Raw genomic sequence first — 127029 nt, 5'->3', positions numbered from 1 at the left:
TTTGTTTGTTTTTTCTTTTTTGGTCATTTCTCAAAAGTAAGAATGATGTTAGCTGTAGTTTTTTTGTAGATATTCTTTATCAAGTTGAGGAAGTTCCCAGTATTCCCAGTGTCTTTCAAGGAATTGTTCCATTTCATCTAGGTTACCAAACTTGTGGGCATAGCGTTGTTCATATTATCTCTTGATTATCTTTTTCATGTCCATGGTATCTGTACATTGTTCTTTCTTTAATTTCTGATATTTGTAATTTGCATCATCTCTTTTTTTTCTTGCTAGCCTGGCCAGAGGTTTACTGATTTTATCAATCTTTTCAAAGAACCAGCTTTTAGTTTTATTGATTTTTCTATCGATTTCTTGTTTGCCATTTTATGAATTTCTACTCTAATTTTAATTATTTCTTTTCTTCTGCTTACTTTGAATTTAATTTGCTCTTCTCTTTCTAGTTTCCTAATATAGAAGCTTAGATTATTGATTTTAGATCTTTCTTATTTTCTAATATATACATTCAATGCTATAAAGATCTCTTTAAGAGCTGCTTTAACTACATTCCACAAATTTTGGTAAGTGGGTTTTCATTTTCATTACTTCAAAATATTTTTTAATTTCTCTTGAGATTTCTTTAATCTGTTATTTAGAAGTGTGTTGTTTAATCTCCAAGTATTTGAGAGTTTTCCAGCTACATTTTTATTATAGATTTCTAGTTTATTCCATTGTGATCTGATAAGAGATATTGTACGATTTCTATTTTTAATTTGGTAAAGTATGGTTTGTGACCCAGAATGTGGTCTATCTTAGTGTGTGTTTCAGGTAAGCTTCAGAAGAATGTATATTCTGGTGATGCTGGATGGAGTAGTCCATAGATATCAATTACATACAGTTGGCTGATAATGTTCTTGATTTCTACTATGTCCTTACTGATTTTCTCCCTGCTGTATCTGTCCATTTCTGACAGGGAGGTTTTGAAATCTCCAACTATAATAGCAGATTCATCTACCTCTCTCTGCAGTTCTGTCAGCTTGTGACTCACATATTTTGACACTCTGTAGTTAGGCATATACATATGAAGGATTGTTATATTTTCTTGGAGAATTGACCCTTTTATCCCTATGTAATTTCCCTCTTTGTCCATGATCATTTTCCTTGTTCTGAAGTCTATTGTGTCTGAAATTAATAGAGCTTCTCCAGCTTTCTTTTGTTTAGTGTTGGTCTGGTATATCATTCTCCATACCTTTGCTTTTGATCTATATGTGTTTTTATATTCAAAATAGGTTTCTTGTACACAACATAGAATTGAATTTCATATTTTTAATCTGCTCTGACAATCTCTTCTAATTGGTGCATTTAGACCATTGACATGTCAAGTGATTACAGATATAATTGGATTCAGATTGACCATATTGGTTACTGTTCCTTAGGGCCTGTGTAGTTTGTTCCTATTTTGTTTTCCACTCTTCTCCTGCCATTTGTACCTTTAATTATGAATTTCCTATAATTCCATTTTCTCTCTTTTCTTAGTAAAGCAATTATACTTATTTTTTTTTTTACTTTTTTTAAGTGTTTGCTCTAGAGATTGCAATGTACATTTACAATCAATCCTTGTCTTCTGTCAAATAACACTATATTACTTCACAATTAGTGCAAGCACCTTATAATACCAAAATATTCCTATTTCTTCCCTCTGGTCTCCTATACCATTGCTGTAATTCATTTTACTTGTACATAAGCTATATTCTTCAAATACATCAATGCTATTTTTATTTTGAATAAACTGTTATATGTCAGATCAATGTAGAATAAAAAAATGGACATTTTTATTTTGTTTTCACTTATTCTTTCTCCAAAGCTCTTCCTTTCTTTATGTAGATCCAAATTTCTGATGTATCATTTTCCTTCTCTGAAGAACATCTTTTGGGGCCAGCCCCATGGCTGAGTGGTTAAGTTCGAATGCTCTCCTTTGGTGGCCCAGGGTTTCGCTGGTTCAGATCCTGGACGCAGACATGGCACTGCTTTTTAGGCCACATTGAGGTGGTGTCCCACATGCCACAACTAGAGGGACCCACAACTAAAATATACAAGTAGGTACTTGGGGGATTTGGGGAGGGAAAGCAGAAAAAATAAAATAAAATAAGAGCTTCTTTTAGCATTTCTTGCAAGGCAGGACTACTGGTAACAAATTCCCTCAATTTTTTCTTAGAAGTATTTGTTTCTCTTTTATTTTAAAAGATAATTTCACTGGGTACAGAATTCTAAGTTGACAAATTTTTCTTTCTTTCAACACTTTAAATATTTCACTCCATTCTCTTCTTGCTTGCATGCTTTTAAAAGAAAAATCTGATGTAATTCTTACTCCTGTGCTTCTATAGGTGAAGTATTTTCTCCCTCTGGCTTCTTTCAAGGTTTTCTCTTTGTCTTTGATTTTCTGCAATTTGAATATGACATGCTTGTCAATTTCAGAAGTTTCTGTTGACACTTCAAGCTCACTGAGTCCTTCCCAGCCGTGTTTGTCTGATTGATGAACCCATCAAAGGCATTTTTCATTCTGTTATGGCATTTTTTGTTTCTAGTATTCCCTTCTGATTCTTAGAGTTTCCATCTCCTTACATTACCCATTTATTCTTTCACGTTGTCCCTTTTTAACATTAGAGCTCTTAGCACATTAACCATAGTTGTTCTAAATTTCCCATCTGACTATTTCAAAATTTCTGCCATATCTGAGTCTGCTTCTAATGCTTGATTTGTCTCTTCAGACTATGGATTTGTCTTTTGATATGCCTTTTAATTTTTTGTTGAAAGCTGACATGACTTATTAGGTTAAAGGAACTGAGGTAAGTAGGCCTTTAGTGTGAGGTTTTATGTTTTCTGGCTAGGAGTCAGCCTGTGTTTACTGCATACTGTAGCTGTGGTGTCGGGGGCTAACATTACCTCTACTGGTCTTGTTTTTGTCTCCCTGTTGTCTTTTGGTTTCCCTATAGAACCTTTCTGCTATCATCTGAATGTTTGTGCCCCCACAATATTTATATATTGAAAATCTAATGTCCAATGTGATGGTATTTGGAGGTTAGGCATATAGGAAGTGGTTAGTCCATGAGTGTGGAACCCTCAAGAAGAGTTCAGTGTCCTCATAAATTAAGTCCAAGAGAGCTCCCTTGCACCTTCACCATGTGAGGAAGCAAGAAGTCAGTAGTCTGCAACCCAGAAGAGAATTTTCACCAGAACCCAAGCATGCTAACACCCTGACCTCAGGCTTCCAGCCTCCAGAACTGTGAGAAATAAATTTCTGTTGTTTATAGGCTACCTAATCTGTGATATTTTGTTATAGCAGCCTGAATGGACTAAGACACCTTAAACAGAGTCTGAGTCTTACAGTTATTTTAGCTGTAATCCCCCGTTAATATACAGGAGTCCTATTGATGTAGTGGTAAGGTGTGGGGAGGGGACATGTCCTATAGTCCTATGATTAAGTCTCAGTCTTTGAGTGAACCAGAGCTGAGCATTTCCTTTCCCCAACATTGAAGACTGGTGGGGAATGTGGGGAGACTGGAGCTGGATAACTCCCTTCCCCCAGGTTGGTTAGACTTTTGTAAAACCCAAGGCAGTTTGGGTCTGCTAAAATAGTTTCCCTTGAAGGTAGGCTTTGTTAAGGAGAACAGAGAGCATTGCACATATTTTTAAATGGTTACATTTTCCCTCCCCCTGCGAGAAGCATTAGGAAATTTTTCTCCAGTCTTTTCAGTGAGAACAGAGTGGTCTCCTAGAATTAAAAATCAAGAAAATATCGAGGTTCAGCTGGGACTGCCATTCCCCATGTTTTTAACTCTCAAGTTAGTCCACATTGAGCCTCCAGCAATTTATTGATTACAGTTAGAATGTTCCTACCACTACCAGCCCCAGGTGTGGATTCTACTCCTGGTAAACTGTGACTTTCTCTATCTATCTATCTAGTCTTTTAGATTGAGGGAGAGCAGTTTACCCTATGACCTCAGTTCTCTGATGTATCTGTGAAGAGTTGATTTCAGGCTGGTCAGCTGTTTTCTTGTTGTAAAGATGAGAATAATGCCTTCCAAACTCTTTAAATGTCAAAGCAAAAACTGCTTGCATCTAAATTCATAACTGATGTAAGCTTTTATTTGTTGTTTACTGTTTTAGTCATATTTTGGTATCAAATATTTCCAAGTCTCAGGTAATTAATTAGATAATCACCTTATTTTTTGCACTCTATAAAGAGTTTGGCTAACACTGAAATTATTGTTATTGAATGCTTGTAGAAATAACAGTTGAAACATCTAGGCTATGAGATTTCTTAAAACAAAAATCTCACTAATTAATTTTTTTATTGCAGTAACATTGGATTATAACATTATATAGCTTTCAGATGTACATTGTAATATATTTTGACTTCTGTGTAGATTACATCATGTTCACCACCCAAAAACTAATTATAGTCCATCACCTCACATGTGTGTCAGATCACCCCTTTTGCCCTCCCCCACTTTCCCTATGCTAACCACCAATCCAATCTCCATTGCTATGTGTTTGTTTGTCATTGTTTTTATCTTCTACTTATGAGTGAGATCATATGGTATTTGACTTTCTCCCTCTGACTAATTTCACTCAGCATAATACCCTCAAGGTCCATCCATGCTGTCACAAATGACTGGATTTTATCATTTCTTATGGCTGAGTAGTATTCCATTACATATATATACCACATCTTCTTTATCCATTCGTCTCTTAATGGGCACATAGGTTGCTTCCAAGTCTTGGCTATTGGGAATAATGCTGCGATGAACATAGGGGTGTATGTATCTTTATGCATTTGTGTTTTCAAGTTCTTTGGATAAATACCCAGCATTCGAGTGTCTGGATCATATGGTAGATCTATTCTTAATTTTCTGAGGAAACCCCATACTGCTTTCCATAGTGGCTGCACCCGTTTGCGCTCCCACCAGCAGTGTACGAGGGTTCCCTTCTCTCCACATCCTCTCCAACACTTGTTCCTTCCTGTCTTGTTAATTATAGCCATTCTGACCAGAGTGAGGTGATGCCTCATTGTAGTTTTGATTTGCATTTCCCTGATAGCTAATGATGTTGAGCTTCTTTTCATATGCCTGTTGGCCATCCATATATCTTCTTTGGAGAAATCTCTGTTCAGTTATTTTGCCCATTTTTTACTTGGGTTGTTGGTTTTTTTTGTTGTTGACATGTATGGGTTCTTTATATGATCAAAGTCAATTATCATGATAAATTACTAGTATGTTGAAAACTTCCTGTGCCTGATGCTCTATTAGCCCAAGATGCCCAGAGGGAACAGATGGCAGCTATAACTTTAGGTTTAGTGGCACACTGAGAATGCCCTCACGTGGAAACACTCCTCTCTGGGAACTAGGATCTCCAGAACCACAAGCCTAGATTCTCAAGTTCGGGGAGCATAAATTCCCCCAAAGAAGTTGCTTGAGTGAATATCGAGTGGGACCACCAGTCTTTCGGGCCTTGATCTCCAAACCCATGTATTATGCCTGTGGGTACACAGCACCCTATAATGCCTGTAGGTTTAAGCTATTTACTCCATCTTGAACAATGATGTTCCATCCTCTCAAAGGGTTATGGTTAAACTGGCTTCTCATTTGCATCTGTAAGAGTATGTCCCATTGTTCTATTGGGTAAGAATATTTTAAATTGTATGATATTGATACGGACCCTGATATCAGTTTCCCTACATTAAACCCAGCATATATGGGCTTAAAACCAAAACATTCTTTCCCTGCTTACTCCCTGGCTTCCTGGCTCCAGAATCCACTATCCTCCATGGAGACAGACACTACTAAGGACAAGCATCTAGCTTCATTATCTTCTCCCCACAAAGAGATACAGGCTGGTGGGAAAGCTGCTGACCAGCAAGGTCCCAGGTTCCCTCTTTTCTGCAAGTTGCCTCAAGGCCAAACACAGGCTGGTGGGAAAGCTCTGACTAGCAAGGCCATATGCTCCCCCTCCCCTACTAAAACCCCAAATAAAAACCCGTCCTTTTAGCTTTTCAGGGAGTTTGGGATTTCAGCATTAGCTGCCCTCTCTCCTTGCTCAGTGCTGTACAATAATAAAATTCCTACTTTCTTCCACTACACCTGGTGTCAGAGATTGGCTTGCTGCGCAACGGGCGAGTGAACTCACTTAAGTTTGATATCAATATGTCGAAACTGAAGAACTGAGAACCAATGGAAATCATGGTCACATGAGTTTTAAGTTCACTCTGTATTGTGTAAATGGCCAAACCCATCCCCAAGAATTGAGAAAACCTTCATCTTGGGAGGTATATGTTGATGTTGTGCTGTTGTCCTAGTAGACAGCACAAACAAGGAGATAACTGAAGAGCTATAGGTTTAAAAGGAGATTTATATGTTTGCTGCAAATTTAGCTGCACTAGCAAGGACTTCCCCTTGTTTTCTTATCGTTGTAAAATACTAGGCAAATGCAAAGGACACGAAATAGGAAATAGAAGTCAGCTGAGTGTATTGAAGAGTTGGGAGTACTTTGAAAAAGAGAAAGTTTGGACTAATCAGAGTGGGTCCCTGTCAGGTCATGGCTGCAATTTCCATTCCCCTTACATTCAAGTAAGAACCAAGACCAAGAGGTAGCAGCATAATTGATAGACGTCTAAATCACTTGTCATGCAGGAACTAGGCGGGCTAGTATTATGTAGTCTAAGATTTGTTCTATACTCATACAATTGTAACATGATTATTAGACTCCAATATTCTTAAAGGTTAGTGGAGGCGAGTGAGAAGGTACATACTCCTGGTGAAGTATCTGTAGATCCAAGAAAATTAGAGGACCCACCAGCACTGAATGAGACCTCCATTACAGTGGATGAACACACACACTTAGATCTGCCGGTTTGTGTTAGATCCTGCTGTCTCCTTCAGTATAGCTCTAATGGACACCTCCTTCAACCCCAACAGTATTAAAGTCTGTGAACTTTGATTACACGAACTCTCTGATACTCCAAAAATGGTAGAAGGAAACATTAAACCAGGAATAACTTTTTCCGCTTTATAAGTGAGATCTGGAAAAGGTTTTACTTGAACACTATCGGTTCAACAGTGAGACCTGACATCAAAGTAACAAAGTAAACGTTCCTCAACTTAAAATGGACCTCCCCTGACAAGTGTTAGAAATGTGTAAATGAGATATATGTGTGTGTGTGTGTGTGTGTGTGTGTGTGTGTTCACCACACCGAATCAGATGCAGAAAACTGTGATTTCAGCTTTCCCTTTAAGCCTTATGTTCCAAGTTACACAGGACTAAATGAGAGTGTGCTTTTCTCAGGTGACACACCTCCACTCCAGCTTGTGAGCAAGATGACACATTTATTACAGCCAAATCAGCAAGCAAGGTAAGTTGTCTCAACATTTTCTGTAGTTCTGAATGCCTGTTCTTTTATCTTGTTTATTTCTATGCCCACCAATATCCAAGGTGCTCTTAGTTTTGCCCTGTTTTTCCCATTTTGTCACAGTGCCTACTCTCTCTGATCCTAGAATTCCCCAAGCCTGTGAATCTTATCCCCAGAGTGTCATTATTCCTTTGTACCCTCATTTTTCTCAGCTGAAGAATTGCACTCAACAGACTTCTGAACTGATCAAGTGCTTCAAGTTTGAGCTTCTTAGAGTACTGGTCCATCCACAGCTGTGGTCTTTCGCTAAACTCTGAGTAGCAGGATGTTAAAATGAGAGTCTTCCTCTCAGAATTTTCACCAGATACAAAGCTGAGCACGCTAGGTGACAAATAAGCACAACTTCTAAGACAAGATGCTAAAGCATTTTTTCTGGAGCTGAATTAATAGAAAAGGAGAAAACTTCATTTCAGTTAAATCAAGGCTCATTGGCTGCCATCACTTTAGGAACTCATTTTAATCTTTCTTCCTTTTCCAATATGATACTTTTGTGAATTAGACTTATAGAATATAATTTTAAAAAGTATTTTTCCTGAAGCAATTACAAACCACAGAAACTGGAAGTTAGACTCCAAATTACTTTCCCCCATTATAAATAATAATATATATCATGTTTCAGAGCCAAACATATCTAAGTAGCCTTACATTCTTCATCTGGAGACTCGCATCTTAATACTCTCATTGACAACAACAAAAAATTAATGAAAACGAAAGAGAGAAGAACACAAAAGCCAGACTGAGAGTGAGAGCAAGAGCAAGAGAAAGAAAAATTCCTGGATCCAGGTGATTTCCTGGATCCAGGTAACTGAGAAAGGACAACCTTTATTTCGTCTTAGGTTTTATGCCCACCCTTCCCTTAAATCAATCTCTTTGGCTCAGGAATTATGAGGCAATGATAATTTTCCAACATGGGTTCAAGTCTTCAATTTGCAAAATTTAATATCAGGATTTTACCAAACTCTGTTCCTGATATGGTTGCACGCACTTTTAAAATTATAATGTACCTTTCAGCTGTAAATATTGTATCATTCTATTTTACAAGATAAGTTAATAGCAATGTAGCTAAAGATTATATTTACCTAGCTGCTCTTGCTCTACATATGGCAATGTGATTACTTTTGCATGTGGAATATATGCCAAAGCACTTGCCATTTGTGACCCTTGGCCACGGAACTTTGAGATTATACTCCACCTCTCCTTCCTTTCCTTGACTACTCTCTGAATCATAGTTGTGGCAGCAGTCAAACTTTTACCTTGCAGGTAATCCTAATGCCTTAAAAGATACAGAACTGGGGTCCAGCCGGGTGACATCGTGGTTAAGTTTGGCACATTCTGCTTCAGCAGCCCAGGGTTCATTGGCTCAGATCCCCAGTGTGGACTTACACCACTCATCAAGCCATGCTGTGGCAGCAACCCACATACAAAAAAATAGAGGAAGATTGCCAGGGATGTTAGCTCAGGGCCAGTCTTCCTCAAGCAAAAAGAGGAGGATTGGCAACAGATGTTAGCTCAGGGCCAACCTTCCTCACACACATACACACACATACAAAGATACAGAACAATAGGATGGAAGGAATCTCAATCACTAAATGATTCTGAGAGCAATGCTTCCCTTCAGGCCTAGAGGGCTGGGACTGCAACATGCCTTCCAAGTTGAGCATATCTCCTAGAAGATCCCTGTCTCCAGATCTCTATCTGGGGATCTCCTGTCTTTCCCATTTTATCCTCTCTCCCCTCCTGCCATCAATGGAACTCAAGCACAGCTCTGTACACACCTCATCACCTTCAAGAATCTACTTGTACAAGAAGTCCAGGACCCAGGTCCCAACTGATCTTTCAAACTCATCCTCAATCAGCTTGTTATGCTGGCCACAGTGGACACTGGCTGATTCCTAGTAGTTACTTTCTATCATTGGGTATTTACTTATTCCCTTCCTTTGCTCTAAAATACATTTATTCCAATCTCTTCTTGCTAAAATATGAGTCATTCCAGCAGTAATGGCATGTCCTCTGTGAAGACATGTAGAAATATTCCAAATATAATTAGTTCCATTACTAGCTATATCAAGCACTTTGATGTTTAATAAGTACTTTCTTTGCGCCATTATTTGACAAGCATCACTTCTCTCTTTACGTTTTATTATTTTCTCCCTCTATGATACAGATTCACCAAGAGTGACAACTCAGATATCTTTAAATATCCAACAGTAATGATTCCCATATTTGCATTCCAATACCAGTAAAATACACTCCCAAGTATCACTGGAAAAAATTTTAAATACAAATAAAGACATTTTTTAAACTAATGAGCTCATTTCACAATAATTTCACGCAGAGTACATTTTAATACTTAAAATTGGGAAGGACGGGATATAAATTCACTGAAAGACAATTTTCTGATGAAAATATGATTGGTAGATTCACATCACATATCAAAGGAAAACAGAGGATTAAAATTTTTCGAAATGAAATTTTATTTTCTGATGTCTTATTTTAGGTAACAGCCTCCTTCTCCTCCCCCTTCTTCTTCTTTTGAGGAAGATTGGCCCTGAACTAACATCTGTGCCAGTCTTCCTCTGTTTTCTATGTAGGATGCTGGCACAGCACGGCTTGAAGAACAGTGCTAGATCTGCATCAGGGAACCAAACCCCTAAATCCCGGCCACCGAAGCGGAGCTCAGGAACCTAACCACCACACCACTGGCCCCAACAGTTTTCTTTTTTATAAGTTATATATTAGAAATTTGTCTTGATAGTGCTGTAAAAATTGAGTCTAACATCTGTTTTTTCTGTTTATCACTGCTGTTGTCAAAGAGCTCGTTTCACAGAAATGTATTGGCCAAAATGGAACTGACACTCTTAATTAATTGACTCAATTTTGTTCTCTTAGCTTAATATAATGGAATGCAATTTTTAAAAGTGAGTTAAAATTTCCCTGATATAGAATTCAAACATGTGACAGAATTTTTGCTCATACTGAAATTCAAATATGATAGAGGTATCTTAGAAGAAAAAAACTGATGAGAGAAAATGTTGGTAGCACTTGTCAGCTTTTAAAAGTTATTGGTTACGTTTTTGCTGATTCTGAATATTCACCTTTGAATTTGCATCTTTCTATTACTTTATTTGACGTGGACCCTCAGATTATATTCAGTAGCCACCACACCATCACCACCACCAAATCAGGATCCACCCTAGTACAAGCAAAGAAAAATTGTGGAAGCACATGCAACGAAATAACAGTGAATACATCTGGGCTATAAAATCAGGGATTCTATACACACACACTCGCACACACACACACACACACACAAGGGTAAGTTTATTGCTGATAAAAAAAATCACTGAGGTAAAAACAAAATGTCCTCTAAAAAGGGAAAGAGATAAAAAATGAAGTACAAAATTTTTCAAAAGAAAAAAATTAATATCAAACCCCTAGCCTCACAACAGTACCCCTGAGAGACAGGGCGCAGAACTCTCTCACACACGTTTCTTTGCCCACTTTCACTCCAGCTGCCCTGCATTTATTGTGGGGTCAGGAAACCTAAGCCAACTGCGAAGGACGGAGGCGCCCTCATTTCCAAAGCCAGGCGTGTAGGAAGCGCGAACTTTCCTCCCTCCTCATCAGGCGTCCTGCCTCGGGGGAAAAACAGTGAAAACCCAACGGTTAACTTCGCCCAAAAAGTACATATCCTTTCGATTTCGTTCTCCTCGACCCCACCCTATGACTGGTTCGGTGCAACATCCGGCTCGATTTTCAGCTTCTCAAGAGAAGAGTTGGTACCCACAGGAGCCAGACGCAGGAGGAGCGCGCGAGGGGCGAGCGAGGGCCCCTGAGGACTTGTTCCCGGACTGCAGCACCGCGCCAAGTAAGTTCGCTCCTAAACTTGGTCTTCCAGGCACATTTGCGTTAGCAGACCAACAACCGCAAATTCCCAAGCGCACACTCCACCCCGGCAGGGGGGAGGCCGCGGGAGGCCGGCGCGGTGCCGGATGCTGTGTGGCCTGGGGGGCGCTTTGCCTCAGCTACTCCCTTTGCACCAGAGGAGGCAGCGAGGCGAAGGTCTCTCCTCTAGAATTCACCCAGGCCTGCAGCAAAGAGCCCTGCGTGGGAGAAGGAGGCGTGCACCCTGCCTCATCTGCGGAAAGGGGGCTGAAGTCCTTCCTTGACTGATGGAACAGTCCTACCCTCTCGTAAAGGCGCTGGGTGGGGTCGCTTCCTCCACCTCCGTCACCCTTCCTCAGACATTTCCTGACAGCTCCCGGCCAGGCATTAGAGAAACCAAAAAAAAGGTGATTAACAGAAAATTTAAATCTTAAATGATTGACTCTTGATTATTTTTGTATTTACAACATTTAATATTCCAAATACAACACTGTATTATATTGACAAATAAAAATGGCAAGTAATAGGATATATTGGAATATATGAGGAAGCCATCTGGTATAAACCTAATTCGGCCTGACCTTGTCTTTCCAAAAGGGCCTGACGGAGGCCATTGAGCATGCATTGTATATCTGCTTTAGAGATTCCCTCTGGCAAGAGCAAAAGGCCCTTGAGATAAAGGGGCAACTTCTCTCCCCCTCCCAATGTTGGCATCTCCTTAAAGATGAAGCATCTTTCTTTAGGCTGGGAACCGATTGCAGCGCTCATCTGTGACCCCCCAGCCCGAGGCAACACACCTGCCACCCCGCGGCATTCACCTAGACAGCAGACCTATCTGCTGTTTCCATCAATCGCTGTGCTGATGAACAGCCTCGTGACTATTGTAAAAGGGACATTTCAATCATATGTGAAACATACTCTTTGAGGGTATATAACCACCCTTATACCCCCACTTCTTTGGAGTGTTCTGTTCCTTTGTGGAAAGACTCTCCCAGGTTATAATCCTAAAATTTAAGCTCAGAATAAACTCACCCAAATTTTCATTTATAGATTGGTTATGGATTATTTTCGTTGACAATATGGAATAATTCCATCTCTCACTAATCAACTATAAATAATAACTGTAAAGTCTAATCATGTTTCTTTATCATGCACCAGTTTTAATGTGTGGTCCATACAAGAACTGCATCAGAATAACTTCTGGTACTTGCTGAAAATACAGGGTTTGAGAAATTTTTAACCATCAGTCCAGGTGACTCTGGTGAACAGAAACCTTTGCAAACGGTTGATGGTTTTCTGCCATCCAGTACAGCTATTTCATTTACCTGTTTAATTTTGAAGTTAAAACCTTCTTGTTTAGGTACCTCAGTATGCTTTGGTTAACTTCTCCTACCCATAGCTTTTTAAATATTCAATCTAAGAAATAAACTCTACAATTCCTCCTGCTTATGATACGGCATAAAATGCTTATGTTTTCTTCCTGCAACTCTGCTCCCAATCAGCTATAGAAAAAGAAGAGAAATTATACAGCAGAAGTCTGTTAAACAAATTGATGTTATTTTCTGACAAAAAGATCTTAGATAACTTACTATTTCTTGGCAATTTACAGCTCACTGAACGCATTGACACATTTTAACACGTTGCCTAACTTGTTTATTGTTCAAAAAGTACATTAATCCTGGAATTTTTTTTTTTTAAATTATTGAGAGCCTGTTACCAGCCTGTACAGTCATGAATCAGGCAGGAATTATTGTCTTACCTATAACACTGATGAGACAATGGAAACTTACAGAAGTAGTTCCTTTTTCAAGATCTCACAGAAAATAAGTAACTTGACCTCTCAGGTTTGGACCCTGGCAGCATGAATCTAGAATGTGTGCTCTGACATCCCAGGGCAGCTGCAGGTTCCTCCGGCCCAACTCATCCTCCATCAGTGTCTTCCTGCTCAGCTGTGACTGCTGGTCCTCTCCCACCTGCTCATCCTCCTCCTGGGATGTGTGCCCCACTTGCTTGCAACCTGGGAGAGAACTGTTACTGTTTGTCCAACGCCAATCCTTCACCTTCATTCAGAAACTACCCTCCTTGTCTTCTTAGACACTCAGTTTTTATTTGGATTTACTATGTACCACCAGGATTAAAGAGCATTATAAATGTTATGAGATATTTAATCCTGTTAAACACCCTAATGACCAATAGATTGTGAGTTTTAGTGTTGCTATTTTACGGAAGAAGAAACTGAGGCACAGAGAAATTAATGATTTTTCCAGTGGTCACATAACTTGCAAAGTAGGGAAACATGTGACTGTTGCCTAGCGTTGGCTTTGAGAAAATAAAAGGACGAAGCTCTTTGACTGCTGTCCTGCTCTTGATTTCTTGAAACACCCAGCCCTTGTGACAAAAACATTGAAAGTAGAAGCTCACCCAGATGTGGGACTCTGGCCGATCCAGGCAGACCCTACAACACCCTGGCTACTGTTTCTCTTCCCTGGCAGCGTATAAACAAGAAATATCCTTTTATTCCAGGTAAATAAATTAATTCCCGCCCCCATAACTCTGTCTTGGTTCTGTAAGGATTGTCCTGTTGTGCTTTGACACAGCTACATCCCTTATCTCTTCTTCTCTCTCTCTCAGTCACTCCTCCCCCCGCCTGCTCCTGCGCCCACCATTCACTAAACCGGTCCTCAGCAAGGTCACTGATCACTTTCTTCTTCTCTTTCTAGGAGATGCCTTCCCCGACTAGCCTCTATACAAATTCATCCCCCAAGGCTCCCTATCCCTATTCCCTGCTTATTTTCTTCTGAGGGTTTACCATCGTCTAAGATACATACATGTATTTTGCTGCTTTGCTTTCTTTATTATCTGTCTCCTCCCACCAGGATGGAGCTCCAGGAGGCAGAAATTTGTATCCATCTTTTTCACTGCTTGATACTGAGCACCTCTGTGGGGAATCATAACAAAATGGAGTAACACATGTCCAGCTTCTAAAATGGAGCTGCGAGGCCATTAAGGAAGTGAGGCTTATGCAAGTACACCAGGAGTCTGCCCAGAAGGAGTGTCAGTTTTTGAACTGTGCCTCACTGTTGTTTCCTTGAACTTCCACTTAAAAAAAAAAAGCTTACTCTCAGAGATAAGAACTTTTTGCCTTGGAGATGGCCTTACACAACCAATCAAGGTAGCCAGGGAGTAACAGTTGTCACCAGCACCAATCACACGTCTTGCAGAACAACCTGTGTGATTTATCTCTTTCTGTCTTTATAAACCCTTGCCTTCTTTTGCTTCTCCAGGGCACATTTTGGGTTTCTGCCTAAATCTTTGTATCCTGAATTGCAAATCTAATTGCCCAACTCAATGTCTATCGCTTAAATTACAATGATTTTTCCTCAGTGACACCTGGAACGGAGCCCAGCACTTGGAAGGTATTCAATAAATGTTTGTGCAATTAATGAAATAGCAAATCCTTCTGGAACTCCTGAGATCTTCTCTGCACACTCATCTCCTTCATGTCCCATTCTGCCTCTGCTTACCCCCACAATGTTACTGCTCTCAAGGCTCCATCATCAGTGCTTTGTTTTTCTCATTCTGTTCTTTTCATGCATCACATGTAGGCAAGGTGATTTTAGGATTCATTTAAAAACCAATAAGATAATGTACACTAAGTATCTGTACCAGGCCTTGACAGACTAGGCTAAACACTTTTATTTTAGACACATGCAGAATGTAGAAAATTAACATATAAGTTCCCCACGCAGAAAGCTGATGAGCATGTGACTTGTGTAATCGTTAGAGATGACTTTGAGATCTTGCATTCTACTGAGTTGTTCCTCTGGGTTACAGCTTACCATGGCATCTGTATGCACCATGACGGCCCCCATTTGTCTTGTGGAAAACCAGAAAAATCTCCTGACAGTAAATCCAGAAGCACTGAAAATTCTTGGCAACATATCTCAGCCTGTGGTGGTGGTGGCCATTGCAGGGCCCTATCGGACAGGAAAATCCTACCTAATGAACCGCCTGGCAGGACAGAGCCGTGGTGAGTGTTGTCCTCGGGAAGGGGTGACGTGCTTGGGAGCAGTGATAACACGAGCTGATCACACCTCCTTTAGAGTCATCTTAAGGAAGAGCCTGACCCCTCCCACTGAGGAAAACTTCTAATTCTCCCCACCAAATTTATAACTTCAACCCCATCTGTCTGCAAAGTCTCACTCTTTAGTCCAGTAATAAAAAGTTCCCCAACCCTACCAAAAGATCCACTCCACTGGTATTGATCCCATCCACTCTCATCTGCTCAGGAGTTCAGCTCCAGCAATTATTCCCCTCCTTTCTCCTACATCACTTTTGCCCTAAACTACAGGGTCATTTCAAGTAGCACACAAATTGCTCAGTATGTCCCATTTTTAAAAAGGGATGGAAGGAAGAACAGACACCAGAACCCTGTATGGCCCCTATCTCAACGGGGCTACCATCCATTTTTTTGCTTCAATTCACAGCAAAACTTTGATAAATTATGCCCCCTTCACTTTCTCTATTTAGTCTTCTCTAATTTGTGACCTATGATACATACAGAGAAATGCATAAAACATACATATACAATAAAGTTAATAAATATAAAGTGATCATCTGTGTAATCACTGTGCAGAGCAAGAAACAAAACATCATCAACACCAAGAGACTCAACTCACACCCTCTCACCTTCACTAGAGCTCACCAATGTTTCGATTTTCATGGTGCATACTTTCACACTTCCTTTGTAAAGGGCTTTACAACCTGTGTATGCATTTCTAAAGAATAGATTAAACTTTATATAAAGGGAATGACAGTCTGTGGACTCTTTGGGATCTTGCTTCTTTTGTTCAACAAGAAATTTATGAGAATGATCTGGTTTGTGATATGCCTGTGTAGTTCATTTAACTATATTATAGTGTGCTATTGTCAGAGGACACCACAATCTAATTATCCATTTGTTTTGATGAGTTGGTATTTCTAGTTTTTATCCTTTATGAATGAGGCTGTCATGAATACTCTTGTGTTTATATTCTGGTGCACATGTATGCAAACTTCCCTTGTGTGATGTACCCAGAAGTGGAAATGCTCCGTCACAGAATATGCACATCTTCAGCCTTTCTAGATAATATCAAACAGCTTTTCAAACTCTTTGTGCAATTTATATGCTTATTAGCAGTAATTGAGAATTCTCCACTCCTCACAAAACTTTGGTAAAAGTCTTTTTAACTTTTTCTGATCTGGTGACTGTATAGTTGCATGTTATTTGGCTCATTCCAAATAGCTGGAGCACTTTTTCCCATGTTTATTTGCTATTTGCATTTCCTTTCTCATGACGTCTTGTTTTGTTTTGTTTTTGGTTTGGTTTTGGTTTGGTTTCTTTACCAGGTTGCCTTTCTTGGTTCTTATTGATTTTGAGGACAATCTGCCTACGTCCTGTTAAGCCATTCTGTCAATGAAGACCACACACCATTTATTCTCTAATGTTTTCCTCTGTGGCTCAGAGGCTCAGCACCATTAGGGGTTGACCTCAGTCCACTGAACTCTAAGGATCCCAGGAATATCTCATCGTCTCTGTCTCTTTCTTTCGATCTCTTTCCCCTCCTCCATTTCCTTCCTTTCTCTCTCTCTCCTTTTGCTTCCCAATCTCCCATTGGCTCCTAACAAAACATTTTCCCTGTGTCTTTCTCTTAGAGGAATTCTTGACCAACAGTGAGGGGAGGACACTTTTCCTTGCCTGACCTAAATTAATTAATAGATCTTTTTATCTAAGGATTAAAGATTTGGGAACACTAAGACAGAGATATCAGTCAAGGAGTTTCAAAAATGTCTTTTTTTATTCTACTGAAGATAACATCAGGTTAAATGAGGTGATTTCCCAATGCTGAGAAAGTTCCTAACCTCAAAATGTTTTAAAACACCTGAATTGTCACTTTACCACCCCACTCGTATCACAAGAAGAACGAAAAAAAGAGACTTGCACCTCGTCAAGGTCCACGAGCAGGGCCAGGTCACTACTCTCTCCCGGGGACGACTTGCTTTCCATGTTTTTTGCCTCTCGTGACTGAGAGTGATGACAGCCAATTACACTTTGTCTTTTCTCCTGGGGGGACTGGGAGTTCAGATTACTCTGTGTTAATCAGCAAGCACTCAAACACCATTACAACAGAGAAGAGTACAGACCATCTCAGGCTTTATACCCTCTCTGTGGAGAACTCACAGGGTGTGGGAATTGAATGGCCTCAAACATGATGAACCCTGCTCCCCATGGTAATTCATCAGCTACATTTCTATTCTCAGTTGAAAGAAGCATTGACAAATGGCACAAGGTCATAATCTTGGACTGATGGACAAGATATGTCACCCACAGGTTCCTGGGCATATACCTAACATCCTCTCCCTTGGGAAAGAGGAGCAGGCAAGTCTCACAGGTCTTCTCTGCTTTCCCTTCTGTTATATCCCCCTTCTGAGGAAACGAACAAAGAACTTATCTTTTGCTTGAAGAGGAGAAAACAATAGAGGAAAATACAGGGATGAAGGGAAGGAAAAAATCCAACAAAAGGTGATATATGAGGCCAGCTCCTGACAGGACACAGATGAGCCACTCAAGGGGTAATTGAGGAGTTTTAATGGTGGACTATTTACAAGGGCATAAGCAGGGGAAAGGGAACCTGAGGAATGAGGAAGCACCAGGTGGCTGTTATAAATCCTGCAGCCTGAAGAGGCAGTCAATGAGTGGACACCAGAGTTGGTGCCTCCCACTGTTTGAACTCCATCAGTTACTGGAGGACAAGGGAGCTCTTCACTGTCAGATAAAAATACAAAGGTTAACAGAGTTTACATTAATTCTGTAATATGCCATAGTTTGAGCTGTTGATGGTATGAGGTGAATAAGGGACACAAAGCATTTCTTGAGAAAGTTCTTACTGTGCATAAAGGTTGGGTCAGCTGTCCTTCCTGAAATGGAAGCCACACTCCTTCCAGACAGGCACTCACATTCCACAAGTTGAATCAGTGCAACCCATGAGTAGCCTGAACTGTCTGCTATGGCTGGATGTTGCTTTCTCCTCTTCTCTTGCAGGTTTCCCTCTGGGCTCTACAGTGAGGTCTGAAACCAAGGGTATCTGGATGTGGTGTATACCCCACCCTTCCAAGCCGAAACACACCCTGGTCCTACTAGACACTGAGGGCCTGGGCGACGTGGAAAAGGTAAGGCAGAGAGTCTTCTTTGCTCTTGATACTCCACTTACATTTTAATTTGCCACCTCAGTTCAACTTTTATGACACATGCCTACAAACTGCAAATCCATTTCTGAATAATGAGGCTAAATTCTGCTCCTTGAATTTACTTCCTTGGTAAGTTCAATACTTTGGTTATTAGTGATAGATATTCTTATTTTTTATTTTATTTTTTATTTATTTTAACACTGGGGTTAAAGATATTAGTTAACAAATACTTCTTGGGCAGCTGAATTTCAGGGCATTGTGTTAAGTGAATGAGGTAAAGACCCAGAGCCTAGTTGGGAAAATAGGAAATATGCACTGTTATCAGTACAGGGAACAGTGGATACAAAAAGTGAAAATCTAACCCAGTCTTTAAGGTTAGGGGAAAATCCTGGAGGATGCAATAACACATGCAGTCAATGATCTCTACAAGTTAAGATGTCTGAGGCTGATGGACTTGAAAGTAGAAACCATAAAAATAGAGTTTCAGGGAAACCATCTAATTACATAATCTCCAGGAAAACTTCAGCTACACCAAAAACATTCATTAAGGTTTTACTTCAACTCCCTGAGCTTCAAAGGTGAATTCTTTACTGACTTCTAGAAAAACTTGAGCTAGACCCACCAAAAGCATTGTAAATGGAATAATTTTAGGTATTTTGTCTTCATAGTGTTAGTTGCAGTCAATCTTGTCTCCTTATTTCTATTAGTCGGAGTCTAAATTGAAAGTAGTGGTGGTGGATATTTGACTTCCATTAGTGCAAAAAAGAATTGGGGCATGAATTCACAAATTCTGAATTTAAAAATTCAGGTTAAAGTACTCAATGATAACCTCAATGTAAACCCAAGATGGTCTGCTGCTGCCTAATAGATTGCAGTTTGCATAAACCTTCTTCTTTTTATCTAATTGCATTTGTCAAAGAACCAAAACACATCAAATTGTAAACTGATAGCAGAGGAAATACTTGCTGCCCTTAGAACTTGTAGTGTATCTAGGTCATTTCTAATTCTATTACCAAGGCACTCGTGAGTTGCCCTGACTCTCGTTTTCTGCCTCTTCTCCTACTCCCACACACATAACCACTATCCCTGTCAAATGAAATCACCCTGTAATACCTTTATATGACTACACTGTCTGACAATTCTGATTGGCTTCTGTTGTCCTTCCACTTGCATGGTCCCCTTATCTCCAGAATTCCATATTCTCTCAATTCTTAAAAGCCTACCTATTTTCAGCCTAATGCCATCGTATTGCTGTCAAACATAATCACTTCTTGCCCTTAATTCACAGAGTACTTTTTCTGGTTTATTGTCATTCTCCCTTTGTCTTTTACATTATAATACTTGGTTCCATTCCTGTCAAAGTTTATCATCTTGGAGGCATTTACATGTTGCCGACTGCATCTGCCCCTCCAGAAGTCATGTCTCGAGGGTGGGGACCATCGTATGCAACTTTATATCCACCAAACGCAGGTCTGGCATTTTGTAGATGCACCATGACGAGTTAAATGAATAGTGTGTATGTCCCTAATGTAGCCCATGATGGAGAAAAATTTGCAAAGGAATCATTGCACACTTATCATTGTACAACACCATATTCTAGACACTATATTAAACATTTGGCATACATTTACAGTACTGTTCACTTCTCTTAGTAGCTAAAGAAACTAAGGCCCTGAGAGAGGTCAATGTCAATACCAAAAATGAGGTTAGAATTTAGCAGTGGCTTCGAAATTTATGCTATTTGTCCTACTGTTCAATTATAGTACAGCTGGCATAGTGAAGGAACAACTGAAAGAGTGAATGAAGAGTAGACTCCTAACTCCCTTGCTGTAATGTACTTTCTAGGGTGACTCTAAAAATGACTTGTGGATCTTCACACTGGCCATACTTCTGAGCAGTGTATTTGTCTACAACAGCATGGGCACCATCAACTGCCAGGCCCTCGAGCAGCTGCAGTATCCTTCCAGGAACCAAACCACCATGTTGTGTTGAATTTATGAGAATGACAACTGAGACAGTTTCTTCTTTCCTGTGACTCAGTTCTCATGGTGGAGGAGAAGGGGACACAGGGCAAAGAGGAATGTTTATCAAACTTGTCTCTGGGTGAGATCTGGAAACTGTGGTGTAGAGCACTTCGCATTCCTTAGCTAAGATCCCAGCTATGTGACTGAACTAACAAAGCTAATCAGGACCAGATCCTCTCCCAGCTTTGGTGAAGTGGATGACTCAGCTGAGTTTGTGAGTTTCTTTCCAGACTTTGTTTGGACTGTACGGGATTTCACATTGGAGCTGCAGTTAGATGGATGCCCCATCACTTCTGATCAGTACCTGGAGAATGCCTTGAAGTTGATTCCAGGTATCAGCACATAGCTTGAGCGGTAGAAGTTTCAGTAGGGGATGGGATCAACTTACCCCTGTCATTCAGCACTTGATGTCAATCTTCATTTGGGATTGGACTGAGGCCCGTGCTAAGAGTGATTGACAGGAGGGTATGGTTTCAGTCATCATTATTACTTGAAAGTCTCCTGCAAACTGAGTTTAAGATCATGGAGAAAATTTAGGATATAATACTGAACGAAATGATTTTAGAAAAATGGATACCATAAAAAAATGGGCACATACTTGCATTATTTATTAAGTTTAAGTGCTCCTCCTCTTCTCCTGTTTCAAGAAAACTAGCATCAAACTGGCGATTGGTAGGCACTGAATCACAGGGAATCAAATGAACTAATTTTTGAAATATACTTCACACGCTATATTTTCTAGCCTATATAATTATACCCTTCATACACAGGATATTTACATACCAAATACTTCAGATAAAAAACAGTGACATGTCCTTCCAGTAAGATTGTCAAAGCATTCATGCGTTCTTTCTCACAACATCACCCTCTTCATTCTACAGCCTTACACAGTATGTCATCACATCATATAATAAATTCATTACAAAGATTACATTTAGTGGAGAGGATAATGAGTGGTGAGCTAGGAGCAACATCCATTTTTGTTTATTTACTCACTGCTTCATTTTTTCAACAAATATTTGTTGAACAGCGGATATGTGCCCAGAATCACTCTATATGATGTTGTGAAGTCTAATATAATATATTGGACTCTCTGATATGGAGAACTGGTGAGGTCTCCAAGTTATATTTAGGTGAACCTTACTATTTAGTCGTGTCTGCTAAAGGAATCACGAATGTGTTTATAGTGTGTGTATTTTTTTAATCTGATTTTATAAAGCTTTTCTTTCCTTCCTGAGTATCATTTGTCATACCCTTATTTCTACCATTACTTTACTTTAGAGGCCACATTTCATTTCTGAGATGAGGACCATAATATCAAAAAAGTATTTCTGACAATTTGTTGGATTAATCTACTATTCAACAAACATCTAATATGTAGTTGATCCACTGCACACCAAGCAAGGGCAAAGAAAAACAGTCATAAGTTTCCTCACGTGGGATGGATCCCTCCCCTTGCCCCCAGAAGTACTTCCTTCACTCTTGACCCTGTACAATAAAAGGATTTTCCATGCCTGGAGTAGATGAGCATAAGGTTGATTTGCATGATTAAAAAAAGGAGCTTTACAGGCACAGGAGTTCCAGTGATGCAAAGATCACTGGAAACGAAAGGCCCCAGTCTCCTTGCCTGAAGGCTGTCCCTTCAATGATCTTTTTCCACTTCTGCAGGTGAGGATCCCCAAATCCAAAATTCCAACGTGCCTAGAGAGTATATCAGGAAGTTCTTTCCAGAACGAAAGTGCTTTGTCTTTGACCGGCCTATAAATGACAAAAAATTATTGCAACATATTGAGGAAGCATCAGAAGACCAACTAGAATTGGATTTCCGGGAGCAATCCAAAAATTTCTGTTCATACATCTTTGCCAAGGCAAAAACCAAGACCCTAAGAGAGGGAATCACTGTCACTGGGAATCGTGAGTCTCTTTTGTTACAGGTGCCTCTCTGGGGTTTACTGTGTGATGAAGCTGTGATTGCTCTCTGGGTGTGTCAGTAATTTTGTTTCCTTCTGTATGTGTTGTGGAAAAGCAGACATTCACACCATATGTAGAAATGCATGTTTCTTCGTTTGTCTCCCTGTGTGGAGGTTTATTGAGATCCAATATATCCCATGAAATGAATGCACTAATGTTACAAGCACAAGCTGCTGTTAAGGATAGAAATCTGCATGGTGATTAGAAGTAATTAGATGGGATAAGTGTTTCTCAATGAGAAAATACAAAATATTTTGTGCATTTACACCAGTTAGAAAATTAATAGTAGGGCATGAATCCCAGCAAGCTCATTCAGAGTTTGAGAAACAAATTTAAGTTTAATCTTATGTACAGGGCTGGCTTCATGGTCCTCTGACCTCGACAGTCACCCAGTGCCTGGTACTGAGAGGGGCCCACACTTGGTTTAATGTTTATGTCACTGTCTTGAATCTTTGGTGAATTTTTTATACGGGCCCCCACATTTTCATTGGAAATATTGCCCACAAATTATGTAATTTACTTCCGTGTATAATAAGATCTTTTTAATTTTATTATAATGGAAAAATGTTCTAAGAAACCTTTGACCAAGTTAGTTGAGATCATTAACTAAATATTGTGTTGTGACAAATTTGAGAACCATAAAAGATAGAGTAAATAGGATATACAGTGATTTTATTACAAGGAAGTGGATTGATAAAAGAGGAAGCAGGAAGAGATCAGGACGAGGACAAGGATGAAGATGAGGAGGAGGAGAAGACAGAGTAGAAAAGAAAGTTCACATTCAAAAAAAATTTTGTTGTTTTAAGAATGCTGATCTCTAAGTCTTGTAACACAATGGTGAGAACTTTCTCTCTATTCCCTAATATCATGTGTCATTCAGGACTAGAGAATCTGGTGGTGACCTATGTAGATATCATCAACAGTGGAGGTGTTCCTTGTTTGGAAAATTCAGTGACAACTCTGGCTGAGCGTGAGAACGCAGCAGCCGTGCAGAAGGCAGATGACCACTACAGGGAGCAGATGGCCCAGCAAGTGAGCTTCCCCACAGACACACTCCAGGAGCTGCTGCATGTGCATGAGGCCTGTGAGAGGGAAGCCATTGCAATCTTCATGGAGCACTCCTTCAAGGATGACAAGTGGGAGTTCCAGGCCAAGCTCCTGGTAACATGCCTTAGTCTATATCCTTCCTGTTTCCTGTCATTCTAGAATGATCCCAGACTCCCCCTTTTTGACTCTATGGCTTATATGCTCACCAAAAAAGGAGCTTCAATTCTTGTGAGTGACAAGGCTCTACAGGCTACAGTCCATCCTTTTCTAAAGATTGGCTTCTTACTTTCTAAGATGGCGAAACACAGCACCGTGTGATTTTTGTTTGTTTGTTAGTTCCATCCAGTCTATTCCAACTCTTAGCGATCCTGTGCACAACAGAGCTGAACACTGCTCGGTCTTCTTGTGCCATCTTCTCATCTCCCAGCACTGTCATCAGGCAATGCTCCACTGCTATTCCTAGGGTTTTCATGGCCAATTTTCTTTGTTTTGAAAGTGAGTGGCCAGGTCCTTCTTCCTAGTCTGTCTTAGTGCAAGCAGCTTAAAACAACACACACGTTAGAACACAGTTCTTCAGGTCAGATCCCAGCACAACGTATGTGGGTGCTCTGCTCAGTGTACCACAAGCTGAAAACAAGGTTCATATGGGCTTATATTATCATATGGAGACTCTGGGGAACTTGTACTACATCTTCAAGCCAGCAATGCTGTATTGTATCCTTCTCTTGTTTCTAATCTCTCTGACTACCTTTGTTACCGAATCTGAAGTGAGTTTGCTCACCTGTTGCGCAGCAAGCTAATCTCTGAAACTGGGTGTGGTGGAAGAAAGTAGGAATTTTATTTTCGCACAGCGCTGAGCAAGGAGAGAGGGCAGCTAATGCTGAAATCCCAAACTCCCCGAAAAGCTAAAAGGAAGAATTTTTATTTGGAGTTTTAGGTAGGGGAGGGGGAGCATATGGCCTTGCTGGTCAGTAGCTTTCCCACCAGCCCGTATCTCTTTGCAGGAGGAGATAGTCCAGGTGCTTGTCCTTCACAGTGTCTGTCTCCATGGAAGATAGTGGATTCTGGAGCCAGGAAGCCGGGAGTAGCAGGGAATGAGTGTTTTGGTTTTAACTCCATATATGCTGGGTTTAACGTGGGGAAACTTATATCAGGGTCGATATCACCTTCTCTGCCACCAGTTGGAGAAAATTGCTTTTAAAGGCCTCACGAGATTAGGTAATGTTTACCTGGGTAATCTCCATTTCTTAAAGTCAACCTGTGCCCTATAACATAATCTAATCACAGGATTAATATTCCTCATATTCACAAACCCAGGGACTATGCAGAGTGTAGACACCAGTGCAGAGAATTCTTTGAGGACATCGCAATTCTGCTTAGTGTAGGCACTTTCGCCAAAAGTTAGTCTTTGAGTCCGTCTTTGCCCATCCCGCAAGTTTCGAAAATCTCTCAGTTCATATAGAAGAGAGCCAACTGGATTGTAATTTACAAGTGCAGCAGAAAAAATTCTGGTTTTGTATTTTGGCACACTCAAATCCTCATTGAAACAATTCATGAAGGATTTAAAACTCTGTTCAGAGACCACTTAACTCATCACAGGGCAGGTGATTCGCTTTGTTGTTAGTGTTGTCCACTGGATTCCAACTCCTAGCAACCCTGTGTACAGCAGAACAGAACTCTGCCCACTTTTTGGTGCCGTCCTCTCACGTTCCAGCACTGTATCACCCAATACTCCACTGCTATTCGTAGGGCTGTCATGGCCCATTTCTTTGAAAGTGTTGGCTAAGTGCTTCTTTCTAGTCTGTCTAGTCTGGAAGCTCCACTGAATCCTGTCCACCATGGCTGACTCTGCTCTATTTGAAATACTGGAGGAATGACTTTCAGCATCACCGCAACATACAGCCACCACAGTATTATAACCCACAAATGCATGGTGTGTTTTCCTGACTGGGAAGTGAAGCTAGGCCACAGCAGTGAGAACACTGAATCTTAACCCCAGAAAACCCAGGGCTGGGTTGGTGATTTGTATTTATACATTTTTATCCATAGCAACCCAAGTTTGCAGAGCCAAGTCAACTTCTACTCATCTTGAACTTTGCATTGCTTATTGTCCATAGAGGGATCCCTGTTAATCCAACTACTGTTAAAGGAACCATACTATGTTTCATATTGAAAGATGTTAGAGAGTAGTTCTTGAAAGTTCTGATCAAAAGAAAAAATTTTCTAACTATGTAAGGTGATGGATGTTAATTACACTTATTGTGGTGACCTTTTGCATTGTATACAAATATCAAATCATTACATTATACACCTGAAACTAATATAAAGTTATAAGTCAATTATACCTCAATTAAAACAATGAAAAGGAACCATGAATATCATGTCTACAAACCCCAACATTTCACAGACATTGAGCCTGAGCCCAAGGGAATTAAGCGACTTTCCACAGGTCACACAGAGAATGGATCTGAACTGAGAATAAAACAAGTCTCCTGACTCCTGGTCTGTTACTGCAGGTCCCAGGCCTCCCTGACGCTGTCAGACTAATTTTACCAAAAGGATCACAGTTGGACCTTCCCTTCTAACAGCTTCTTTCTATTGGATTTCTCCACATTTCCCTGGCAGGGCATCATAGAGAAAAATAAGGAGGATTTCTTACTGCAGAATGAAGAGGCATCTGTCAAATATTGCCAGGATGAGCTTCAGCGGCTTTCAGAGCCCCTGATGGAAAGTATTTCAGGAGGAACTTTCTCTGTACCTGGAGGACACAAGCTCTACTTAGAAGCATTGAACAAGGTCAAACAGGACTATGAGCTGGTGCCCAGGAAAGGAGTTAAGGTGAGAAATAAGGGAAGAGGGGAGAACAGCAGAGTGGAGTCAGAAGTTCTTTGGTGGTTGTTTTGAAAACCTCAGACCACAGCACCATTTGTGGAGAGAAAGCAGAGCATGGTGATATCTCTACATTTTTATCTTTTTTATCCACAATTAGTTAGATACTCTTAAATAAAGCAGAAATACCTTTTCCCAAATATAAGATTTATTATCAGGAATCTAGAAGAGAACATTCCTTTCATTTAGCCAACAATGTAATTGTTTTTGTACAAAATATAGGGGATACATAATTAAAGAAACAGTGTTGTTCTCAAGAAGCGTATGATCGTACCTGAGAAGGAGATATAAATAGTCAATTGGATATGGTGGGATGATGGTTGTCATACAGGTATACACGGACAGTGATGCTGATGCTGGTGATGGTGATGGCAAGGCTGGTGATGGTAATGGTGATGTGTGACGTATATTGAACACACTTCCTAAATAAGTGTATTCTTAGCTGCTGTGTTTAGGTTATCAACATAATCCTCAGAGTAATATGAATTAGGTACTACTGTCATCGCCATTATAACTGAGAAATGTGATGTACCGAGAAGTTAATAAGTTGCCTACAAACACACAGCGAGTGGTAGAGCTGGTGGGCAGCTCTGTGTACTTGGCAGCCATTCAAAACTCAGAAGGAAGTTTAGGAAAGCTCCCTTGAAGAGGAGGTAGGAGTTACAAGTAGAATTATTAATAAATGATATTCTAGTACAGAAAGGAAGACAAGCATCCAGTCAGAAGAAAAGAATGTCCTGATATTGCAAACAATACAGGATATGTGTTTGTAGAACTGCACATAAGTGTGGTTGTCTATAATCCGTGGTGCGGGGTAAGTGGCCTCATTAGGACAGGAAGCTGGAGAGCTGGGAAAGGCTGCTATAGAGGGTTCTCATAACTTACTAGAAATCTTGGACTTAGTTTAGGCCACTGATGGAAAGAAGCCACTGTGGGATCCTAAGAAAGATGCAGAATTCATAGGGTCTGATTTGGGGTTTCATTGAACAATAATTTCCCCAGCAAGACGCTAGATCTTTGTTACCTGATTAGTCCTTCCTCCTTGTTTTGTCCTCAGGCAAACGAGGTCCTCCAGATCTTCCTGCGGTCACAGGCAGCAGTAGATGCATCCATCCTTCAGGCCGACAAAACCCTCACCAATAGGGAGAAGGCCTTAGCAGGTACCGGAGAGGGCGTGACTCACAGCGGGGTGGGTAGGTTCCTGCTGTGCCCTCTGACAGGTGTGGGAGCAAACCTTCCTGAAACAAGGAGCTTCCTCTCCTCTGGAATGCACAGTCTGCTATATCTGAAAATAACCGGGGGTGTTTGGGCTGCTCATCCAGCCAATCAGTGCCTTTCCATCACATTCTGAAATTTGCTTTTCCTGGTGTGGCTCATGGGAGAATTCAGAGATTGCTGCCTGCCATTTTAAAGTCGTTCTAGTCTCTGAGCTCAAAAGGGTACAGCTCGGCATAACTGTTATTTGCTTCCCTCTGTAAAACTGTTGTGCAACAGCTGAGCGTGCCAGGAATGAGGCAGCTGAGAAGGAAAAGGAGCTGCTAAGACAGAAACAGAAGGAACAGCAGGAAATAATGCAGGCTCTAGAGAGAAGCTTCCAGGAAAACATGGCCCAACTGAAAAATAAGTTGGAGAGGGAAAGAGAAATCCTTCTGAGAGAGCAGGAAATTATGCTGGAGCACAAGCTGAAGGTAAGTCTGGATGGGCCGTGGGCAGTGCCTGATGGACAAACCCTAGTACTCAGGAAGGGAAGAACAAAAGTTTTAACCAAATCCTGATACTGGAGGGAAATCCAAAAGGCATATGAATCACTGAAACATCAATAAACCTAGATCATGCTAAAGCCCTAAATCTATAAGACCCCAACACCTTCTCTAGCGTTAAGAGTTTGGAGGGTACAAATAACATGCCACAGGCTCCTTGACTGCTGTTTGTGGTGATATAGGGTCTCATTGTGCCCCTAGGTGAATAGGACCTTAGTCCTATAGTCCTTAGCACACTTGGTACCATCATCAAAGAGACCTGAATTAGATCCATCTGGGCTTGAGAGTGTCAGATTGAGCCTGATATGAAATATGGGATGCTGAATGTTCCAAGACTTGCTGCAGTTGCTTCTAGATCTGCCTGATTCATTCTAGACGCCTAGTGTAAAATGCATTCTTTGTCCCAACCTGGAGTTTGATAGCCAGTGCTCTATAGAGTCAGCAGTTTTCATTATTTGTTACATGCATTCCTACTTCAGTGGAACTAGAAATAAGTAGGCTTAAATCCACATTCCCTCCCAAAGTGCATTCTTAGAACTGGAACGCATTACTGGGCAGTTGTCAGGCCTGACGTACTGCCAAATCCTCCCCATCCCAGTGAGATCGTGCTGAGGGATCATAGGAAGGTGTAAACCATGGAGACTCCCACTATTTAGGTCCAATCATTTGGAAATATTGGACAGACTCATCAAAGAGCATCGAAGGCAGTAAAGAAATAGACACGTGCTTAGCCGCGGCAGTTGTTAAAAATAAAGTGCTGATAAATGGGGATTTCCAAAAGTACACTCTCTTCTTTTCACAGATCCAAGAAGAATTACTTACTGAAGGATTTAAAAAGAAATCTGAGAAGATGAATGAAGAGATAAATAAACTAAAAAAAGAGACTGAAAGATCTAAAAACATTGACCTTTCAAATATCCTTGATGTGGCTACCATGGGGCTTATAATGGCACTACCCCCACACATGCGGCTAATTGCTTTTGGGATGAAATGTCTCAGTATGCTTATCAAAAGTGTGAAGAACTCCTAGGTATATTATAAAAGGCTTCTTATGTTTTAATAGCATAATGATGTGGCCCATTTTTGAAATATATGTGTCACGGTAGTTTCATCCAAGAAAATTTTTAAAATAAAAACTGACAACCAAAGAATATCAAGGTCTGATATCCAAAAAAACAATTTTGATTGAACTGATTAATTTAGAGAAATGAAAAAGTTAGAAGATAATGATATATCCATAGAAAAGTTTTAAGCAAAACAAAAAGACAAATGGTAAGATGAATAAAACATTTGCAATGTCTATTACTGTCACGGAGATCATTTCCTTAAGCTATAATGAGCCCTTATTAATCAGCGAAGGAAGATCAAATACCACATTTTTTGAATGAGCAAAAATATCATAAGAGAATAAAAATATTTAACTTTACTGATTATAAAAGATATGCAAAGTAAAACTAGGAGGTACCTGTGTCACCTGTTAAGTGGGCCAGAAAGGACAGTTGTGATAGGACACCAGATTGGCAACAGTTTCAGGAAACTGGCAATCTCTCATATTTGCTAGTGAGAGTGCAAGTTGGTGCAAATATACATCAAAAGTTTAAACGCAAAAATGGTTGAGCCAGTAAGTCCACATTTAGGAATTTATCTTCTAGATTGATTTACCCAAGTTCAAAATGACATATATAGTAGTATATCTGTTGCTGGATTATTGTAATTCCTAAAGACTGGAAACAATTTTAAAGTCCCTCTGTCAGAGACTTGTGAGGTAAATCTGGAGACGTATTTACAATGGAACACTCTACAGTCACTAAATGAAAGGGGAAACTCTCTTTCTACTAACAGGAAGAAATCTCCAAAGTTGATCCTAAGTGAAAAAAAAAGATGCAGAAAGTGTGTATAGTTGCACCACTGAATTTAGAAAATAATGAAAATGTATTTGTATTGTCATCTTTCTCTGGAAAATACAAAATAAACTAGTATCCATGGACACAATAGGAATAGACCTAGACAGTTGAGGTAAGACACAAGCGGATGACTAACTTTACATAGTTTATTCTTCTGTGCCTTTCATATCTGGCATGAATTCTTACTTATTCAAACATAAATAAATACGATTATTAAAATTAAAACAATAATACAAAGAATGGGGAAGTTCTACGTAATACTGGTAGAAAATGCATAGGTCAGTTCAACAGGAATAGTCTACTTATTACATCAAGAAACAGACACTACAGGATGTGCATCTTCATTTTGTTATCATTTGGGTCTCTGAAGAAGGTCTTGAAATCCTAGTCCCTAAATTATTTTCAGATATAAAATCTACAGGGATGTCAGGTGGAATGGTCTCCAAATTCCCACCCAACATTTATAAAGATGGTGAATTAGAAGCAAAGTGTTTTCAGGATCAGCTCAACATTTGGGGAATTCTTTTCAGTTGTCTAGAGTTTAAGATTCTTGTGTTTAGAATGAACGGCTTGTAGTTCCACAGGCTATACATATTCTCTTTCTCTTGGCTCAGCCTGTGCACACAGGACACAGACTTGCTTAAGTACTCTGGCTTCTTCACCCTGTACCCTTTATGTGTTAACCTCACAGACTCCTGTTTCCTGACTTCCAGAGACTGGTTGGGTGTCTTCTTTGTGCTACCATTGTGCTATGTTTTCCCTCCTACCATAGCACGTTTCATATAAATGGAAATTCAAATGACATATGTACAGCTGTCTCCCCTACCACCTCATGATCTCATCTACTTGATGATCTCCATCATCACATATTTAGCTCCTAACACAAAGTCCACCACATAAACACCAGGTGTTCAAAAAATATGACTGAATAAATTATATGAACTGCCATCCAACAGGGGTCAAGTTACCATTTCCTTACTATATTGACTGCTCTGTAGGTCTCTCAAAATAAAGGACACAGTTTTAGGAACCAGGGCAGAAGGGACTCAGAGGCAAAAAGGACATGCACACTTGACTAAACCTGCTGCTCTGTCCTCTCTGAGGGACTGGACACTCCACATGCTCTGGTTCCTCAAGCTTCTCTCCCATGACAATTATCCAGCCACCTCTTTTGCCTCACAGCAAAATTATAATTGCTAAAATAGTAAAGAAAGAACCATTGTCTTGCAAACCTCTCATTTTCACCATAATTCTTGTATTCATTCAAGGAGCTTCTGTCAAAATAAGACTACGCTTTTGATTTGAGCCTCAATTTCTCATTGAACATGATACCCACAGGCTGACAGACTGTTCAATCTACAGGCACAGCTGTACTTTCTTGAGGGTAGTGAGCTAATGGTCAGTTGCTTACATTTTCCCCAACCTAAGTCACTGGAATGAGGATTGCTGCAACTGAGCCAGTCCCCACAGACCCTTTGGTATCATCAGAGAAGTGTGCTGAATCCTGCGTGTCTGGTCGATCTGGTAAAGGGGATGAGGGAGCAGTGATGAGTTCTGCTGCTTGTTCAATTCTCCCCAACACACATGACCAGCAAGACAAATCAGAAACAGTCAACAGGTGAATGTTGACACGAAATGATCATGGTTTAGATGAAAGAAGGGATCAAGAGTGAGGTAGAAGATAAAAGCAGAGTAAGAGGAATCCTCATTCACTTTTAAGTTCAGTCATAAAGTGTCATCCATTGGAATAACATTTATATACATCTCCACATAAGGCTCCAGTCAAAAGGCCTCTCCCATACGTGAATATTAATAAATAATTGTTAAATAATTGAAAGAATCAAAGATCCATACAAGCACTTTTTCAACATTTCTGTGGGAAGGCAGTTTCACAGCCATTCTTCCATGTGGTGTCGGTCCAGTAAGAAGTGAGCTGCTGTGGACACATCTACATACCTTTCTCCATTCCCTCGGATTTGGCCGTAGCCTGCCTCAGGAGTGCTACTCTCACCTGTTAGCTTGTTACTGTATAGTCCTCACAGAATGTATTTATAAAGGAAACTCTTCAGCATCATAGAGAGGATGGGATGCAGGAACTCAGTAGAAATGCAAGGAAAAATAAGGAAGACTTCGCTTCAAGAATACAGGAAATAAGGGAGCAGATGATCTGACAAGACAGTGTCTTGTCAGATCCTCTGGCCTCTTCGGACTCAGGTTAAATTTTGCCGATATGTGTACTTTGAATATAACAAAGAGTAAGAACATTTAAACAACCGGTCTGCAGCCTGCGGATGTCCTTCTCTCTGAAGCAAAGGCTCACTCCATGGGGGGGTGCAGGAGCATCTGTGACAGGTTCTCTGGCCCTGAAGTTATATCAGGGTCAGGGTCCTCTCTGGAGTGGGGAGAAGCAGGGCAAGAGGTGCAAGCCCTGGAACATACACAGCTGGCAGGAGCAGGTGGGCCTGCCGTACAGTGTGTCTTGTTCAAACTAGCTACTGGGACCTGTTCAATTCTCCTAACCCATCACATATTTTAAATCCCACTCACTTTATTATTCCTATGACTCTTATGCCAATGAACACATTCATTATTGTAAATTCAGAAAAGAATGCTTCCTGTACTAAATCACCAATTCTTAAGGTAGTTATCCCAGGCTTGGTCAACTCACATGCTTGTTAACCACCCTATGATTGTAAATTGGAGTCAGCATCTAAACACACACAGTATATTGTTTATTCTGAAACATTTTAAACTTAATTACAACATGCATAAATTAATTCTCATTTCCAAACTGCTATTGTTTGAATCTTTGTGTCCTACTTGCTCGCCAGAATAAAATATCTTTATTGCACCCTGAAACTTTATCAGTTGCCTGTGCTTTCTGTCCAAACCAAGAGGATTGATAAAATCTCTCTTTGGAGCCACATTTCCTAACTGACCTACCTTAATATAGTAATTCATCTATGCAGAGTTAAACAGTAATCTTTTACAGGGTTTATATATCGTCAAGGATTACTAAATACTTGTCTAACAAATGAATGACAAATGAATTTCAATATCCAACACCTAACACAAAATGTTTCTTGAAATAAATGATTTTTGTTTTCCAAATAGAAAATGCTTTACTTTTGTGTGTTTTTTTTCTGTGATGATAAAGTAATTCACATTCTTAAAAAAACACTATTGATAGAAAAGTATAAAAAATAAATTACAATCGGGGCTGCCCCCATGGCGGAGTGGTTAAGTTCACGCGCTCCACTGCAGGTGGCCCAGTGTTTCGTTGGTTCGAATGCTGGGTGCGGACATGGCACTGCTCATCAAACCACGCTGAGGCAGCGTCCCACATGCCACAACTAGAAGGACCCAGAATGAAGAATGTACAACTATGTACCGGGGGGCTTTGGGGAGAAAAGGGAAAAAAGTAAAATCTTAAATAAATAAATAAATAAATTACAATCCTATTGATGAGCTAGAAATGCTGTTAATATTAGAGTATATAATATTCAAGGCACCTCCCTATTTATTTTGGATTTATAAATGTTTTCATAGATAGAATAATTTTGTACCTATCATGAATTGAATTATTCACAACCAAAATGCCCAAATTTATCAACAGACAGTAACATTCATCATCTTCAAAGAGGTTTGGAGCATAGACAAGAAATTCACTCTTTCATATTATAAAGTGAATTGAAAGTCTTATCAGCAAAGTCCTTTCCTTAAACATGTAAAAAGAAAACTGTTATAGTATTGAATAAGAAATTTGTACATGCATATAGGTAGACCGTAAGTGACCAGAAGAGATGAACTTTCACAGTGTTTACAAGCAAATGAGATTCTTTCACATGGCACAACTAAAATTTGAGTATATAACACAATATATAACATTTTTCCTGAGGATCAATGGTATCCTGTTTTCCCATAAGACGACTGGACAGTACAGTTTGCTGTTAGATCCTGAACTTCCTTTACCTTCTTTCATATAGTTCACCCCATGCTCACTCGGGAACTGAAGTAGCCATTGTTTGGTTAATTGCCCTCATCTGAAAGACTAATCAAACATCTCCCATCAGCGTGAGTAGAAATAAACTATGGCACATCCACACAATTGTGTAAATAGCTGTAAGAAAACAGTGCAAAAGCTTTATGTGAATGAATATGCAGTGATTTCCATATATCTATACTATGCGACATTTTATGTTAGGCTACGTGTATAAGAAAACGTACATGGATCTGTTTATTTGTGAAAAGGAAATACAAGAGAGAGAAACTAGAAACTCTGAAGATTGTGTATCTACAGAGCATGAATGGGAGTGGTATGGAAAGAAAAGAATGAAAGATGGAATGAGAATGGAGAAGCAAGATGAAGGAGAAGTGCTGTTTCTCTGAGTACACCTTTTTGGAAAACTCTGAATCTTAGAACCACATAATGTTTCACATACTCAAAATCTGAATACCTACTTAAAATCAATCAAGATGAGATGGCGGACAAAATGGAAGATACGCAGGAACAAATGAACCTAAGTACATTATAAATGAATAATTTAACCATACTGAAGAAGATGGAGAAGGAAAGAACTAATAAGCATCTTTGAAATACGGGGTTCTGACTGTATACATAAGGCTAAAGATAAAAAGAATTGCACACTATTATTGTACTCTAGTTCATCAATTTATTTATCACACAGTATGGATTAGCAATGTTGAAACTTGATGTGTATACTGGGATTGAGCAGGTAGGTAAATTTATTATGGATAATGAAACCATAGTCAGGAAAAGTAGTTTTAATAAAGGGAGAAGGAAGTTTGAAAAAATCCTGTTGTAGTGGACTGGAATTGAAAATATCAGCAGGAACTCCTGGTAATATATAGAAATGGATACATAAGAAATAAATACAGGGTCAGCCTTAATGGTCTAGTGGTTAAAGTTTGGCACGTTCCACTTCAGTGGCCCAGGTTTGGTTCCCGGGCATGGAACTACACCACTCATCTGTCAGCAGCCAAGCTGTGGCTGTAGCTCACATAAAAAGAGGAAGACTGGCAACGGATGTTAGCTCAGGGCAAATCTTTCCCAGCAAAAAAATTAATTAAAAAAAGTTAAAATAAAGAGAAAGAAATACAGATGTGTATATGCATGTACTACTATGCATACATATATTTATCAGCTGTGCCACCTGAGAGATCTAGAAGTAATGCACACACCTAGTGTGACATCTTGGTTTCTAAGTACCATTATCCAATGAAAGGAATGAAGGCTTATTGGAGGAATGATTGATATTAGGGTTTAAGCAGAGAAAATGCAAGATGAACTAGGAATATTTGATTGTGCTGGAAAGTAAGCAAGTGCTCAAAATATGATGGGAGCATGCCAAAAAGACCCAGAGCCAGCTTGAAAAGCACTAAATGAACAAATATAGGGTAAATGGAGCAAAAAAATAAATAATGATAGTAAAGTATTAAAGCCCACAGAATAAAACAAATACCTATGAGTCCATACAGATAATTAAAAGATTGAATACGTACATCAATAAATAGAGGAGAAGGGACAGCTCTTGCTTACAGGAGAACTCAAGTAAATGTTTAAGGAATGGTGAAAATACAAAATCACCTTTAGACAAAGTTCACAGTAATACTTATTACTAACACAATCATCAATGGATGCTAAAAGAAGCAGCTGAATAAAATCACATGTAAGTACAATGAGAATCTATTTCCACAGTTTAGTTTGCAGTTCTGCCTGATTTGGGTCCCCAACCACTGGGTCGTAGTACCCACTGAACCCATTCTATGGCCTCACCTGGGAAAGGAATCAAATTCACAGCCCTGCCCAACTAATGATCATAATATCCCATCCTGTCCCACTGGGAAGTGTAGCTACAGACGCCCAGCAGCATGAAACACAACTCAAGGGCCGTCCAGGCAGGGAAGCAAATTTGCAGCCCTGAAAAGCTGGTGAGTAGAGTCTCAATCACCGCCTGAAGAGGAAGTCTGCCCTGAGATGCCAGGCAGCCCAAGAGCATATCCTGTGGTATAGCAGGGCAGGAAAACAAAGCAGCAACCCACCCCACTGCTGAGCACAGCCTTCAGTCCTGCCCAACCAGGACACTTGGCCAGAGAACTTGAGCAGCCATGGAGCCAATCCTACAGTCCCACTAAGGCAGGGAGCCTAGCCAGCAAACCTGCCCCATGAAGAAAATAGCCTCCAGTCCCACATGACCAGGAAGCCTGATTAGGAAATAGGGGAAACTTGGAGCCCAGCCTACAATACCACCCAAACATGGAGCCTAGCCTATAGCCCTGCACACCAACATAGCCCAATATACATCCCTTCCTGATTGCTTAAAACACTCTGCAGCCTTGCCCAGGCAGCGAGCTAAATCACTGACCCCACCAACCACAAAGAGAAGTCTTCAGCACCACCTGACCTGTAAGCCCAGATATCAACCCTGCCCCACCACAGATCATATTCTTCATCCAAATCCAACTGCAGGATAGAGCTGGGGGCCACAACCAACCAGACTATGGCCAGTGACCTCGCTCAATAGTTGGCTATAGCCAGCAGTGTACTCAAATGTAAGGCCCAGCTTGTGGCCCCGCCCAACTTTGGTACTCAGCCTGTAGCCTCTCCTGATCATAGAGCTCAGCCTGAAGCCATGTCTAACCAGAAAGCCCAGCTTACAGCCCCACCTGAACATGAAGTCCAACAAGTAGCACCATCTCATCAGGGAAAACAGCCTGAGGCCCCACCCAACCAGGAAAAATTGTGGACCCCAGCCCACACCTCTGCCGAATCAGGTGGTCCAACCAGTGTCACCACCCTGCCAGGGAACATGACCTGCAACTTCACCCAACCAGAGGTTATTGCAGAGCCCAGCTAGTGGCCACACTTGACTGTAGAACACAGTCAGCAGCTCTGCTGGACCAGGGAGCCTACCTAGCCGTCCCAGTTGAAGCCAGAGGCCAGCCAGCACAGTGAAAGGATCATATACATGATCAAGTGGGAGTCATCCCTGGGATGCAATGATGGTTTAACTCTTCAAATCTACAAATGTGATACATCACATTAATAGAATGAAGGATAAAACCGTATGACCATCTCAATAGATGCAGAAGAATCATTTGACAAAATTAAATATCCTTTCGTGATACAAGCTCTCACTAAATTGAATATGAAAGGACCAGGCCTCAGCACAATAAAGGTCATATATGACAAGCCCACAGCTAATATCATACTTAATGGTCAAAGTTAGAAAGCTTTCCCTCTAAGATCAGGAATAAGACAAGTGTGCCCACTCTCGCCCCTCCTATTCAGCACAGTACGGAAGTCTAGCCAGAGCAGTCAAGCAAGAAAAAGAATGAAAAGATATCCCAAATGAGAGGCAAGAAGTAAAATCATTTCTGATTTCAAACTATATTACAATGATAATGCAATCAAAACAGTATGGTACTGACACAGAAATAGACACATAAAGCAATTGAAAGGAATCAAGAGCCCGGAAATAAACCCACAAGTATGGTCAATGAATCTTTGACAAGGGAGCCAAGAACAATCAACAGGGAAAAGATAGTCTCTTCAATGAACGGTGTTCGGAAAACTGGGTAATCACATTCAAATGATTGAAATTGAACCCCTATCTTAGACCACTCACAAAAATTAATATCAAATGAGTTAAAAACATCAACGTAACACCTGAAACCATAAAACTGCTGGAAGAAAACATAGGCAGTAAGCACCTTAACATTAACATTGGCAACAATTTTTTGGATATACCACCAAAATCACAGGCAACAAAAGCAAAAATAAAGTGAGACTACTTAAAACTAAACAGTGGCTGCATGGCAAAAAAAAGTGATCAACAAAATGAAAGGCAACCTACAGAATGGGAGAAAATATTTACAAAGCATATACCTGTACTTGATCTTAACCAAAAGGCCAAGAAGTGATGCAAATCGTGTATCTGGTAAGCAGTAATATCCAAATATATGAGAGGCCCCTACAGCTCAACGCCAAAAAAATCATCATCCTCTGATTAAAATATGGGCAAAGGACTTGGATAGATATTTTCCAAAGAAGATATATAAATGGCCAATGGGTACATGAAAAGGTGTTCCACATCAATAATTATCAGAGAAATGCAAATCAAAACCACAATGAGATATCACCTCATACATGTTGGAATGACTATCATCAAAAAAATAACAGAAAATAAAGGCTATAAAAAGCCCTATTTAAAATTCACTACACCATGAATTGAATGTTTCTAAATTTTTGTACAGATGGGAAAAAATTGCATAGAGAAATGGCTTACCAAAGTGTCCACAGCTAAACAGAGACAGAGCTGCGATTCAGACTTTGTCTATCTGAATTGTAAGCACGTGCTCTTCCTCTCTATGTGGCTTCTACAATGACTTCTAGGGAGACAACTAGAATGACTCCTGGATCGGTGTCCTGGCAAGTCTCCTTTGCTGTACCTTTATGTACAACAATATGGGAACCATCAACCAGCAGGTCATGGACCAAATGTACTATCTTGTTTGTGATCCAGAACAACTCTTAATATCGAAAAAATAGCTTTATTTTTTCACCAGGTACAGAGGTGTGCAACTTCAGATGAATTCATAAGTTGCCTCCTTAACAGGTCCCATTTTACTCAACATCCCAGTTTACCTGAGTCACCCCTGGAAGTCCAAGCCTTTCTGGTCACACAGCATCCTCAGACATTTAGCTGCACAAGGCTCCGTACATCCACTTTTTGGCTTAATCTCCCCTCCATCTCCAAACTCACACTATTCTCTAGAATTCTTTTCAGCAAATCCCTATATCCTTATCATCTTCACTAAATGTTTCCTTCTAACTGAGTTCTGTCTATACCCTGTGGACATTGTTTCCTCTACAGACCTGTCAAGTGGTGTTAAGTGATTACTATTTTTTCTCCCATATCAGGGGCCCCAGAGAAGAGTTGGATAACCTCCTTCCTCCTTATTACAGTTTCCAGACACTTCTCATTCTTCCCCTGTGGAGAAGGAAGCTCCTTTGAAGGACATGCTTTCAGACTATACCACTCTTCTTGTTGCAGTCATTACTAACTTCCCAAAAAACATACCCTTCATTTCTTAAAGACTTTAGTTCCTTCCTAGTTCACTGTCTTTTTAGAGACTTCAGCAACCAATAGACACTCACTCAAAACTCTAAGTTCCATCATTTTCTCATATCTTTATCCTCCCCCTTCTGCATTACCTAGATTTGGTCATTGTCAACTACTCCAAAATTTCCAGACATATTTCAAACACAGCACTGAATTAGCTTTCCTTAAAATCACCTTAAAATGAGTAAATGATTTGGCCAGTGAAAAGGAAAATTGTTTTGTATAAGCATTACCCAGAATTAGATAAGTATTATTTATGCATTGAAAGGAGATATAGCACAAAAAGTGTTCCTATTTGCTGCAGTTTTCCTGTAGTATCATCTCACTACAGGACCGAGTTGACACATGGAATCTGGGTAAAAGCCTCACCTGGTAACTGTGAGACTGAAGACGCAGCTGACTTTGTGAGCTTCCTCCCAGCTTTTGTGTGGACTCTGAGAAATTTCTTCCTAGAGCTGGAAGCTAATGAACAGCCCATCGCTGCTGATTGGTATCTGGAACTTTAGGTGAACTTAAATCAAGGTTACTGGGACCTATGGTTAGGTAACAAATAAAGTGAAAATAATATCACACTGGCCATTTCTGTGTAGGTGCTGAAAAATATAATGTCGCAACTGTGCTATCCTGGCTGTTCTGTTACAGGAAATGAAAACATTCCTCGGCAGAATCAAATGGATCTAATTTTAAATTGCACTACCTATCTGTTGTTGGAGAAATCTTCTTTTTTCTCTACTCCTTTAAATTTTTTATTTATGACCCATTACTAATTAACTTTTATCTCCTTAGATAGCTTCTGTGAAAATTACGAAGTTGAGGGAGTCTTATATTTGAGGTACTATTTTGAAGTTGTACTATCTCTAATTTTTATTCTTCCAGGTATGACCAAAAACGTAAAAACTTTAATGACCCTCAGTTGAGTATCTGAACATTCTTCCCAAAGAAAACATGCTTAATCTTTGACCACCCCAACAGAAGAAGTACTATGCCTACCTTGGGCAGCTATAGGAAGAGGAACTTCACTGTGAATTCATAGATCAAACTGCAGACTTCTGCTCCTATATCCTCAGTCATTCCAAGGCCCAGACTGAGGCAGAATCATAGTCAATGGGCCTCATGAACCTTTCTCACTCTCACTTCTTACCTGGCCGTTGTTAAGATTAAAAGAGGAAGGCATAAGGATTGCTCCTGAAAAATGCACAGTCCAATCTTACCAAGGAAAACACACACCTGGGAACTAAAATGATTTCAAATGACATCTAATATTCATAACAGCAAGGCAAAGAAAAAGAAAAGAACCAAAATCCTGTTATCCTACAGTAATCTTCTATGCCAATTTCTCAATTCCTGACTCATGAAATATCCTTCCTGGAGATCTATACCGAGCAACAAAGATAGGCAAATGTTGTACATGTGTAAGGCTCTGCCAGTAACCATGGGACAATTCTCTTGTTCTTCAATTCAAAAATATTAAGGGAATACCTGCAATGTACCAACCACTAGTTAAATGGTAGATTTTAAAAATGTGATTTCTATCCTCATTCCAGCCTTTGAAAATTCTTCCCAAAGTGTTCCCCGTTGGAGAAAGAGAAAATTTAAAAACTCCATAATGATAAACAGCTATATGAACAATAAATCAAAATAAAAGGCTGCTATGTATAAGTAAGGGGCCTACATAGATAAGATATAATTTAGACTTCATGATACACAATATCTGCCTGTGAAAGTTTTTGAAAGATGAGGATTTAAAAATGGATTGGAGTTAAATAGAATAGGGAGAAATACTGTATTCAGACAGAGTGAATATTTTGTGAGAAGGTCTGAGGCATAAACAAACTCTACAACTTCAGGAAAATAATGGAAACACAGTGGGATTTGGACAAAAGTAGAGTGAATAAGAATGGCACCATGACTTGCAAAGGAGGCAGTGGGGCAGGCTTTGAAAGACCTGGTAGATGACTTCAAGGTGTTTAGAGTTTAATCTAACTAAATGGGGAACTATTGATGGATTTTGGACAGAGAGATAAAGTTATCAATTTATACTTGAAATCTTTCAACCTTTGATGGTGAAAGTGTTCCCCTGGGCTACAGTCCTCAAAACTGGCTCATATAATAAACTCTCCCCAATTTTGACTTATAGATTGATCATGGGTTGTTTGCATTAACACACCATAAAGGACATTCTATATTACCAGGTTCAATATAGGAAGAAGGCATAATGATTATAAACATTTATGCACTTAAGAGTCCATCAAAATATAGGAATTGGGGCCCATGCATGACACAGCAGTTAAGTTCACACATTTCACTTCAGCGGCCTGGGGTTCACTGGTTCGGATCCCAGGTGCAGACCTATGCACCACTTATCAAGCCATGATGTGACAGGCATCCCATATATAAAGTAGAGGAAGATGGTCTCGGATGCTAGCTCAGGGCCAGTCTTCCTCAGCAAAAATAGAGGAGGATTGGTGGCAGATGTTAGTCAGGGCTAATCTTCCTCAAAAAAAAAAAAAAATATATATATATATATAGGAAGCAAAACCTGACAGAAGTGAAGGGAGAAACATACAATTCTACAAGAATATTTGCAGACTTCAATGACCCACTCACAATAATAGACCAGCCAGACAGAAGATAAGAAAGGCAATAGAGGACATAAAAAACACAATAAACCAACTAGATCTAAAAGATATATACAGAACATTCTACTCAACAACAAGAGAATACATATTCTTCTCAAGTTCATTTTCTAAGGGGGACATCTTCCAAGATAGATCATATTTTAGGCCACAAATTCAGTCAGTAGATTTAAAAAGATACATATCATACAAGTATCTCCTCTGACCAAAATGAGATTAAGTTACAAATCAATTTAAAAAAGGTAACTGGAAAATTCACAATATCTAGAAATTAAACAACATGCTTTTAAACAATGAATGGATGAAAAATGAAATTACAAGAGAAGTTAGAAAATATTTAGAGACAAATGAAAAGAAAAACACAACATATCAAAACTTATTAAACTCAGCAAAAGCAATTTAACAGGAAAATTTATAGTTATGAGCACTTATATTAAAAAAAAACAAGAAAGATCTCAAATCAACAATCTAATTTTACCACTTAAGGAATTAGAAAGAAGAATAAACTAAATCCAAATCTAGCAGAAGGAAGAAAATAATATTAGAGCAGAGATCAAAGAAACACAGAGTAGAAAAACTATAGGAAAAAATTGATGAAACCAAAAGTTGATTCTTAGAAAAAGATCAACAAAAATCAACAAACTTTTAGCTACATGAACTAAGAATAAAAGGGAGAAGATTCCAAGTACTAAAATCAGGCATCAAAGTGAGGACATTGTTGCTGATTTTACAGAAATAAAAAGGATTATAAAAGTACTATGAACAATTATATGGCAATAAATTGGATAATCAAGATGAAACGGACAAATTCCTAGAAATGTCAAACCTACCAAGACTAAATTGCAAAGAAATAAAAAGCCTGAATAGACCTAAAACTAGTAAGGATATGGAATTGGTAATTAAAAGGTCCTCAACAGAGAAAAGCCCTGGGCCTGATGACTTCACCAGTGAATTCTACCAAATATTTAAAAAAAGAACTATCACCAATTCTAATCAAACTTATACAGAAAATGGAAGAGGAAGAAATACTTCCTAACTCATAGAACAAGGATATGTATTACCCTTAAACCAAAAAGAGACACTACAAGAAAATCAAACTATAGAACAATACCAAAAATTAAAGTTAATCCTTATGAACATGATGCCAAAATCCTCAACAAAATCCTAGCAAACTGAATTCAGCAGCATAGTAAAAGGATTATACACCATGACCAACAGGGATTTATTTCCGGAAAGCAAGGATGGTTAACATAGGTAAAATGATGGATGTAATGCGTGATATCAACAGAACGAAAGGAAAAAACCCAAACGATCATCTAAATTGACATAGAAAAAATATTTGACAAAATTCAACACCTTTCATGATAAAATAACCAAATAAACTTGAATAGAGAAAACTACTTTAACAAAATAAAACGCATATGTAAAATCACATTGCAAACATCATACTCAATGATGAAAGGCTGGAAGCTTCTCCTCTAAGATCAGGAACAAGGCAAATGTGCCCACAGCCACCACTTCTATTCAACATAGTAGTGGAAATTCTGGCCAGAGCAATAAGGCAAGAAAATGAAACAAAAGCTTTCCAAATTGGTAAGAAAGAAGTAAAATTATCCCATTTTGTGGATGCTATAATTTTATACTTAGAGACACTAAACTCTCCACCAAAAAAACTGTTGGAACTAATAAATGAATTCAGCAAAGTATCAGGATACACCCAACACACAAAAATTAGTTGTGTTTCTATACACAAACAATGAACAATCTGAAAAGGAAATTACAAAAACAATTCCATTTATAATAGCATCAAATAAAATAAAAACAGAAATTGACTTAATCAAGGAGGTGAAAGTCTTATATAAGGAAAACTACAAAAATTACTGAAAGAAATTAATGACGGCATAAGTAAATGGAAACACATGTCCTGTTCGTGAATTGGACGATTTGATATTGTTAAAATGTCAATATTATGAAAAGTGATCTGCAGGTTGAATGCAATCAAAATCCCAGACATTTTTTGCATAAATAAAAAAAATTCTAAAATTCATACAGAGTCTTAAGGGACCCCAAATTGTTAAAACAATCCTAAAAAGGAAGAAAAGGTTTGGGAAGTGGTGTCTCCCAGATGATGGCATAGGACATTTCCAACTTTTCTCACCCTCACAAGAAGAAGAACTAACAATTCTTCATGGACAAGATGCCACTGAGAAAGAATATGGAGGAGAGGCTGTAGCAACCCTCTGAACCACCAAGACCAAGACAGACTGCATTAGAAGGGTGAAAGAAGCAGCTACACACTGACCACATTGCTCCTCCCCCAGGCCAGCACAACACCGTACTAAGAGGTCTTCCTTGAGCCTACGTTTCCTCCAGTGGGAAATGAGAACCAAGGGTGATCATCCAACTCCCCTAGCATTGTGGTCTATTCTTGGATTTCCCACTGTAGTCTTGCCTCACAGAGATGGTAAGGAAATATGCATCGACCACTGGAAATCTGATTATGAAGGAATGGAGAGGGGCTTGCAACAACCAGTGCTTGGATCTTGCCAGACAAATTTTCTACCTGCAGCATCCAACTAGTAGTCCCAACCACTGGCTTTGATCATTTGCAGAGCCAAGGCAGTGATGCAGTCTGATGAGAGAACTTGCCAAGGCACAGGTATGCCTGATCTGGGTCCTCAAAGAGCCTTGTGGGTCCTGGAGCCTGGTCTTCCCACCTCTGCCCAGGCAGGAGAGCTGAGTCATAGCCTGGACCACTTATGATTAGAGTTCCCAGCTCCACGCAACTAGAAAGCCTGGGCAGAAGATCTGGAAGCTGTGTAGCCCAGAAAATCCCAAGCAGAGAGTCCAGCAGGCAGAACTAATGGTCAGCAGAGCAAATCCAGTGGCACAATTCAGCCAGGAAACTTGGGATGCAGGTCAGCTTGAGTTAAAATCACAAATAAAGAGCACTGCCAGGCTTAGAGCTGTTTTTCCTCCTCTGCCCAAATGGAACCAAGTCATAGCCCCACCCACTGCTGAGCATAGCTCCCAGCCCATCCTGACCAGAAAGCCTGACCAGGACACGTGAGCAGCTGATTGGAGATGGCCCTCCCACTCAGCCTGGGCAAGAGAGCTAATTCATAACCCAACCCCCTGCTGAGTGTACCTCATGCTCCACCCAACCAGAAAGCCTGGCCAGAACACCTGGAAAGCTGTGTAACCAATTTACACTCGGGCAGAAAGTACAGCATGCAGAGTCGATTGCCCACACAGCAGTGGCAGTGATTATTCAACCAGGGAACTTGGAGAACAGGTTAAGAGTCAAGACCTCAAACAATGAGGCTTGCTTGCATTGACACCAATTTTCCTGCTCTGTCTTGGAAAGAAAAGTAATCCATAGCCCTGCCCATTGTTGAATACAGCCTTAGCCCAGGTGACCAGGGAACCTAACTGCAACACATGGGAAGCAGCAGAGCCCATTCAACACACCTGCTTTCATTGCCACTTGAATAGAGAGCACAAGCCAGGACTTTCACCATCTATAGAGCAAAATCAGTGGCCTGGTCTGGCCAGGAAATTAAGTGCATAGTCTTGTCTGACTCAGTTCCCTAAAAAATGGGCCATTCAGGCCTTGGGGCCTGTTCTGTTGACCCGCTAGGGCAGGAAAGCTAATTCACTACTGACTATACTGCCTACTACTGACTATGTTACCCAATCTTGACCATATAGGAAGCCTGACCAGAGAACCCAGTAATCCACGGAGCCTATTCTATGCATAGTTTGGACAGGGAACCAAGCCAGCAGTCCTATCCAACTCTTCTGAGCCAGCAGCACCCCCCTCAACCTCAGAGCCTGGGCAGTGACCTCAAACAATAGACCCTCATAGCAAGCCATATTTACCCAAGGTTGTTACTGGTAGACACATCCAGAAACCCAGACTGAGATGACTAGTGAAGAAGTTTCTCTGCCAAAGTGAACCTGGTAGTGTCTGGAAAAGAAGACTGCTTACTCAAATGTGCAAATACCAATGTAAGGAATCCAGGATCAAGAAAAATAGGTAAATATGACACCATCAAAGGAAACTAATAAAGTTTCAATAACTGATGCTAAAAAAATGTTGATCCATGAACTGTCGTACAAAGAATAAGGAAAATTTTTCCTAAAAATGTTTAGTAAACTACAAGAACACAGAGAGAACTAAACAAATTCTTTTAAAAATTCTTGAATAAAATGAGAAGTTCAACAAAGAAATAGAAACTATCAAAAAAGAAACAGAAATCCTAGGGCTGAAAAATACAAAATCTGAACTAAAGATTTCAATAGAGCACCAAAAGCAGAATCAACCATGCAGAAGAATCAGTGACCAAGAAGACAGGATATTTGAAATTATCCAAAAGACTTTAAAAAAAGGAATGAAAAAGGGTGAAGACAGACTAAGGGATTTATGGGACACAATCAAAAGAAAAATATACACATTATGGGACTTCAAGAAGTAAAAGAGAAATAGAAAGTATATTTAAATCAATAATGGCTGAAAAGTCAAAGACAAGATAGAATTTTGAATGCAGCAAGAGAAAAGAGAGAAGTTACATACAAGGAAAGCCCCATAAGACTGTCAATTAGCTTCTCACAAGAAACTTTTCAGGCCAGGAGAGAGTGGGATAATATATTCAAAATATTGAAAACGTAAAATTGTCAACCAAGAGTTCCATATCTGGCACGTTTTCCTTCACAAATGAAGGAGAGATAAAAGACTTTCCCAAGCAAACAAAACCTGAGGGAACCGATCACCACAAGATCTGCCTTACAAGAAATGCTAAAGGGAGTTTTGAGTTGAAGTAAAAGGATGTTAATTGACACCATAAAGACATCAAAAGCTGGTATAAAACTCATTGACAATGGTAAATATATAGTCAAAATTAGACTCTGTAATACAATAGTGGTGCATAGTTCACTTCCAACTTTAGTTTAAAAGTTAAAATATCAAACATTAAAAATAACCATGACTACAATCATCTGTCATTGGACACACAATATTAAAAATATGTAAACTGAAAACATCAATAACCTAAAATATGAGATAGAGGGGAAGTAAAAGTGTAAAGTTTAGGAATGCTATCTAAGTTGTTATTATCAGTTTAAAATAGAGTGTTTTAATTTTAATGTATTTTATGTAAGCCTCATAATAAACAGGGGAAAACACAAATGCAAAAAAAATAAAGAAGGCAAAGCATACTGATATGAAAAGATATAAAAACTAAAAAAAAAGACAGCAGGATAAGAAGCAAGGAACAATGGATATATGAATTAGCCAAAAAAGAGGAGTATCTATACTTATCTCAGACAAAATAGACTTTCACATAAAAATAGAAAAAAGAGACAAAGAAGGTAATTATATAATGATAAAGGAGTCGATCCATCAAGAGGATATAACAATTATAAATACTTATGCACTGAACATTGGAGCACCTAAATATATATAGCAATAACTAACAGAACTAAAAGGAGTAATAAAAAACAATACAATAATAGTTGGGGACCTTAATACCCCACTTTCAGTACTGGATAAAGATAGATACAGACAGAGAACCAATAAGGAAAAAGCAGATTTGAATGCTATCAACCAAATGGTGTGCTATAGCAAGCCCTAGTGATCTAACAGATAGGATTCAATGCTCTCACTGTCAAAGCCCAGGTTTGTTTCTCTAGCAGGGAACCCCACCATGCATCTGTTTGTTATCATAGTGCCGTGGTTGTGTGTTGTTCTGATGTTGATTTTAAATACCAGCAGAGTCACCCATGGTGTACAAGTTTCAGTGGAGCTTCCAGACTAAGACAGACTAGGAAGAAGGACCTGGCCACCCATACTAAAAAAAACTGGCCATGCAAACACTATGAATAGCAGCAGAGTATTGTCTTATACAGCCCCAGAAGATGAGAAAAGGCACAAAAAGAGTGAGAAGGGCTCTGCTATGCTGTACGCTGCATTACTAGGAGTCAGAATTGACTCAAAGGCACTAACAAAAAATAGACCAAATGGACATAAAAGACATATACACAGCATTCTATATGACAATGGAAGAACACACATTTTTCTCCAGCATACAGGGAACATTTTGTAGAACAGACATTATTTTGGCCACCAAACAAGTCTTACTAAACTCAAGAAGACAGGAATCATACCATTATCTTCTTTTACCACAATGGTATGAAACTAGAAAGAAATAACAGGAGGAAAACTGGAAAACTCATGAGTAAATGGAAGTTAAATACCACTGTCCTGAACAACCAATGGATCAAAGGGGAAATTCAAAGGGAAATAAAAAGTATACTGAGACAAATGAATTGGAAACAGAACATACCAAAATATATGGGATGCTGCAAAACCAGATCTAAGAGGGACGTTTATAGCAATTAATACCCACATTAAGTAACAAGAAAGATCTCAAACAAAAACAACCTAACTCAATGCCTCATAGAACTAGAAAAAGAAGAAACTGAGCCCAAAGATAGCAGAAAGAAAGAAATTAATAATGATTAACATAGAAATAAATGAAATAGAGAATAGGAAAACAACAGAGAAGATTAACAAAACTAAGATTTATTTCTTTTAAAAGATTAACAAAATAGACAACCATTACTAGATTAACCAAGGAAAAAAGGCAGAGGCCCCAAGTCAATAAATGTATAAATTAAAGAGGATACATTACAACTGATACCACAGAAATGCTAAGGATCACAAAACCTACTAAGAACAACTCCACACCAACACACTGAACAGCATGGAAGAAATGGAAAAGTTCTGAAAAACACACAACCTACTAATAATGAATCAGGAAGAAATAGAAAATCTGAACAACTAATTACCAGTAAGGAGATTGAATCAGTACTCAGACATCTCCAAAGGAAGAAAAGCCCAGGACCAGATGGCTTCACTGGTGAATTTTACCAAACATTTAAAAAAAGAATCAATGCCAATCCTTCTCAAGTTCTTCAAAATATCAAAGAGAAGAGAACACTCTCAAAATCATTTTACAAAGCCAGCATTACACTGATACCAAAGCCAGGAAAAGGCACTACAAGGAACAAAAAGTACAGGCCAATATTCCTGATGAATATAGATGAACAATTCTTTAAAAAAAAAAAAAATACTGGTGGGAATGACGTCAGTATCATGGTGGACTGAGCTTGCTCGGGACTCTCTCCCCTCCAACATACAACAAAAAGGAGCAACTATATTCCAACACAAAATATCCTAATAGTGCAGGAATACTCAGAGACCCACAGTAGCCAAATGATGGAGGGAAGAGAGGCTGGAGTCCCCGTCGGAGGAGCTGGAACAGGGTAAGAGAGAACTTTGCTCCCTCCCCTAAAGACTGTGGTCGCTAGCACAGGAGGCTCCATGAGGGAAGGAGTGGGGGAGGCGTCACCCATCCACAGGATCACCTAGGACTCCCTAGAACCCTTGCAGCCTAGAGGGAAGCCCTCTAACGGGGGTGAAAGCTTTCATGCAGGGTGATCTCATCAAACCAAGACCCCAGGAGACCAGACAGAGACAGAGCTGATCGGGAAACCTGGGTCTGCACACAAGAGAAAGTGCCCTCCCCAACCCACGCTGCTGTGCTGCAGCATCACGGCTGAAGACAGAGGGCTCAGAATACGTGACTCTCTACCCCCTCTAGTGGCAATAGACTGTAACTGCAACCGAATAATATCACTATGCAGAAAAATCGTTCTTCCAGCATCAAACAGTTCAAAAAAGCTCCAGACCAGAAGGAAAACAATAAATACACAGAATTATGTCCTGAGAACTCAGAAATAAGTAAACTAAATGACAATGAATTCAGAATAGCTATGGTCAAAAAACTCAATGAGGTAAAAGAAAATATAGAGAAACAATTCAACAAGTTCTGGAGTTACTTCACAAAAGAGATTGAAACTTTAAAGAAGAATCAATCAGAAATACTAGAGATGAAAAATACAATGGAACAGATAAAACAAAATACTGATTCCCTGAATGCTCATGTGGACACCATAGAGGAGCAAATCAGCATAATCGAAGATAGACATGTTGAATGGTTCCAGAAAGAGGAAGAGAGAGAATTAAGACTAAAAATAAATGAAGAAAATCTCCAAGAAATAGCTGACTCAATGAGGAAATGCAGCATAAGAATTATAGGCATCCAAGAAGGTTAAGAGAAAGAGAATGGAGAAGAAAGCGTGCTCAAAGAAATAATAGCAGAGAACTTCCCAAATCTAGGGAATGAGAGAGAAATGTGTGTGGAGGGAACTTTCAGATCTCCTAGATATGTCAATGTAAAAAGACCTACTGCAAGGCATATAGTGGTAAAACTGGCAAAAATGAATGACAAAGAAAGAATACTCAGGGAATCAGGGAAGCAAGGCAGAAGAAAATAACCTACAAAGGAACCCCTATCAGACTTTCAGTGGATTTCTCTGTGGAAACCTTACAAGCAAGGAGAGATTGGAATGACCTATACAAAACTTTAAAAGATAAAATTCTTCAGCCAAGAACACTCTATCCAGCAAAAACATCCTTCAGATATGAGGGAGAAATTAAATCTTTCCCAGACAAACAAAAGCTAACAGACTTCATAGCCATGAGAAACCCCCTACAAGAAATCCTCAAGAAGGCCCTCATACCTGAAGAAAGCAAAAAGAAGGGAGAAAGGGGTCACAAAACACAGAGCAAGGAGACAAATAGAATCAGAATAGGATAGCAAATATTCAACTATAGCATTAATATAAAGGGAAGGAAAACACCAAAAACAAAAACAATCCTGTCACTTTAACCACAAACTCACAACACAAGTTGGAATAAGAGATGAAAATAACTTAAGAGGGGAGGAGGAAAGGGACTGAATCATTTTAGACTAAGGAAATAAGAGGCCATCAGAAAATGGAGTATGTTATGCATGAGATTCTGAATACAAACTTCAGGGTAGCCACTAAACTAAAAAAGAGAACAGAGACACAAAAAATAAGTAAGGAAAAAACTAAGAAACATAGCATAAGAAATTGCAGAAGTCAACGGCTAGACCAAAACACACAGGATGAGAAACAAAGGAAATGCAGGAAAACCAGAAAACAAATGACAGAATGACAGCATTAAGCCCTCATACATCAATAATCACCCTCAATGTAAACGGATTGAACTCTCCAATAAAAAGACATAGAGTGGCAAGATGGATTAAAGAACAAGATCCAACAATTTGTTGCCTCCAGGAAACACACCTCAGCTCCAATGATAAATACAGGTTCAGAGTGAAGGGGTGGAAGATGATACTCCAAGCTAATAGCAAACAAAAGAAAGCAGGTGTCACAATACTTATATCAGACAAAGTAGATTTCAAGATAAGGCAGGTAAAGAGAGACATAGGGGGCAGTATATAATGATCAAAGGGACACTACATCAAGAAGAAATAATGCTTATAAATATCTATGCACCCCACACAGGAGCACCAAAGTTCATAAAGCAACTATTAACAAACCTAAAAGAAGACATCAAAAATAACACAATAATAGTAGGGGGCCTCAACACCCCACTCACATCATTGGACAGATCATCCAGACAGAAAATCAACCAGGAAACAGTGGAATTAAACAAAAAGCTAAAACAGTTGGACTTAATAGACATATATAGAACACTCCATCCAAAAACAGCAGAATATGCATTCTTCTCAAGTGCGCACAGAACATTCTCAAAGATAAACCATATGTTGGGAAAGAAGGCAAGCCTCTATAAATTTAAAAAATTTGAAATAATAACAAGCCTCTTCTCCGATCATAATGCTATAAATCTAGAAATTAATTACAAGAAAAAAGCCGAGAAAGGGACAAAGATGTGGAGACTAAACAATAACAAGCAATGGATCATTGAAGTAATTAAAGAAGAAATCAAGAAATATCTGGAGAAAAATGAAAACGATAATATGCCATACCACCTCATGTGGGATACAGCAAAAGCTGTATTAAGAGGGAAATTCATTGCAATACAGGCACACCTTAACAAACAAGAACAATCCCACATACGCAATCTTAAATTACACCTAGCTGAATTAGAGGAAGAAGAACAAACAAAGCCCAAAGTCAGCAGGAGAGAAATAATAAAAATCAGAGCAGAAATAAATGCTATTGAAACAAAAAAGGCAGTAGAAAGGATGAATGAAACAAAGAGCTGGTTATTTGAGAAGATAAATAAAATTGACAAACCCCTAGTCACACTTAGAAAAAGTGTGAAAAAAAAAAAAAGAGAGAAAGCTCAAATAAACAAAAGCAGAAATGGAAGAGGAGAAATAACAACAGACTTCACAGAAATACAACAGACTATAAGAGAATACTACAAAAAACTATATGCCAGCAAAATGGTTAACCTAGAGGAAATGGATACATTCTTAGACTTTTACAATCTCCCAAAGCTAAGTCAAGAAGATGCAGACAAGCTGAACAGACCAATCACAAGGAAAGAGATTGAAACAGCAATCAAAATCATCCCAAACAATAAAACTCCAGGACAAGACGGCTTTCCTGGGGAATTCTATCAAAATTTCAGAGATTTAATACTTATACTTTTCAAGTACTATTCCAAAAAATTAGGGAGGATGGAACACATCCTAATACATTCTACGAGGCCAACATCACTGTGATACCAAAGCGTGACAAGGACATCACAAAAAATGAGAACTACAGGCGAATATCGCTGATGAACAGAGATGCAAAAATTCTCAACGAAATTTTGGCAACTCAAATACAGCAATACATCAAAAGGATCATACATCATGATCAAGTGGGATACATACCAGGGACACAGGGATGGTTCAACATCCACAAATCAATCAACATGATACCCACATCAACAAATTGAGGAATAAAAAACACATGATCATTTCAATAGATGCAGAGAAAGCATTTGACAAGATCCAACAGCCATTCATGATAAAAACTCTGGGGGCTGGCCCCATGGCCGAGTGGTTAAGTTCGCACATTCCGCTGCAGGCAGCCCAGTGTTTCATTGGTTCGAAACCTGGGCGCGGACATGGCACTGCTCATCAAACCACACTGAGGCAGCGTCCCACATGCCACAACTAGAAGGACCCACAACGAAGAATATACAACTATGTACCGGGGGGATTTGGGGAGAAAAAGGAAAAAATAAAATCTTTTAAAAAACTCTGAACAAAATGGGGATAGAAGGAAATTACCTCAACATAATAAAAGGCATATATGACAAACCCACAGCCAACATCATATTCAATGGGCAAAAAATGAACGCCATCCCCCTGAGAACAGGAACGAGACAAGGATGCCCTCTATCACCACTCTTATTCAACATAGTACTGGAGGTTTTGGCCAGACCAATTAGGCAAGAGAAAGGAATAAAAGGAATCCAAATAGGGAGTGAAGAAGTGAGATTCTCGCTGTTTGCAGATAACAAGATCTTATAGATAGAAACCCCCAAAGAATCCATTGGAAAACTTTTAGAAATAATCAACAAGTACAGCAAAGTTTCAGGGTATAAAATCAACTTACATAAATTAGTAGCACTTCTATACTCTGATAATGAACTAACAGAAAAAGAACACATTACCATTCACAATCACAACAAAAAGAATAAAATACCTTGGGGTGAATTTAAGGAAGTGAAAGACCTATACAAGAAAACTACAAAACTTTCCTGAAAGAAATTTATGATAACATAAAGAGATGTAAAGACATTCCATGCACATGGATTGGAAGAATAAACATAGTTAAAATGTCCATACTACCTAAAGCAATCTACAGATTCAATGCAATCCCAATCAGAATCCCAATGACATTCTTCACAGAATTAGAACAAAGAATCCTAAAATTCATGTGGGGCAATAAAAGATCCTGAATTGCTAAAGCAATTCTGAGAAAAAAGAACAAAGCTGGAGGCATCACAATCCCTGACTTCAAAACACGCTACAAAGCTACAGCATGGTACTGGTACAAAAACAGGTGCACAGATCAATGGAACAGAATTGAAAGCCCAGAAATAAAACCACACATCTATGGACAGCTGATCTTCAACAAAGGAGCTGAGGGCACACAATGGAGAAAAGAAAGTCTTTTCAACAAATGGTGCTGGGAAAACTAGAAAGCCATATATAAAAGAATGAAAATTGACCATTCTTTTTCATCATTCACAAAAATAAACTCAAAATGGATCAAAGACCTAAAGGTAAGACCTGAAACTACAGAAAACTATTAGAAATATTCAACAACTACAGCAAAGTTGCAAGTACAAAATCAACTTACAAAAATCAGTTGAGGGGGGCCAGCCCCATGGCCGAGTGGTTAAGTTCATGCGCTCTGCTGCGGCGGCCCAGGGTTTTGCTGGTTCGAATCCTGGGCACGGACATGGCACCACTCATCAGGTCATGTTGAGGTGGCGTCCCACGTGCCACAACTGGAAGGATCCACAACTAAAATATACAACTATGTACTGGGGGGGTTTGGGGAGAAAAAACAGAAAGGAAAAAAAATAGATTGGCAACAGTTGTTAGCTCAGGTGCCAATCTTTAAAAAAAAAATCAGTTGCATTTTTATACTCTAATAAAGAACTTACAGAAAGAGAACTCAAGAACACAATTCCAATTATAATCACAACAAAAAGAATAAAATATCTAGGAATAAATTTAACCAAGGAGGTGAAAGACCTATATACCAAAAACTATATGACATTACTGAAAGAAATCGAAGATGACATAAAGAAATAAATGATATTCCGTGCACATGGATTGGAAGAACAAACATAGCTAAAATGTCCATATTACCAAAAGCAATCTACAGATTCAGTGCAATCTCAGTCAGAATCCCAATGACATTCTTCACGGAAACAGAACAAAGAATCCTAAAATTTATATGGAACAACAAAAGACCCTGAGTAGCTAAAGCAATCCTGAGAAAAAAGAACAAAGCTGGAGGTATCACAACGCCTGACTTCAAAATTTAACTACAAAGCCATAGTGATCAAAACAGAGTGGTACTAGCACAAAAACAGACACACAGATCAATGGAAAATAATTGAAAGACCAGAAATTAAACCACACATCTATGGACAGCTAATCTTTGACAAAGGAGCCAAGAACATACAATGGAGAAAGGAATGTCTCTTCAATTATTGGTGTTGAGAAAACTGGACAGTCATATAGAAAAAAAAAGAAATTAGACCATCATCTTATACCATACACAAAAATTAACTCAAAGTGGATTAAAGACTTGAATGTAAGACCTGAAACCATAAAACTCCTAGAATGAAATATAGGCAGTACACTCTTTGACATTAGTCTTAGCACATTTTTTCGAATACCATGTCTCCTCAGGCAAAGGAAACAAACAAACAAAATAAACAAATGTTACTTCATCAGCCTAAAAATCTTCTGCAAGGCAAAGGAAACGATCAACAAAATGAAAAGACAACCCACCAACTGGGAGAAAATATTTGCAAATCATATATCCGACAAGGGATTAATTTCCAAAACATATAAAGATCTAATACAACTCAACAACAACAACAAAAAAAATCCAAAAGTGGGCAGAAGATATGGAGAGACATTTTTCCAAAGAAGATATACAGATGGCCAATAGGCACATGAAAAGATGTTCAACATCACTAATCATTAGGGAAATGTAAATCAAAACTGCAATGAGCTATCACTTTACATCTGTTAGATGGCTATAATAACCAAGACAAAAAATAACAAATGTTGGAGAGGATGTGGAGAAAAGGGAACTCTCATACACTACTAATGGGAATGCAAATTGGTACAGCCACTATGGAAAACATTATGGAGATTTCTCAAAAAATTAAAAATAGAAATACTATAGCATCCAGCAATCTCACTACTGGGTATTTATCCAAAGCACGTGAAAGCAACAATTCAAAGACTTACGCGCCCCTATGTTCACTGTAGCATTATTCACAATAGCTAAGACGTGGAAGCAACCCCAGTACCCATCAATGGATGAATGGATAAAGAATATGTGGTATAAATATACGCAATGGAATACTACTCAGCCATAAGAAGAGACAAAATCATCCCGTTTGCAATAATATGGATGGGCCTTGAGGGTATTATGTTAAGCAAAATAGGCCAGACAGAGAAAGAGAAACACCACATGATTTCACTCATATGTGGAAGATAAACACATGGATAAAGGGAACAGCTTAGTGGCTACCAGAGTGGAAGGAGGTTGGAGAGTGGGCAAAAGGGGTAAAGGGACATATATATAGGGTGATGGATAAAAATTACAATATTGGTGGTGATCACGATGCAGTCTATACAGAAACTGATAAATAATAATGCACACCTGAAATTACACAATGTTATACACCATTATTACCTCAGTAAAATAATTGGAAAAAAAACAGCATTGGCCAATTTTGTATACAAAAAGAAGACAATTTAAAAGACTCATCATCTAATTTCATGCAGAGTACATTTTAACATTTAAAATATAAACTCATATAAAAATAAAGCTTTCTGATGAAAATGTGATGGGAAATACATCATATCAAAGAAAAAAGGGTTAAAATTTTTCAAAAAGAAATATTTTCCAACACTTTATTCTATGTCTTCTGTTTTATGTTATATATTAGAAATCTATTTTTGATAGTGCTATAAAAGTTGTCTCTAACATCTGTTTTCTGTTTTTCTCACTGTTATTATCAGAGCTCATTTCACAGAAACATATTATGCAAAATAGAATTGACACTCAGTTAATTAATTGACACAATTCTTGTTCTGTAGTTCACTATAGTGGAATGCAATGTTTTAAAGTGAATTAAAATTTCCCTGGCATATAACTCAAATATATGTGCCAGAATTCTTGCTTATACTGAAATTCGAATATCATAGAAGTATCTTAACAGAAAGAAAAGAAATTGATGGGAAAAAACGCTGGTAGCATTTGTTGGCTTTTGAAAAGTAATGGTTATATGTTTTTGCTCATTTTCAATATTCATTTTCACATTTTTTTTTATTATTTTATTTGAAGTGGATCCTCAAATTATTTTCAGTCCTCCCTCTCCCCCACCAACTCTTGATCCACCCTGGTACAAGCAAAGAAAAATCTGGAAGCACATGCAACAAAATAATACTGAATATGTCTAGGCTACAAAATCAGGGATTCTATACACACACACACACGCACGCACACACACACACACTCTGGGATTTTTATTGCTAATGAAAAAATCACTGTTGAACTAGAGAAGAGAAATTAAGTACAAAATTTGTCAAAAGAAAATAAAAACTAATAATCAAATCCCTAGCTTCACAACAGTACCCCTGAGAGACAGGGCGCAGAACTCTCTCACAGCCGTTGCTTCGCCCACATTCACTCCCGCTGCCCTGCATTTATTGTGGGGTCAGGAAACCTAAGCCAGCTGCGAAGGAGGGAGGCGCCCGCGTTTCCAAAGCCAGGCGTGGAGGAAGCGCAAACTTTCCTCCCGCCTCATCAGGTGTCCTGCCTCGGGGGAGAACAGTGAAAACCCAGAGGTTAACCTGCCAAAAAAAGCGCATGTCCTTTCGATTTCGGTTCTCCTCGACCCCACCCCATATCTGGTTGGCTGTAATATCCGGCTCGATTTTCAGCTTCTCAAGAGAAGAGTTGGTACCCACAGGAGCCAGACGCAGGAGGAGCGCGCGAGGGGCGAGCGAGGGCTCCTGAGGACTTGTTCCCGGACTGCAGGACCGCGCCAAGTAAGTTCGCTCCTAAACTTGGTCTTCCAGGCACATTTGCGTTAACAAACTACCAACCACAAATTCCCAAGCGCACACTCCACCCCGGCAGGGGGGAGGCCGCGGGAGGCCGGCGCGGTGCCAGAGGGTGTGTGATCTGTGGGGCGCTTTGCCTCATCTTCTCCTTTTGGACCAGAGGAGGCAGCGAGACGACAGCCTCTCCTCCCTTCAGCATCCACCCAGGCCTGCAGCAAAGGGCCCTGCGTGGGAAAAGGAGGAGTGCACCCTGCCTCATCTGCGGAGAAGGGGCTGAGATCCCTTCTTGGTCTGGTGGAACAGTTAGGACCGCAGAGGCGCTGAGTGGGGTCGCTTCCTCCACCTCCCTCACTCACCATTACTCAGACATTTCCAGACTGCTCTCTGCCAGGCATTAGAGAAACAGAAAAAAAGACGGTCACTAACATACAGAAAATTTAAATTCTAAAGGGTCGACTCTAGATTACTTTTTTACTAACAACGTTTAATATTCCAAATACTACAACGCTGTATTATATGGAATAATTCCATCTCACTCTCGCTAATCAGCTATAAATAATAACCATAAGGTCTAATCCTGTTTCTTTATCATGTACTGTTTTTAATGTGTGGTCCATACAAGAACTGATCAGCATAACTTCTGGTACTTGCAGAAAATACAGGCGTCAGTTTATTTTTAATCATCACTCCAGGTGACTCTGGTGAACAGTAACCCTTACAAACTGTTGATGGTCTTCCGCCTATTACTAGTCTGTATGGTAATGAACCGGGCAGGAATTATTGTTTTATCTATAACACTGATAAGAAAATGGAGGCTTACAGAGATAGCTCCTTTCTCAAGGTCTCACAGAAAATAATTGACTTAAACCCTCTGGTTTGGACCCTGGCAGCCTGAGTCCAGAATCTGTGCTCTGACATCCCAGGGCAGCTCTGGGTTCCTCCAGCCTGACTCATCCTCCATCAGTGTCCTCCTGCTCAGCTGTGACTGCTGGTCCTCTCCCACCTGCTCATCCTCCTCCTGGGATGTGTGCCCCACTTGCTTGCAACCTGGGAGAGAACTGTTACTGTTTCAGTCCAACGCCAATCCTTCACCTTCATTCAGAAACTACCCTCCCTGCCTTCTTAGACGCTCAACTTTTAAGCAATACTTATATAGGATTTACTATGTACCACTGTGATTTTAAGAACGTTATAAATGTCATGAGATATTTAATCCTCCTAAAGACCCTAATGACCAATAGATTATTTTTAGTGTTGCCATTTTACCGAAGAAAAAACTGAGGCACAGAAAAATTAACAATCTTTCCAGTGGTCACACAGCTTGTAAATATGGGAAGATGTGACTGTTGCTTAGCACTGGCTTTGAGAAAATAAAGGGACAAAGCTCTTTGACTGCTGTCCTGCTCTTGATTTCATGAAACACCCAGTCATTGTGATGAAAACATTGAAAATACAGCCTCACCCAGGTGAGACTCTGGCTAAAACACCCTGACTACTGTTTCTCTTCCCTGACAGCCTATAAATAAGAAACATCCTTTTCCAGTTAAACAAATTAGTTCCTGCCCCCATAACACTGTCTCGGTTCTGTAAGGATTGGCCCGTTGTGCTTTGACACAGCTACATCCGTTCTCTCTTCTTCTCTCTCTCACAGTCACTTCTCCCCCAGCCTGCTCCTGCGCCCACCGTTCACTAAACCCGTCCTCAGCAAGGTCACTGATCACACTCATCTTCTCTTTCTCAGAGAGACCTGCCCTGATTGTCCTCTATATAAATTCAGCCCTCACACTCCCTATCCCAATTCCCTGCTTATTTTCTACCCAGTATTTACCATCATCTAATAGACATATATGTGTTTGCTTCTTTGCTTTCTTTATTACCTGTCTCCTTCCACTAGTATAGAGCTCCCAGGAGGCAGGAATTGGTAGCCATTTTGTTCATTGCTTGACATCGAGCACCTCTGTGGGCAGGGACAAGAAAATTGAGTAACATGTGTCCGGCTTCTAAAATGGAGCTGGCAGGCCATTAAGGAAGTGAGGCTTATGCAAGTACACCAGGTCTCTGCCCAGATGCAGTATAATTTTTTGAACCTTGCCTCACTATTGTTTTCTTGAACTTTCCTAAAAAAAAAAAAAAAACAATGCTTTCTCATAGCTGAGAACTTTTTGCCTTAGAGATGCCCTTAGCAACCAATAATGGATAGCCAGGGAATAACAGTTATTGCCAGCACCAGTAACACATGTTGCAAAACAACCCATATGAGTTATCTCTTTCTGTCTTCATAAACCCTTGCCTTCTTAGTCTTCTCCAGAGCACATTTTGGGTTTCTGCCTAAATCTTTGTCTCCCGAATTGCAAATCTAATTGCTCAAATAAATTGTGTATATTGCAGTGGTTTTTCCTTGGTGAACACCTAGGACGGTGCCCAGCACGTGGTACATATTCAACAAATGTTTGTGCAATTAATGAGACACCAAATCATTTTGGACCTCTTGAAATCTCTGCACACTCATCTCTTTCATGTCCCATTCTGCCTTTACTTACCCCCATAATGTTACTGTTCTCAAGGCTCCATCATCAGTGCTTTGTTTTTCTCATTCTATCCATTTCATGAATCACATGTAGGCAATGTTCAATGTTGTTTTAGAGTTCACTTAAAGATCAATAAGGTAATATACATTAGGTATCTGCACTGGTCTTGACACACCAGACTAAATGCTTATCTTTTAGACACACAAAACATGGAAAATTGATAGATAAGTTCCACAAGCAGAAAGCTGATAAGCATGTGACTTTTGTAACCATTAGAGATGACTTTGAGATCTTATATTCTACTGAGTTGTTTCTCTCGGTTATAGCTTACCATGACATCTGGATCCATCATGAAGGGCCCTATTTGTCTTGTGGAAAACCAGAAAAATCAACTGACAATAAATTCAGTAGCACTGAAGATTCTTGACAACATATCTTAGCCTGTGGTGGTGGTGGCCATTGAGGGCCCTGCAGTTGGACAGGAAAATCCTACCTAATGAACCACCTGGCAAGACAGAGCCATGGCGAGTGTTGTCCTGGGGCAGGGGCCATATGCTTGGGAGCAGTGATAACACAAGCTGATCACACCTCCTTTAGGGTTGTCTTAAGGAAGAACCTAACCCTCCCACTGAAAAAAACTTCTGATTCTCACCACTAAATTTATAACTTCAACCCTATCTGTCTACAAAATATCACAGTTTAGTCCCATAATAAAGAGTTCCCCAATGCTATCAAAAGATCCATCCTATTAGTCTTGCCCCCATCCACTCTCATCTGCTCAGGAGCTCAGCTCCAACTATTACTCCTTTCCTTTCTCCTATACCACTTTTGCCCTAAACTACGGGGTTATTTCAAGTAGCACACAAATATTGCTCAATATGTGCCATTTTTAAAAAGGGATAGAAGGAATAACAGACAGCAGAATCTCTGTATGTCACATATCTCAGTGGGGCTACCCTCCATTTTTTTGCTTCAATTCATAGCAAAACTTTGATAAATTATATCCCCCTTCTCTTTCTCTAATTAGTCTTTTCTAATATGTGAACTATAATACACACAGAAGAGTGCATAAAACATATATATACAATAAAGTTAATAAATATAAAGTGATCATCTGTGTAATTACCTCCCAGGTCAAGAAAAAAAAAATCACCTGTACCCAAAAGCCAAAATCACACTCTCTCACCTTCACTAGAGCTCAGTGATGTTTTGGGTTTCGGTGCATTCTTTATTTGTAAACGGTTTTGCAACCTGTGTATGCACTTCTGAAAAATGGATTAAACTTTATATAAAGGGAATGATATTCGATGTACTCTTTGGCATCTTGCTTCTTTTGCTCAATGAGAAGTTTATAAGATTCATCTGGTTTGTCATATGCATCTGTAATTTATTTATTTTCACAACTTTATAGTGTGTTATTGTCAGGGGAAACCACAATTATTTTATCCATTCATTCTTGATGAACATTGGTATTATTTCTAGTTTTTATCCTTTATGAATGAGGCTGTCATGAATATTCTTGTGTTTATATTCTGGTGCACATGTACACAAACTTCCCTTGTGTCATGTACCCAGAAGTGGAAATGCTCGGTCACAGAGTATATACATCTTCAGCCTTTCTAGATAATATCGAACAGCTTTTCAAACTTCATGTAAAGTTTATATTCTTATTAGCAATAACTGAGATTCTCCACATCCTCACAAAATTTCAGTGAAAGACTTTTTAGCTTTTTCTGATCTAATGACTGTATAGTTGCATATTATTTGACTCATTCCAATTAGCTGGAGCTTTTCACGTGTTTATTTGCTATTTGTATTTCCTTTTTCATGAAGTCTTTTTTCCTACCAGGTTGCCTCTCTTGCTTCTTATTGATTTTTAGGACAATCCATCTATGTCCTGATAGGCCTTTCTGTCTATGAAGACCATACATCGTTTATTCTCTAATGTCTTCCTCTGTGGCTCAGCGGTTCAATACCATTAGAGATTGAACCTCAGTCCACTAAACTCTAAGGATCCCAGGAGTACTTCCCACTCCCTCAGTCTCTCTCTGTCTCTCTCTCTCTTTCCCTTTCCTTTCTTTTTCTCTCTCTCCTTTTGGTTCCCAATCTCACATTGGCTTTCAACAAAACTTTTTGTCTTTGTCTTTCTTTTAGAGGAATTCTTGGCCAACAATTAGGAGAGGACACTTTTCCTTACCTGGCCTAAATTAATTAGTAGAACTTTTTTTTAAGGATTAAGGATTTGAGAACCATGAGAGAGAGATAGCAGTAAAGGAGTTTTGACAATGTCCTTTTTTATTCTACGCTAGATAACATCAGATAATAATGAGGTGCTTTCCCATTGCTGAGAAAGTGCCTACCCTCAAAATTCTTTAAAACACCTGAATTGTGACTCTGCTGCCTCACTCATATCACAGGAAGAACAAAAAGAAAGAGACTCGCACGTAGTTAAGGTCCATGAGCAGGGCCGAGTCACTACTCCTCTCCTGGGTGATGACTTACTTTTCATGTTTCTACCTCTCATGGCTAAGAGTGATGACATCCAATTACACTTTGTCTTTTCTCCATAGGAACTGGGAGCTCAGATCACTCTATGTTAATGAGCAAGCAATTGCATACCACCAAGATGTAGAAGAGTGCAGACTATTTCAGGCTTTATACCCTCTCTGGGAAGAACACACAGGATGTGAAAATTGAATGGCCTGAGTCATGCTGAACCATGCTACCCTTGGTAATTCATCCTTTCCATTTCTATTCCCAGTTGAAGGAAGCGTTGGGATATGGCAGTTAGTCAAAATCTTGGACTCTTGACAAGATATATCACCCACAGGTTCCCAGGCATATACCTCACATCTTCTCCCGCTGTGTGTTTAAGCCTTTGGAAAGAGGGGCAAGCAAGTTTCACAGGTTTTCTCTGCTCTCCCTTCTTTTGTATCCCCCTCCAGAGGCAATGAACAAAGAACTCATCATTTGCTTAAAGAGGTGAAAACAAATGAGGAAAATACAGGGATGAAGGGAAGAAAAAATTTCAACAAAATCTGATGTATCAGGCCAACTTCTGGAAGGACACAAATGACCTAGTCAAGGGGTAATTGAAGAGAGTTTAATAGAGGGACTGTTTCTAAGAGCATAAGCAGAGCAAAGGGAACCAATGAGAAAGGAGGAAGTACCCAGAGAGTGCCAACAGCAATGGCCCGGTAGTTTTTATAACTCCCAATAGCCTGAGGAGACAAGCAATGAGTGGACACCAGAATGTGGCAAAGACCAGAGCCATTGGGTGGAGACAATGAAAGGAGCTGTGACTCAAGATAGAGGAACAGAGGCACTGGGATACTGTGGCTCACCAGGGTGGAAACTAGGAGAACACATGCCTGACTTCCGGTCTCCTGCTGGTGCCTCCCACTGGTTGAATTCCATCAGAAACTGGAGGACAACGGAGCTTGTCAGTGTCAGATAAAAATAGAAGGTTAATAGAGTTTATGTTAATTCTATAATGTGACATAATTTCAGACCTTGATAGTATGAGGTGAATAGAGGACACAAAGAACTTTTTGAGAAAGTCCTTAATACGTGTAAACGTTGGATCCTCTGTCCTTGCTGAAATGGAAGCCACACTCCTCCCAGCCTTGCACTCACATTGGGACAAGTTGAAACAATGTAACCCATGGGCAGCCCAGACTATCTGCTGTGACCATATGTTGCTTTCTCCTCTTCCTTTGCAAGTTTCCATCTGGGATCCACATGAGATCTGAAACCAAGGGCATTTGGATGTGATGTGTACCCCACCCTTCCATGCCCAACCACACTCTGGTCCTTCTGGACACTGAAGGCCTGGATGATGTGGAAAAGGTAAGGCTGAGAGTGATCTTTGCTCTTGATATTGCCCTTACATTTTAATTTGCCACCTCAGTTCAACTTTTATGACACATTCCTGTAAACTGCAAATCCATTTCTGAATAATGAGGCTAAAGTGCGTTCTTTGAATTTACTTCTTTCATAAGCTCAATACTTTGGTCATTAGGGATAAATCTTTTTCACATTTTTAACACTGGAGTGAAAGATACAAATTAAATACTTATTGGAAAGCTGAATTGCGGGGCATTGTGGTAAGTCCTACAGATATCGTAGTGAATGAGCTAAAGGTCCATTTGGGGAGATAAGAAATATGGAGTGTTACCAGAACAGGGTACCATGCATATGAAAAGTGAAAACCTAAATTAGTCTTTCAGGTTAAGGAAAAGATTCTGGAGGAAGCTATAAGTCATGGGATCAGTGGGCTCTACTAGTGAGGATGTGTTGGATTGATGGAGTTGGAGGTACAGACAATTAATAGGGTTTCCATGAGATAATCTATTTAAGTAATCTCCAGAAAAATAATCTATTTAAATAATCTCCAGAAAAGCTCAGCTACACCAGGAACATTCATTAAGGTTTTGTTTCAAGTCTCTGAGCTTCAAAGATGAATTCCTCACTGACTTCTATAAAAACATGAGCTAGACCCACCAAAAGCATTGTAAATGAGATAATTTTAGGTATTTGTCTTCATAGTGTTAGTGGCAGTCAATCTTGTCTCCTTATATATATTAGTAGGAGTCTAAAGTGAAAGTAGAAGCAGTGGATATTTGACTTCCATTAGTGCAAAAAAGGCTTGGGTCATGAATTCACAAATTCTGAATTTAAAAATTCAGGTTAAAGTACTCAATGATAACCTCAGTGTAAACTCAAGATGGTCTACTGCTACCTAATAGATTACATGTTGCATAAACCTTCTTCATTTTATCTAATTGCATTTGTCAAAGAACCAAAACACACCAAATTGTAAACTAACAGCAGTAAAAATGCTTGTTGCTCTTACAACCTGTAGTATATTTGAGAGGTATCTAATTCTATTAACAATTTACTCATGAGTTACCCTGACTCTCATTTTCTGGCTCTTCTTCTATTCCCACACACATACCCACTACTTCAGTCAGATAAAATAACAATGTAATACCTTCATATGACTGCACTTTCTGACAATTCTGATTGGCTTCTATCTGTCCTTCCACCTGCATGGTCCCTTTATCTTCACAATTCCACATTCTCTCAAATCTTTAAAGCCCAGCTATTTTCCACACGATGCTACTGTTTTACTGTTAAATATAATCATACCTTGCTCTGAATTCACAGAGTACTTTTCTGGTTTATTATCATCCCCAACTTGTCTTTTACATTGTAACATTTGGTTCTACTCCTGGCAGCATTTATAATCTTGGATGCATTATGTTACCATGTATATCGGCCCCTCCGGAAAATGATCTCTTCAAGGGCAGGGAATGTCGTGTGGAACTCTTTATCCACACAACCAAATGCAATGTATGGCATTTGCACACGCACAGTGAATAGTTGGTGAATTTAAGTGAAGAGTATTTGTGTCCCTAATATAGCCCATGATCAAGAAAAATTTGCAAAGGAATCATTGCCCACTTATTATTGCAAAACTTCTATGTTCTAGGTGCTGTATTAAACATTGATAGACATTTGCAGTGATACTTACTTCTGCTAATAGCTAAAGAAACTGAGTCTCTGAGAAGGGTCACTGTCAATACCAAAAACAAGGTTTAAATTTAGCATTGTCTTCAAAATTTATGTTGTCAACCCTACTGTTCAGTTGTAGTACAGCTGACATAGTGAATGAACAACTGAATGAGTGAATGAAGAGCAGACTCGTAAGTCCCTGCTGTAATGTCCTTCCTAAGGTGACTGTAATAGTGACATGTGGACCTTTTCACTGGCCGTGCTTCTGAGCAGCATATTTGTCTACAACAGCACGGGCACCATCAACCACCAGGCCCTCGAGCAGCTCAGTATCCTTCCAGGAACCAAACCACCATGTTTCATTGAGTTTATGGGAATGACAACTGAGACAATCTCCTCTTTCCTGTGGTTCAGTTCTTATGGTGGTGGAGAAGGAGACACAGAAAAATGGGAATGTTTATGAAACTTGTTTCAGGTTGAGATCTGCAAACTGTGGTGTAGAGCACTTCTCATTCCTTAGCTAAGATCCCAGAGACGTGACTGAACTAACAAAACTAATCAGGACCAGATCCTCTCCCATCTCTGGTGAAGTGGATGACTCAGCTGAGTGTGCGAGTTTCTTTCCAGACTTTGTTTGGGATTTCACACTGGAACTGCATTTAGATGGACACCCCATCACTGATGATGAGTATCTGGAGAATGCCTTGAAGTTGATACCAGGTATCAGAGCATGGCCTGAGTGGTGGAAGGTTCAGGAGGGAGTAGGATCAACTAATCCATGTCACTCAGCACTTGATGTCAGTCCTTATTTGAGATTGGATTGAAGCCCATGCTAATACTGATTGGTGATTCACAGGTGGGTGTGGCTTCAGTCATTATTATTACTTGACAATCTCTAGCAAGATCTAGATCTAAATCTCTAGTTGAACATCACAGAGGGAATTTAGGATACAATATTGGACCAAATGACTTTAGAAAAATAGATGCTATTTTTTTAAAAAAGTCTCAATACTTGCATTATTTATTAAGTTTAAGCGCTCCTCCTCTTCTCCTATTTCGAGAAAAATAACCTATCAAATTGGAAGCTGCTAGACACAGAATCACAAAGTAATCAAATGACTAATATTTGAAATACATTTCGCACACTGTATTTTACTAGCCTGCATAGTTACATCCTTCATAGACAGGATATTTATATGCCATGTGGTTCAGAAAAAAGCGTTGACATGTCATTCCAGTAAGACTGTGAAATCATTCATTTGGTCTTTCTCATAACATCACTCTCTTCATTCTACAGCCTTACACAATATGTTGTAATGTTCATGTAATAAGTTCATTACACAGATCATATTTAGCAGAGAGGATAATGAGTGGTAACACAGAAGTGATATCCTTTTTTCTTTATTTAATCACTTCTTCATTCTTTCAACAAATATTTATTGAATAACTGATATATGCCCAGAATCGCTCTATATGACGTTGTCAAGTCCAAGATAATATATTGGACTCTCTGATATGGAGAACTGGTGAGGTCTCCAAGTTATATTTAGGTGAACCTTACTATTTAGTCGTATCTGCTAAAGGAATTACAAACATATTTATGGTGTGTGCTTCTTTTACTCTGATATTATAAAGCTTTCTTTACTTCCTGAGTGACATTTGTCAATGTCCATGTCATTGGGTACAAATGTAATTTGGTCATTTTCACTGCTGTAAGGCTTTCCTTTGTACAAATGCACCACAATCTGCTTATCCATTTACTGTTGATGGACATTTAGGTTATTTTCAGTGTTGACGTATTATAAATATTGCTGATGCGATCATCCTGTGTTCTCTTTGGTGTACTTGTGCATACATTTCTGATAGTAATATACTTAGGAGTGAAATGGTCAAGTCACGAAGTACTTATATTACACTCTAGTATATAAGGCCAAAGAGTCTTCCAAAGTGGTTGAATCCATTATCTATTGCTACATAATAAACACCAAAAATCCACGGGCTTAAAGAAACAATTATTTTATTTCTCACTCTCTGTTTTGTGAGTTAGGCGAGTGGGTTTTTTCCTGGACTTGCCTGGCTTGACTCATGTGTCTGTATGCTATTGGGGAAATCAGTAGGAAATGGAGGGTCTTGCACAGCCTCATCCACATGTTTGGGGCCTTAGTGGAATGTCTGGAAGACTGGGACCACTCTCTTTGCACAAAGCTTCATCATTCAGCAGTCTAGCCCATATTTTCTGAATCAATCATTGATGGATTTTCATTTTATCGTAGTATACTTCATGCTATAAAATTGAACAGATATAAAATTTCAGCTTGGCCAGCAGATTCTGTGGGACTGTTGTAAGAAGAAATGTATTGTGATCATAGAAAAAAACTAGCTTTTTTTGCCATCTTCCTTTGGCGAGTTGGGAAGCCCAATAGGGGGCAGGAGTGGCATTCTATTAGATGTCAGTCCTCAGTGACAGCAATCAGAAGTAATCATCTCTAAAGTGAGCAAATGATTCTTTATTATAGGATAAGATTGAAAACTGGGGTGTCTACAGTCTGTGTTTATTTGTATCTCAAAGAGCTAACAAATATTACATCACGATCACCTCAAGGTATAAGGATTAAGGCTGAAATTAAAAACAGAAAGTAAAGACATTATTAAAGGAAGTCTTCTCACTCCTTTTAACTCTACAAAATTATCAAGTCATCGAGCACTGGTTAAAGAAGTCGGGTCTATAATTGTGTAAATAAATATACCATATAGAGCAGAAGTCACAGAAAAAAACAAACCATGATTCATCAGAGTATGTTCATGATGGTAGATTTCATTATCCGAAAGATTTTAAAGCAATAGGCAAACTGACATAACGGAGATAAAGAATCAGTCTAAAAATACAGGAAGGTCAAAATATAATAACGTAAATGAGTTAAATCAATAAAGTCAGAGTCAGATTTGAGGTATCAGTCTTGAGTGAAAAAACTGTAAATGCAGATCTGAAGCGTAGATTTAAAACCAGTGAGAGGGCGACACCTCAGGGGCTTCCTGCACAGTCAGCTGAGGAAATCACTGGCCAATCTGAAGCCATCCATCTGACCCAGACCCTGCCCAGTGCCGGAGTCCAGCTCCAGCCGGTAGGGTTCCTGAGGGATGAACGGCGTCGGCAAAAAAAGAAGTTACAGTGAGACTGGAAGTGAGGTTTCCAAGCCTGATTTATTCAAAGCATTCAAGCACTTATATAGGGTCCAGGTCACATGCTTATGATTTCATGGAATTGTCTCAGTACATAATTTTGGCAAACAAAATGGGGACATAAGCATATCTTGTTACAATATTAGCACAGTATGTCTGTGAGAAGCAAGCAACCTTTGTTAATTATAAATATTGACTTTTTCTGTATGTCTACTAGGTGTCTAGATGTTTAAGACTGATTACAAAACGGGGTGTAACGTCTAGACTCAGTTCCCCATGAGTCGAATGGCCCTAAGCCTCTATCTTTATTCCTATAATAATGAAAGCAGAAGTATTGCAAAGTGTAAGGGGACCAAAATACACACAGGCCCCCAGCTCCATCTGATCGCAAGCCACACAGGCACAGTGCTTGGGGTTTCTCTTTTACCATTAACTATATTGTAGGGTTCCCAATCCTCATCATAATCCCAGTTCCCCTGTGTCAATATATTATGATATTTTTCTGCAACTTTATCAGGATCGTGAGTTGCCTTAGGAAGGGGTAGTTTTTGTATGCCTCTGTTCCTGGTTGGGTGCCATCATTTACCTCCTGTCCTAACAGGCCTAGGATAATATCTACCTCCTAGAAGGACCTGAGGAGCGAATGTTCTCCTTAGAGGCTGATTATTAGAAGGCTTCCTCCTTGAGGGCTGTCCAAGCTCCTTTACTGCCTTTCCAGGAGGGGGTCAGAACGTTTTTTCCCTTCAGGCTGTTTTTCCCCTGAACCCTCCCTAGAAGGCCAGGTTACATCAGCTTCCTTCCCCTGCTTGGAGAGATTTTCCCCAAGACATCCCCATGTACAGAAAAAGAACAGCAAGAGCAATACTGCTAAGATTAGTAGCATGAGTAGGATCAGGAGCGGCCGACCGCCATCTTCTGAGGGTCCGCCGTGCGTTCCCTCATCTCTTTCCCAGACCGTTGTCCTTGGGTAGAGGCTTAGCTGACTGGTGGGTGGCTCCCGGCAGCCCAGGAACAGACTTGGGAGAAACTAGGACCAAACCTGGGTTACGATGATATCTGTTCAGAGTTCATGGATGTGTTTGAGACACTTCTCCAGACAAAGGCTACCTACTACTGTATACCTGAGCTCAAAGAGCTCAGCTTTTTTATTCCAAAGATCTAAATGTGAAGGTAAAAAGCTTCCAAAGGAAATTTTGTAATGAAGTCAGAAGATGTAAGCACCTCGGAAAAATATACATTTTCTGGAAGACGAGGTGCAAGATGAGTTGGTGGGAATGCATTCTAGTACATCCTTCTGGAGAGGAATTTTGCAATATCTAGTAAATCTGTATGATCTTGTCTTTTGACCCAGCAATTGCATTTCCAGGCATCTATCCTGAAGAAACAGCCGCAACAATATAAAAATAAATATACACAAGGTTTGCAGGTTTACTCATGGCAGCATTGTTTACAATTACAAAATACTGGAAACAATCTAAATGTCTATACATAGGAAAGTGGTTGAATAAACTATGGCATATCCACACAATGATGTGAGCAGCTATAAAAAGGATACAAAAGCTTTTCATAAATTTATATGTATAGATTTCCATGTATCTGTACTATGTGAAATATCATATTAGGAAAAGTGTATAAGAAAATATACATGTATCTATTCATCTGTGGGAAGGAAATACAAGGAGGATAAACTAAAAGCTAGCAAGATTGGGTACTTACAGAGCATGAGTGGGAATGGAGTGAGTAGAATAAAAGGAAAGGTAGAATTGGAATAGGGCAGTAAGATGAAGAAGTGACATTTCTCTGAGTCCACCTTTTTGGAAAGCTGTGACTCTTAGAACCATGAGAAGTTTTGCATACAAAGTAAGTATACACTCAAAATCAATCAATGTAATGGAGGACAAAATGGAGCAGAAGCAGGAACAAATGAATCTAACTGTGCTATAAATGAATAATTTAACCACACTGAAGAAGGTGGAGAAGGAAAGAACTAATAAGCAACTTTGGAATACAGGGTTCTGACTGTATACATAGGGGAAAGACCAAAAGAACTGTATACTAATATAGTACTGTACTTAGTGAATTTATTTATGAACGATCATAGATTAGCAATTGTGAAACTGCTTTGTGTGTATCCTGGGTTTGAGTAAATAAATAAATTTATTATGGATAATGATAGGTCTCTCATAGACAGAAAAAGAAGTTAAAAATTAAAAAAAGGAGAAACCTTAGCTAAACCCTGTTGTGTTGGATTGAAATTGGAAATATTAGCAGGAACTCATGATTAGATATGGAAATGGATAGATAAAGAAATAACTATAGATGTGTGTATGCATGTGTTAGTATACATATGTGCATTTCTTCTTAACTCTGCCCCTGGGAGAATCTAGAAGTAACGCACACGCTTGGTATGATATCTTCATATTGAAATGTTGTCTTTCAATGAAAGGAATCAGGCCTTTTTGGAGAAATAGTCAAGTCTAGTATTGAAGAGTGGTAAATTCAAGATAGGCGTTGGATATCTTGTGGTACCAGACAGTAAGGAAGTGCTCAGAAAATGATGGAATCCAAAAAGATCCAGGAGTCAGTTTGAAGGAGCTCTAAATGAATAAATCCAGGACATGTTGAGCAAAAAAAATAATGGTAATAGCATATTAAACCCTATAGAATAAAACAAATATCTCTGAGTCCATACTGATATAACTAAATAAATGAGTGAATAAAAAGCATAAATGGCGGAGAAGGGACACCTCTTGCTTACAGTAGAACTCGAAATAATAAATGTAAAAGGAATGATGAAAATAGAAAATCACTTTTACACAAACACCATAGAAGTAATTTTTCAAGCAGGAATCATCAATGGATGCTAACATTAGCAACTTAAAAAAATGACATGAAAGTATGATAAGAATATATTTGCATAATCTCAAAAGTATCTCCCAAAATGGTACTTGTTAATTACAAAGAAGTAAATAGTAACTTTACAGTAGAGAAACCTGACAGACACCACCTTAATTTGGGATTAAAGTTAGAGTCATAACTTTAGAATAAGTCATATTAACATCACAAATTATTTGTATGATGCACTGAGAATGGCAGAACATCACTTCCATGTCATTTTTGACAAAAATGCACAACTTCAATCTAATCATGAGGAAAAATCAGAAAAGCCCAAATTAAGGGATACTCTGCAAAATGACCGTTACTCTTTTGAAATGTCAAGGTCATGGAAAACAAAGAAAAAGTGAGGAATGATCAAAGATGAGAGGGGACTAAGGAAACATAATGAGATGCAATGCGGGATCCTGGAGTGGATTGTGGAGTAGTGAAGTATATTACGGGGAAAAGTAGTGAAATGCGATTGGGTAGCATAGATTAGTTAATAGTATCATATCAATGTTAAAATCCTATTTCAATAATTATTCTATCACAGGCAACAAGAGCAAAAATAGACTAGTGGGACCAAATCAAACTAAAAAGCTTCTGCACAGCAAAGGAAATAGAGTGAAAAGGCATCCTAAAGAATGAGAGAAAATATTTGCATACCATATATCTGATAAGGAGTTAATTTAAAAAATATATAAAGAAGTCCTACAACTAAAGGCCAAAAAAACAAGTAACACCATTAAAACATGGGCAAAGGACTTCAATAGACATTTCTCCAAAGAAGACAGAAGTGACCAACAGGTAAATGAAAAGATGCTCAACATCACTAACCATCAAGGAAATGCAAATGAAACCTCAGTGAGATACAACATCATATCTGTTAGGATGGTCATTATTAAAAAACAAAAGATAAGTGTTGGCAAGGATATGAAGAAATTGGAACCTTTGTGCACTGTTGATGAAAATGTAAAATGGTGTAGCCACTATAGAAAACAGTACGTAGGCTCTTCAAAAAATTAAAAATAGAACTACCATGTTGTACAACCACCCCACTTCTAGGTATTTGGCCAAAATAATTGAAATCAAGATCTTTTTTTAAATTGAGCTATAATTAACATAGTTGCATACAACATAATGATTCGATATTTGTATATACTGTGAAACGATCACCACAATAAATCTAGTTAACATCGGTCGCCAACGTAGTTGCAATTTTTTTCTTGTGATGAAACTTTTAAGATCTACTCTCTCATGGCCTTCAAATATGCAGTACAGTATTAATAACATAGAGGCTATGCTATACATTACACACCCTGACTTCTTTATTTTATAACTGGAACTTTGTACCTTTTGACCTTCACCCATTTGACACACCCCTCACCCCTTGCCTCTGGCATCCACCAACCTGTTCTCTGTATCTCTGAATGCAGGTTGTTTGTTTGGTTTTGTTTTTAGATTCCATGCATAAGTGACATCACATGGTATTTGTCATTCTCTGTCTCACTTATTTCACTGAGCATAATGTCCCCAAGTTCCATCAATCTTGTAGCAAATGGCAAGATGTTCTTCTTTTTAGTGACTGAATAGTATTCTAAGGTATACATTAGAATATATCTACTATTAGAATATTAGTATATATATGTATACATATACATGTATATGTATACATATACATATCTATGTGTATATATTTCCTTTATCCATTCATCCATCAATGGGCACTTAGGTTACTTCCATGTCTTGAGTATTATAAATAATATTGCAGTGAACATAGGGGTGCATAAATCTTTTCAAGTTAGCATTGTGTTTTCTTCATATAAATACTCAGAAGTAGAATTGGTGGACCATACGGTAGCTCTACTTTTAATATTTTTAGTAACCTCCATGCTATTTTCCATAGTGGCTGCACCAATTTACATTCCCAACAACAGTGCACAGGAGTTCCCTTTCTCCACAACCTTGCCAACACTTCTAATTTCTTGTCTTTTAGATAATAGCCTTTCTAACTATGTTTTGGATGGTACCCCTTTATCTTATATATGACTTGCAAATATTTTCTCCCATTCCATTGGTTGTCTTTTCATTTTGTTGATAGTTTCTTTTGCTGTGCAGAGGCTTGTTAGTTTGATGTAGTCCCTTTTCTTTATTTTTGCTTTTGGTGTCAAATCCAAAAATTCATCGCCCAAACTGATGTAAGGAGCTTATTGCCTACGATTTCTTCTAGGATTTTTATGGTGTCAGGTCTTATATTCCAGTCTTTAATCCATTTTGAGTTAATTTTTCTGTATGGTGTAAGATAGTGGCCCAATTTTATTCTTTTGCATGTGGCTGTCCAATTTTTTAAACACCATTTATTGAAGAAACTGTCTTTTCCCCATTGTATATTCTTGATTTCTTTGTCATAAATTAATTGACTGTATATGCATGGGTTTAATTCTGGACTCTTTATTCTGTTTCACTCATCTATGTGTCTGTTTCCATGCCAGTATCATACTATTTTGATGACTATCGCTTTGTCATATAGTTTGAAATAAGAGAGTGTGATGCCTCTAGTTTTGTTCTTCTTTCACAGGATTACTTTGGCTATTTGGGGTCTTTTGTAGTTCCATTCAGATTTTAAGATTGTTCTATTTCTGTGAAAAATGCCATTGGAATTTTGATTGGGATTGCATTGACTCTGTAGATTGCTTTGGGTAGTATGAACATTTTAACAATATTAATTCTTCTAGTCCAGGCACATTGGATATCTGTCCATTTATTTGTATCTTCAGTTTCTTTCATCAACGTCTTACAGTTTTCAGTATACAGGTCTTTTATCTCCTTGGTTTAATTTATTCCTAGGTATTTTATTCTATTTGATGCAAGTGGGATTGTTGGGAGGTTTTGATTAACAATTCAATCTTTTTACTGGTAATCAGTCTGTTCCGATTTTTTATTTCTCCCTGAGTGAGTCTTGGTAGGGTGTGTCTTCTAGGAATTTCTCCATGTCTTCTAGGTTGTACAAATTGTTAGTGTATACTTGTTCATAGTAGTCTCTCATGATCCTTTGTATTCTGTAGTAACAGTTGTCATGTCTCCTCTTTCATTTCTCATTTTATTTGAGTCCTTTCTCTTTTTTTCTTGATGAGTCTAGCTAAAGTTCTGACAATTTCGTTTATCTTTTCAAAAACCAGCTCTTAGTTTCATTGATCTTTTCTATTATCTTTTTAGTCCCTGTTTCATTTATTTCTATTCTGATCTTTGTTATTTCCTTCATTTACTAATTCTGGGCTCATTTGTTCTTCTTTTCCTAGTTACTATAGGTATAAAGTTAGGTTGTTTATTTGAGGTCTTTCCTGTTTCTTGATGTCGGCAGTTATCTCCATGAACATCCCTCTTAGAACTGCTTTTGCCACATCCCATAAGTTTTGATGTGTTTTGTTTCCATTTTCATTTGTCTTAAGATATTTTTTGATTTCTTATCTGACCCATGGTTGTTAAGTCGGTTATTGTTTAATCTCTGCATATTTGTGATTTTTCCAGTTTCCTTCTTGTGATTGATTTTTATTTTCATACCTTGTGGTTGGAAAAGCTGCTTGATATGATTTCAATCTTCTTAAATTTGTTAAGACTATATGTTTTAAATCTTTCACATTTACTCTGGAAAGATTGTTGTGTAATTGGGATGCATTTTACAGTGGAGATGTATCAGACAGGTTTTATTCAGGGTAGATTTTTCTTCCTCATCCACATCACCCTTCCAGATAGCCTCAGCCCATGCTCTTACTCAAGTCTTTACTCTTGTCATGTAATGGGATTGGAGTGTTATGAACCCCTAAAAACCTATAATTTGATTCCGTTTTCTCTCTGTCTTTCTGCTATGACATTGTTTCCTGGAAGCCATAGAGGACAAAATGCTTAGTTAAGAAGGACAAGTACAATAGAAGGAAAAAACAAGAACAATTTATGAATACAAAACTGTTAACAAACCCAACTGTTTCAGAATATATATTACTCAGAATTTGTATACTCAAAATTACAAGAAAATTCATACAGATTTTAAAGTAAAAAGGAATTTGACTTTTCAGACTATTAGCTAGTACACAGATTCCCTAGGATGGGGAGAAAGCTAGACTATACAACTATTCAGCAAGGGGTAATACTACCCATACAATGAAGACATCCCAAGAGAAAATACCACAGCACCTGCCACCTGGAACCAAGGTCTCCATATAAAATGCCTGAAGCTCTACCACTGTCAGCTCTGAGGAACTGGATGCTTCCATCTTCATATTTGTAGAAAATCAGCCACCCAATGAAAAATACCATCTCTGGGTGGCTCAGATCTTCAACTAACTCTAACAGAGGTGGATCTACTTGACAGAATCTAAATCCTATGCTTCCGCATGGGAAATTCTGGGAATGAGAGTTATCTGTGTCCTGCTTTTGGAAAGAAAGACTGATAATGTGGGAAATTTCCATCCACGTTAAGATATATAATCCAGCCATGTAGAGCACTAAGTCAGCATGTCCACTTTAAATTGGTAATAATATAAGGGTCTTCTTAATATTTTCACTCACACAATATACCATTCTTTTTTGCTTTTTCTCTTTGCCATGGTATCACAATAATTCTTTTAATTTTTTCCTGTTTTGGTTTGTAAATTACACACATTATTAACATCCTTCATGTTACTCTTAACTTTTAATGTTTATATAAGTACACTCCCATCCCCATCTAACATATTATTTTTCTCTGCATTTAACCATCTTCTTATTTTTACTCCTCAAATTGGGCATTTTCTTACTTTTTATGCAGTTAGTATTCTGTATCTTCTTCTGCCTAAGCAGAAAGCAACTTTATTATTTCTCAATAACTGTCCTTTTAACTTACATTATGAGATCAGCCTCTCCTGCCACTAGTTCATTAGTAACTCAAGGAAAATGAATAGTATATTTTTCAAGATAAAAAAGAAACTTTGTATCTAACTAGAATTTAAAAGCCCTCTCTCAGATTTGACCTACCGTCTATGCTTCTGCCTTACCCCTTGTCCCCCCACCCCCACTCTTTCATACAGCCAAGGCCTGACTCAGCTTTACAGGCACATAGTGAGGAAGAAGAATGTTTTTTTGTTCTCATTCCCAGCTCTCCTTCCCCCTTGGCACACTAGCTCATATTCATGATACCTTCCATTGTGTCCATGATATGCAGTACATCAGGGAAAAAGAAACCCTCTGACAGGACACGTTCATGGTATGATGTTGGAGCCTGCTGGTGGTGACTTAGGTCCTTTTCCTCCATGGAATGATTAATGAATTCTTTACAGATCCCCCCGCCGGATCCTCCCACCAGCAGTTTCTTACTGTGGTCCACTTTGGCTCCTCTCTTCTAACCCTGTCTTCTAGGAATCCACTCATCCCCTGCACTCTCTGTGTTGAGGTTAAGGTACCTTGTCATGTAGATGTCTAAGGCAGGGTTACTTTCAAGATGACTCAAGTCTAGAGGGGTGAGCAATAGGTATGAACTTCAAGTTATAAGATAAATAAGTTCTGGGGATGTAATGTATAGCATGGCAACTATAGTTAACAATATGTATTGTATACTTGAAAGTTGCTAAAAGAATAGCTCTTAAAAGTTCTCATCATAAGAAAAAACGTTTGGAATTATGTGAGGTGATGGATGTTAACTAAACTTATTGTGATAATCATTTCACAATATTACACATCAAATCATTATGTTGTACATAAAACAATACAATGTTATATAACAATTTTGTCTCAATAAAACTAGGAGAAAAAAGGGAAAAAATCCAGGAATTTTGAAAATGTAATTATTCTAGGATATGACCCTAATACAGTGCTGAATCAAAGCCATTGCCAGTACAAGAACAACTACAAACTGTAATAAAAAACAGTTTTATAAAAAAAAAAGATGACTCCAGTCTGGACAACCCCCAGTGATCCACCTGGGAGAAAAATGTATGCACGCCTACCTAGCCTGGAAAGGCAGGCTGCTCCCAGCTCTAACCCTCCCCCTTCCCTCCATGGCAACAAACCACTTCAGCAAGCCTCTGAGCTTTAGATGATTTTAGACTTGACTCAGGCACAAATCTCAGTGTCTGTTAACTCCAGGGAACACATGTCAGCTTTCAAGACGACTTTGAAGTTCCAACTCTACTTAGCTATGGAGGGGGAAGGAAAACAATATTCCTCATCATGCCATGGGGAAAGTACAAGAAGAAAGGCAGGAGGATGGGGAACACACCAATAACTCTCTTCAATGGAATTTTCCGCCACTAATTACCTCTGATTAGCCTCTTCATCTCCTTTTATATACACTAAAGTTGGAATTTAGTCTAAAAGATTAAATTGGGAAAACTCAGTTTTTCCCTTTCTCTGTGTATAAAAAAAGCTGGTTCTTCCTGCTGTGTGTTTCCTCCCTGTGTGTCTTTACTTTCACAGAGAACACTTCACTTCTGGTCACCAAAAGGGTGGAGATTTTTCCCCACACAAGCAATTCTCTGTGGCAGCAGCTGAGTGTCCTACAATTTAACTTGATTCTGACACTATCTATCCAGAGACAACATCAGATCCCACGGGTTAAGGGCTCAGTCCCACAAGATTTCACCTCCTTCCCCCAACACACACTTCAGATGCCAGTAGCAAGCTCAGGTGATCACTTGCGATTCTGACCAACCAGTTATAGATCAGAGGTCCCAATGACTCCCTCTTTGGGTTCAATTAATTTGCTAGAGCAGCTCAAAGAACTCAGAAAAACATTTACTTACAATTACCAGTTTATTATAAAAGGATAAGATAAACAAAATAGATGAACATCCAGATGGAAGAGGTGAGTAGGGCAAGGTATATGGAAAAGAGTACAGAGCTTCCCTGCCCTCTCTGGGCATGCCGCTCTCCCTGTATCTCCCACGTTCATCAACCTGAGAGCTCTCTGAACCCTGCACTTTTGGGATTTTTATGACGGTTTCATCATGTAGGCACGATCCATCATTAACTCCACTTTCAGCCCTTCTCCATTCTCAAAACAATGGGGGCAGAGCTGAAAATTCCAAGCTTCTAATCATTGCTTGGTCTTTCTGGTGACCAGCCCTCATCCAGGAGCCATCTGGGGGCCCACCCAGAGTTTCCTCACTAGAACAAAAGACACTCCTATCACTCAGGAAATTACAAGGGTATTGAGAGCCCTGCGTCAGGAGCCGGGAGCAGAGACCAATATATATTTTCTACCATCTCACAAGGATACATAAATGTTTCACAGTCTTTGAAGATTAAGCATAGTGGTATTGCATCTATGGTTTATACTTTTTGTAAGCTCCCTCTATTAAAACTAAAGGAAATGGGGGAAAAAATTGCACTTCAAGTCCTATTATATCTGTCTACGTGTACCCATATGTTTGCCATTATCTTTCTTCTTGGTTACTTACTGCACCCCCGCCTTCCTTTTAGGATCATCTGTTTGATCTTGAAGTTTGCCTCTGGAAAGCAGCTTTACTGAGAATTTCTTGCTAGAAGTAACTGGTTCTGTTTTTGCATATCTGAAAATGCCTTTATTTTGCCCTAACAGCCCCATGATGGTTTAGTTTGCCTGGATATAAAATCCAGGTTGATGGCTATTTTTTCCCAACACTTCAAAGATATTCTGACCTCACATTGTTGTTAAAAACCTCACTAAAGTACGATTCACTCTTTACTAAGGAATGTATCATTTGTCTATGGCTGCTTTGACATCACATCACTGTCCTTGCATCACTATGAAGTAGTTATGTATGAATTTCTTTTTATTTGCTTTTAGGATTCACAGTAACTGTTTCAGCTGAATATTCATGTCATTTGTCAATTCTGGAAAATTCCAGTTATTGTTTCTTTGCATACTATTCGTCCCTTTCTCTTTGGAATGCTACTTAGGTTTCCTGATCTAGTCCCCATGCCTTTTCATATTTACCAGATCTTTGTCTCTCTGTACTGTATTCTTGATAATTTCTCCAGAACTATCTTCACAGTTGCTTTTTTCCAGAATTACCTTGTTTTCTGATTCAACTGTCAAGGTTAACTATATTATCCATTCAAGAGAAATGTTTTAATACTTTCTCAACATCTGCATAGTAGTATTTTATGGTGCTGTGGGGCATCAAAATTGACCACCCCATAATATGTCTCTTTGCCTTGATTATTTTTAAGGACAAAAGACTCTGAAAGAAACTTTGAACTTCCCCTTAATCACCTAAAAGAATTCAGGATAGAAGGTCCTGCCCCAGGAAGGGGCTATCACCATAAATAATTCTAGATATGGTAGACAGGAAGGCACCCAGCAAGGGCCATTTTATCAAAAGATTTCTTTCTGGTATCATTGTCTATAGATGACCCAGCAAACACTTGCTTATCAAACATTTGCTTGTCCATCTCCATGTGAATTGCCTTCCTCCTCTTTGAAGTCCCAAACTATGACCCCTAACATCCTCCTTTGTCTTTAGCTGAAGATGGTATTTAAGGTGGCAGCTTCAGCCATTCTGGCCAGTTACTCAGTTTTCCTGGATTTCTCTCAAGCATACCTGTTATTAAACTTTGTTGGATTTCCCCTTGTTCTTCTGTCACATGGTAACTTAATACTTAGACCGGCCAGAAGGACCTAGAAGGTAGAGGTATTGTCTTTCTCCCCTACAGCATTTCGTTTCTTGCTTATTTTTATGCTCTCTCTTATATTTTTAAACAGTGTAGACATTTTATTTTATAATGTGAATTCAAAGTTAGTGTCCAGAATCCTCAAAGTTCTTTCTGTTGTTTGGTGCTTTCAATGACTTTTGCTGTGGGGGATGGCTACCTGTTAAAATTTGCACTTTGACCCCATGTGCCTCTGGACTATATCTGTGGGAACCCTCTGGGTCCAAGTTGAAGATGGCCTGACAAAAATGACGTGCTGCTGCCAGGTGCCCTGGAGCCCCACCAAGTTCAGCCCAATTTAAGTACTTTCCTAAACCACACTGGGAATGTAAATTCAATCCAAAACACTGAAGGAAGTTTTTATTTTTAAATTCTAAGGTAGGCCAAAACAGGCACGATTTCCTCTGCCATAGATGGATATTTATTGAGTAATCCTTTCCCAGAAGTCCTTAAAGATCTCCAACTTATTCTGAGTTTGCAATTACCAAAACCTACCTATCTCAGCTCCAAGGCCCCATCCTCTGCTTTTCTTAGAGTCAAGGATGCTAACACCAAGATGGTGCATGGCCTCAGGGAAGTCACAGCTTCAGATTCCACTTACTCCCGTGGTTTTCTTCCTATTTTTTCATATTGGATTCCTGGGAGCTTCACTTGTGTTCTCGTGAACTCAGCTATACATTTAAAAATGTTAGTAACATTTCTTTCGTCATTTATAGGTGTTCTGTAGTGGAAAGGTTTTTCCCCATATCTAGCCTGCCATTATTTACGGCGTGATTATCAAATGCGTGTAGACAAAATAAGTTGAAAAAAGGAATGAAAGTAAGAAAGATAGTTTCTTACTTGCACCATTTTATAGAGAGTAAGTAATCTTTTAATCCGTTGGCTTTGGGGTAGGAGTCATGTACTTGGTCAAGTAAGTACGTTCTGTTCCTACTAGGACAGACACAATATTTGCAAAGGGATTTTGTGAGTGAATACATTAAAGTACACAAACAATCCCATTTATTTTACTCAAATAAATCACCATAGAATCTGACCGAATCCAGCAGGATGAGACTTATACTGTGCAAGCAGAGCTATGCTAATTTGGAAAGATTTTTTATAAAGTCTGATCATACAGAGAAGATGACCTTTAGTTTACCAGCATACATGAATGAGTTCTTGAGTATACAAAGGTAGGGTAGGAACCTGGTTTGGAGTAATGGACTAGTCACCTCATCACTACGTAAACTGCTGTATGTAAAACAGTGAACAGTAACTTGGGGATTGGAGGTAGAGAAAAGGATGATCCGATACAGAAAAAGGAGGCCTCAAAAGATGTCAGACTGACAAAATCACCCACCATCACCAAAACTTTGAGTAAAGTTTAAACTTAAACACAATTATCCTGTTTAAGTAGAACTCCAGAAGAAGAAGGAATTAGGATGATGTACGCACTGAGAAACAGTGGGAAAAAGGCAGCCGTGGCAATAGATCACAGCTGTCAGGGAAGTGGGAGAATTCACCACCTTCCCCCCGCCGCTTTTCCTTAAGGTTCTTATGCCTGGCCATATAATCAAAGAGGCAGGTTAGCAGGAGAAAATCAAGCAAAATTTAATAGCATGTATACCTGGGAGAAACCTAGAAGAAAGTGAGTAACTCAGCCATCTGGCTGAGGCTGCCTGTTTAAGTATCTTCAGCTACAGACAAGGAGAATGTTGGGGATAGTGATTTGGGGCTTCATAGGGGAGGAAGACAATTTACATAGAGATGGAATGCAAATCTTTGTTAAACAGGTTTTGCTAGGCCAAAAAAATGGGTTTGTTGGTCACCTTTTATCACATCTATTTTACATCCTACTATAGCTATCATATGGTATGAGCTGCTTCCTGGAACAGGCCTTCTATGTTGAAGTCTTTTAGGCAGTTTGTGGGAGAAGGTCGGATGCTCTTCCTGAGTCTTTTGAGCCTTTATTGTCTTCAGATCGAAATAGTCCACATCTTGCGCATCTGGGGGTGGCCTGCCCTGAACCCCAGCACAGCCAAGGTGGAAATGGAGAATTCAACAGGCAGGAGCCTCAGGTCTCCTCTCTTGGAGAGAGTTAAAGTCCTCTCTAATTCTTATACCTTGCCTTTGAGATCCTCTGTCAATAGTTCTAACAAAGAGGAACTAATCCTTCATAGGTCTACTGCCAAATACTGATCCATAAGTCAAATTTACTTTTGCCTGAACTAAGCATTCATACCTGTGTCACCATGCCTCTCAAACCGTCAACCTGCCAAAAAGAAACCTGTTTAAGAGGCAAAGGGTTTATCTGGAATCAAAGAATTGCAATTCAGCACAGCTCAGACAGAAAACTCAAATAGTGTTCCACTAGGGAATAAAAGTCAGGGGCTTTTAAGGGCAAGCTAGGGAGGTTGTATTACAAACAATTTTAATTGCAGTTGGAGGCAGAGAGCTAGTCTTGGCTAAACATTGATTGAATATTGATTCTACCTTCAGAATGTCCACAATCCTCAGTCTTTGCGATCAGGATACCCGTCTTCCCACTAACTTCTCAAACAATTCCTTGTAAAACAATTGCCATTTTGGCCCAGTCCAAGATTCAAGACACTAAGTCAGTTTCTCTGGAAAGGCAGCTCTGACTCCATTTTAAAATGGCTCCACTAAAGTCAGTTTTGACAAAAGTGAAAGCTGGACTGAGAAGCTTGTGAGATGCAGTTTAGAAGAGCATATGAGTTGCTGAGGAAAACAATAAGAAACAAAACTCAGTGTAAAGCCCCTGCTAAAGAGCAATCAGTCTACTGGAACATATTGAGAATCCTGCCTGTAGGTGTATAGCTTACGGTCAGGCAGTGAATAGTTCTACTCAAACAGCAAAACATGCTGAGAAAAGAGAAGACAAGGTTGATGATGGATACTTTTACAAGTGACTGGACAAAGACCCAACCCACCTACCCAGGGAATGAGCTGGAGGTGTATCTTCAATTCTTTCAGAATTTAATCAGGCCTTGCAAAGTAGTGATTTAAAGTCTTGGGTCTTCCTTCCCAAAATAAAAGAATAAACCCATTTTCACAATATAATATTCTCTGATTGTGAAGCTGAATTTTGGCATCATTGAAGAGAAAGGCAGGAGAATGTAGAGAAGGAAGAAATATTCCTCTACCTTCTAGGTTCTACTGGCTCACCTAAGAATTAGATTGACATGAGACAGAATAACAGGAGAAAATCAAACTAATTTAGCAACATGTTTACATGCGAGAAACCCAGGAAAACTGAGTAACTGGCAAGAATGGCCAAAGCCACCACCTTAAATACTATCTTCACGTAAAGACAAAGGAGGATGTTGGAGTTAGTGGAATGAGTCGGGAAGTGGACCAAGTGTTCAAAATTATCCATTTTTTACCCTCTGCTTTGTCTTAACCCAAGTTTAGTCAGCCCTCACTCCTCCCTACAGGTCCCTGCACTCTGCCTGCCCCCAAGCCTGATCAAATACTAAAAACAGAAACATGTCACCTTATCAGATGGTTCTGAGAATCACAGCACAACACTTCCGCCCAGCCTCTGCTGGTCATTTCCCGTTGCTTGCCCAAATTCCCTAAAAGTTTCTCTAAAGCTTTGCTTACCCCTCTCTGCTTTATAAAAGAAACACCTTTGTATGTTTAATATTGAGAAATTTGCAGATTCCTGAGATCAAAGTGTTCTCTTGATTACAATAGTCTTACATCTGAATAAAGTCTCACCTCATCTAAGTCCGGATTTGCTTTTGTTAAAGTTAATAAACACTCAGAAAATAACAAATTGGATTTGGTTTATGGACATTGTGGTTGTTTTATCCCTCTGCACTGAGGTCCAGGCCTGTTGAAGGGCTTCTGGGGAAATATTTTCTTCATGGAGAATAAAGAAAACTTGGGAAAAACAATACCTTTTCATTATCAGTATGCTGAGCAAAAATGCAATGCCTAGAATGACAGCTATCATTTTGGGAACATGAGGGTTGCTGTCCCAGGAAAATAAAAATGACATAGTCAGAGAATAAAGGAAAAAGAAACTTGGATCATTAATGAGGCTCATTGAGCTGCACATGTAACACTACCTTTCATGACCTGCCTTCAGATTTCTTGAAAAATATGTTATAGATGTCCTATTATAGGCCATTTTAAGTTGTCTTCTAATTTCATAGCCCAAATCATTGGTTTTGCTTGTGCTTGCATTATTTTTATAATTCACAATTTGCTTCAAGACAGTGGCTAAACACATTTTAAAATTCTTATAAAAATTTGAAGGAAGTTGGCGTCAGCATGATGAAAAAAATAAAAAGATATTGCTTCAAAAGAATGAGCAGACAAGCCACAGACTGGAAGAAAATATTTCCAAAAGACATATCTGATAAAAGAATATTTTCCAAAATACACAAATAACTCTTAAAAGTCAACAATAAGACGATGAGCCACCCAATTCAAAACTGAGCAAAAGATTCAAATGGACACCTCACCAAAGAAGATATAGACAGTAAATAAGCATATGAAAAGATTGTTAACATCAGATGTCATTAAGAAATTGCAAATTAAAACAATGAGATACCACTAACACCTATTGGAACTCACAGAATCCAAAACACTGATTTCACCAAAAGATGGCAAGGATGAGGAGTATCAAGAACTCTCCTCCATTGCTGGCGGGAATGCAAAATGTACAGCCACTTTGGAAGGCAGTTTGTTCTAAAACTAAACATACTTGACAATGTAATCCAGCAGCCACGCTCCTCAGTATTTTCCCAAAGGTACGTGTAGAAACCTTGTCTTAGGAACATTTCTTTGGCAGATGGTTTCGCTGCCCTGGTGAAATTTTTACACGTGCAATACACACAATCCAATTAGCCGGGAAGAATAAAACTACTTTACACACAATCATACTTGCTTTCCTGGAACTAGTAGAGGTTTGTGAATTAGAAACACAGGCATTAGGGTGAGTTCTAGTCTATGGTTGCCATTCAAAAAGGAATAATATGTGGTGAATTTACGTTTGTATATGTGCATTATTGAATATATTCCTGACAAGAAACTTACATTTTTTTTACCAAATTTCCATTTTGTGACCAAGCATTGGTAAGAACCGAATTCTTCATTTAAAAGGTTATTAAACTTATGACGGGAAAATTTTTGCACAGCCTATCTTTGGGTCTTTACATTCCAAACCTTGCTTTGCATCCACAACTCACATACCACTGGTGCTGAGGAGCTTAAGACGCGGTCCCACATGTGGCCTCTAGCCCTGCCCCTTCACATCATGATGCAGAATCAGCTAAATATTTTCTGTCTTTATATCCTTATTCCATAAGGTTTTTAATATTTTTTTAAATTTTCATTTGTTTTTTTTTTTTTACTTTTTAGGCTTTTTTGTTGAAAACTAAGGCACAAATGCATACATTAGCATAGACCAACACAGGGTCAAGATCATTAATATCACTGTCTTACACCTCCACATCTTGACCCACTGGAAGGTCCTTAGGAGCAATAACACTCATAAAGCTGTCATCTCCCATGATAACAATGCCTTCTGCTGGAATAGCTCCTGAAGAAACTGCCCGCGATTCTTCTTGAGGTGTCACTCTTTCTAGAAATATGTCCATGGTAGTTTGCTTTCTTTGTTTCTTTTTTCATCATAGATTTGCATAGCAGATTTGTAAGCGGAAAATGCACCATGAACATTCCTCTCTATTAATGAAAAGCTTTCAGTGTGGGGGTCCATGTTTTCAAACGTTTTAAGGAGATTGTTGAGGTCTGCAAATCTTCTGCTAAACCCTTCACTGTGAATTTTCTTGAGGGTTCTTTTTCTTCTCCTGCAGTTTCCTTTTCTCTCGCCTCTTCTTCAGCTATGCATTCCTCTTCCAATTCCAATAACTCTTCATTAGTCAGTTCTTCTAGGAGCTCTTCAGTGTCATCCTCATCCATTCCCAGGTTAAAGTTGTTTGCCATCTCAACCACAGCCTTGTTGATTTTTGCAACCTCCTCATCCTTGGAAAATCCTTTGAAGTCATGAAAAAATTTCTTGAGTGACTTCTTCCAGACACCAGTCAGACACTGCTTGATTATATCACCCCAAACCCAAGCAAGATTCTTGATGCGTCCTAGATTTTGTAATCCTTCCAAAATTGCATCAGTGTCTTCTGTGTCTTTCTCAGTTTCAACAATAGCCTGGGCAAAGGTCTTCCTCAGATAGTAAGCCTTAAAAGCTACTATAACTTCTTAATCCACAGATTGGATTGCAGAGGTGGTATTTGGAGGGAGAAGCACCACTTTGATATTGGGATGAAGATCGCCAATAAAAGTAGGATGTCTAGGAGCACTATTAACAATAAGCAAAATCTTGAAAGATATGCTGTTCTCCAAACTGTACTTCTCCATTTTGTTGGCATAGTAATTCAGGAGGATACCTTGGAAGAGGAACTGGGTCACCCGTGACTTATTCTTGCTCCTTTAATACACTGCCAGTGTGTGCTCATTGATATGGTTGAAGGTCCTGGGGTTCCTACTGCACCAGATTACAAAGGATTTCAATTTGTAGCCTACAATATTGCCCCAAAGAAAGACTGATATCCTGAAAAGACTTGAAATCTGGCAATGACTTCATCTCTTTATGGTTGAAAGTCCTTTCAGGCATCCATTTATAGAATAGGGAGCTTTCATCCATATTGAATATTTGCTCTGGCAAGTCATTTCCATCCACAATCAGTTTATTTAGAATTTCCAAAAATACTTCAGCTGCCTTCACATCAGCACTCACAGACTCAACACTCACTTTCACAATATATAATGAATAACAATTCTTGAATTGTTTAAACGACCCAGAGCTAGCAGTAAATTCAACAGCATAGTTAGTTCCAGCCTTTTGCTTTGCCATGATCATCATGGTGCTGAAAGGAATGTGCTTCTGTGTCTGGTCTTCAATCTAGATCATTAAAAGTTTCTCCATGTCTGATATAGACCCTTCTCAAATTTTTGTTAGTCCATTGCCTTCAATGAAGCAGATCTGTTAATAGCTTCCATCACTTTGTTCTTATTCTTCAAGATTGTAGCTGTGGTAGAATGGGACTGATGGGAAATAACCATCACTGATTTTCCATCTTCACGGTCCTTTATCACTTTTAATTTCATTTCCAGATCAGTCACTTGATGTGGCCTCTTACTGGCAACATTAGCAGTGGGTTTTGTACATTTAGGGGCCATGATGAACATAACACCATGAGGTTGAAGCAAGCACAAGAGAAAATGATGCAATCAAGTGACATGGTGAACATGAGATATATGAGGCTTCTGCCAGAATAACACAGCATAATGTTTTACAATAAACATTTCTTTATAAATAAGAAAAAGCACATTCTAAAATAACAATAAAAAGTATAATATAGCACATACATAAACCAGTAACAGTCATTTATTACCATTATCAAGTATTATGTACATAACTGTATTGCTATACTTTTTTAAAAATTATTTTATTGAGGTCATATTGGCTTATAACATTGTATAAATTTCAGGTGTACTGAATAGAACATAATACATCAGTTAATAAAAGTGATCTGCCCCAAACATGAGGGAGCTTATTTCTGGCAGAAGAGATAGATTCATTCCTTGCCATTTCTCTTTATTCTCTCTCATTTGCTATAAGAACCAGATAGGTGAACTTCTTTTAGTTGTCCTAATAACTTCAAAGTTAAATATCAAATTTTTGTTCCACTAGGAATTGTTTGAGTATTACATATATACACAATACAAGTATTTAAGCCTACTTTCTCAATTTTAGTGTCAAAATATCTATAGTCTACCCATCCCCTATGTAATATAAGTCTAGCCTGTTTTCTTGCTTTCTCTAATTTTCTAGTTTGATGGATATATTTTATGACTTACAGATTGTTATTAAACTTTGACTACATTGCAAACTTCACTTTTTAAGAATTAGTTCTCTTATTGCATTTAATTTCATAATTTTGTTGAAAATATTTGATCATTTTTTTATTTGTTTTTGTTTTGACCAGGTGTCTACCTCTCTGATATTTCTTTTGACTTCATAACTCTCCTTTTATTATTATTACTATTTATTCATTTTTTGAGGTTGTATTGGCTTACATAGTATAAATTTTGGGTGTACATTATTATATTTCAGTGTCTGTATAGACTGTCATGTTCACTCCCAATAGTCTAGTTTTTATCCATCACCATATGTATGTGCCTCTTTACCTATTACGTACTCCCCCCATCCCCTTCCCTCTGGTAACCACTACCCTGTTCTCTTTATCCATGTGTTTGTTTATCTTTCCACATGAGTGAAATCACACGGTGTTTCTCTTTGTCTCTCTGACTTATTTCACTTAGCATAATACCCTCAAGGTCCATTTGTGTTGTTGCAAATGACAGAATTTTGTCTTTTTTATGACTGAGAAGTATTCCATTGTATCTACATACCACATCTTCTTTATCCATTTATTCATTGATGGATGCTTGGCTTGCTTCCATGTCTTATCTATTGTGAATAATGCTGCAATGAACATAGGGGTGCATAAATCTCTTTGAAATGCTGATTTCATGTTCTTTGGATAAGTACCCAGTAGTGGGACAGCTGGACCATGTGGTATTACTATTTTTAATTTTTTGAGAAACTTCTATACTGTTTTCCGTAGTGGTTGCACCAGTTTGCATTCCCACCAGCAGTATATGAGGGCTCCCTTTTCTCCACTTCCTCTCCAACACTTCTTGTTTCTTGTCTTGTTAATTACAGCCATTCTGACAGGTGTGAGGTAATATCCTATTGTAATTTTGATTTGGATTTCCCTAATAATTAGTGATGTTGAACATCTGTTCATGTGTCTCTTGAGCATCTGTATATCTTCTTTGGAAAAATGTCTGTTCATATCCTCTCCCCTTTTTTTGATTGAGTTGTTCATTTTGTTGTTGTTGAGTTGTATGAGTTCTTCATATGTTGTGGAAATTAACTCCTTGTCAAATATATGATTTGCAAATATTTTCTTCCAGTTAGTGGGTTATTTTTCCATTTTGTTGATGATTTTCTTTGCTGTGCAGGAGTTTTTTAATCTGATGTAGTCCCACTTGTTTATCTTTTCTTATTTCCCTTGCCTGATTAGATATGATATTCAAAAAGATAGTGCTAAGACTGATGTCAAAAAGTGTACTGCCTATATTTTCTTCTAAGAGTTTTATGGTTTCAGGTCTTACATTCAAACCTTTAATCCATTTTGAGTTAATTTTTGTGTATGGTATAAGATAATGGTCTACTTTCATTCTTTTGCACATGGTAACCAAGTTTTCCCAACACCATTTATTGAAGAGACTTTCCTTTCTCCATTGTAAATTCTTGGCTCCTTTGTCAAAGATTAGCTGTTCACAGATGTGTGATTTTATTTCTGGGCTCTCAATTCTGTACCATTGATCTGTGTGTCTGTTTTTCTGCCAGTACCATGTTGTTTTGATTACTATAGCTCTGTAGTATATTTGGAATTCAGGGACTGTGATACCTCCAACTTTGTACTTTTTTCTCAGGATTGCTTTGGCTATTCAAGGTCTTTTGCTGTTCCATATAAATTGTAGGCTTCCTTGTTCTATTTCCCTGAAAAATGCCAATGGGATTCTCATTGGGATTGCATTGAATATATAGGTTGCTTTAGGTAAAATGGACTTTTTCACTATCTTTATTCTTCCAATCCAAGAGCACAAAATATAATTCCATTGCTTTATGTCATCTTCAATTTCATTCAGTAATGTCTTATAGTTTTCAATGTATATGTCTTTCATTTCCTTGGTTAAATTTATTCCTAGATATCTTAGTCTTTTGTTTATGATTGTAAATGGGATCGTAGTCTTGATTTCTCGTTCTGCTAGTTCATTGTTAGTGTATAGAAATGCGAACAATTTTTGTATGTTGGTTTCATACCTTGCAACTTTACTGTAGACATTGATTATTTCTACTAGTTTTTTGGTGAATTCTTTAGGGTTTTCCATATATAGACTCATGTCATCCACAAATAGAGAAAATTTTACTTTTTCCTTCCCAGTTTGGATCCCTTTTATTTCTTTTTCTTGCCTAATTTCTCTGGGTAGGACTTCCAGTACTATGTTGAATCAGAGTGGTAAGTGTGGGCATCGTTGTCTTGTTGCTGTTCTCAGAGGAATAGCTTTCAATTTTTCAACATTGCATTTGATGTTGGCTGTGGGTTTGTCATATATGGCCTTTATTTAGATTGATATACATTCCTTCTATACTCATTTTATTGAGAGTTTTTATCATAAATGGATGTTGGATCCTATCAAATACTTTCTCTGCATTTGTTGACATGATCATATGACTTTTATTCTTTATTTTATTAATGTTGTGTATCACATTGATTGATTTGTGAATCTTGAACCATCCCTGCATTCCTGGAATAAATCCCACTTGATCATGGCACATGATCTTTTTAATGTATTGTTTTTGATTTGCTGATATTTTGTTGAAGACTTTTGCATCTCTGTTCATTAGCTATATTGGCCTGTAATTTTTCTTTTTTGAGTTGTCCTTGTCTGATTTTGATGTCAGAATGAGTTAGGAAGCATCCTTTCCTCTTCAATTTTTTGGAAGAGTTTGAGAAAGATACATATTAAATCTTCTTTGAATGTTTGGTAAAATGCACCAGAGAAGCTGTCTGGTCCTCGACTTTTGTTTTTTGAGAAGTTTTACTATTACTATTTCAATCTCTTTACTTCTGATTGGTCTATTCTGTTTTCTATTTCTTGATTCAGTTTTGGGAGGTTGTATGAGTCTAAGAATTCATCCATTTCTTCTAGGTTATCCAATTTGTTGGCAAGTAACTTTTCATAGTATTCTCTTATAATCCTTTGCATTTCTCTGGTATCCACTGTAATTTCTCCTCTTTCATTTCTTATTTTATGTACTTGAGTCTTCTCTTTTTTCTTATTGATTCTGGCTGAGGGTTTATCAATTTTGTTTATCTTCTCAAAGGGTGAGCTCTTAGTTTCATTGATTCTTTCTAATTTTTTTAATCCCTATTACATATATTTCTACTCTGAGTTTTATTATTTCCTTCCTTCTGTTGACTTTGGGCTTTTCTTTTTCTTCTTTTTCTAGTTCTTTTAGGTATAGTGTAAGATTGCTTATTTGAGATTCTTCTTGTTTCTTCAGGTAGGCCTGTACTGCTATAAACTTCCCCCTTAGTACCACTTTTGCTGGATCCTCTAAGACTTGCTGTGTTGTGTTTTCATTTTCATTTGTCTCTAAATATTGTCTTGGTTTCTATTTTTATTTCTTGATCAATCCAATGGTTTTTCAGTAGCATGTTGTTTAGTCTCCAGGTATTTGTGACTTTCCAAGATTTTTCTTGTAGTTGATTTCTGGCTTCATAGCACTGTGGTCAGAAAAGATGCTTGATATGATTTCAGTCTTCTTAAATTTACTGAGGTTTGCTTTGTTTCCCATCTTATGGTCTATCTTTGAGAATATTCTATGTGCACTTTAGAATAGTGTAGATTCTGCTCTTTGGGGATGACGTATTCTACATATGTCTATTAAGTTCATCTGGCTTAGTATTTCATTTAAGGCCACTCTTTCCTTATGACTTTCTGTCTGGATGATCTATCCATTGATGTAAGTGGGGTTTAAGGTCCCCAAAAATTATTCTGCTCCTGTCAATTTTTCCCTGTAGGTCTGTTAATAGTTGCTTTATATACTTTCGTGTTCTTGTGTTAGGTGCATATGAATTAATGTGTTATGTCTTCCTGGTGGAATGTACCTTATATTGTTATATAATGTCTATCTTTGTCTCTTGTTATTGTTTTCATCCTGAAGCCTATTTTGTCTGATATACGTGTAACTACACCTGATTTCTTTTGGTTGCCATTTGCTTGGAGTATCATCTTCCGTCCCTTCACTCTGAGCCTATGTTTGTCTTTAGAGTCGATATATGTTTCCTAGAGGCAGCATATTGTTGAGTCTTGTTTTTTAATTCATGCAGCCTCTCGGTGTCTTTTGATTGGTGAATTCAACCCATTTAAATTTAGAGTGATTATTGATATATGAAGGCTTAATACTGCCACTTCCTCTTTTTTTTTTCCAGGTGTTCTATCTTTCCATTGCTTCTTTTCCCTTATATTTCCCTGTCTGCCATATGAGTTTGGTGGTTTTCTGTGATGGTTTCCTCAGTTTTCTCTTTATTCATGATTTGTGACTCTGCTCTGATTTTTTGTTTTGTGGTTACCCTGAGGCTTGTATAAAAGATCTCATAGATGAGATAGTCTTTTTTCTGATAGTCTCTTATCTCCATTAGCCTATGCTGCCTTTTCCTCTTCCCCTTCTGTGTTTTTATTGTCACAGATTATTCTTTTTTGTGTTGTGAGTTTGTGATCAGATTGACGTGGTTATAGTTATTCTTGACACTTTCTTTCCCTTTACCCTTTATGTTATAATTAAGTGTTGACTACCCTATGCTGATAGCTGATAGACAGCTGCAATTTTCTGATTCTATCTATTTACCTCCTTGCTCAAAACTTTGTAAACCTTTGGTTTTTTGTTTCAGGTAGGAGGGCTCCTTTCAACAATTCTTATAAGACAGGTCTAGTGGTGATAAACTCCCTCAGCTTTTGTTTGACTAGGCAGGCTTTTATTTCTCCATCATATCTGAAGGATAATTTCACTGAGTAGAGTATTCTTGGAAAATAATTTTTGTCTTTCAGTATTTTGAATATATTATTCCACTCTCTCCTAACCTGTAGGGTTTCTACTGAAAAATCTGCTAAAAGCCTGATGGGGGTTCCTTTGTAGGTTATTTTCTTCTTTCTTGCTGCCCTTAATATTTTTTCTTTGTCATTGGCTTTTGACAGTTTTAATATTATACACCTTGGAGAAGGTCTTTTTTGCATTGAGGTAATTAGGACTTCTATTAGCATCATGTGCTTGCATTTTCAATTCCTCCCCCAAGTTTGGGAAGTTCTCAGCTATTATTTCTTTGAAAAATTCTCTGCTCCTTTTTCTCTCTCTCTTCTCCTTTTGGTATACCTATTACCCTTATATTACTTTTCCTAATTGAGTCAGATAGTTCTCAAAGAATTTCCTCATTTAAAAAAAAAATCTTAGTTCTCTCTCCCCGACCTGAATCATTTCTAGGTTTCTATCTTCCAGCTCACCAATTCTCTCCTCCATATAGTCTGCCCTATTTTTAATGCTTTCTACATTATTTTTCATCTCATTAATTGTTTTCTTTATCTCCAGAATTTCTGTTTGGTTTTTCTTAGAGTTTCAATCTCTTTGGTGAAGTACTCCTGTTCATTAAGTTTATTCCTGAGCTCAGTGAAGTGTCTTTCTGAGTTTTCTTGTAACTTGCTGAATTTCTTCATGACAGTTATTTTGAATCCTCTGTCAGATTGTAATCTTCTGTGACTTCAAGTTTGGTTTCTGGAAAGTTGTCATTCTCTTTCTGTTCTGCCATTTAACTGTAGTTCTTCATAGTATTTGATGAATTGATCCTCTGCTGGTATATTTGTGGTAGTAAACACCATTCTTATTTGGGTACAACTTTGGTTACTTTGGTTCTGAGCTGCTTCTGGTTGTATTTGAGAGCCTGCACTTTCCTATCTCTACTGCCTCTGCTAGAGGCATCATCAGTGCCCTCCTTGTGCCACTTGTGCCTTTGAGGTTTCTGGGTCCTTGCTGCTTATGATATCACTGCAATCTCAGTTGTCGCCACCAGGGTCACCAGGCTGTGAGCAATTCTCACAGGATTCCCACAGGCTGTGAGTTTCCAGGATCACCTGGGTCTCTTGTTCCTCTGCTGGCTCTCCACAGGTTCTCCATGTGCTCGGATGCTGCCGCGCCATGCACCACCCCTGCTGCTGCTCCCGGGTTGCCTGGAAGTCATGATTGCGCCACTGCCAGGGACACTGGGTTCACAGGTGTTGCTGTCACTGACAGGGGCCCAGGAACTTGTTTCCAGCACCTGCTGCTGTTGGAGTTGGTATTGGGAGTGTCTCCAATGGAGGTGGTGCCACCAGTTCTGTTGTGGTTCCTGAAGCCCATGGTCTCAGGTTCCATCTGCCACTGCTGGGGGTGAGCAGAAGATAAGCTGGGAGAGGTTGGGTTTTTTGCTTGCTTTTGAAGCCTCTGGTCTCTGGTGCTAGCAAGTGTGTTTTGAAAACTCAAGTCAGGCCACCCCACCCCAGTGGGGAAAATCTAAGTTTTGTATTCTTCCCCACTGCTGGAAAGACCTGGCCACTGCCAGGGAAGGGGGATGGGTGTGTATGCTTTATCCACTTGGAGACAGACAGGGATGCCTATTGCTCCCCACATCCACTCACAGTAGTAGTAGCTGCAGTGCCCACTGTTTCTGCTCCACTTGCAGTCACGCAAGCCACAGCACCTGCCATTTCTGCTCCACTTGCAGTGACCACTTAAAAGCTTGCACACCACTGTGAGGATCCTAGCCCCAGATCGCTGCGGCCAGGGGAGAGGAAGGGGGCTGCACCCCTCGTGCCAAAGGGAACAACTCACTCCACTGTGATGCTGACACCACCCTATATGTGCTATACTTTTATATAACGGGGAGCACAGTAGCTTTGTTTACACCAGCATCACCACAAACATGTGAGTAATTCATTACACTGCAATGTTCCAACAGCTATGACAGCAATGAGCAGCAGAAATTTTTCAGCTTCATTATAGTCTTATGGAACCATTATCACATATGTAGTCTGCCATTGACCAATGCGTTGGTATGCAGCACATGATTCTTCTATAAAAAAAGAAAACTACGGACCAGTACCCTTGATGAATGTTGATGCAAAAATCCTCAACAAAGTAGTATTAAACAGAATTCAACAGCATATTAAAAAGACTATATACCACAGCAAAGTGGGAATTATGCCTGGAATTAAAGGATTGTTCAACACATGAAAGTCAATCTACGTATTATACCACATAATAGAATAAAAGACAAAAACCACATGATCATCTTGGCTGATGCAGAAAAAGCATTTGACTAAATTCAGCACCCTTTCATGATAAAAATATTCAATAAAACAGGAATAGAAAGAAACTACCTCAAAATAATATAGGCTATAAATGTAAAACTCACAGCTAACAATGTACTCAAAGATGCAGAACTGAAACTTTTCCCTGTGAGATCAGGAATAAGGCAACAATGCCCGCTCTTGCCATTTCTATTCAACAGGGAACTAGAATTCCAAGCTTGAGCAATTAGATTAGGAAAATAAGTGAAAGGCATCCAAATCAGAAAGGAAGAAGTAACATCACTTCTGTCTATAGATGAGGTGATTGAAAACCCTAAAGACTTCACAAAAAAACATGTCAGAACTAATAAATGAATTCAACAAGGTTGCAGGATATAAAATCAACACACAAAAATCAATTGCATTTCTCTACACTAGCAATAAGCAATCCAAAAAAGAAATTATGAAAACAATTTCATTACAATAGTATCAAAAAGAATAAAATAATTAATGAATCATTATATATAAATTATAAAAATAATTAATAAAATTAAACCATGAAGACAAAAGATCTGTACACTGAAAATTATAAAACTTTCCAAAAGCTAAAGAAGTCACCAATAAATGGCAAGGCATCCCATGTTCATGGAATATAAGACTTAAAGTTGTTAAAATGTTCATACTACCCAACACAATCTACATATTCAATGCAATCCCTATCAAAATCCCAATGGCATTTTTTGAAAAAACATAAAAAACCACCCTAAAATTCATATGGACTCTCAAGGGACCCTGAATAGCCACAATAATCCTCAAAAAGAAGATTAAAGTTGGAGGCCTCAGACTTTCTGATTTCAAAATATACTATAATGCTACAGTAATCAACACAATACGGTACTGGCATGAAGACAGACATATAGACAGCTCAGAAATAAACCCTCACATATATGGTCAAATGATCTTCAACAAGCTTCACAACCACACAATGGGGAAAAGACACTCTCTTCAACAAATCGTTTTGGGAAGACTGAATATCCACATACAAAAGAATGAAGTAGGATCCTTAAAATGTATATAAAAATTAATTCAAAATATATTAAAGATCTAGACATAAGACTTATAACTATAAAACTAGAAGAAAACATAAGGGAAAGTTTCATGACATTGATTTGACAATGATTTCTTGGATATGGCACCAAAAGCAAAAGTAGACAAATGGGACTACATCAACCTTTAAAACTTCTTTGCATCAAAGGAAACAGCCAAAAGAGTGAAAAGGCAACCTACATAACAGGAGAAAATATTTGAAAATCATATATCTGATAGTGGAACAAATATTCAAAATAGATAAAGAACTCTTACAATTCACAGCAATGAAAAACAAATAACCCTATTAAAACATGGTCAAAGGAGTTGCAGAGACATTTCTCCAAAGAACACATACAAATGACCAATGAGCAGATGAAAAGATGCTCAATATCACTAATCATCAAACAAATGCAAATCAAACCTACAATGAGATATCACCTCACACCTATTAGGATGACTGCTATTTAAAAAAATAGAAAATAACAAATATTGGTGAGGATATGGAGAAACTGGAACTCTTGTGCAATGTGGGTGGGAATGAAAAATGATGCAACTGCCATGGAAAACTGTATCATGGTTCCTCAAAAAATTAAAAATAGAATTACCATATGATCCAGAAACTCTACTCCTGGGTATATATCCAAAAGAACTGAAAGCAAGATCTCGAAGAGATATTTGCACACCATGTTCATTGCAGCAGTATTCACAATAGTCAAGTGGTAAAAGCAACTATATATCCCTATCGACAGATGAATGGATACAGAAAATGCTGTATATACATACAAGGGATTGTTACTCATCCTTAAAAAAGGAAATTTATCACATGCTATAACATGTGTTAACCATGAAGATATTTTAAATGAAATAATCCAGTTACAAAAAGACAAATACTTTGTAATTCCACTTATATGAGGTATCTAAGGTAATTAAACTCATAGAAACAGAAAGTAGGATGGTGGTTGCCAAGGGCTGGGGTGACAGGGTAAAAGGAAGTTATTTGATAAGAAGAGTTTCAGTTTTACAAGATGAAAAATCTCTAGAGATCTATTGCACAGCAATGTGAATATAATTAACATTTAAGTGTATTTAATCTGTACACTTAAAATAGTTAAATTTTATGTTTCTTAACTAGAATAAAAAAGAAAAGATGGAAAAATGATGCAACAATAGACAATCAATAATTTGAATTTGCATAGAAATATAGAAAACTAACAAATAACACTGAAAGACTAAAAATGGGTTTTAAATAAATAGAGCAAAAATCCAAATTCCAAAATGAAAGCAATTAACTAAATATAGTATCTATAAATCAGTTTTTATTTGCCTGTTATATCTAATATAATCCCAATTCTGGAGGAACTTCACAAAGAAATCCTGATTTTCACTGAGAAGAGTTGGTTGGTAAGAGGAGCCGAAACAGTGCATTGGAAAAGACTTCACTATGTTATTAAAACAAAATATAACTGATAATCAAAGTGTATATTGAGTTTACCAGGATAGACAGAGAACAGAACAGAATAGATGGTTGGGAAATAAATTTAAATTTGAATAACAACAACTGTCAGGCTATTTTTTTTTAAACTAAAATTCAATCCATTTCATATAACTGACATCAAAATAAATTCTTCATGAGTAAAAGATTTAAGTGTTTGCATTTTAAGATCTTGAGATTAGCTACCTCAGTAATCAGTGCTCCTCCTTCCCCCTCCCATCCACTCCTTTGCTTTGATTTGCGCGCAAGTCAATCTCATCCACCAGATTAAATCATGTTCAGGGCAATGACTGTGTGTAATTAATCCTCATACACCCCTCAGCTCCTAGCACAGAGCTGTGCACACAGTACATATGCTCTCTGTACACACACATACTCAGATTGTTTTTCAAACTTGCTAGTCTTGCCTCCGTTGAATATGACTCAGTGAACCCAGCTGAACAAATGAATCTCTGCTGCTGAGCGCCCTGGAACATGCTGCATGGAGTTCTTCCTGTGAAAAGCATTTAATATAAAAACATTCTACTCTGAAATTCAGAGTCTCTTCTTGGGACCTACGATTCTGGACAACATTTGAAACGACTAAATATATGTACATATATGGATACTTAATGTAATAATACTACCATGAAAATTAATTTGGTCTGTGACTGTCTTTTAGAATAACATAAGTATTCTAGAGACTTCAAATCCAAGTAAAATGGAAGGTCAGAAAAATACAGCTTCCTTATATTCAACACTTAAAGAAAAAGTCCATAGAAAATTTTTCATGCAGGCTGATATAAAAACAAAATGCAGAAAAACTGCCCACAATTCATTCTACTAATCAGGAAGTAGCTGTTTTCTGAACATCCAGTCTTATTTCTGGGAAACTAGGAGCTTGCCCCTGCTTTCACTTTCAACTGGCGTGTGTTCAGTAAAACCAGTTTTGAGTTGTCTTCAATTGACACCAGAATCCATTACTCCTGAAAAAAAGTCAAGGAAAGCCAGAGACTTTTCTTTTTTTTTAAGGAAGATTAACCCTGAGCTAACTGCTGCCAATCCTCCTCTTTTTGCTGAGGAAGACTGGCCCTGAGCTAACATCCATGCCCGTCTTCCTCTACTTTATATTTGGGACCCCTGCCACAGCATGGCTTGCCAAGCTGTGCCGTGTCCACACCCAGGATCTGAACCAGTGAACCCTGGGCCACCAAAGCAGAATGTGCATACTTAACCGCTGTGCCACCGGGCCAGCCCCAGACATTCATTTATAAAAGAACTAATCGGGCATCATAGTTAGTGAGGATAAAGGGAGGGACATACAGTGCCAGAGTATTTCAGTCTACTTTTGCAAATACAGGACAGAGCCATAGATGAACCTAAATTTGACCTTCTTCTTTTAAACTGACACATCATTTGAGTAAATTCCAAATCAACTAACTGTCAAGGCCTTGCGGCCCAGTGAACTGCTGTGAAAAAGCCATTAAACATCTTTAAACTGTAGTTACTGGTCTGTAAAATGAAAATAATAACTAGATCAGAAGCAAAATTATGTTTAATTAATAACAACTATAAAGAATTTAGTACAATGTCTGCCATACAGTAGGCATCAAGTGCATTTTACTTATTATAACACTAACCCAGGCTTCAATGCCTCAAAAAAGCCTACAAACTATGAGAAGAAAATGTGGTAAAAATAATTATATAATTATATGGCTTTTTTCACTAGTCATGAAAAATTGTCTAGTAAAACAGCATGTCATTTTCTACCTCTCAGTTTAGCTAAGACTAAAAAGCATGATTCCATCTATTTGGGAGGATGTGAAAGGACAGATGCTTTTACAGACACTTGGAGAAGTGGGGGGGGGGGGGACTGCAAATATTTCTAGAGGCAAATTTCACATGTCTCAAAAGTTTTTAAAAAGAGCATAACCTTGGGGCTGGCCCAATAGCCTAGTGGTTAAGTTTGGCACTCTCCACTTCAGCATCCTGAGTTAGGTTCCCAGGCATGGACCTACACCACTTGTCAGCAGCCATGTTGTGGCAGCTACTCACATATAATGTAGAGGAATATCGGCAATAGATGTGAGCCCAGGGCTAATCTTCCTCAAGCAAAAAAGTGGAAGATTGGCAACAGATGTTAGGTCAGGGCAAATGTTCCTCAGAAGAAAAATAAAAATAGAGCATAACCTTTAACCAACATGTTCACTTCCACAATTTGGATTGATTCAATCAACATACACTTATTGAAGGCTTATGTGTCAGGCACTGTTTGAAGTACTGACAATTTGGAGTACGCCAGTTTTATACATGGGGTCAAAAATAGCATCAATGAACTGACATTTCAGCAACACCTAAAGCTGTAAGGGAGTAGGTCACTTAGATATCTAGGGAACCAGCATAAGTCACAGAAGAAACACCAAGTGCAAAGGCCCTAGGCGAAGATCATGACCAGCATGTCCGAGAAAGGCCAAGAGAGGGAAGTTACTGAGCGGGAAACTGCAATCTCATAACCCCTGTAATCTCTTGTGAGGATGTGGGTTTTACACATCCTAATAAAGCAAGATGCTACCCACCTGAGATAAGTTAGGCCTTCTTTGAACTGCCCACTGCAGCCACAGCTGGGATCAGAGGTGAGACTGAGAGGATTCCAGTCAGTGCTCCAGATGCATCTAAAATGGTTCACCCCTTGCACCTCTCGGATCACTGTGCCCTTCATTAAACTCAATCCATCACCATATCTTCAAGTTGGTGACCATCTGCAATTGTATAAACGACTTAATATACATGAGCTAGTGGAACATGCCATAGACTTTGCTCTGCAACTTGTCACAGGCTATAATTGACGTCCATCAACTCCCTCCTCCACCACCCATTCTAGATTTTCCTTGTCAGAGCCAAAAGTGGGCATCCCACTCATGTTATTTTTAAAAAGTTGAGCTGTGTGCTTAAAACACTCCTTCTACAAGACAAGATTAACCCAAGGAGAAAACATAACTGGAAAGATACTTAAGGATTCAATAACTTCAGGTACTAGAAGCTCAGCTTATTCTCTGATGAGAAAGGGAGTGAGCTCCACATAGCACATTTGACTTATTTATTAATATTTTTTAAAGAGTGCATGAAGCCCTTTGTTTTTACTTTTTATAATAGCTACGTTGTCACATGATGTAGTCATACTAATGCCTACAAATGTTATTCAATGGCAATTGGGTTAAATTTCCTCTTCTATTTTTTGCCAAGTTTGGGAGGAATTGGTATTAATTCTTCTTCAAATATTTCGTAGAATTCACCAGTGAAGCCATTTGGGCCTGAGCCTTTCTTGATGGTGGTTTTTTGATTAGTAATTAAATCTCTTTACTTGTTATAAGTCTATTCAGATGGGCTATTTCTTCTTGAGACAGTTTCGGTAGTTTGTGTCTTTCTAGGAATTTGTGCATTTTTTCTAACTAATTTGCTGGCATGCGTTGTCCACAGTATTGCCTTACAATCTTTTTTACTTCTGTAAAGTCACCTGTAAATTCCTCTATTTCATTCCTAATTTGAGTCTTCTGTCTTTTTTTTTCTTGACCAGTTGAGCTAAAAGTTTGTCAATTTTGTTAGTCTTTTCAAAGAATCAGCTTTTGGTTTCCTTGATTTTTCTCTCATTTACAAAAATCTTTATTATTTTCTTCCTTCTGCTTGCTTTAGATTTAGTTTGCTCTTCTTTTACCAAAGTCTTAAAGTGAAAGAACATTGAGATCTATTATTTTCTTAGTGGTTGCTCCAGGGCTAACTGTATATATAACTTCTCAGTCTCAAAATTATGCTAAACTAATTCCAGTAAGACACAGAAATGTTACTTCTATAACTCCATAACTTTATTCTCTCTTCTCCCTTTTTGTGCATATATGTGTGTTATCATTCTAGTAATACTATCCTGAAGCTTACTATACTGTTGCTATAACTAGTGATTTATACAATTTTATGTCTTTTAAAGAAGCTGAAGGGGAAAGAATAAATTTATAGGGATTATTATATTAACACTCACAATTTCTATTCTCCCTCTCTCAGCCTCGTTTTCAAGGTAAAATAGAGACAATGCCACTTATTTTGCATACTTGTAGTCCTGATTGAATTAGACCTGTAACATATGTAGCTCTTGGAAAATGATCAAGAAATAAAGCCGTTTCTGCTATTGCTATTCACTCAGCAAACATAGAAAGGCAGAACATATAGGCAAGAGGCTTAACAAGAGGGTTTGGGATCAAGAGTGATTCGCTTCAGATTACTTTTGGTCCTATGATTTTGGACAAGACAGTAAATCTCTCTGTGCCTCAGTCTCTATAAAATCATGGGGAAATGTTTGTTATGAGATATAGGTTATCCAACCCATGTGAAGAAGTCAATACTGAGCCTGGAACATGTGTGCAATACCTGGAGCCCCCTCCTACCTGTGTACTAGGTATTAAGTACCAGGTGCTGGGTGTTTATGATGTAGTGTGTAAGACATGTCCTTTTCCTCACTTACTGCACATATAAATAAGGAACCAGATCCACTCTGAGAGTGACCATTATTAAAGGAAATTAGATCTAAAAATTAATATGATGCTTCCTCATCCTAGGCTTCTCAAACTGACCCCTAGTCCTAAGATACATTCTACTATGTTTAAACATCTAATGGACACTTTTTAAAACAGCAAATGACCTCTAAGATCTCTTTCAAAAAATGCATATAAAGATTCTAGTTGAGAAATCATGTGAAACTCACGTACCCTCCTACTAGCACAAATTTCGGAAATTCTTTCTGTTGAATCACTGGTCTGTACTCAGTGCTTTCAGTTTCATATTCTCCTAAACCCATTACAGAAGTTTCCTTTCTTCTAAGTGTCTGGCCTCCAAAGGAAATCCGGAAAGCCCCACAACATTGGACGGTTGAAATATAAGTCCAGCGATCCAGTGAGACACGGAGAAGTAACTGCTCCACAGAAACTGAGGAGAAAAACAGGTAAGAACTCTATTTTCTCACCAAAGCAGCTTTCTCTGGAGCTCTAAAGGAGCTCTGCTCTGGGAAATGGAGCCCATGATAAGCTCGAGGCAGGGGTGGGGAGGGGTTTATAAGGGTCAGTTAGTTTTCTAAAAAATGACCAGCATCAAGATGGGCTGCAGCTGAGCCTGATGTGGAACACGAGGGCAGATGAAATCCCGGCACTATCAGATGGCAGCACGTCCCTAGATGTCACTATTGTGCTTGTGTTGAATTAGGCACCAGCAGACATGGGGCTAAACTGAGAGCTGGAAATGCATTAGGATTGTCTTTTTCTGTGTTGATACTGTCTGTGTTGACTGGGGACACAATTAAATTATCGTTGTCTTTGAAGGAACTTGCTCAATACTGATCCAACTGCAGCTAAGAAATTGAAAGGGCCACATGTATGATTTTCATGAGAAGAAAAGAATACTACATGAGATGCAGTGTAAACAGCCATCTCACACTGTTAAAGACAATTGGGCCCCAGCATCTCACTAAAAATTTCCTCTTTACCACTAAAGGCAACATCTTTGTTTACCTTGACCTCTCTGGGCTCTCAAGCAGTTTTGATCCTGCCTTCTGAAAACTTCTCCCCTGAATTCCTTAGCATAGAATTAGCTTCATTTATCACTTGTCTGACAGCTCTCCTCTTTCATTTCAGCTCCTCCTCCCTGTCTCCCTCTCCCTCCCCCTCCCTCTCCCCCATCCCAGAAAACCTAGAATTGTAGAGCTGGAAATTATAGATATTTTCTTTGAACAACTTCCTCTCTAGCTCTCCTGATCTGCCTCCTGATCTCGTCATGCTTATTTCCTAGTCTTTTGTTCCCTTACACACACAAACAAACACACATGATTTTTAGCAACATTCAGTATTTGCAGGTGTGCAGTCATACCCCCCCCCCCCCCCCCCCCCCCCCCCACTTAGTTGGAGCCTAATTGACTGTGAAACTAGTGAAGATTAAGCTTCAGGGCTGCTTGCATGAGCCCATTCCAAAACTCTGTAAGGGTCCCTAGTCATATGTTTCATATGGCCATATAGTTTTATAAAATTTGCAAGAGTAAGTTATACTGGTTCCACTTCCAGAATGGCAGTGTGAGGAGTTCTGTGGACCCTCATTCCAGTGAAAAGAGCATAAATAGCAGAAACACACACACACACACATTTAAAATATCTGGAAATTTTCCAAAGGGCATACACCAAACAATGAAACATTTATTCATGTAAGTCTTTATTGATTTTAAGAATTAATGAATAAATAAATCAATATTGGATTTCTAACATATAGCCAAAATGTAAAATAAATTTCTTTAAATCCTATTCTATTCTGTTTAATATCTAGTGTAAATTTTTTAAAGAGAATCCAAAAGGAAAGTTTTTCCATGCTAAATTAAATAAAAAATCTTGATTGTGAAAGTGGTTGAATGTTGATAAGTCACTGTCATACCAACATTTTTTTCAATGGACTACTCTGTTAATAATTTAGTAACTTTCTAAAATGATGCCTCCCCTCATCTATCTCACGAATGCACACAAAACTTTTGGCTACGTTGGGGAATTTTATGACTCCATTTTCTGAATGAAGAGTAAACTGGTGAAAGTTCTTGACGTACTTAGACCGGAAATTCTGTCATCCCATCTCTTCCCTTGCAGACATAGGAACACTCTGAACATGGCCCCAGAGGTCCACATGCCAGGCCCAGTGTGCCTCATCGAGAACACTAAAGGGCAACTAGTGGCTAATCCGGAAGCTTTGAAGATCCTGTCTGCCATTACACAGCCTGTTGTGGTGGTGGCTATCGTGGGCCTCTACCGCACAGGCAAATCCTACCTGATGAACAAGCTGGCCGGGAAGAGAAAGGGTGAGTGGCACCAGCAGAGCTCTGCCGAGTCCCTTCTGTCCACATACAATGCCAACATCAAGTACAGTGATGTGAGGAGAGAAAGTTGGAGATGAGGAGGAATATTGAAAGCTAACTTTCAATCCAGTTATGCTCTTATTTTCACTATGACCTGAAAGAGTCAGCTTCTCTCTCTTCCTACTTTGCCTTAGTTTCCTCTTGTATAAGCATGAATTGTTCCTTTCCTAGAAGAAATAAGGCAGTAATAAAAATAATTAATGTACATAATAATAAACTACAAGATATTTACTAAAATGTTCGTGCAGTAACAGCAAGTTTCCACTGATCTTTAAGATTTAAAAAAATGTTTAAATCTGTATTGGCTCTTCTTTTTTTTTACTGTTGTAAAATATACATAACACAAAATTTACCACTGTAACCATTTTTAAGTATACAGTTCTATGGCATTAAGTAAATTCACATTGTTGTGCAACCATCACCACTTCCATCACCAGAAGTTTTCATCTTGCCCAACAGAAACTCTAGGCCTATTAAACAATAACTCCCCATTCTTCCATCTCCCCAGCCCCTGGCAACCACCATTCTACATTCTGTCTCAATGAATTTGACTACTCCAGGACTCTCATATAAGAGGAACCATACATTATTTGTCCTTTTGTGATTGGCTTGTTTCACTAACCTTAATGTCTTCAAGGTTCATCAATGTTGTAGTATGTGTCAAAATGCCTTTCATTTGTAAGTCTGAATAATTGTATGTGTATACCAATTTGTTTATTCACTCACCCATTGATAGACACTTGGGTTGCTGCCACCTTTTGGCTATTATGAATAATGTTGTTAAGAACATGGGTGTACAAATATCTGTTCAAGTCTCTGCTGTCACTTCTTTGGGGTATATGCCCAAGAGGTGGAATTGCTGGATCATATGGTAATGCTATGTTTAATTTTTTTAGAAATTGCCATACCATTTTCCCATAGCAACTGTATCATTTTACATTTCCATCAGAAATGCACAAGGGTTCTAATTTCTCCACATCCTTGTCAACACTTGTTATTTTCTGTGTTTTTGATAGTTATGTTGGTAAGGTAATTTCCTTCTATTTCTAGTTTGTTGATGGTTTTTATCATGAAAAAGTATTGAATTTTTTCAAGTATCAGATAGGCTGATTTTGCTATTTCTCTGATTGTAAGTAAGATTTAATATTGGTTGAGGTTTCAGTTCTCTCTCCTAACTTATGTTAACTATTTATTATGTTAACTTTTATCTCAACTTCCAGATCCATCTGCTATTAAAACTCCACCCTGTCTTGTCTCCACTGCCCTTTGCAGGCTTCTCTCTGGGCTCCACAGTGCAGTCTCACACCAAAGGAATCTGGATGTGGTGTGTGCCTCATCCCAAGAAGCCAAACCATGTCTTAGTTCTGCTTGACACTGAGGGTCTGGGAGATGTAGAGAAGGTAAAGATTGAGGATTCAATTTTTTAATAAGCCCCTCATCTCTGAATATTTTCTACACTATTTAATGTTTCTGTAAATAAGAGCCTGTACTTAACCATGATATATATTTTCATTTCTCTTTACATGTCCTGAGGCTAAGTTTAGCAACCAGGGGTGAGGAAAATATTCATAAGGCAGAATCCTAGCAGAAGAGCATAGTGGTCAGAAGACATCATTCTAATTATTAAGAACAGCTATAAGCTAAGCCAGTTAATCCAGATGCAAAATGTAGTACAAATAAAATCAATATCACGAGTCTTAGCCTGCACAGAACTCTAGTTAAAGATTTAGGTTTTGAAGCTCCATACCTTTGTGTTTAAATTTGAACTCTGTCCCTAACTCAGTGGCCTTTGCAAATTATTTGACCTCTTTAACGTCAGCTTTCTGATCTCTGAAATGGATGTAATAGATCTATATTCACCCCATAGAATTGTTTTAAATATTTAATAAGATAAGTAATAGGAAGTATTGGGTGCATAATAATTGCTCAATAAAATAGCTACAAGGGGGCCAGCCTGGTTGCGTAGTGGTTAAGTTTGCGTGCTCTGCCTTGGCAGTCCCAGGTTTGCAGGTTCCAATCTCTGACACAGACCTATGCATCGCCCTTCAAGCCATGCTGTGGCGACATCCCATATACAAAAGTAGAGGGAGACTGGCAGAGATGTTAGCTCAAAGACAGTCTTCCTCATCAAAAAAAAAAAAAGCTACAAGTATTATTACTCTTAGATAAGTCAAAATTTTGCTATGAAAAATAAGAGAAAATTTTAACATTAAATTATATTTAAGGTCTTAGACTGCCCACCAACCTTGACTATTTTTTTGCAATTATCTATCAATGATCATAAGAGGGCCTAGTAAAAATCAATGTAAACCAAAAATACCAATCGGAAAACTATTCAAAGTCCGAGTCCTTTACTAATGATCATTTTCATTTAGATTAGGGTTCCTCTTTTGGGTCATTATTTTTAAAAAACATTCTAATTAAATGAACATACTTTTACTACTACTGATCTGGAAAGTGCCATGAGAATGAAACATACTCCTAGCCCAAATGTGTTCTGACTTCCAGGGTGACAACCAGAATGACTCCTGGATCTTTGCCCTGGCAGTCCTCCTGAGCAGCACCTTCGTGTACAACAGCATGGGAACCATCAACCAGCAGGTCATGGACCAACTGCAGTATCCTTTTAGTGGTCCAGAACAGCACCAAATCAGAGGGAGAACTGCTTTTAAAAAGCCAGCTGCCTGACTGAATCCTGGTGAATCAAGCACAAAAAGAGAAAACATAAAAAATAATTCAAGGGCATGGGAAAGATCCCATGTACTAATGAAGAATTGAGACCTGGGTTAAGAATAGATGAAATGAAGGTTTTGGAAAGTGTGGAACTAACAGGGGATGGGGACACTGTTCTTTTCTGCCAGTTTTCCTTAGTCCGTTACTCAGCTACGTGACAGAGCTGACAGATCGAATCAGGGCAAAATCCTCATCTGATAATAATGTGGGTGAGGATTCAGGTGACTTTGTGAGCTTCTTTCCAGACTTTGTGTGGACGCTGAGAGATTTCTCCCTAGACTTGGAAGCAGATGGAGAACCCATCACAGCAGACGAGTACCTGGAGAATTCACTCAAGCTTAAGCAAGGTAAAGAGGACTTAGAATTGATAAATGGGAATGACAAAGCACAGAAACGATCACTTTTTCGTTTTCTATTTACAGTTTTCTCATATTTATAGTTTTCTATTTCTTCTCAGTTGGCTATTACAAAGAATTAATGCTTTCTTAATATCTGAATTAACAGATTTGATTTTAAATTATCTTCTCCCTGTTCTAAGAAGTTTCTTTTCCTTTCACCTTTCCCTGTGCTATGATCAGATTGATTTTAACTCCCTGCTTAGGGCTTGTGATGCTAAAATTAGCCAAAGAATATGGAGTAGAATGGGCATTTACTTGAAAAAAAAATAGATTAAAACATGAAGAGTGCACAGGTCCAGGAGTTGGTAAACTATAGCCCATGGGCAAATGATGGACAATCCAGCCTGCCAGCTGTCTTTCTAAATAATGTTTTATTGGAATAATGCTATGCCCATGTGTTTATAGATTGTCTATTGGCTTCTTTCATGCTACAATAGCAGAACCGAGTACTTGGAAAAGAGACCTGGCCTGCAAAGCCTAAAATGTTTACTATTTGGCCGTTTACAAAGTTTGCAAGCCCCTATATTAGGCAAAGTCCTTTTTTATCTTCCTCCAGGTACCAGTCAAAAAGATAAAAATTTTAATCTGCCCCGACTCTGTATCCGGAAGTTCTTCCCAAAGAAGAAATGCTTTATCTTTGATCGGCCCACTCACCGGAAGAAGCTAGGCCAGCTTGAGACACTGCATGATGATGAGCTGGACTCCGAATTTGTGCAACAAGCTGCAGCCTTCTGTTCCTACATCTTCAGCAATTCCAAAACAAAAACTCTTTCAGGAGGCATCAAGGTCAACGGATCTCGTGAGTCCTCTTCCCAGTCTTTACTCTCATGGTTAAGAATAAAGGAAGGTAGAATAACATCTATCTAGTTTCAGCTCTGAAAAATGCAAATCTACTGCTATTATCATGTTAAATTCTAGATGACAACAACGTGTCTAATAGACGTTATTAGTCAAATTTCTTGGGTGAGGAAATGATAGGAAAGGCAAAAGAAAAAAGCTCTATTGCTTAAAATTGCCCTAGTGAACTGGACCTGCAATACGGTAGCCAACAGGAAATTGTGGCTATCTATATTGAAGTGTAAATTAATTAAAGAAAACTTAAAATTCTGATCACACAGCTATATTTCAAGGCTCATACCTACATGTGGTTAGTGGCTACCATACTAGACAGTACATATGCAACACTACCATCATCACAGAAAGTTCTCTTGGACAATGCTCTGCTAGAATAAACAAAATGGGAGACTCCTTTTGAATTGCTCCACAAATATTGGTCAAATGCTTACCACGGACCAGGGCTAATCATATAGACATAAATGAAGGAGGTACAGTTCCCGTCCCAATGGTGCTTGGGGATAAAGTGGATATATTCAATAAACACAGGCCTATGCTATCTAGAACAGAGGTTCTCAACCTTTGATGTGCATACATATCACCCGAGGATCTTGTCAAAAGGAAAGAGCTAATTCAGTTGGATCTGGGGGAGAGGCTGAGAGTCTGCATTTCTATTAAGCTTCCGGGTGATGCTGAGGACACTGGTGCTGTCAGGCAAATGAGTGTTAATAGACATCATCAGAATTACACACAATAGAACATTTTCTCACCCCACCTACAACAAACATCATTATTTGTTTTCCATTTGTAGGTCTAGAGAAGCTGGTGCTGACCTATCTCGATGCCATCAGCAGTGGGGATCTGCCCTGCATGGAGAACGCAGTCCTGGCCTTGGCCCAGATTGAGAATGCAGCTGCAGTGCAAAAGGCCATTGCCCACTACGATCAGCAGATGACCCAGAAGGTGAAGCTGCCCACGGAAACCCTCCAGGAGCTGCTGGACCTGCACAGGGCCAGTGAGAAAGAGGCCATTGAAATCTTCATCAAGAGTTCTTTCAAAGATGAAGACCATTTATTTCAAAAGGAATTGGCGGTAATTTTTTTCTCAAGTTTATATGGATAGGGTCTCCAAAGGCAAAGTATTATGAGAAAATGAAATGGACATTCATTTTTAGAGAAGCAATTCTTACTAGACACTAAAATGGTGACAACCGCTGTGTTATTATCATAATAAAAAGAACCAATTTTATCATAACAAAGTTTTAAAACATTTTTTGTCTCATGAATAAACTAATCATCTTCCCTATAATTTAATTAAATGGATATAAGTAACAATCAGAGCTTCTAACCAAATTACATGCCCACTATTATCAGATTGATTTGATATTCTAGCCGAAAGCAAAGAAAATTGTAGTCTTAGTTATCTCAAGCAGGCTTAGGTTGAGCCACCTTTATTCCATAGGCAGTCATTGGTCCAATTAGCAAAGCAGAAGTTTATCTCCAAAGTGTGGCATAAAGCTAGTAATCTCTGCTCTGAACTTCATCTCCAAGGAGAAAGGGACTTCAGTAGAAAGTCAGGATCAGGAAGAAGGGTATGGTCCTGCTGAGGTGCCTGTAAGTTTGCCTAGGGGTCATAGATGCGTTTTTTGGAGGAGCCTTTCCAGAAGTTCTGAGGTCAAACTAACATCTTTTCCCTATTCTTTTCACTTCCTATTTTTACATTAAAGAACCAGCTAGAAAAAAAGCGGGATGACTTCTGTAAACAGAACATGAAAGCATCATCAGATCGTTGCTCAGCTTTACTTAGGGATCTTTTCAGTCCTCTAGAAGAGGACGTGAAGCAGGGGATTTATTCCAAACCAGGAGGGTATCGTCTCCTCATCCAGAAGACACAAGAGCTGAAGGAAAAGTACCTTCAGGAACCCAGGAAGGGAATACAGGTAATCAAGATTTATTGGTTGATTCTTGGAAGCTGTTGACATGCCTCCCTGAAACACCAGTGTGATCTGTGTGCAATTACAGGGCTGACAGCATTCATGCTTTCATTCAATAAACATATACAGGGAGCCTGTTATACCAGATATATCCTATGTGCCCATCCAAGAGAGTGCATTCTATTAAAAATTGAGTTATAAATTGGATTCTCAGATTAATCACCAGGTTGTTACTGTAATCCACTATTACAGCTGGATCTTCATGTTGTAAGGGACAGAAACTCAATGATGGTCACTTAAACAAAAATGGTAATTCATCAGTTTAGGCTTCAAACTGGCTTTAAGCAGCACTAGATCCAAGATTTCAAATAATGTAATCATCTGTCTCTCTGTTGCTCCCCTCAACCCCACACTTCTGTCCCTCCACCTCCTTTTCTCTGATCTGCTTTCTCCCTAATGGCTTCATTTGCCAACAAGCTCACCCCATAGGGAACCACAGCACCAACAGCTCCAAAATTAGGGCCCTCGGTCTAAAGAACAAAGAATCTTTATCTATATCTATATCAATCTCTTATAAAGGATTCTCCTTAGTAGGGTGCCATGATTGGCCATTCTGGAGCATGTTTCCACCCCTGTGACAGGAAATCTTGACCACCAGGCACACCAGGGCCAAAAGGAGCAATTTCTAGAGGAAAAGATGGTGGGCAAATAGGAATAAGTGCCCACAGTCATTTCCTATTACTAACTCTCTCTTTTCTGGGTCCTAGGCTGAAGAGACTCTTCAGACATACTTGAGGTCCAAGGAGTCTATTATTGATGCAATTCTACAGACAGACCAGACTCTCACAGAAAAGGAAAAGGAGATTGAAGGTGAGGAGTGGGTCAAGAGACTAGATAACCTCAAAAGTTCTTAAAAGTTTTAATAATTTGGCTGGGATCTTTAAACTACAGCAAGATGAGCAAAGATGCCTCTCCCTTGCAGAAGTCATTTCTGAGTAGGGCATATACAGTCAGTAGCAGCAATGACAGGTGAGTGTACAAGGAAGAAAGAAGCAACATGGTCACCCACATAAATTCTTCTTCTTCCTTTTCCTCTTGACAGTGGAACGTGTGAAAGCTGAATCTGCACAGGCTGCGGCAAAAATGTTGGAGGAAATGCAAAAGAAGAATCAGCAGATGATGGAACAGAAAGAAAAGAGTTATCAGGAACACGTGAAACAATTGACTGAGAAGATGGAGAGAGATAGGGCCCAGCTGCTGGCAGAGCAGGAGAGGACTCTCGCTCTTAAACTTGAGGTATTTGATTATATCGCCTTTAGGTTTCTGGGTTTCCCTCCACCCTCCCTGATCACATCTTAGAGTGGCGGTGGGCACATGAAGCCCAGAAGAAGGACTTTGCTGGCCACTTGTACTTTTCAATTCTGTCTGCCTGCCTGGCCTGTCCCCTGCCTATGTCTGGTTATTAGAAGATTTTATTTGCAGCTTTGTCACATCCAGTCCTTTATCAGTGTATCCTTCAATCAATGGTAGCTATTGTCTGCTTGGCATTATAAAAATGTCTTAGCTGTATCTCTTGCTTACTACTACCTGAAGCAAGAACTGCTATGTCCCTATCACTTAAGAGAAGAAACAGAGGTTCAGAAAAGATCAAATAACTTTTATAGAGCTACGCAGCTTGGTAAGATGTCTGAACTGTCTTCACCACTTAGTGGGATCCACAGTGATTTTGCTTTTACGTGACACCTGGTATTACTTTAGCTCTAAGAGAACCTTTGTGATCAGAAGGAAGCCTTGACTCTCACATCTACGTGACAGTCTGTCACTCCTACCTGTTTTCTAGGCCCTGCTCCCAGTTTGTGTTGAGTTGGGAATTATGTGCAGAAATTCCATATGTCAGTCTGTGGCCCTGATTTCCTTCTCTATATTCTGCTACACCTGCCACCAAGCTGTGGAGACTTAGATCAAATTCCCTTATCTAAGACTCACATAACCATTAGATTTTGAGAATTCTTTATTTCTGTATTACGTATGTATGTGTGTATGTGTGTATAAAAGGTTTTTAATGCATAGATAAGATTTGGAACCAAACATATGATTAAGCTTGCTCACAAAGTTTGTATAAAATTAATGGGAGAAAAGATCAAGACCAGTAATTAGGTTCATCAATATATCAGGAGGTCTAAGCCAAAAATTTATCTTAGCTAAAAGAGATTTAGGAAAAGTAATCATAGAGCTAGGCTGCCCAAGAGAAAGTACAATGAAAACTAGGGATAGAATAAATTTCAAGAAGAAATTCAATACTAAAAAAATCTATGAATGTGGAAACTAGATAAAATTAGAGATTTACTTAATGCTACACTTTATTCTATCTCCATTTGTCTCTTTGTAGGAACAGGCCCGACTACTAAAGGAAGGATTCCAAAATGAGAGCAGACAACTTCATAATGAGATACAGAATCTCCAGAAGAGGATGGCACAACCAAGGAGATGTGTCATAAGCTAAAGACCTAAAGAATGGAGCTCTCCTGGTCACTCTTACCCAAGGCATAACTCAAACTTGTAGAATTTGGAAAAATGTCACTACACTTAATATTAGGTCTTGAATTTTTATAACACAAAAAACTTGCAAAGACATGTGGTGCTATAATTGAAGTCATGTCCACCTTCTAACAATATTGTTAATTGTGTTACAAGGATTTTACCTCTGTACCAACATAGGAGCTATCATGAGCTGATTCCTCTCAGGAGAAGCTTATTCTTCCAGATGACCACTGGTAGACAAATGGATAAAGAACAAAGCCTTAGGTAAAAGTCTTGGAACATAGTTGAGCATCAGTTTGGTCAAGTGTACAATGGAGTCCAATGTCAGGAAGAACCATCCTAGCTTCTGCTTAGTGAAGATGCTGTATAATTTTCCATTGTACCAAGACTGTACAGTCTGAGCAGTGATGTGATTCCTGAGCACTGGGAATGGATAATCTGCACTGATGGGTTCCAAGCTAAAGCCAATCATCTTATATAGCGATCTAGAATCTCTACAGAATTTCCATAGGAAGATGGAAGAAACCATTAGCATGAGTAGGAGTTGGGTCATAAACAAATGGGCTATATAAGGAAACTTTCCCTCTTTGCTAAATTCACCAGATTATAACTTTAATGGGATACTTTAGAACTTTAAATAATTGACACTGGACTAAACATTGTAACACGATAATTACGCGTTTTGTATTTGTAGTAATGTATAATTCACAAAGATTGACTTTGAATGATGACGGATAATGCGTTAGGAAACTGAACTACTTAATTATTAGATTGTTTATAATCCTAAAGCTTAGGCCGTCTTTCCCAGTTCTCAACAGTCGTACTTGAAAGCTTACCGATTTTCCCCAGAGAATATGGATCTTTTCGACTATTTTTTTGACGAATAAAATAATGCTCTTGGTACTACACAGCATATGTAGACTTCATCCTAGTTGCCAAAAGTCCTGGGTAAATCGTTGGTGTTTCTTAAAGCAATTAAGAATTGTTTACTTAATAATAAATTAAAATATGGAAATAAAATACGCTTCACTAGGCTTTTTTATTTCTGATGGGGTTCTTTTTCAGTTTGCACCGAAAAATAAGGTTTTAGCTTCATAGCAATAGTTGCCTGAGTTTCTATAAAAGACCAGATAGTAACTATTCATCGTCTTATGGGCCATATAGTCTGTCTCGGCTGCTCAACTCTGCTATGTTGACTGCAAAAGCAGTCATAGACAAAACATAAATGGATGGGCATAGATGTGTTGCAATATAACTTTATTTTCAAAAACAGATGGTACCCACAAGCCATAGTTTGCAGCTCCTTGCTTTATAGAAACATTGGTCAAAGTTCTGTGCATCTGCCTTAGGTTGCTTACATCTGTAAGGGACATATGGATTCGATTGTATATGTTAGGATTGAGAAAATATTATGCAGTGTTTCAAAATACCGCATCATGAGAGAAAAGCAGGGAAGCAGCTAATGCCATTAAATCCATATTAATAAATCTGCTTTTCCAGATTGCGTTGGGACATTTCACTCCATTGAACCCCCTTCCCTCTCATGACACGGAGAATGCTTCCTTCCACAGTTGAGTACATGTGGCTAAGCAGTATTTCTTCACTTGAACTGTAACTTCACAGGAGACCAGGTGAGACCCACAGTGTCTTAGATGGAGTGTTTAGATGTAGATATGATTTGTGTTTTCTTTTCCAAGCTGCACTGCAACAAAGGAGTAAATAAAATACATTTTTGTTACTTGAAGAAACTTCATGGTAGAAAAGAATAACTCTGTTTTCAAACCAAGTAGTGGTTTCTTCATTAACCATTTAATAATAGGAAAATCGAAACCAAGTAAAATTAAGTAACTTCTTTTCTAGCTTGGTAGCACGAGTCTATACCGGATTCCAAATCCTATTTCCAGGAACAAAATAAAGCTCTCTCTCTAGGCAGGCATGTTGCTTTCACCAGTGGTGTTCAATCCAGCTGTGCGTTAAAATCAATTTATTAAGCATAAAGTTTCCCTGGATCCCACCCTTTCCTGACTTTCTGATACAGTAGATCTGAGATGAGTCACCGAGTGCTACAATCACAGGAAAAGGGCAATTCGAAGTGACACACTTTCAGTCTGCCGAGGCTACCACGCGTCAGGGCCTACGTTTGCTGACCATTATGATGTTCCTGTGTCAAAATTCTTTTCATCCTAGAGAAGTATGTCTTCTCTTGTTTAACTGACAGGTTATTACTTTTCCTTCTATAGGTCTAGAGAAAGGAAATATAAGCTCCCTTGATTTAGAGGGAGGGAACACACTAAAAACTTGGATCCGGACAAAATAGCAGAACTCCCTCAGTGAAAGGGCCCTACACAAGTCCAAGGTCAAGAATAAACTAGACAAGTAAAAACATATTCACTGAGAAATAAACACAAGCATAGAAATTTGATAAATTTTAAAATATTTGGCATACTAATAAACTAAAAATCAACCTTATTACCACTGTACATGCATAATTTCAACGACTTAGATGAAATGGACCAATTTCTCAAAAAGCACAAACTACCAAAACTCACACAAGGTGAAATAGGTGACCTGAATTGTCCTATAACTTCTAAGGAAATTTAATTTGCAGTAAAATAAACTCTGAATTGACATCAGCAAGGTAGTGGATGAAGTCCCAGCCCTCATCCCTCAACACAAATACCAATAAAACAGTGTTATTTTGGCCAAAATACCTTTATGAGACCTCCAGAATCCAGTTAAGAATTTGCAACACCCAAAGTAAGCACCAAACTGAGAGAAACCTCTTTGAAATGGGTAATAAGAGAAGTTCCACTGTGCTCGTGTCAATCCCTCGCTTCAGCTGAAACAGCTCAGCACCTAGAGAAATCCACTCGGCCCACAATTTCTCCCCTGGGGACAAAGAATGAGTGAAGCACACATCCAACACTCCTAACCTTTCAGGGTGCTGCCCAAAACACCTACTTCTGTCTCCTCTCACTCAGAGCACTGACACAACCAGCATAGTTAGGATGCCTAGGAGCAGCTGAAAACAAAGAAAAGGGGCAGGAGCTCTCAGCAGTCTGCACAGCTCTACTGGATTGAGAGAAAGTGCATAACTCTGAGACTTACCTTTCAGAAGAGAGAGAAGTAGAGCTTGCACCCAGCCTCCTACCATTTCAGTGCATACATACAGTATACATTCAGCATACTGCCCTAGGGAAAAGACGCAGGGGGTCTCAACGGCTGGCATGACTCTGGGAGAGGGAGAAGACACACAATCCAGAACCTCCTTCAGAAGGGGGAGAGAGAAGTGGAGCTTGCACCCAAGGACTCAGCATTTCAGGACACTAACCTGGGGAAAAGGAGAAGGAGGAGGTTTATGGTAGCCTGCATGGCTCTGTGAGATTGGGAGAAGCACAATCTTGAGACTTCTCCCACAGGATAGAGGGGGAGGACTGAAGTGTGTATCCAATATACCAGCCTATCAGAGCACTACTCTAGGGAAGAGGGAAGCCAGCTTACAGCAGCCAACAAGACTCTATGAAATTGAAAGATGCATAACCCTGAAACTTCCCCCCTAGAAAGTGGGGGAAGACTACTAGAGAGTATACATCCACAGAAAATGTTTGAGACACTCCAAGAATCTCTAGCCAGGCTGGTTGGTGAATATCTTTCCCTGCCAAAACCAGTCTGTAAAGACTAGAAATGGTGAATTCTTCTTCAGATGCATAGATATCAACACAAGGCTATGAGGAATATGAAGAAGCTAGGAAATATAACACAATCAAAGGAACAAACTAAATCTCCTGTAACTGACCCTAAAGAAATGGCTTACTATGATTGCCTGAAAAGAATTCAAAATAAACATCTTAAAGAAGCTCAGTGAGCTACAAGAGAACACATAGGCAACTAAAAACTATCAGGAAAACAATATATCAACCAAAAGAGAGTATTGAAAAAGAAACCATAAAAAAGAACAAAACGGAAATTCTGGAGCTGAAGAATACAATAACTAAACTGAAGAATTCCATAGAGAGTCTCAATAGCAGACTCAATCATTCAGAAGAAGGAATCAATGACCTTGAAGACAGGTCATTTGAAATTAGCCATTTAGAGAAACAAAAAGAAAAAGAAAAGAAAAGCATATGGGACCTATGGGATATCACCAAGCAAAGAAATAGATTCATTATGAGAGTCCTAGAAGGAGGAGAGAGAAAGAGAAGAGCAGAAAGCTTATTTAAAGAAATAATGGCTGAAAATTCCCCAAATCTTGAAAAGAACATGGACATCCATATTCAAAAAACTCAAAGGACCCCAAGCAAGATCAATGATAGAAGATTACCCCAAGAAACATTATAGTCAAATGCTCAAAATTCAAAGACAAAAAGAGAAATTTGAATGCAGCAAGGGAAAAGTGACTTGTTACATACAAGGAAATCCCCATAAGGCTATCAGCAGATTTTTCAACAGAAACCTCCAGTGCTGAAAGAAAAATATGCCAATCAAGAATACTATGCCCAGCAAAACTGGCTTCCAGAAATGAAGGAGAGGTAAAGATACTCCCAGACAAACAAAAGCTGAGGGAGTTCTTCACCACAAGACTTACCTTACAAGAAGTGCTACAGGGACTTCTACAAGTTGAAACAAAAGAATGCTAACTAACAAAATAGAAACATATGAAAGTAAAAATCTTACTGATAAAGATAAACATATAGTCAAATTCAGAATACTCTAATACTGTAATGGTGGTGTGTAAATCAATTTTAACTCTAGTATAAAAGTTCAAAGACAAAGTTATTAAAAATAACTATAGTAGCACTAATTTGTTAATAGATAATTTAAAAAGACATACAGAGTAACATGAGTAGCATAAAATGTGTCAGAGGCTGATGTAAAAGTGTGGAGTTTTTATATGCGATTAAAGTTAACTTGTTATCAGCTCAAAATAGACTGTTACAAATATAAGATGATTTATACAAATCTCATGGTAACCACAAAGAAAAAACCTGTAGTAGATACATAAAAGATATAAACAAAGGAATCAAAGCATACCACTAAAAAAAATCAACAAATCACAAAGGAAGACACCAAGAGAGGAAGAAAGAAACAAAAGAACTACAAGACAGTCAGAAAACAATTAAAATGGAAAGAGTTAGTCCTTACCTATCAATTATTACTTTAAAAGTAAGTGTATGTTGACTTTTGCAACCTCCTCATCCTTGGTAAATCCTTTGAAGTCATGAAAAAACATCTTGAGTGTCTTCTTCCAGACACCATTCATACATTCCTTGGTGACATCACCCCAAGCCACAGCGAGGTTCTTGATGCAGTCATAGGTGTTGTAATCCTCCCAGAATTGCATCAACTCTTCTCAGTGTCTTCCTCAGTTGCAACAATAGGCTGGGCAAAGGTCCTCATCAGGTAGTAGACCTTAAAAGTTACTATAACTTCTTAATTCATTGATTAAATCAAAGAGGTGGTATTTGGAGGGAGAAACACCACTTTCATATTGGAACGAAGACCACCAATAAAATGAGGATGTCTAGGAGCATTATGAACAATGACCAAAATCTTGAAAGATATGTTATTCTCCAAACAGTACTTCTCCATTTCACTGGCATAGCAATTCAGGAGGACACCTTGGAGGAGAAGCCGGGTCATCTATGGCTTCTTATTGATCCTGTAGTACACTGGCAGTGTGTGCTTATTAATATGCTTGAAGGCCTAGGATTTCTCACTGTGCCAGATCACAAAGGGTTTCAATTTGTAGCCTGCAGCATTGCCCCTGAACAAAACTGTTATTCAGCCCTTAAATGCCTTAAAATTTGGCATTGACTTGGCCTCCTAATGGATGAAAGTCCTTTCAGGCATCCATTTCCAGAATAGGCATGTTTTAACATATTGAATATTTGCTCTGGTAAGGAGTTTTCCTCCACAATCAGCTTATCTAGAATTTCAAAAACTGTTTCAGCTGCCTTCACATCAGCGCTCACAGACTCACCACTCACTTTCACACTATATAAAGAATAACAATTCTTGAACGGCTTAAACCACCTGGAGCTAGCAGTGAATTCAATATCATAGTTGGGTCCAGCCTTTTATTTCAATACTGCAAACAAACTTTTTGCTTTGGCTATGATCATCATGGTGCTGAGAGGGATGTGCTTCTGTGTCTGGTCTTCAATCCAGATCCTTAGAAGTTTCCTCATGTCTGATATAGGCCCTTCTTGCATTTTTGTTAGTCTCCTTGTGTTCAGTGAAGCAGATTCGTTAACGGCTTCCATCGCGTTGTTCTTGTTCTTCAAGATCATAGCTATGGCAGAATAGGAGATGCTTGCTCAGTGAGCAATAACCATCACTGATTTTCAACCTCCATAGCCCTTAATCACTTTTAATGTCATTCCAGGTCAATCCCTCAACATGACCTCTTACTGATAACATTTGCAGTGGATTTTGTATGTCTACAGGCCATGATGAGCAAAACAACACGAGATTAAATCAAGCAAAAGAGAACAGAATGGAATCAAGAGACATGGTAAATGCGAGAGTTATGAGGCTGCTGTCAGCAGAACACAACATATCGTTTTACAGTAAAATTTTTTCTTATAAGTGGAAAGAGTACACTCTAAAATGATGATTTAAAATATAGTATAGCAAATACATAAGTCAGTAACATAGTCATTTATTATCATTATACAATTATGTACTGTACATAATTGTATGTAATATGCTTTTATACAATTGGCAGCACAGTAGGTTTGTTTACACCAGCATCACCACAAACATGAGGAATGTGTTGTTGTATGATGTTACAAAGGCTACGATGTCACTAGATGATAGGAATTTTTCAGCTCCATTATAAATTATCGGATCATCATTGTATATGTGGTCTGTCATTGAGCAACATATTGATATGTGATAGAAGCTTGTTTTTAAAAATATGGTATTGTGTACCTCAAAATGTGTTAAGAGAGTAGAACTCATATTTAGTGTTCTTACCACCAAAAATGGGGACAGAATTAGGGAAATGGATATGTCTATTACATTGATTACGGTGATGATATCATGGGTGTTTGCATAAGTCCCAACTCATCAAATTGTACACATAAAATGTGTACAATTCTTTGCATGTCAATTATACCTCAATAAATCCATTTTGAAAAATTCTGGAAAACAATTCTCCAGATCCTGAAGGTACCTACTGACTGATGAATTTTACCAAGAATTTAAAGAAGAAATAACATCAATTCAACACAATTTCTTACAGAAAATAGAACAGGGAACATTTCCCAATTAATTCTACAAGGGCAGCATTATCCTGATACCACAATTAAATGGGGGGGGGGGGGAACAGCATAAAAAAAAGCTACAGATCATTATCCTTCAAGAACATATATGCAAAAATCCTCAATAAAATGTTAGCAAGTTGAATCCAGTAATGTATAAAAATAACGCACCTCAATCAAGTTGGGTTTATTCTATGAATGCAAGGCTAGTTCAAAATCAATTAATGCAATTCACCATACTAAAATCCTGAAGAAGAAAAATCACTTAATTATATAAATAAAGGCAGAAAACTCTTGACAAAATATGACATCTATTTATGATAAAACTCTCAGCAAACTAGGAATAAAAGTGAACTACTTCAAGCCGATAAAATGCATCTACAAAAAACCTGCAGCTAAGATAATACTTAACGATGAAAAACTAAATGATCTGCCCCTAACTCAGGAACAAAGCAAAGATGTCTATTCACACCATTCCCGTTCAACATTATACTGAAACTCTTTTAGCTCTGCGGATCTACCTAGCATAAAGCATGTGGTACGGCTTTGGAACAGCAGCGCCAAAAGGACACTGCACACTGTGACAAACTGGGGGAGCAAAAGGTAGTCCCCATAGAAATTCTCCAGGAGCTGAGAACCTACAGATAGCCTGCAAGAGAGAGGCGTCTGAAAGCTTAAGAGCTCCATCATGAAGGGGTGAACCAGGAATTCCAGAGCCGAAGTCAGACTGAGAAAGGAAACATGGCACATTCCTGAGAAGAACAATTTCTACCAAGTTCTAATGCCCTGATATTTACCTATGGCGCAGCATTCTCTAACACTATTAGCCAGAAGCCACATACCTAGTCCACGTCTTGAAGGGCACAGTACTTGCCCAAGTTTTCACTAAGAACAATTTTTATTTTTATTATTTCTTACATATGGACCTCAGGTTTTGGATGAATTTTTTCCTACCAAACTGATTTGTAAAGTCAAAATTCATTTTCTCTTTTCAAAAGTTGTTCAAAGACTGTGAAGACTTTCTGATCAGCTCGAGTAACCAATGCTAAGAGTTAATGTTATAAATCCTACCAAATGTGTGTGTGGATAGAGAGACAGGCAGAGAGACAAACAAACAGATACAGGTTACCCTGAGCAGCTCTTTCTGCAGATAAAATACACTTTCTAGGGGCTGGCCCCATGGCCGAGTGGTTGGGTCCACGCGCTCCGCTGCAGGCGGCCCAGTGTTTCGTTGGTTCGAATCCTGGGCGCGGACATGGCACTGCTCATCAAAACCACGCTGAGGCGGCGTCCCACATGCCACAACTAGAAGGGCCCACAACGAAAAATATACAACTATGTACTGGTGCGCTTTGGGGAGAAAAAAGGAAAAAAAATAAAATCTTAAAAAAAATACACTTTCTATTACAGTTTTTGATATATTTCAACTTGTGTTTGTACAGCTATTATTATCTCTCTGGAAAGCATTAATTTACTGAATATTACATATACACACAAAATATTGCGTTTAAAATAGCTAGGTGAGACTGAAAACTGAACATAACTCTTTTTTGACAAGTATAACTGTATATACTTAAATTATACAATGCAGTGACTTGATATATACATTGTAGAATGGTTACAAGACCAAGATAATTAACACATCCATCACCTCACATAGTTAACATAGTCAACTGTTTGTGTATGTGTGTGTGAGAATGCTTATGAGCTACTCTCAGCAAGTTTCAAGAACACTTCATAGCAGGAATGTAAGGTGGACAAGCCTTTAGGAACTTACAAATCCATCTGATTTGTCTTTTTTCCTAGGGAAGGTTTTCCTTAGAACTGCTCTAGGATTATGAGAGAAAGGAAGAAGGTAGTTCTGCCTGCCTCACTCTTACTACCTAGAAGGACACATGCCTTTTGAGAAGCATTTCCAGATAATGAGGCATCGCTTCTCCTCCCTGCCACTCCTCTGGTGTCACCTGGAAGGCCCATGTAAAAGTAAAGTGGGATGCCTTTGGGGAGCAAACTAGAAGAGTGAGTAAACCATCACAGCCATACTATGATTGCATATCAGAATGTCCATATAAAAGAGTGAAACAAAATTGAAGCTCATTTCCCTCTCATGTAAATATAGTAGGTCTGGAGCTGGAGTGGTGGCTCCATGACGTCAGGGCTAAGGCTCCCTCTCTCCCATCCTATTGCTCTACCATCTTCAACTTGAGGATTCCACCAGGTCATCCAAGAGGGCTGCAGCCATCATGTCTGCGCTCAAACTGTCAGGGAAACCACAAACCAAGAGAGTAAGGAGGGCATACTACCCCTTTAAGACTTTTCCTGGAAGAAGCACATGCAGTTTCCACTTATATCGCACTGGCCAGAATTTAGTCTTATGGCCAACTCAGCTACAACAGGAGCTGGAAATGCAGTCTTTACACCAAGCACCCACATACTCTGCTGAAATGTGAGGGTTCTATTACTATAGGCGAAGAGAAAACTAAATATTGTGGAATAACTAGCAGCCCAATCCTAAAGATTCTCTTTCCCTTCCTCTCAGGGAACAATGTCACAGAACTTATTAAGAAACATGCACTGTTCTAAGTTTTTTCAGGTCGATTAAATCATTTAATCCTCAAAATAGCACTATAAATAAGGTTCTATTATCCACATTTCACAGATGAGAAAATCAAAGCACAGAGAAGCAAAGTAACTTGCCCAAGTTTACACAGCTAGGAAACGGCAGAGCTGGCATTTGAACCAGACAGTCTGGTTTATCCACTATGCTATAGTGCTTGCTGTCTACTCTACTTCAGAATATTTTCAGTCCTCTATGTGAGGCAATGGAAAAGGCTTTATCTACATAAGGGAGATATTGTGTTTTTATTCAGAAAGCAAATGAGCAGAAGGTATAAGGAAAATACATCTACTGATAATTCCAGGGAGTCACTTATACTTCTTTTTTTAACATCAACATGAGTATAATGAGTGAGACAAAGCTTGATATCTGAACACAGGATTCAAATGCCCAGCATTTGGTCATTCCAACATTTAATGAACAAGCATATAAACTAATAACAATGTGGAATAAAATGAAATTCCAACCAAGCAAGGGCTCACTACCAGACACATATAGAAGCCAACACCATGAGGCTAACTTTTGAGAAAACAAAGAGCTTTATTGCGAGGTCAACCAGCAAGGAGCTAGGAGGCAAAGCCTCAAATCTTCCTCTCCAATCCAAGGTTCAGGGTGAAATTTAAGGAGTTAGGGGCTACTAAGCTGCAGCTGGGGCCATGTAAGCTGATTGGCTAGTCTCGGATTAGTCCATAATCAGGCTGCTTGGGTTGCTGGAAGCCAGATTTTCCTTACTGAAGGCCATCTCGCTTCATCAAGTGCTCAGGTGGCAACATTTCTGAAGATTTTGGTTCCAGGGTCATCCTGCGGCTATGGGTTCACACCTGACACATGCGTAGTGCTATCCCTGTTATTGAGCAAGGTTAGATTCTTCAAAAAACTGTTTTAAGGAAGCAAAACTAGTTTAAGTTGGTCGATGTTTTATGTGCTGTTTCAAAAACAAAAAGACACCTGAGAACAAGATGGACTCTGTGTGGTGAACAGGGACCTCAAACCAAAATGGAGTCAAACAGCCATGATGGGACTGGATGAAGTCAGGTACCCTGTTCTCAGAAAAAACACAGAATGCACTCTTAAGCTAGTCTCCGCTGAAGTTCCTGAATTTACAAATTGCAGAACAGCCATGTGGACCTAACCAATGAAACTGTGACCTGTGCCAACCAATCAGGATTAAGCAGGCCTGCATCCCTGATTTGTATCAGTGGACCTAGCTTGAATCCCTCATTTGCATAAATAGATGTGAGTGGGAACTGGTGACCTGGGCGGGAACTTTTTCCATAAAGGCAGTCCCCTTTCCTTTGTTCTCCCGGAGCATGCTTGCGATTTGCTACTGAGATCACGCCTCTCCAGTTTGCAAACTGTATGAGTAATAAAACTTTCCTAACTAAATTCTTGTATGGCAGAGGTTGTTATTGACAACGACAACAAGAGATGGGAAATCAAACACATTTACATTTTCTCTCTACAAGCCCCACTAAAACAGCAGTAAGGCGATTCTTGTGAGCCATAAACCCACGAGAACAAAAACAAGGGGAAGGAGAGTGGTAACGAAATGGTAGAAGTTATAAAGCAGATGGGCAGGGAATAGCTGACGGTAGACTCAAACACGCTGAATCCTAGACAGTCACGAAGAAAGCCAAAAAAGCAACCAGATGTTGTCCCCCACACACAACTCTCCAAACGCTCAGGACTAAAAACCGGAGGACCATTTAACGGCCTGTCTAAGAAACCACTACATCCCAAGACTACCACCCTGGTCTGCACATCCCCACCAATTTGTCGCCCCTCACCTCAGCAACAGATTAGCAGTTTGTACTCTGAAGAGGGCAAGCAGAGAGTCTGACTTAGGAGAAATCAGGCATAGTTGATGGTGGAGTGCTGAAACAGAGGAAATGAGTGACTGTCGGCATAACGGATGTGGACCTCCTAAGCCCTCTTTCTCTCCTCTGCCACCACCCTAGTCTCAGGGAACATCATCTCTCACTCTAAAAACCTCCTAACAGATCTTCCTGCTTCTACACTTGCCTACCCACAAGTCCCTTCTCCAAGCAGCTAGAGGATCTTTAAAAAAAATGTAATTAAGATTACACTATTCCTCTGCTTAAGATTTTTAAGTGGCTGCTTCAGAATAAAATCATACCCCTTTCTGAGGTCTTCAAGGCTCTGCATGATCTGGCATCTGCCTTTCTCTCCACCCTAAGCTGGAAGCACTTTGCCCTGAATCACTATTAGACACACTGGCCTCTCTCTTACTCCTTGAACTTGCCAAGTTTGTTCCCACGTTGGGACCGTTTCAACAGCTGTCTTCCTTTCTAGAATCACTTTTTGCAAGGTAGCCTCTTCATCATTCACTTCTAGGTTCAAGTGTCACCTCCTCAAAAAAAGCCTTTCCTGACCATTCCATTTAAACTATCTGCTGTGTCCACCCCTCATTGCTTCTTCATAACACTTATGACCCTCTGAAGCCATTGTATATATTTATCCGCCTGTTGTCTGTTTCTCCCTATGTAAGGTTTAAGACTAACACTTTTTCTGACTCATTTTCCTGAGTAGCCTCAGCACCTATGTCCTGCATTCATATTTGTTAAATGTGAGAGAAATAAAAGCAGCACCTGGCATTGGAAACTGATCTGACACTTACCCTTAAGGCTTCAGTGTGGTTAAGAACTAGACATGGAGTTCCCCAGTAAAACATAACAATCCGACAGAATACCGCCATCAAAGTGGCTGTGTGATCATGAAGTGAGACAACAGGCGAGATCACTTAATAATCTTCTCCAGACAGATAAAAACAAGATCACTATGCAAACTACAAAAATACCAAACTTTCTCCTCTCCCAACAAGTAAAACTGGTGTTTTTTTTTTACCAAACACAGATACAGCCTTGCAATTTCCTTCCCTTCTCCTACATAAGATGTATTAAGATACCCAATCTTATAATTACCTCCACTTCCTGACAGCACCCAAAACAGAACGAATCTCCATTTCCTTGAACCCTCCCCTCAAATCATCTAATACAAGCCCAGATCGTATAAGAAGAGATTTCTAACGCTGTTATTGAAAATGACCCATGGTTCCCCAAAGTGTGTTCTCTCTCTTTGCAATGAGTGATAAACCCAACTTTCTGACTACGGGTGTGTTCCTGGTGGGCTTTGGCCAGGAGAATACTGACAAATGAACGCCACTCGAAATAGCTCATAATCTAGGGGCAGATTCTCTATCGTGCGCAATAATTTCTCCATTCACTTAACCTCTTCTGAACCTCCTTGTGCTTAGTTGAAGAGTATATTCCCTCAACCAAAGGTTATCTTTGTTCTTTGTTCTAAACCAGAATAACAATGCTACTGCCATTCCCACTCCATCTATCCTCTCATCTTCTTAAAACAGGAGAGGAAGAAAATCCATTTACGAAACTCGCTTCTTAACGCAAGCTATCCTTTCGGTAACCCCTCTCTCCCCAAAGGAATAATTCATGGTGTTCCTTTTTCTCTTAGCTGATTTTTATTCCTCAGTTTTAATGTCTCACTTGTTTCCCTCCGTCAGCTTCACATCCCCTTTCGTTTTCAGTTCTCTGATCAAACTCATTTAACGGTTCAGGCATATAAAGTTCCTCTGCTTTTTTTCTCACCCCCAACATAGGCGATAAATACAACTACAAACCCTTTTGCACACTCTCTGTGGCCTTGCCCTCTGTCCGGCACCTTCCAACATTCGAACTACAACCCCCCCCTTTGCCTAAACTCTGTGGCCCCAAAGCTTGCCTCTTTTTCCAAACCAATGCTTGTCCTA

The 127029-nt window shown here is 38.8% G+C and overlaps 2 protein-coding genes across 11 annotated transcripts; both read left to right on the top strand.

Annotated features, from left to right (window-relative positions):
• Positions 1-11140: 11140 nt before the first annotated feature.
• LOC124230109 (guanylate-binding protein 7-like) lies at positions 11141-29395 on the top strand. Of its 3 annotated transcripts, XM_046645876.1 has the most exons (12): positions 11141-11312; positions 13716-13852; positions 15164-15359; positions 18411-18538; positions 20402-20511; positions 20716-20912; positions 22249-22494; positions 23432-23712; positions 26224-26436; positions 27545-27647; positions 27982-28175; positions 29050-29395. In XM_046645876.1, the coding sequence occupies exons 3-12, from the start codon at positions 15170-15172 to the stop codon at positions 29275-29277; spliced, it is 1890 nt and encodes a 629-aa protein (XP_046501832.1). In that variant the 5' UTR covers positions 11141-11312; positions 13716-13852; positions 15164-15169; the 3' UTR covers positions 29278-29395. The 3 variants fall into 3 exon arrangements, with proteins under 3 accessions (XP_046501832.1, XP_046501831.1, XP_046501830.1); XM_046645875.1 differs by lacking the exon at positions 13716-13852; XM_046645874.1 differs by lacking the exons at positions 11141-11312; positions 13716-13852 and adding an exon at positions 11361-11736.
• Positions 29396-57514: 28119 nt separating this feature from the next.
• Positions 57515-114380, top strand: LOC124230127 (guanylate-binding protein 1). Of its 8 annotated transcripts, XM_046645910.1 has the most exons (16): positions 57515-57664; positions 62778-62938; positions 63931-64056; positions 65946-66053; positions 66257-66580; positions 102861-102980; positions 104656-104864; positions 106194-106321; positions 107430-107539; positions 107805-108001; positions 108609-108851; positions 109698-109978; positions 110613-110825; positions 111587-111689; positions 111922-112115; positions 113209-114380. In XM_046645910.1, the coding sequence occupies exons 7-16, from the start codon at positions 104675-104677 to the stop codon at positions 113320-113322; spliced, it is 1773 nt and encodes a 590-aa protein (XP_046501866.1). In that variant the 5' UTR covers positions 57515-57664; positions 62778-62938; positions 63931-64056; positions 65946-66053; positions 66257-66580; positions 102861-102980; positions 104656-104674; the 3' UTR covers positions 113323-114380. The 8 variants fall into 8 exon arrangements, with proteins under 8 accessions (XP_046501866.1, XP_046501867.1, XP_046501865.1 ...); XM_046645911.1 differs by having other exon boundaries at positions 66016-66580; XM_046645909.1 differs by having other exon boundaries at positions 65946-66580.
• Positions 114381-127029: the final 12649 nt, after the last annotated feature.

Source organism: Equus quagga, chromosome 18, assembly GCF_021613505.1.
Source record: "Equus quagga isolate Etosha38 chromosome 18, UCLA_HA_Equagga_1.0, whole genome shotgun sequence".
Classification (NCBI taxonomy): domain Eukaryota; kingdom Metazoa; phylum Chordata; class Mammalia; order Perissodactyla; family Equidae; genus Equus; species Equus quagga.
Note: the sequence above shows the minus strand (reverse complement) of the source record. Positions and strands in the feature narration are given on the sequence as shown.

Bases quoted from the DNA above. Each gene is read 5' to 3' on its own strand.
- LOC124230109 (XM_046645874.1), top strand. From the start codon at position 11,617: ATGGAACAGTCCTACCCTCTCGTAAAGGCGCTGGGTGGGGTCGCTTCC. The intron at 20,512-20,715 runs GTATCCTTCCAG...CTAAGATCCCAG, and splicing joins CAGGCCCTCGAGCAGCTGCA to CTATGTGACTGAACTAACAA. The intron at 20,913-22,248 runs GTATCAGCACAT...CCACTTCTGCAG, and splicing joins TGCCTTGAAGTTGATTCCAG to GTGAGGATCCCCAAATCCAA.
- LOC124230127 (XM_046645906.1), top strand. From the start codon at position 104,675: ATGGCCCCAGAGGTCCACATGCCAGGCCCAGTGTGCCTCATCGAGAAC. The intron at 104,865-106,193 runs GTGAGTGGCACC...TGCCCTTTGCAG, and splicing joins GCTGGCCGGGAAGAGAAAGG to GCTTCTCTCTGGGCTCCACA. The intron at 110,826-111,586 runs GTAATCAAGATT...TCTGGGTCCTAG, and splicing joins AACCCAGGAAGGGAATACAG to GCTGAAGAGACTCTTCAGAC.